This window comes from Centropristis striata, chromosome 19 (assembly GCF_030273125.1).
Source record: "Centropristis striata isolate RG_2023a ecotype Rhode Island chromosome 19, C.striata_1.0, whole genome shotgun sequence".
Lineage (NCBI taxonomy): Eukaryota > Metazoa > Chordata > Actinopteri > Perciformes > Serranidae > Centropristis > Centropristis striata.
The window spans coordinates 22237443-22359338 of NC_081535.1; the positions used below are offsets into that span (position 1 = coordinate 22237443).

Genomic DNA, 121896 nt, shown 5'->3' on the forward strand with positions numbered 1-121896 from the left:
CTATTTATTTCAAGTGGTAGGCAAGTAGGATTCACATTTTTGCATTTTATTTTGATGCTTAATCTTACTAAAATTTACATAGCTTTTAGACATAAAATAAGCTGAATACTTTAAAGAAAATGCCTTTTACTCAAAATGCAACAGTGTAACAAGATTTTTTTATTTGTTTCTTTATTTCAGGAGGAAGGCAAATTAGCATTCACATTTTTATTTTTAATTTATTTATTGGTACTAAATCTTTAATAGAATATTCATATGTTTTAGACATAATATAAGATGACTATTTTTAAGAAAAATACTTTTATCCTAAATTTAATAGCATAATAATCAAATTCTATTTGTTTGTTTGTTTATTCATTTATTTCATGAGGTAGGCAAGATAGGATTTTTATTTTATTATGGTGCTAAATCTTAAATGGTATATTCATTTTTAAGCATAAAGTAATAAGAAAATAGATCAGATTTGGGGTTTTACATCAGCCTGTTGAATGTTTCTCAAGTTATCCATTAAAAAAAGTTTTTAAAGCTTTTAAAACTTAAACCGAAAAACCCACCAACTACTACTACTTTACTTGTTGTCTTTTCTGTGGATCTGTCACTATAAATGATCCCTACGACCTTTACATGTATAGTTTTGTTAGAACAATTTATTGAATAGTCTCCAGAGGCACAGCGGTCACACTTAGTGGACCCACAAGCTCTTTTAGTTCAACTGAGGTAAACCTGCTGACTGGAGGATTTCCAGTTCAAACTCTGCAAACTTGCCTGATTAGAAGGAGTTTAGCAGTTCTTAAGTGAGCGGAGCCAAGAAAGTTGTGATGCCCTTTTCCTGGACTTACTCCTCAACTGAGGATGGAGACTATTATTTTGAAAACTCCAAATACTTTGTAAAATTAGCACTTTATTTGTGTCTTAATGGCCTCTTTAAAGAGCGAATTTACACTTTTTAGAATTTATTTTTTATATTCTGTTGTTATGGCCTTTAAACCTCTTTAAATACTTCCCAATCTGAAACTTTATTTCTTCTATTTATATTTAATTTAAAATCAGAAAAGTGATTCTCTAAAAACACAAGGAAGAAGCCACTGCAGATTTTACTATTCCAATTCACTGATAACTACAACAGCCTTACATTTACTTAACTACTTACCCATTGTACTTTTTAAAGCATTACATTTAGCTGTTGTTACTTTACCAAGCTATTTCCTACAAAACATGATACAAATATCATGCATTATTCATTAACCAACTGTATACAAAGTAGGAAAATAATGAGCTCCACTTCGACCAGCTTGCAGTAAAATGCTGCATGATGCAATAATAATCTAATAATGTAATAATTACAGTATAAGAACATTTACTTTCCTACACTCAACTATAATTTGGAAGCAAATTGTGTACTTTTTACTCCAAATACTACTACAATACATTTGTTTTATTTTTATTCAAAACTATTCATCAATGGCCTATGTTCCATAAGGGCCTCAGAAAATAAGTACATTTATTTGGTTTGGATTATTAATACAATATATAAATAAAGTGATAATTGATATTTTATTATAGGTTAGAGTATTATTAAGTAATTAAAGAGCTCCACCCTTACCAGCTGCAACAATAAAGTGATACATGCATTATCAATGATTGTATCCAATTATATAATACATATATTATTCTGAAATGGGCCATTCTGCATAATGAGTACTTTTATATTTTAGGTATATTTTGATATTGATATTTTAAATGCATAACTTTAACTTACTACAGAATATTTTTTACACTGTTGCATTGCTACTTTTACCTAAATAAAATATCAGAATACTTATTTAATCACTGCTTATGTAACTCGCGTGTCTCTATTGGATACTTTCAAAGCTTTAAGTAAATTTTGTTGCTGATTTTTAGTTTGGTAACGGTTTCAGTATAGTATTTTACAGTGCGGGATCTGAATATTCCCATCATCACTGCTCATCATCATATGGTCATATAGTGACAATATGGTTTTCCGGGGAAGTCCAGTTAACGTGGCCATGCACGCGCGCCCGGTGTATATTAATTATTGATCGCTCGCAGCTGCTGGTGGTTTCTGGTTTGACATCAGGGCACAAGCGCCTCAGCAGAGCAGGTCTTTCCTGGTGTCCCCTTAAGCAGGATTGTGCGTTTGGCCTCTAATTATTCATAATGCCCTGTGGAGGAAAAAAACAGAAACAATGCTTTCCGTGCAAAGGGATTTTGGCAAAATGTTGCAATTTAATAAATTGACGAAACTCGCCACCTAGAGTGACTGAACAGATTTATTGAGGCTCGTGCACTCAGCAGCAAACACATCTGACTCCCTGGTCTAAACTGTGTTGCTTGGCTTTACCATCACAAGTTAAATATTAATGCACAACAGTCAAGTTGATGAAAAATCTGTTTAAAAATGGATGTTTTGTTTTCCCATGAACTCAACTAAATATGTTTTGGGGGAAACTCCACGTGGGGCTGAGTCTTGGTGGGAGGTAGGCTAATTGATGAAAGAGACGAGTGTGCTTTGCCCCAAAGCTGAGGAAGCTGTTCCCCTTTTGCTTCACCGCCAAACACACGATGTGCGACTCAGTTTCACATCACATCAAAGCGTCACAAAGGCAGCAGAACACCACAGCACACACACTTTACACTGCAGATACACTGCGGAGCTGTAGGGCTGCGGGGTTAAAACAGGCACAAAGTATAAAAGTTTTTATTTCCCTTTGACACAAGATAGTATTATTATGAGGGTCGATTTATATAAGCCATGAAAAGTAAATAGTTGTGCAACTTAGTTATATATTTCTACGTCTGTTTGATTAGGTGAGGAAAAAAGATGTCTTATTTGTCAGTGTTGACGAACTGGGCCTGCAGCTGAAAAAGTACAACAGTAGAATAACTTTTATTGCCAAAAATGTGTTATAGGGTTGCAAGTGAGTGTGTTAACGACCAGTTCTGTGCTGTTCCCACGTGTGGTTGAAGTATTACTTTATTTTTATTTTAGCAAAAGTTGATTTCGTCACCGTTTTTGAGAGAAACCTGTTTCGAATGGGACCAATCCAGTGAATGCGAGCTGGTCGAGGTGTCACGTAATGCAGCCTGCAGCTATCGTTGTATTTCTAAATAATAATAATAATAATAATAATAATAATAATAATAATAATATGTACCACTAAATTATAAAAACGGAAACGAGAAAAAAAATACAATAATATTGATAATAACCACTGTGGAGAGTCCGCATGAAAGGTGAGTTAATTTATGTTATTTATTTATTTATTTGACACGGAAAAGCAAGCTCAAATGTGAGCATTAGGTGACTTAGACAACAAATAAAGCTACACTGAAATTAATGATTATACATTTTTAAATAAAACTTTTTTTTAGAAAGAAATGTCATATGTTCGTTAACTTGTGTTAAAAATGTCCCACCCCATCAAAAATGCGTTTTGCTAAGTTGCAGAATGATGAATGTGTCCATATTTATAGATCCCACATAGACAGAGAAAATATAATTAGGCTATTGATTTAAAAAAAAAAATCTGACAAACTATTATTCAAAGTATCGGCCTAGAGTATTTGAGTATTTGTATAAAACATGTCTGAAGGGGATCTGTAAGATGTTGGCTGAGCTTATGATGGAAAGCATAACGGAAAATATTACTGCCGAAGTAAGTAGTTGAAGGTAATAAAGTCGGGTTGTTGTTTTTTTTTTTTCATCCAAAACGTGTTTTTGATGTGTGTGTGGCCATAATAAACCCATAAGTGTAGTCACGTGGCGTAATAAGTCATAATATAAGGGTAGCGGTCCAAACATTAAAAAAAAACAGACAAATAATGTGCAACTGAAACTGAAACAGTAATAACGCGTTATAATTACATGACATCTAAAGTAACGCGTATGACCGAAGTAACCCCGGGTGCAGTGCTATATGTCACGCGTGCGTGGCCGTGTTTATTGGCTGCACGCGATGGTTGTGTTGGTTGCAGCTAGTTTTTGTTTTCTCTCCTAATTGACTGGTCAGGTTCATATAGCTCAGTGTCCGCAGGGAGGCTGTGAATGTGGGCCACAACCAACCAGCTCCCCCCGGAGGGGGCAGAGGGAGGAGGCTGGGAGTCGGAGCTGAGACTCGGCTGGGAACTTTAAAAGCTTCTTATGAAGACAGAAGAGTAAAAATACGACTAAAAGACCCGTCAGAGCGAACTTTAAGTTTAAATTAATATATAAAAACATCAAACTAAGAGGTTATAACTTGCCTATTACGTCATTTCCTTCAAGTTCTTTTTAATTAATATTTTTAATGCAAGGTTAAAGGACTTTTTTGTTTTTATTTTTATTTTTTATTTTTTTATTTTTTTTTATTGCATCCAATGATCCTAAAGCAATACTTAAGCTAAATGTTTCGATTTTGTCAAATAAAGTATTACCTGATGCATACAAATCAATAAAAACACAACAGTTACGAAGCTCAGCAGGATTTGGGATTTAAATAAGGAAGCTGCAGTTTCCGTCTCTGTCATTACAGTAATGTGGGAACCTGTGTGTTTAATAGATTTAATAGCAGATGGATGTGTACTTATCTAAAGTAAAATCGCATTTACAATAATCCACATGCATTTCTTATTGGCTACCATTAATAATGGAAGTCCAGTAATCCTCTGCAGTCCCTTTACAGTAAACACTATGCTGGGAAGAATGTCACGGCTTTTCACACCTTTCACTCAAGTGGACTTTAAAATGTTAGCAGGTGGATGAAGATCAAGTTTATATGAGTGATTTGCTACAGAAATTTGGTTTATTCTAAAGTTAAGATGGCGTTTCTGCACCAGAAAGGCATATTGCACCACTATTTTGCCAAATTATACAGCGTGAAGTCGAATCACTGCAGCAAAAGTGATCAGATTAAAATGTTGTCATCAAATTCTCGGGGCAGAAAAACAAAAAAATGGTGCTTTAACCTCGTGAATGAAGGTTGGAAACATGATGTCAGACTTCTCCACATCCAAATTAACCTCCAGGCACGGGCATTGATTTGCAAATCGCTGCCATATAAACCTCCAGTGACTCCTTATGCTATTCAGTGCATCTAAGTTCAACAAGCGCCGGCGCTCACCTGCTACTGCTTTGACTGCTGCCAGCTGCCAATTAACACCTATGGCATGTTAATTAGGCCACAGAGTCTACCACTTCAGGAGACTTTTCAGACCCTTCACCACAAGTGCCTTTATTTTCACAAGGGTTCATGTGCAAATCTGCATATGCATCTTGCATGGGGAAATCGGGAGGAAGCCAGAGTGGGATTCTTGTAGCTGCAACATGTGAATCAATGGAGTGAAAGCATTTGGAGATCATGTGTAGTTCAAACTATTTGGGCCAATTAGACGGTTGTGGGTTATAGATTCATGCTAGCGGCGGTGGTGGGAGGGTAATTGAGTTCAATAAGTCTGAAAAGAGAATTAAACACACATTACAACCTGGCTATGTCTTGATATTGTGCACAAAATATATAAATTTGAAGCAAACATATAAGGCATTTGATCAGTGAGTATGTCATAGTTCTTTTAAATTAATAACTTTTTAAGTGAATATTAAATAAAGCATAAAGGTCAAACTTGATGTACAATACAGCTTTAAATCAAAGAAACATGTTTATCCTGTAATATTAACAAGAATATTTATACAATATACACATACTGTTCGGATTCTGCTGCTGCCTCACACACACAAGCACACATGGATGAGTAAGACAAACAAACCTCGAAACAAATTAACAAACGGCTGGCTCTTCTCACGCACAACCTATTGTGATTCGTCTTCCAGAAAAAAATCTGGAATCAGTCAGAAACTCAGAGTGCAACGTACAGAACCTGCTGGAGCAACTTCAGAAAATTAGACAAATGCACAACATGGCATCATTAGTGCCAAAAGGGATACTGGAGGTGAAGTGGGTGTTTTGAGGGGGAGGGTGGGGGTTGTGTGTCTCTATTTTAGGAGGGGGTCTTTATGAAACGTTACTCAGAAAAGAAGAAAACCACCTAAAAGGCTCGAGAAACACAATGACACATCAAAAGGGAAAACCTGAAAACCTTGGCATAATAAGACTCATGAATAAGCTCAGATCCCAAAGGAACAATGTGTGTTTAAGTGTGTGTAAGAGAGTGAAAGAGAGAGAGAGAGAGAGAGAGAGAGAGAGAGAGAGAGAGAGAGAGTGTGTGTGTGTGTGTGTGTGTGTGTGTGTGTGTGTGTCTGAAGCTGTTCATCTCTCTCTCTCTCTCTCTCTCTCTATAAAAAAGGGCCTCCATTCCCTATACAAAATTAAATGTGTGTGTGAGCACAATCTCAGAATTACTCTAAAATCATTGACACAGCAGGAGAACGTCCCGTCGCCACATTAATGATTTCATTGCTTCTCATAATCATTTCAGCTCTTGTCTCTGGTCGCAGTTCAAAGATGAGGAGCGTTTCATCTCTTTGATGCACAAAAAAATCTATCAGGAATGGGCTGAACTGTGCTCATAACAGAGGGGGAAAATGTGCTTTTTTCTTTTTAATAAGCTAAATGTTTGCAGTGCACTTTAAAGTGCTGACTGTGTGAGTTTCAATATGAAATCAGACTCAGTGACTTTATCAGATAATTTGTTAGACAGTTCCAACATTTTAAGCACGTCTTACTTTCTGGCTTTGAAATATGATCCAAAAAATCTAAGCAAAGACAAGCAATATTGAGAATTTCTTGCAACTCCTCTTGTGAAATATCAATTTTCAGGAAGGCTAGCAGTAAGGCTATAAGAATGGCATTAGTTGTTTTTTATTTTTTACTATGATTTTTTTCTTTGTACTGTTTGTCATGTTTGTTCGTTTGTTTTTCATGTTGAAAAAGTACTTCCAACATTCTGGCACAGACTCAGACACAGCCATAAGATCTTGGTTTTTTTGGAGCCAGATGTGACCATATATGGTCAAGAGCGTAGAGCTGGGAATCTCGAGATTCCTCGCTAGCTTGGTTAGCAAGACACATAAGTAATTCAAAATGAACAGCAGACTCCTTAGAGTGTTTTCTTTTTGTACAACCAAATTCTGAACAACCTTTCAGATGACCAAAATGTTACAAACTGTGAAAGGGTCAAAGCTCAAGAACAAAACACAGACAATCCTATGGTAGCCCCACCCTAGAGAGTGCCCTACTTAATCATGTATTTTAATCCAAATTATAGCAATAATTTTCTACCTTTATTAATTTAAGAACACTTTAAGATAGCAATTAAGACCATAAACTAATTAGAAAAGTGTTTACTGAGGTAATAAATCAAGTGAAAAGTAGGGTAATTTTCTCATAGACTTCTATACAATCAGACTTTTTGTGGAGTCGCCTCCTGCTGGCCATTAGAAAGAATATAAGTTTAAGGCACTTTTCAGGCCTGGAGGTTGCTGCCTCATTCAATGCAATTTGTGCAGGTGACCATGCTAAACTAAGATGGTGAACACACTGTTACCATGCTAAGTAACCACATGTTGAGAATGTTAGAATTTATAGCTCAAAGCACTGCTGTGTACAAGCTCAAAGAGCTGCTAGCTGCAGACCTTGTCTTTGTAATACAGTCAACCTCTTACATAAGCTCCACAGAGCTGGAGCAGTAACCCCTGATGTTGAGTATAAATGTTTTAAAACATTTTTTCTACAACAGTGTCACACAGAATAATAAATATGTGGATGTGGATGATACACACCAACCTTTGTTTATTTGTACTTAGGAATGTTATGTAGAATATAATAAAAAAGTTGAGTAACTGTTTTGACACCACTGTAAATCCCCTTAAATTATAAATGTTTAACACTGGTTAATAAATGAAAAATTATCTCTGCATGGTAATATTGCTCTAAGTGTCTGTACCCTGAATAAACACTTTTGATTAAACTTGGTGCACCAGATGCCTTGAATGCAGAGCAAACAGAGTACAAACATGGAGCAGAAACAGTCATCTGGGTTGTGTATGTTCACACAGCGCTGTGACTCATTAGCTGTGTGCTTCAATTGTTTTTTCTGCGTTTTTTCCTCTGTTTCATGGTTTGTCTACAAATAACTTTTTCAGAGTGGCCCCCACTTTTGAGTTGACCCCCTTTTACTGTGTTGTATGACATCATTTCCCTATTGTGAGGCAATTTCTGCTTTGAATCCAAAGTAAAGTGATACAGTGCCAGAAGTTAAGGGACACAACTTCACTCCCTGCTGTAAACAATGAGAGGCCAACCTGCTATTAGCAGAGACTGCGGGGAAGTGAGGTGGGGAAAAGGCTCTTTTTCTTGTGTATATACAAAGTCAAACAAATTGTTCTGAGTGACCAAATCTTGAGTGTGTTTATTGCATGTATGAGTGGTGTGGTTTGGTAGAAATGCATTTAGTTATGTAATATAGCCAAGGAGGGCCAGGACATTAAAGGTTATTGATTATTATTTCCAGAGGCTGGTGACCACATCAGGAGCAGGAAACAGATAAAAAGGGTCAAATCAGTAAGACCAGGTTCAGGCCAGGATTCAGGTTGACATGGTATTTGCAATACAGCAATCAATTTGGCATTTGAGTGGGAAAGGGCTAGTTAAATACCTACAGGGCTGATAAGGTAAGTGGGGACAGGTGAGCAGGCGAATGATGAAGGTCAGGGGTACATTCAATCTGAAAAAAAAAAGGTTTTCCCGAACAGTTTCTGGTTTTAACTACATTTTCCCTGGAAAGGGTGTGCAACGGATTTTGAGGTACATTTTCTCTCGTTCGGTGGGTGTGTCAGAGGTGTTACCCAATCAGCAGTCATGTGTATATAATCCCACCGTGTGCTGGAGCTACACAACAGGGTGCTCAACGCACCACCATTTCCATTTAAATAAATGTTTTGCTTTGTTTTGTCAGGGCTGAACACACCCGTGGTGTCTGGGACAGGAGGGAAGAGGGTCATTGCAGGGCAGGAGGGAGTGGCAGGTGGGAGAGGGAGGTGGCTGAGACAGGAGAAAAAGTCAGAGAACATATTCAAAATATAGCATGCACTTAAACTGATTTCGATTAGGGTTTAGCTGCTGCCCCCGTCCACAGCAGAACATCACTTAGCTCCTGTGTCCCTACTCCTGTCTTCTTCTCTCAACTGGGGGCATACTGACTGCCATATTCTATGTGTAATACACTGACTATGGATATGTACCCCATAAAACACCACTTTAAAACAATCCAGACTATCACTTTAAAGCCCCTTAGGTTTACCATCCAATTCTCAGTCTCAGGAAGGAAATATTCTCGCAATTACAAAATATACTTTTTTTGAACTTGAAAGAAACGTGGAAAAATCCCTGGGGCCCGATCCTAAAAACAATGGGAGATGCTTGGTAAGAGGACTAGGTAGTCGTACACTAGAGTGCAGTAAAGTGAAGTGATGGAGACTAGAATACAGCAGAGTAGAGCTGAGGCTCTATAAAGTGTGCCAAAATCAATAAAACGTAACCTGACTCAGTACTTTGATGTATTAAGTCTCGCTAGGTGATGCCTATATAGTACCTGCGACTCTACTGATAATCTGCTCAGGATTTTTTTAGCTACTTTATACTACACAGTAAGAAATTAGTCCAAAGGAAATCAAACAGCTATATTCATATAAAAGTCTGTGAAAAGAATGATTGGATAAGATTAGTGTTGATGCTCTGTGATTCTCAGGAAGGTTTAATAAAATAAATTATAAAGCCATAAGCAACAATTTGAGTATATACCTCTACCCCTTTAAATGTGTTGCAAAGTTGTATGTACTAATTGTCATAATTTCATCATTCCAAAAATATATGGCAGCTGCATTTTATCTCATTTGGGACTGAAATTATAAATACCTTTTTTTTTGGTTATCGTTACTTAACACGATTGAAGGAGAAACACTGTTGAAAATTGGTTTATGTTACGGTCTGAGATCTGACAGCATGCACGGTGTGGAGTTTCCACACACACACATTCATCTCAAAGGCACAGGATCTGGGACTTAAGTGGCAAACACTCTGCAGGCCTGCCCAATTTTCAAGGCGATTTCCGAACTTGAGAAAGAGCGGGCTGTGAATAATTGTGGTGCTCTTCATGCTTGTGATAATAATGTTATTCTAAAGGGGTGAAAGTGGTACAAATAGTGGAAAAAACACTTAAAGAAGAAAAAAAAAGAAAAAAACGTTAGGACATGTGAGAAACCACACATTTTAACTTACTGCCAAATTACTCATCTATTACTGTGTTTCATTTACTCAACAATTAAAGCAACTAAGTGATTCAGTAACACCCGTTCACACAGGCCATGTGGTGATGGGCATTAGAAAGCTTGAAGGAAAAAAAGCCAATTTAGATTTTTTTTTTTAGATGTTGTGAGAGGTCACTGTGAGCTTAACTTTAAAATTTACTCACAATATATATTTATATTTTAAATTATTGTAATAAGTAGTTGTCATATCCAGACAGTGAATTGTGGAACAGCTCATTATCAGATATAAAGAGTACATTAGAATACTCTATATATCGATTACATTTTTTGTCGCAACAAGTAACATAACATATAGTCTTGCAATTCAAGTTATCAGCTGCTCACACTGTCCCTGTTTCTTTCCTACTCCTTGGAGGATAACATCAGCTACGTATGCACTAAAAGTCTCCAATCTTATGATTGTGTCAGTGTTCTTGTATACCTCAGCTAGCAAGACAGCAGAGAGGACAGTCTTTATGTATTAAACTAGGTAACGAAGCAATGATCTAGTTAACTGGGTGTATGTTGAAACACAATGTACTGTACAAGCCAGTGTTTTATTGTTTTCGTATACGGAGCTAATATGCCTTTGCACACTTCACCAGCACCCAGAGGCTATTTACCTTCATGTACTTCAATAATTCAATTAACTGCAGTTGAATTACAAAGAAAATGCAAGCTGCATGAACTTGTAAGTCAAAGTAATCAGTAAAAGTGAATTCTTGGATGCCTTTATGGTGGACAAAACATGTGAAAGCGAGCTCTAGGGTGCCCTGACAGTGAAGAAACATGATAAAGTGCCAGTTAGGGTGCATTTTCAGTGTAGAAAATGTGTGCACTTTCCTTTGAAGAAACAAGATACAGTGCACTAATGTATGCCCTTAGATAGAGAAAAAATCATCAAGTGCCCTCTAGGGGGTCCTTTTGTTGGAGAAAATGTGATGAAATGCACTAATGTGAGTCTTTAATTGGAGAAAACATTATGTAGTACCATATAGGATGCCCTACCTGCAAGAAAACTTTCTGCACACTGGTACCCCACCGCCTGTAGCTGGTTCCCTTTTCTTCCCCAGCCTCTGCCCCTCAGACAGCAAGCCACTGCTGCAGCCTGCTTTTATCTGTGAAATCATATACATCCAGTTAATACAAGAAAAATACATTTTAGGTACAAAGGAGAAGGAGAAGATGGACGATATAGAAATGATGATGTATTTCAAACTGATTCATATTGAAATCAAATATATATATTAAAGTTCTATCAATTGATCAGCCTCAGAAATTCGATTGATCTCACTTTAAGAACTATCAAGTCACATACTTTAACTCCTCAAAAGATACATTTCTATTGCAGATAGTGTATACATAATTTACATCATACAGCATATTAAGGTAATATTACAGTATGTGTTTGTATTCTGGATGTATTTGTTTGCAGGAAAAACAAAATTGGAAACATAAAATCAGGAAATTGTGATAAGCATGTACATCTGCTGTTAGTTTATGCTTTCCATTGAATCGAACGAGTAAATAACTGTTTTACTTTGTGTTTGTGTGAGTGGGCGAGTGAGTGTACCTTTGTGTGAGAGCGAGAGAGAGGAAGCATGTGTGTACGCTTTCAATGTTTTGTCTGTGGTTTAAGTGCCCAGACTATTCTCTCATCCTGTCTGCGTGTAAACGTGTGTGTGTGTGTGTGTGTGTGTGTGTGTGTGTGTGTGTGTGTGTCAACGTAATACCTCAGAGAGTGCTCTACCGGCTGTCTGTGTATGAACTGAATAATGCATCAGGAGATTCCCTTCCTCTCTTTCTCTCTCTCTCTCTCTTATCTCATTCCTTATCTGAGTCCCCTTCACTCATCTTAACCTCCAATCTCTCAATCATTCGCTTGTTTTTCTAATATTCACCTAGTTACATGACCTTTGTTCTGTGTCTCATCCTCCGCCATCAATCTCCAGCATCGCCCCCTCATCCTCCCCCCCCCTCTGCTCCCCTCCCCTCCCCTCTATCACTCAGCCCCTCCCAAGCCTACTCATGCGTAAGGTAGTGGGGTGAAAATGCTATGCTCTCAGTGCAGCCTCTGCACGCAATAGTGCTGGGATCGTGTGAGAAGGCCGGCAGACATGATGCTGCCCCACATGGCTGTGGCATGAAGCCACGGAAGAGAGGAACGTTGCAGAAGGGGAGGGAGGAGTGTAAAAAAAAAAAATCCCCCTGTCCCTGTTACCCACGACGAGGGGTCTCAGCTCAGCTGAAACCATGGCAACATTTCACACTGATGAGGGATTTTTTCACCGCCATCGTCCGGGTCAATCAGGCGGGTCAAGGTGAAATGACTGCCACTCACGCAATGCCACTCTTGAAAAAGGGGGGGGGGGTGGAGTGACAGCAAGAAAACAAACAAGCTGAGCGACTTTCTTTCCATTCATTTAGCAGGGCTCCTAATGAAATCTGTAGCATAAGAAATCCCTGGGTAATATTTCTTTTAAACACTTTGATTTAAAGTGGTGATTACTGCGAACGCCAAGGGAGGAGGAGTGGGTTCAAATCACACCCATCACTCATTCTCTTTTGATTTTCAGGCCTCAAAAGGCCGGCCAGCATGCTTCCCCCTTTCCCCTCGGGTCCCCCCGCAGCCACACCTCTGCCGACGCTGGTCTCATTTCAGGGGCCGTTTGTAATGAAGTCCTCGCCCTCTGATGTATGTTCCTCCGGGGCAGCGGGCCGTGTGGGCCAGGCCGCTGAGCAAGCGAAGGCCTCTCCATTACAGACGGGTTAACGTCTTGTGTCAAGCTCTGGCCGCCATGGCTGCAGTTGTGATAACAACTTAATGACTTTCTGCCTCTGATTACCAAAGAGTCAGAAATACGCAGGATCAAAGTAAATAAAACAGAGTAGCACCTTCAGCTAAAATAATAAACCTCCTCAGAAGTGGTGCATGCTGGGAGGATTACTCATATTTTTTCATCTAATTAGGACAATACATCATTTACATTTCACATGGTGCAATGGGCCAAACGGAGAGGCCCAGGTTACTCAACATGGGGTAAGCTAAAGCTCATGAGGAGCCAAGGAAAATGCATCAAATACATGAAATATACAGTCCGTTCAATTATTTTTTAACAAAAACATGACTATTTTTACGTTAATCGACGTAATTGTAGCTTACATCTTGTGTAATACAAGACAGAAAATCAGGCAAAATCTATTGCAGTTTCTTCTGAAAATAGACAACTGAATAGGGAGTGTGTGTTTGAATAAAGGGTGCTAGATTTGTGTGTGTGTGTGTGTGTGTGTGTGTCTCAGAGGGTGCAGGTGTCTGTGTGTGTGTGGTCCCATAGCGGAGGTGCTGGCGGTATGGGGGGGCTTTGAGTGAGGAGGCCTCTTGGAGAACCATCACTCGCAGGGTTAATATCTGTTTCCCATCTTTTCCAAGTGGCTCTTGAGGAACTGCGGGTTTCCCCCATTTCATTTCAAAAAGGGGGAAAAGAGGAAAAGAAAGCCCACTCTTATGAAATTACAAGTACTTGAAAAGATCTAATGTGGTCTTAATTGTCTCGCTGCATTTGACAATGGGTGTGGAGGGAAGCCGTGGGGTTGCAGGGGGGGCTTCTCAAGTATGTTTCAAATTACAATAGGGTTCTACAGAAAATGGACCCGGCTGTGTTGTGTGGCTTTGTTGTCTTGAACAGGATAAGGAGGTGCAAGGCTGGAGAGAGGCACTTTTTTAAAAGAAAAGAAATGGCTTGAATGACGAGCTTGAATCTGGAGTCGAATCTGGTCTGATCACTCAGTGTCACTCTGCTAGTGTGGTCAATGAATGGACATTTTCTTGAAGCCAAGCTTGAAAACATCTGAGGTTGTCCACACAAGATCAAGCATTTGTCTTTTTTAAAAGAACTACAATGACACATGTTACCTGACAAGGACCGCCAGTGTCTGTGTCTGACTTTGATGTGGGCTGGTGCTGTTTTCATCCTGTTTTGCAGACATCGCTGGTTTCTTTTATGCATGACCACAATCTTTTCCAAACCCTAACCCTTAAAATCATTATTTTTATATCAATAACTCATCCCCAGTTACCTTGAATTTTTGAAGAAAACTTTGTTTGTCTCGCAAGCCTCCACAGTGAATAGAGAATCTGAAAATGGAGAAAAGCCTTGATGAATTCATGTTAATGAATGCACCTTTGAATGGACAGTTCACCCCGAAAATAAAAAAAGATACATGTTTTGTCTTCTACATGTGTACTATTTATCAATCCAGATTGTTTTGGTGCAAGTTGCTGAGTGTTTGAGTTAGAGACAAAAAGGGCTACATTTTTTTCAATCATGACCTGGTTATTCAAGATATTCCAGAGACCTTTTGTGAGCAGTTTTCATGTCCTAGAAAGACAATACATGAAACAGCTACACAGATGGCAGAAGTGACCTCAAGTTCACATCCACTAGCCAAGTACTTTAAATACAACTGTCTCACAAATATGCAGGTGGCAACTCCATGCTTTACTTCAAGTCATTAAGGATTTACTCTTACACTTGGAGTGACAATATGACAAAAACAATGGTTTCTTCAGGAATTCAGGGAAACACGGGTGATCAATTGATATAAAAATGGTCATTTTTAGGGTGAAGTGTTCCTTTAACCAAGTGGTTCGTGTGTCAACATGAAACTAGTGGATGCAGATGAGAAAAGGTCTTAAGTTGAGTCTCTGTAAGGGATCTGTGAGGGTGTTTGTGGTTTAGTTTTTAACCAAGCATTGCACAGTTTACTGGTTTACTATATCAGGAAGTGACACCTTAAAAACATGACAAACGTCCATTGGACCTCTCTTCAAATTCACATGAAAATAAACTGAATAACACTGGTAATTTTTGTACTTTGGATGTAAATAAGTGCTAGAATACATAAAAAAAGTATGATAACAAAGGTTAACAACTTAACTATCCCTGCCTTCCTTCAGGTTGGGAACCATTATCCTTTGAAGTGAAACAACAGAGCTTTTTTGTATAACTGTAGGTAACTATAATGCTGCAGTAGAATCAAAATAGCTTTACGGCTGTATATCACCGGGAAAAAGAACAAACTCGTCTTTAAGCATCCTGCAGATGTTGATCTCGTGTACCTCACACGCCAACAAGTGATTTTTCTCCCGGCGAGCTTGTGGAACCCACAGAAACCGAAACCGGGGCGATCCCTGAAACGACTCGTCTGTGTTTGGCCACCCCGGCTGCCAGATTTCTCCTTTACCAGCTGCTGTCGCATAATTAGCCATTTCAAGAATCACCACGCCAGAGATGTGTTTCCATGTATGTGAATTTCCCTCACCAGTCATTCACTTCGACATGTTTCCCACCCTCCACGACTGCAAATCTGCATATGGTGCACATCTGGGCCTTCATTCATGAACATTCGGGGTACTGAGGTGGTTATCTGATGAGAGGAACACACAGGGAAATCTGGCAGGACTTTTTTGCTTACTGTGTGACCGAGTCAATGTTGACAGAGAAATGGTTTGAACAATAAATGTGTCTTGGACCCCACAGGGCTCAATCAGGTTTCTATACACAAGTGCTTTTGTTGTTTTTCTGTTTTCTCTTTTGCATCTCGTAGCACGAGCTGAAACAATGAGTTTATACTCTTTGATTTCATTTTAAAATAATCAAAGAATGGCCTTTTGTCTACAAGGGTTTTACAGCTTAGAAAAATAAAGAGACAGATGCACACACACACATACACACACACAAATGCAAACAAAATCATCTCTAATTGGATTAGAGCAGCTCTTTGGGCTGATTCACTGACCATGGAGGCCTTGTCCTCTGATAAGTAGGGATCTAACCAGCGCTGGTTGTCTGTGTACTGACCTCCACAGTCGCTGAGTGTCCACTGACACCTGACACAGCCAGCTTATTCTCCCCACTGGAGCCTAATGTCTGCTGATGGCGGAGACCACCATCCCCTCTTTAGTTTGGGTGCAGTGGGCCGCGTACACATAGGCCAAGCAAGTCTGTCACCCTCCATCCACCCACCTCTCATTAGGACAGGACAACCTGTTTCTGTGCAAATGACTCTTGCTGTATTCTATGCGGGTGGTGGCTCAGGGGTTTCCCACTCACTGTGTCTCCCTGGATGATAGATAATAATTAGGCCCAGGGCTGTGCTAAAATACCCTCAGAGTCTGGTTCGGGTTGGATTTATACAAGCATTTAACATTATGTGGCTTTGAGAACAATTTAGAAAAATTACACCCCACTGTTAGTGGTCTTAAGTTGTGGTTTTCCCCATTACATAGAGCATGTGCATGGCAAGAGCATGTAACAGCATGAAACCTGCATGATATTAATAGTATGCACGGCAGCAAATTTGGCAGGGAGGTGGCCAACTCAGAGACCCCACCAACAGCGCTGCACTTTTCCCATGCGCTATACTGTATATAGCCAACTGAGTTAACAGGATTTGAACCAGGGTTAGCTAAAACATGTGTGATTTATTACTACTTTTGTGTTTTTAGGGGCCAAGATGGAAGGATGGCTTGTTATTTGAGTGAATGGAACAACTCCGGCTGTTAGCTGACACCGAATGGATAAAATGTCACAATTTTTGTTTGTTTTACAAATGTAAGGAGCTTTTTGTGTTGTAACTCATAATAGTGGAACACACTTTATGTCACTAAACATTCGTTTCATTATTTTAAATGTGATTTTGCATTGATTTGCCACATTGTGGAATACAGATAAGAGACAAAGTAAATATGCCCATGAAGTGTCTATTTGTTTGGCCAACACAACAGTGATTAGAGCCTGACATGGGATTTTTGAGACCAATGCTGATATTGATTTTCGAGGGAAATAAAACAATACAAAACAAAAATCCTTTAATTGCTGACTATTAAAAAAAAAAAAGAAAGACAAAGGAATAAAAAAATTAAGAGCTAACACCATTTCTAATTCACCATCTGCATTAAACTTCTTTTCATAACAACACATATCGGACAGCATAAACACAGATACTGATAGGCCTTTTACAAGCAAATATCTGCCGATAATATCAGTCAACCAATATATCTGTCGGGCTCTAATAGTGATGTTAGGTTCACAAATTACCCAAGTCTTTTCAACAGCACTTTGGTACAAAAAAAAGGACACCACGTTGAACTTGTAGACAGACATTTTTTTTTTATTACTGTCTGCAAATTGCATGAATTGCATTCAAGGCAAGGCGGCTTTATTTATGTTAACACATTTCTGAAAGTAGAAAATTTACTGATGCTGGTGGTGATTCACAGTTGGTTCAACTTGCAAATTGTTTCAGAACTTGTATGCTTTTCTAGCTAATCCCGCCGCCCGGCCCCTGACGTATGTGTTTCATGGCTCAAGACCAGCAAAGAGTTGGTGCCTCTGTGGAACCAGTTCTCCTGGCTGAGAGCCGGTTCTTTGGCTGTCGAAAAGTGAGGAACTGGTTCAAGATTAGGCACCGGCTCTGAAACCAGCCGTGGAACTGTCTTGCTCAAAAAGGGGTAAGAAAGAAGCACAGTAATAAGATCCGGGTCCTTTCAAACACCCTTAATTCCCTTCACTACACAATGAGCCACCAGAACAGCCTCAACGCTCCTTGATATATTTTTCACAAGTCTCATGAGCTGTACTGGAGGGATGAACGCTTAGTCCTTGCTGCATATCGTCCACTCTTTCTCCCTACTTTCCTGCCAAATCTTCAGCTGTACAATCAAATAAAGGCAAAAAAGCCCAAAATTATTATTTAAAAGTCCGAGACTATCACCAGATGCATGCAAAACTAAGGACATTATCATCACTAGCCGATAGGGCTTATTAGCAACATTAGCATGCAAAACAAAGATGGTGAATATTGTAGACACTAGCACAAACCACACACACACACACACACACACACACAGAGACCTACTGGCTTGTATTCACTTCCTATACAAGTAATGAGTAAATTGCACTGAAGTTGGAATTTGCTTTTAGATGTGTATTTTATGATGCTTAATGGTCCGATGTCATGACTAGAAATATGAAAACAAATAGAAAAATGAATGTTGTGCACAAAGTTAACCAGCAGTAATGTTTATCAGCTGCCTGGTGTTTGCCTCATGAGTTGGTACGAATAAAAATACACCAAATGTAATCAAGCGCAACAAGTTGATAGCATGAAAAACGATGAAAAGTAATCGATAGCAGCTTTGCAGAAGTGTATGGCAGCACAGCACGCAACACTCAGGCAGGAACAGGACGCTGTGAGTCGAATAAGTGGGAACAAACAGCAAATCAATCACAACTTCACAGAGTGGATGCTCAATCTTACTACATGTCAACAACCCGGCATCAAATGCTGAGAGTATTTTGTTGTTGGAAAAGGAGATTAATCATTTTTGCTCTTTCTTCCTCACACATAGCTCAGCGCTAAATATGATCGATCTCTCTTTTTTTTCGCACATGCTCATCTCACAGTCCCATCCAATTATGGTTAGAAAAAAGTGGGGGATGATGCTTATTATGGTGGGTGGAGAAGCTTTCTCTATTCCTCTCCTTCACTTTCTGACAGATGCTATAATTCATAATGTGAGCGGAAGATTGGTGCGTGTTAAATACCAAGCATAGCCTACACTCTCATTCGACTTAGCTGGTGGTCCGCCTGAATTATGGTTAAGGAAATGTTTTGTGCATGTGTGTGTTTTTAACTTTTGAAAGGACAGAAAGAACCACTCTCGACGAAGCTATCCTAAAAGCATCCATTATGTCCTGCCTCATGTGCTGTCTATGAACACCACATGTTGCTGGTCAACAGCAAGAAAAATACGACTTTCTAAATCATTCGTGGCAGGTTTACAGTACTCTTCCCTCGCTGCGTGTCTGTCCTGCTCTCTCTGTGTCTGCTCTTGCACAAACACGCACATAAACACACATAAAACCACGCAAATACATATGCAGCGGCCAATATGAGACACCATCATTCAAGTATTCAAGGAGATAAACTGACTGTAGACGGCGGAGAACAACATTATTGTCTTGTTTTCGGTGCGACTGGAATTATATAAGTGATTCAACACAGACACATACAACGTAATATTCTTAATGTCATACATAAAGCTGAGATCTAAAAAAATAACAGCACACTTCTATAACCATGAATTGTTTTTTAGCTGCATTGCAATGACTTAAATTATCAGAGTGAGAAATGAGTTTGGTGATGTACTACATATTTCTTATAATCAACAATATAAAAAGTCTAAAAACAAACAAGTATTGTCAGTGAAGCCAAAGCCTGGTATTCCCTCTGAATACCATAGAGCTCTTTATTATAAGAGTATTAAAAACAAATCAATGTACAACACACAGGCAGTAACTTTATTGTGATGAAATATGGGTACTGTAACTTTATTCTAAATCAATCCAACACACATCGACCTGCTGCCGTAGAATTCACTCGCCAGACTGTTTTCACGGACACATGTAGGCATTTCTACGAAAAGAAATGTACATAATATATATATATATATATATATATATATATATATATGTGTACATATAGGTCCAGTGGATGGATCAAAGAAACAAACCCAGGACTTTAAACAAGGACACCTGTAGACAATACGTTATAAGCAAGAAGTTTTTTTTTAAACCCCAACTCTGTTCTTTTTTTACTGGTTTTGCTTCCTAAACCTATCCAAGTAGTTCCATTTTACAGTGACACGTTAATTACAAGTAAAACAGTGATCACCATGTGCTTAAACAAGTCATATTTGTTAGGTTATCATAGGGACCATGCTGCATACATTGTTTTGTTTTTTAAAATAATCATACAAAGTTTTTAACTAAACCTAACCACGTAGTTGCTTTTTCCGCAACCTAACTATGTAATTTCCATGCCTAAACCCAACAAAACTGAAAGGGAAACCTAATGAAACTGCAACCAGCCACGTTGTGAGCTAATAACGGCCTTCTGTCCATACTAGTAAGTTGAGAAGGCACCATCTTACCCATATGAAGGAGGCTAATAACATGGATAACTGACTTTTAATGAGCTGGTAGATTTTGGTACTCCTTAACAAAAAAGTAAAACTGGTACTATAATTTATAATCAACACAAGGTGAACAAAAAAAATCACTGAATAAAGTTGATAAGATGAGCTTGTAAGCAGATGATCTCTGGTGTAAAGTGCTTTGAGTCGACCTGATAACTAAAGAAAAAACACCATACAAGTGCAGTCCATTTGCCATTTAAAACAAAAAAAATGACCTGGAAGATGCAGCAGTTATTTCCAGTAAATATATTTTACTTCAGTCCCTGATTTTGCCAAAACACAAACTTAAATCAGTCTGTTTCAAACTGTAAAAAGACATATATTGAGCATAAGGGCAAGCAAAAGCAAAAGCTTCACTGTTCTTCCCAGAATAAAATATCTCTCTTCCCCACAGAATAAGTCAAAATTTTTATGTTAAGTGTGTGTGTGACCTCAAAATGGGAGCCAGCCCTGATCATTAAACCAAAGCATGAAAGTTCAGTAAAAACTTGTTTAGTCCAATTTTCCAGCTAAACAATGTTTTGAATGAATCATATCAAACACAATATGTCCTCAAGAATCTGTTTGATTGGTCCCTGTTGAAAGAGTCAAAATCCACCGCTGCCACAGACCGATATGGGATTTAAAACTCTGCGGCCATGTGTTGAAACACTCCATCAGGAAAAGTGACCCAGAAAAGCCAGGCATCTTTGAATCTGGTTACATCAAAACTTCTATCTCCCACAAGAGGCAATTTTATCTGTTGCCAATCATTTGGGGCTCTTGTTGGTGTTTCTGCCTGGTGCCGTGCTAAGATACATACCCACTGACTGTAGAAAATCATTCATAATGCAAGAAAAAACAACCTCAAAGCAACCAGTGCCTGAGGTTACAGCAACAAACTACAATGCAATGGAAACCTCAAATACTGTCTAAAATCCTACAGCATATCTAATGCATTGTAAGTCTGTAAACTGAATTTGAGATGGGGAATTTACCCCCAAACCACCACTAAAGCGCCTCATGATCAAGTAATAAAACGGTTGATTTAGCTGACCTGACTCTGGATGAAGACCCCACTTCCCTTTTGGTAATGTGGCCTTTTGACGAGGTAAAGTGTGAAAATAAGGAAATGTACACCATCATGTGCTTAAATGTATTCATTGTATAAGTATGTATGTAATAATGCTGATAGTTATAAGGTTTAACATGTGCAGGGATGTCAAATCATAATGTGGATGGTTTCCTTCTTGATATATCACTTTTTTTATATACTGAACAGTAATGGCTAGTAGAAACTGATGACTTTACTTAAACTAATGTTTTTCTGTCCACAAGCTGTAAACACTGATGGGAAAGAAAAACAGTAAAGTTTCAGACGATAAAACCGAAACAATGAGCTTAAAGATGCTAAAATACTCCACAGAGCTGGAGGGAACTGTAGAGTTGGGTGATTATTTTCTGTGTTTTTGTCACTATGAGCTAATAGCCCTTTCATTAATTTCTAATATAAGAATATCATACATTTGGCTCTCATTGACACAAGGCTGTCCTTGTAAAGAGTGACAAAGTCCATGTAGGAAGGAGGTCGGGTGTACAGGTCAAACAAACACAGCAATTTGACCCAGGAGACCACTGATAGTGTCCCCTGAAACAACAAAACTGAACGTTTTTTTAAGTTAACTTCTCAAATGCTAGGGCTTTAAAGTTCCTTGTTATGTATTATAAACCATACTTGAAAGTTAAAGTCAAATAAAAGCGCATAAATACGAAAACTGAAGAAGTTACAGGCAAGACGTTATGTGACAGTTATATTGGTTACATAAAATCGTGAAGTCACGTTACTTCAAATCACATTGTTTACTTTCAGTTTCGCACAGGACATGAACCCCGACCTCCCGGTTGAGAGCCCTGGGTTTGTTTGATAAATTTTGTTTAATATGAACATCAGACTTGACAGAAAGGAAGTAATAGGTGCCCATTAAGTATTATGAGGTTCCTGAATGGCCTGTGTTGTTCAGCGCTTTTCACAAAACATCTATTTAACACCAAAGGAATAAAGTTTAATCTGTCACTTATCTTATAAATGTTTTCAGTAAAATGTAAGCCCTTCTCTTTTATTCCTTTTTAAGTTCTCCACCCACCTCCCCCTGTGGATCTGGGACTGAAGGCTAATTGGAGTCAGTGTTGTCCCATTTGAGAATGGAGCAGATTACTACGCTCTCTCATCTGTTTGGTTTGATGGGCACTGGCGGAGGTTATCCAGCCTTTGAATCTCTCTGCTTATTTATCCAACAGCTGGGCAAATACCCACAGCCCTTCTGCATTAGGGCTCATTTTTAAACATTTAGAAAAGACAGGGCCCAGTGTTTATGCCTCCATCTTCCTTCACATCTGCACTTAATATTATTTTGCAGACTTTACGCAGAACAAGGGCTAGATCCTTTGTTATGACAGGAAGATATTTTCAACTTTTTGAGGATTAATACTGTTTGCTTTCCTGCTCACTCCCTTCAAAACAGCTCCGGGGATCCAATAGGTTAAAGCTGAAATGGTAACTGAACTTGGCAAGCCTAGTGGATGGGATATTGTTTTCAATTCATCTGCCACTTACATTACTCAGCTGGGATACATTGTCTCTTTTATCAATCCTCCTTTTCTCCCTCACAGTTTTAATTTCCAGCTCATGTTGAGTGGAAATATGTATTGTTCCTAGTATGAGCACATTTAGCATCCATCCATAACTACTTAGTCAGTCTGTCATAATCCGATCAATTTGTTATGATAGTATTACATATTTTAACAATGTTGTCAATACTTCATAATAAAATTCGTGAAAGTTTATCCTTTCTCCGAAGCAACTCCACTGGCCTAGTTTCTGAGCTCCATGAAAATGTTATTATGATAGTGATGTCAAACTTTGTATTTGAAATACTTGCTAATTGGATTCTGCTTAAAAAGAAACAAAAAACTTTTTCAGCTTTACAGGATGACTGAAAGAAGCCAACAACTAAACAGAAGAGATGTCCGAATGATTAGTCAAACCTTAAGGCTTCTGCACTTCAGCTGTGAGCAAGGAACAACAGGTTTTCCTCCACTAGAACTAAGTGCCACTGAGCAAGGCATTGGGAAGTCTCAGACTGATGGTGCAGCAGCAATGGGCAGTACAAGGAAAATTAAAGTTCTTTTTTAACATTAAAGCTTGTTACATCGAAGCATAAACCCCCAAATTTAGCACAATAGGTCCCCTTTAACTGCACTTTTCGCCATGTAATGCAAGGTTTTCTAACTCTCGATGTAATTAGATCAGTTAATCAAAGTGGATCAGCTGTTTTCTCTACAAACACTGATGTCACATCCATACAATTCAGCTCACTGCATCATGGAGCACACGCTCTCCTCGGCCGGCTGTTGGTTAGCAGATGAGCGACTGCACCCTCACTCACATTCGGAGCGAACAAAAAAAGAAAAAAGGCTTTGATGTGCAAAAATAATTGGCAGCAGGATCCTTCTGGAAACATATAGGACATCTTTCAAGAGATTCGAGAAATGTTTTCACTACTGTTGAGCTCACTGGCGCTCGCTCAGTGCTAGATTGGAGGGGGACGGCGTGCACAGAGCAGTAATTAAAGCGAGGTGGAAGAAGTGAGCTGACATTCATCAGGGCTGAGGGAGGGAAAGCTGATGCTGAGCTCCGCGCCAAACCAACAGACTAATTCTTCATCTCTAGTTATTTTCTTGGCCTTTCCTCCCTCTGAAGTTTGTTTTGTCATGGTACGGCCAATTTTTAGCCCAATCTCATACTTCCACATTTAATCCTCGCTATTGATTGTACAAATACAATTTTCAAAGTTATTATGTAATTAAATGTATGTTTTGCTGCTGAAAACTTCAAAGGGCTGGACGTTTCTGAAGACATTGCTTGCCGCTGATGTAATAATTTCCCTGGGATATTTAAAATAAACACATTAGGCCTGAAAGAATTCAAAACTTGTCTCGGACTATAATGCCTGGCCTTTTTGATTGGCATGAGGCGTGGAATGCCACTTTTCAGTGGAAACCAATGGCTGCCTTTTACAGCCTGCATTGCCAAGCTCCCATGCAGTGTAAATTATAGGATAATAGGGTGCAGGCGATTGCAGACTTTGTTTATTCAATCCATTTCTTCACACAAGTTCCCATTGCCTTTTTCCTTCTCTCTGCCGTGTGTGTGGTGGTCCTCTGATCCTGCTGACCCTCACCATGTGTTTTCACTTTCGGCTCTGATCTCAGCTCTGCGACCAGCGGGGAACCAAATACAAATTGAACAGTAACCATTCACAGGCCGCTCTTTTTCATACCACCGTTAAACCCGCTTTGTCTTCACCAGGAGGAACTCGGAGGGAATAGATGTCCCCGGTTTGGTCTTGAGTCAACTCCCCCTCGCAGCCATCAGGTCTTATATCCAACAACAATGCGGTTTACTGCACTTCATAGCACATTTGACGTCTTTTAAATCACATTATTCCCCTAAAAGAATCAACAGGCCACAAAGCACAAGCTAAAAACGATTAAATGTGCATTGATTTTCTCAAAGCATCTAAAAATGGCGAGCCGAGGCCCAGAGAAAACACTACAGAGAGGAACAAATCGCCAGTGTTTGGGTGGTGTGCTTTTTATTATTTCAGTTAAGGTGAAGTTTTCATTAGTCCCATAAGTCCCCCCTTTTGAAAGCGAGCCCTTTTTCTGTGAAACTCGCTGGACAGCAGCCGCTCACAAGTGGCAGGGTATGTTTGTTCAGCTTTTATTGGGAGATGTGGTTTGAAGAAGTTAAAAAGAACCCTTTTGTTGTTCTTGGGGTTCATATTTTCTCTGGAGTTGCTCCACGCGCAGTGTTTGTTCCCCCGACTGAAATGAAAAGGGTAAAACCTGAATGTAATAACTCACCTAAAGTGAAGACAAACTCTCAGAAGACTCCGCGGATAATCTCTCAGATAAGATATAAATCAAGCTGGGTGAAAACCATGAGCTGCAGGCTTTTATTCAAAGTGATTGCCAGAATTCATGTTTAGACAGTTTAACTTCACGCTTTAAACGCCCAGCTCAGACTTAAGGAACAATTCAGTGACCTAACATAATGTAAACCCAGACTTACACCAAAGCCATGATGTTTGATCAAATGATACGGTGCCGATAACATCTACAGGCTATTCCTGTAATATCAATCGTGGATCTACAAAAATGCTCCAACCAAGTGCACTAAACATCCCTACATATGGGTTTGTAATGTGATTTTCAATCTTCTCTTCACCAGGATTCTCCCTCAGAGCCTCTTTATTAGAGTAAAAACACATTCATCACCTGTTTCACATTAAAGTTTCACGCATGCAGCCCCAGCCCCTTGTATCTTGTAAACTCTGCTTCGTTTACTTAGCCTGGCTTTCATTGTGGCCATTTTGCACGGTTTACCTTTGTTTAGTTTATTAACCCAGGGGGTTACTTAACCTAAACATCGCAGCTGAATGCTTTGGCTTTGGGTTTCAACATTTCTAACAAAAGTCTTTTTTTAAGCGCAGTTGAAAGTGACAGCGGGTGAGGATGATGGGGTTTATGATCCAGGCTGACAAATGGTTATACGGTCGCCAAGTGGGAACATGATTGGTGGATGATGTGGTGAAAACTCTTGAAATTAACCTTTTTTAAAAAAAAATTAGGCTGAATCAGTTAGAGCAAATGTATCATCAAAGGTTTCAGATGTGAAGTACAGATTAGATTTTTATCACAACAAGTTTGATTTGATCAGGGTTAGGTAGTAATGGATTACATGTAATCAACATAGTCGCCAGAACAAATGTTGGCCTTGTAGGTTTATGCAAACCAAAGACACATTGTATTTCTCTGTTTTTGAACCACAAATATGTTGAATATGAATGTGTCTGAATTGCTGCCACCTGTTCTCATTGTGAAATGTGATGACCGCTGCTTCAGACACGCTGCAAACACATGACCACCCCAACACATTGTAAACAGGACGGTTGTGATTTAATCATACTGCTTGAGGCAACAAAAATGTGGCAGATTAATCATATCTGTGGTTTGCAGAAACGTACAATACCTTCATTTTTTTTTTGCTGGAAACTAAGCTAAATCAGCATTATGTAATCAGATTTTTAAAAATAAATTACTATAACCAGTCCAGATCACATTTGAAAAAATATGCTGCTGACACATAACTGCTACACATTGTTGACACCTGACAAACATTGTTGCAGACTAAGTCACAATGCTGTTTTAAACACATGTTAATTCTGTAAAGCAGTAAGGTTAAGCCAGCAAAAAAACTTCCTTAAGGTTAAGAAGAAAGACTTCCAGACATATTGTCCAACAACTGGATATGAACTCTGGTCTCCTGGTTGAAAGACAAGGGGTTTTGCCTATCCACCACCCTCCCAAATTTTAATATTATGTTGCTTCATCAACAACAACAAAATTTTGTGGGATACAAATGAATTTCGGTGGGTGCATCAGCCTATTTTTTGTAGGAAATCATACAGTCGCTCGTTAGAACAACCTGACGCCAAATGCTGAACATGAATAATGTATTTTATCTGCATTGAAAATGTTTTGAAATATTGAATGAGATTTTTATTCCATATAAGGTGAAATATTTTCAGTGTTTGGGTTATCCAAAATATTCAGATTAGATTCCTTTTTTGAAAATCCAATGGATTAGGTTACCAATTACAAAAATGCCACGTGATTTCTATTCAGAAATTGAGTAGATTTCAAAGTATACCGACAAAACCATCCTTTAACTTGGACATTGATCCTTGTCTTAAGACTCCCATCCAACTTCCAGGCTGCATCAGTTTAAACTGAGCGTCTGAAACTCCCAGTGGAGTTTTCTTAAACAAATAAAGGCTCAGAGTAGCATTTAGAGAGAAGGAAGGCCTGAAAAACCTGTGCATGCACTGAAGCCGGGTGAGACCGTCCTCATTTGCTAAACCAAAAATATCCCCGGTTTAAGGACCAGCTCCACGGCTGATGGCTGGCGTTCGGTTCCCATGCTCCAGCATTGTGTCTCTCTTCCAGCTGCAGCCAGGGAAAATGGGGGAGGCACACTCATGGGTGGTCCGCCCCACATGGTCCCACACTCTGCGGTTTTGCGCCCTCCATCTGATAGCAGTGGCTCTCAGCTGGGGTGTGCACAACTCACATTCTCTCTGTGCCATTTTACTGCAACAATCTCAAGCTCCAGGAGGAGGCTGGAACTGTTTACCGTGCAATATCTTCATCAGATCGGCGAGCTGCGCAGCTGGCTTCCCATACACCGACACTAACTTTTCTTCACCAAAGGATGTTGTAAAAATCTTCTATGAGTTTGTGAAGGACTTTTATCATTAATCAAATAGATAATGGTTCTTAGTGATTAGAACTTTTATCTTTTTATCCACTTACGCCTGCATGCTGCCTTTCCAATAATACTTCTAGTAATCGACACTTTTATCTACTTTTATCGTGCTCAGTTGAGTGAGCATTAACTACTTGTGCTGCACCATAACCATTACCCTGCGCACATTTGGCTTAAAGAGACTCTCACACGCCCTTGCTATGGGGGTAAAATCGATCATTTCTAAGCCAGAAGGTTTTGCAATGTTCACACAAATCAACGCCACACAGTCTAGTTAGTAAGTGAAGGGGGCTGTTAGATCATTCATGTTGCAGTGGATTTATCCTCAAGCCCACAAATACCACATTTTATTGACTTTCATATGCGGGCATTCTGATCTGAAGTACAGGAGCGCAATTAGCTTCATAATAACATTTTATGGAAATAATCGATATGAAGCAGAGCAGATATTGGTTAAGGCTTCGAGTGTGGTCCTCTGTACAGTACAGAGTTCTCATGAGCAGAGAAGCCAACATGTTGCAATCATCTTTCAACCCAACCACACACATGTGAAGATGGATATCACACATTTTCTGGTGTAGAAAATGGGGCTTAAGATAGCTGTATAGGTGACATTTTGTCGTCAGTAGTCAATATTACACAAAGCCTGACTTAAACTCTGTTTTGTTGTAGGTCAATTGGACCCATTTCACCTAAATTCTAGTAAAACACTGATGATTTTTTTTCTGCATAAACTCTACGGATGAAAAGTTTGGGCGTAACACTGTTGTAAAATGTCAGTGCTGATTTTATAAAGGCTACAATCATGTTACACTTTTATTGAGATGAATATTTAGTGCAAAGTGCTGCTTCTGTTGCTTCTAAATTCACAGCCCAGTTGCCAGCAAAAGATGTTGGCATTTTAAATTTCTGCAAACCTGACATAGGTTGATCTGAAACAGGTTTTTTTCTGTCCAGTTGACGCTATGAGTCTTGTAGGGCTGCTTATTATGACCCATATTTATGTTGGAAGTTAGGGGGCCCTTTAGTGGACAAACAATTATGAAAGACCGCAAAGACGGACATGACGTTACATTGTGAAAGCAGGTGGAAGTTGGAAGAGAGGAAATGGAGCATAAAGCACAAAAAAATAGAAGTTTTGTTGTATCACAAAACTGTGGCTATTCACAACATTAACACGCTTAAAACAGCGACCACTACTTTTAAATAGGAGAACGTGGTGATCTCCTGCAACTGGTAAGGCCCTAATTTTGGAAATAGTCCTATGGATCATTTGAGTGCAGGAAGAAATTACATGAGATCTCATGGTTTGGAAGACTTGTTCCACCAACCAAACCAGGATTGTAACCAGGAGACCGGTGTTTGCATCATGTGGTTGGAAGTTTTGTTCGGTTTTTTAAAAGCAATACCCTGTTCCTTTTTCCAGTGTTTTTAAAGTAATTACAACTGTGATTGCGACGTACTTACAAAGTGATGCGGTCGTTACGTGTTTGCACCAAGTTAAAAGCAGTAGTTGTCACGTGTCACAATGAGAATGGACTGCAGCAGTTCAGAAATGTTCACATTCAACAGATTTGTGGTTCAAAGATGTTGAGATTTAATGTATCTGTGGTATGCAGAAAAGGTAAAATACCAACATTTATTATGGCAACTGGGTTGACAATAAAAACATAAAACACATATTCTGGTGTGTAGTGGGTTAAATCCAGGTCAACTTCTCATCAAAGTGAGTGCTTAAAAACTCAGATTGATATTCTCTCATGGGAGAATATGATCTATAGCTCTGCTGAGGGGGCTGTAATGCAAAACAATTGAGAAAATCCAGACGCAACTGTTATTTGGCACAGTGCTTTGCCGATGAGTGCGTGTGGTTATAAATTTTTCTACTTCAGAAGCTGTTTTTCAAATGTTTTATGCACAACATGTTTGTGACAGACGTGCTCAACAATGAGCTCCAGAAGTGATAAGTGGTATCATTCATTGTGTGCTGCGACAGCGATGAAGAGGAAGATGGTTCGGAGCCAAAAGAAGACACTGTTGATGATGTTTCCAATGAGTTTGCAACACAACTTCTGATTGAGGCCATACATGTACTTGAGTATTTTGCTTCTATGCAACTTTATACTTCCACAATATTTTACTTTTTACTCCACTACATTTGTCTGACAGCCTTAGTAACCATTCAGATTATAATTGTTCATATTTTTCTTGTCAATGGGAAACAAAACAAGTTAACGAATTAATTTAAATGACTTTGTGAAACTGAAAAGTTCGTTTATGTTTTGAGAAAATTCTTGTTCTTAAGCTTAATAAAATCTCTTGGATCGGATGGAAAATTGATTCTAACAAAACCAAAAACTTGCTCTAAAGTTTTAGAGACACGTGGTTCTGACAGGACAGCAATGATCCAAACATATGATAATATGTATGTATGATAAGCTTTTTATGTATTCACCCATTTAGTCTATCCAATTGTCCATTTATTTATTTTACTGTAGTTTACCTTTTCATCCTGGCCTTTATTTGGGCTTCATTTATTGATTTTAAATTCAAAGTTACCTTTTTAGTCCAGCTTTAAATTGAGCTTTATTTTTTCACCCATTTTATTTAATTATTATTAATTACTTTTTACTGTATTATAACATTTTAGTCTGGCCTTTATTAGTACTTTTATTGTATCTAAATGTATCTTTTTAGTTTGGCTTATAATTTACTTTTATTGTCTTTTTATTCATGTATTGTTGCCTTTGTGTTTCTTCATTGTAAACTGATGAGATTCATGATAGCACTTCTCAGTTATTTTGTATGTAATGCTATTGATATTGGGTACATTATTAATTCCAGAGTCATTTATCGCTCATATATTGTTTTACATTTTATTTGAGTGCAAAAACATCATATATGATTGCAAAACACTGACAGGGCACATTTTTACTGCACAATTTACTTTTATTTCTGATACTTTAGGTAAGTTTTACTGATAATACTTTTTTTGGTTTGAGTTTTGAGTACCGAACTTTTCAGTGTGAAATTAGTACCTTAACTTAAGTAAGGGATCTGAATACTTCTTCCACTACTGACAAACTCTTCACACTTAAATAGCCAATATGGATGGAAGCTTTAACATCATGTTGTACAACAAGTACATATTATATATCTTGATCCCTACAGAAGCATCAGCTGCTATTGTTCAAGCGGGACCGTCCAGAAGCCAGTCAACCAACGGAAACGACAGACACGTGTTACCAAACAACACAGCAGGGCTTCATGTCTCCCCATGAGGACAGTGAAAGCATCACCATGTGTGTTAAATCTGCAGACGGCACACACATTAACTCTGCTCCTCATGTGGAGAGAAAGATAATCAAAGCCTCACAAATCAATATAAAATGTAATCACATTAACATTAAGTATCATGAATCAGTGATCTTAATGAGTCTGGTCAGGCTGTCAATACTTTTATCGCAGACTGTTACCGTTTTAAAGAGAATACAGCTTTCTTTCTTCCATTTCTTGGGCCTCATCCAGGAAGCGATATAGGAACAAATTTCGTCTGATATTTGTTCATATCCACAATTTGTTCTTATTTTGTTAATATCCATTGATTTCTGGTATTTATCAGCACTTTCTTATTTCTTGCTCCTCTCTTAGGTAAGAGAAAATTGATGAAGAGCTCTGTTAAGAAGTGCCAAATTATTTGTCCAATGCAAGGAAACTTTTAGAAACATAGCACCCTACACCATGACCCTTTTATTTTATGTGATCAAATTTAGATTATGGATTTTTATAGATAATTGTATTTATGTTGGGGGCTGGCCGATATGGGATATTTGAGGCTAATTTAGATACCAATTTTAGAGAGGGGAAAAATTAAACAAAAACTGATATGGCAGTCGTTAAAAGGTATTTTTGAGCTTGCATGACTATCGACCTTTTCTTTATGGACTTTGCACCAAAATTACTCAGTCTATTTTTAAAGCATATTTACCATTGTTACACATTATTATGCATTGTATATACAATGTATAACAGTGTCATCCACATCACTGTTGCTTTTTAGCCATCTGTGGGTTATAGAGGAAGGAATATTTTATTTGTCCAGCACTGTTGGGCAAACTATGCGATAATGATACCATTTCTAAGTATATCGGCCAGCAGATATATCAGCCTTGCTGTAATTGATATGGTACATAATTCAATTAGGATTAGTTTTTTTTACTTTTCTTGTATCTCTCCGATTCTTGGCCATGTGCTGGAGTATTTGAACACAAAACAACACCTGCCCTTACATAGTCTTTTCCGATCCTTTTCCTGTGTGTATAAAAAATATGACCAAGTGGGATTCATTGCGTACCTGTCTAAGAGCAGACTGGACTGGTTAAAAGGGTTTGGGTGCATCGGTTTTTATCTCTCCATAGAAATATAGCTGAAAGTAAAAGAGAAATTTATGAGTTTTGCTGCATGAGACCCCATATTTCATATAATAAAAATGTCCACACCGACACTCCACATGCACATACCCACATGGTGAATCAATTGCTCTTACAATATGTCTAAATCTCAACCGGTCTGAAATAAATTAAGGACTTTATTAATGGTTATCATGTTTGTAAACAGTCATTTCCCCTTTGCGCTACAGCTTCATCCCTACTCTGAACTTTGAACACATCACTACAAAGAAAACCATAATTAAAGGGACATGCTGGAAGGGCTTCTTAAACGATCAAATAATAAAGCAGCAGTGAAAGAAGGCCCCCGAACTTGCTGACAGCCTAATAAATATCTTCAACCATAAAAGATGAAATGTTGGCATTGTTATCGGCAGATTTCCATGTACACAATGCTGCTTGGATTAAATGTCACCGCCTCCACTTCAGTCAACTCAATGACAGTACATTGCAGTAAAATACAGGCTGCTAGACTGATTTTATCACAGAAATATTTGTAAATTACATGTAAAAAATGTAACCTATTCTTTAAAAATAAGAAAGAACACAAAATAGATTTTAAAGGCACAGTAAGATACTGAAGTGCTCGGCTGACAATGTGTTAAAACTTAACAGACTGTCTCTTCTACATCTGATAATCATCAGCATTTCTTTTTTCCAGAATTGGTATTCAGTGTTTGGGAATATAACTCTTCACTTCCTTGTGCAGTCTGGACACCATGAGAACTCTGAAGAGTATCGGTTTCATTTGTATTTTTCACATCTTATCATCCTTGAACTCCCAGCAGTGATTTCTCTGACAGGCTGAAAGGTGAACTGTAAGATGTTGCAGCTGATGCAGCTTTTGGAAGGGGAAAGTGGCAACAAGCTCCTCTTTCATCCTGAGAAGATTTCTGCTCTTATCACTTAAATCTGTCCGCAGTCTTTAATTCACTGGCAAACGCACAAAAGATCTTCACATGTGGGTTCAGAGTGTGTGGGTTTATGACATGATCAGTCTATCACACTGCAAGTTCACTTCATGAACTCTTGACTTTCCAGTCACATTCTCCCCTTGTTTTCCTTGACATTTTGAAAAAAAGGTCCCACTGTGTAGCGATGTCACATGTGCAGAATATTCTGTTCCTGCTTGTTCCCAAACTACATTGCGTACAATGAGTTAAAAACCCAAGATGCCATGTATTATGTTACATTCTTTACACTATGATAAAAAAAAAATAGCTGCTTAATTTTAAAGACAAAGTCCAATTTGACAATGCATATTTTGTATTCAATAAGACTAAGATCCCTATTCTCACAATTTATAGCACATGGGTTTATAGCTGATGTGTTTATAGCACACTTAAACTGCAAAGGAGTAGCGCTGCTGTGTGCCCCTGGCTGTGTAGGCACATCTAACAATTCAAATAACAGGAAAATACTGTGCCATTGACTTTAGACCAGGTTATTATTGGTCAATGGTGCAATTATGTTCTGATTCTGCATCAAGATAGCAATGCGCCAATAATGCGTTTGATCACACCTGATTTGAAGACCAACAAGCCCTTGGACGCACAGATAGGCCGAGCATATTTGCTACTCAAACAACTTATCTTTCTAATCTTTACTAGGCGTGAAAAGTTTGCACCAGGTGTAAAACAGGGCCTAACGGACTATAGTCATGCTAGCAGCTCTCTAACGTTGTACCGCAGTATGTATCTTTATACTAGATACTACATGCTACATGCTCACAATTATGATCTAACAAGCTGATGTTAACCATGTTCACCATTTTACACCAAATTACCATGCAAACATTTCTCTAGTAAGGCAAACACAAAGTACAGCTGAAAGGGGAATGATATTTTTGCAGGTATTTCAAGGATCCTCAAGTTTTTACATAATACTCTGAAGGAGACTTGAATGTCTGTACCAAATTTCACGGCAATCCATCACTAACTGACAAGACATTTCACTAAAACCACAAATGTGAAACCCATGGTGGCACAAAAAGTCACAGAATCACATTATTGGGTTTTATCTACTGTGACCCATGAATGTCTGCACCCATCCATCTAGTAGATGTGGCCATCCCTAAAATCCTTAATCACTGCCACTGAAGGAAGAATAGGCAAAAAGTGACAAGAAATATTAACTAAAAAAAGAAAAGAACAATTTTCACTCATTTCTGCTGTATCAACATACGTATGGAAGCATGCTGCATGTTGCCATGTATATCTGTGTATACTTTGGTGTGTGAGGTGGTTTGAACAGACGTCAGTTATGTGTGTTTTTCAGAGAAAGCTTTGTTTCTGGGTGCAAGCGGGGCTGGCGTGTTTGATTTCAAAGCACAGCAAATGAAACCTAAAACTCGGAAAAAGCTGAGAAAACATAGCGATCCCAGGTGGTTAATGGGCCAAGAGAAATGACCAGTTGACCAGCGTCATAGACCACCCCATTCTGATGCGCCCTCTCCACCAGCCGACCCCCATCTGCTAGATATTACACATAGAAACTCTTCTGTTTGTTCAACATGTAACAGGTGGGTGGTCTTGAGATAACTCAGCACGGGGCCTGTCAAATCACTGAATGACACCTTTCCATGTGTTTGCCAAAAGAGTCTTAAAGATGGGAGGTTTCCAGTGTGGCAAGTATGATGTCAGGCAGGCGACGACAACCTGCTCATTACCACATGATGCCACTTTGATGCCAGTTGCTGGAAGGATCTTTTATCTGCTTTCAAAACTACCACTGCAACTCTTTAATCACCCCGTCTTGCCCAAATGCCTCAGAAAGACACAAAAAGAAGAGCACGTCTGATTAAAAAAGAAATCGGCGCTCGGAGAGCCAACGTGAGAAAGTTCCAGGTGTCAGAGGTGAGAGGTTGAAGGTCCTAGTAGTGTGGGTGGTTCTGATGAAGCCCTGTTAGCAGTTAATGAGGGCTGAACAGACACAGTGATCACCCCTTGTAATTTGGGGGCTAATCGCTGAATATTCCCTTTGACAAGAGAGATTACAAGCAGAGGCCGAGGCTGGACAATGGAGATTTGCCATGTAATGTCTCCACTATAGACTCCGGACACAAAAAAAGGGTGGATCAGACCGTAGGAGAGAAGAATTAGAGGAGGGGACGGCAGGGGGGGTGGGTGTGACACCAGCTAAGAGGTACCACCTTTGGGACAATGTGAAGATGGGGAGGGGGTGGAGGGGTGGACGGGGGGTGGGGCAGGGAGACATAGCAGCACAAAGCTCAGCATCACATGGGTCAGCCCTGCACCATGTGTGTGGGGTATTATGATAGGCTGAAATTAGATAAGAATGCTCTGTTTACTTTTGTTCCATTCTTTGAAGCCGATATAAATAATATGTTTTCATACCAATGGATCACATGACTACTTGTATTATTATTAACTCTGCAGTCCTCAGCTTTGGCTCAGATTTTATGCCCTCTTTAAAGAAAGTACAATATTTACTGCCAAAAAGATTTTGATCTAGTGTGTGCATATGCTTTGGAAGCAAGTGAAAGAAAGACATAACTTGTTTTCAATATTTATTTATTTTTTAAACAAATCTGTTTGCAGGATGCATAGCAATGGTATTTATATTTGTGGCTATGTAAGACTAATGATTGTATGAGACTATGGTGAAATATATACTATGACAATTTGGCCTCCTAAGTTTATATGCTGAACATACTAGCATACGTAACATTGCAACATTAGCAATCATATATATATATATATATATATGTGTGTATATATATATACACATACAATGTGCATACTCATACAATGTGTGTATATATATATATATATATATATATATATATGATTGCTAACGTTGCAATGTTACGTATGCTAGTATGTTCAGCATATAAACTTAGGAGGCCAAAACAATCAATGCAGGTTTAAGATTAAAAGAAGGAAACATATCAGGATTCAAATAAATATTTATACATTTCACATTTTCACTAAATAGTCTGATGCTTTTAAAGTGTCTATGAAACACTTGCTCCACAAATGTCATTTTGGCTCAGTAATGAAAAATCTGAGGGGAGCACTGAGGTCTCAATGCATCAAGCACATGGACGGATCATAACTCAATGAGGCAGAACTCGCTTTAGTGGTTTTCAGTGACACAGATTACTTTTACAGAGGCAAAATGATTCCACACAAAAAGAAGCATATACTCCTACATGTGTGAATGCACCATATATACTTACCTCGGTGGTCCGTGTTATGTACATTACAGTAAGAGAGTTATATTATAATGGGGCCAAATCCAGCATGAGGCCGAGGTTTTTCATGATGATCAGTTTTAGAATCAGCCATTAAATTGCATATGAGCCAACTTCCATGCTGTCTTTCTTGTATTTCTCTCATAAAAATGCATCTAGGGTTAGGAAGTAACATAATACAAGTAACGGAATTATATATTTACACAAAGTATGAGTAACTGTATTACATATTATTTATATTGGTGGTATTGTGAATACAGTAGCTGCCAATAAAAATACTTGAAGGGATTACTTATGTTGGGTTTAGTTTGTTTGTCAGCAGGATTACACAAAAACTACAGGCCCGATTTTCATTAAACTTGGTAAAAGGGTGTAGCAAGGGCCAAGTAAGAACCCATTCAATTTTCTAAGTGGATACTAATCACTGAGCGTATACACAAATAATTTTTCACTTTCGTTAACATTGTGAGAAGGCACAGTCTTGGCAGAAGTGTGCACTCATTGAGTGCCCTTCTAGATTGTTTTTGTTTTAATTGTTCTAAAATGAATATGGAGGCACTTTCCATGAACACAGTTGAAAAGGGGCAACATGATGTGCACAAACAGTGCATCTGCTGCACAACATTAGTAAAGGGGGACGCACAGCCAGAAATGGTCAGTAGTGTGTTTTTGGCATTAAAATATGAGACCCAGACAAATGAACCCTGCAAAATGATTTTGAAGTTTTCAAAAAGTAATCCAAAGTATGTAGAATATGCTACTTGATTATTGTAATCGAACATAATATGAATATATTAAAAACTACATTTTTGGGGCATGTATACAGCAAACAGTAGAAGCTTAAGTTGTTTTTGGATATATGGCATATCCTGTAATCCTTCCAAATATATTTAGGGAATCAAATTAATGATTTTGACCATGCTGTATTTAAACACATCGTCACACTACTCACAATAATCGCATAAGTCATTTTTTGTCAAAATTGTTTTTTTTGCCTAAATCATCTCCTCATGACGCCAGCCACCTATGGTACAAAATCGCCTACATCCTCAGTTGATCAGATCATGTGATTTTACCCCTTTAAGATCATCACTTCTTTGACAATTTGCCACATTCATAGGCATCAGATAAGAACCCAGCAAAGAAGAGCTAGAAGGAGATTGTTTAGTTATCAGTTTGGTTTATCAGTGTTTTATTGTTGACACTAATATTGTTAACACTTTAAGGTATCTACACAAGAGTGACATGAGCGTGTCATAAATATGACATGGGATGTGTCATGAACATTAATGACACTTTGAAGTAACATTAATGTTAATTATTCTTGTCATGTCATGTTTCTGACAGGCTTGTGTGACTTTTATGTAGACACATCAAAATAAAGTGTTCCCATATCTTGCTTAAGTCACAAAGGCATGTTCAAAAAATTGCCCAAGTCATTTATTTCTCTTAAGTTACATAATTTACACACATCAGAGCATATTGTTGTTCAAATGATTTCAACCACATTGTGCATTGCTATTGTTGATAGCTTAGAGGCTGGTTGCAGAAACTGTATTGCCACAAGTGCAGAATACAGGTCAGGTCAGAGCAAAAAGAGACAAAGCAAAATGTATCTTCATGTTTTCACTAGGCATATCTAGAGTGATGTGGTGATGTAGCAGCCAAGGTATGTTTCGTGAAATACTGTAGGACTAGCTGGTAAGCTAATGGCTAACTGTGCTAATTACTCCCCCTAGCAGTTTGTTTTCAGGTGTAGACATCATAAAATTCAATTCAATAAAAGACAAGAGCTAGCTGTCAGGTAAGTCCAATAGCGGCTTACCTGCATGCCTCTGAAGAAAAAAAAACATAAAAACACTTCAAAGATAACACAGCTTAGCTTACCGGTGACCTGCAGCTTCATTTTCCTAGCTATAACAACTTCCGGAGTCAAAGATGCCGGAAAAACAGCAGGTAAATCCTCCTGCTCAAACCGTTTGGCCTTACCGGTAAATTTAGGTAATAACTGCGTTCTGTCGGCACATCATGTTGCATTCAGGTGCACCTTGTAAACTCCGAAAAACTGTGGTTGTTTTAAAGTAGCCTTCTTCCATCTATTATCTGTTTGTTTGTTTGTTTTTTTGTCGTTGTCTTATATTTTAGATAAATTATCTAAATTTGGCATATGAATATAGTATCAAAATATGGCGGTTACATTACACTTGATACCAAATAGTGTTAAATGCAAGTCAGGTCCTAAATCCAACGATAGCTTGATCTTTACAATTCAAGACTCATTCAGTGCTTAAACAAAAAATTTTGATTCAAATATTGACTTAAATTAGGACCCTAAAAGCCTAATGGTGACACCCCTTACAATTACAAAAAAATATTATTCTTGTTTTCAGCACTGACAGACATCCATAGGTGCTTTTTGGTGTGCAGATTTTCTTGTTATGCCTTTTTTTAAGAAACCAATTCCATTCATCTTTTTAATTGTTTTGTTTCCTATTATTTTAGCACCCACATGTATATGAATGTTTGGGGGGTTCTGAGTCTATTAACTCCAATGAGAGAAGTAAACATGAGCACAGATTATGCCTGCTTGTCTATTTTATATTTCAGGGTCACAAAGTAAAAAGTAAAAAATTTACAAGCCACATATCTTCTGAAAATTAGGACACTAAAATGGTATTTGGGCACCAATTGCAAAACAGGAAGTGTGTTATGCCATTGGTGCAGTTTATAATGCGTCATCTTTGTTGTAGAGCACCTTTGTTTATCCCATTGATTCTAGTCTAAAAACAATGCTTCTTTTGTGGAGCAAATTGCACACTAACAGGGTTGGGTTACATTAAGGTGGACACACAGCACACGTCCAATAACCTATAATAGCTTCCTACATTTTCGACTCTCTATCTCTCTGTTCCCTGAAAGGTCAGCCCTGTCGAGACGGCTTGCTTTTATGGTGCAACGTTAATCTCAACGCAGAAAATTTGCATGGATTTACTTTACCCCCCTGCGAGCCAATTCTATTGAAATTAATTTATTTCGCCACAATATTTAGCTGTTTTAAATGCTGGTGGGTCCAGGCCTTTAAGATGTATGAACAGTCCCAGCAGGGAGCGTTTTCAGGAAAGTGAGTGCAACATGTGACAGCAGTCAGGCTGAAGGGGGTTAAGCCAGATGCTGTATTCTTATGAATCAGCTGAAAGTGCTGTGATTTTTTTATGTGCATCCTGTGTTATCTACACTGATCAGCAAACTCATTTGTTGTCTCCTCTTTTGTTTTCTTCCTCCTCTTCACTTCCCTCGTGTCAGTCACATATGAGACGTGTGGCTTTTTGTTTTGCCAAAACATCCTTTGGCTTTGGCATGGATGTGGAAACCAGAGGATGCATGCAACATGTTGTACAAGTCTGCAAAGACGGACAGGGATTTTTCTTCTTTTTTTTCCTTGTTGTGCTTTAGAAGTCTGCAAGAAGGACCACCAAAGATGTCAGCTTCAAACTCAAATTAATTACAATCTTGAGGATGATCCAAATCGTCTGACATCAACTGCATGCTTCTGCTCCTCTGTTCATGTTTGTGTGCGTTCACTTTCAGGCGCTATTTCACATATCTTCACATGCACTAAAAAGAGCTTGAATCCCAAAAGGCTCAGTGACAGTCATGGGAATCTGTGGCTGCACATCGAACGTAAACTCCCAGTGGCAGTCTGATGAGAGTCCTCCGGCTCTGAACATGTACGGTATAATTTGTGAAGTTGTGGGCCGTGTCACTACAGAGGAAATGTTACTCTGTCTCACGCACAGTTTTAAAGACGGAACATGAGTCGCTGCAAGGCAGGAGAGGGGGTACATATACTAAAGGTGAAGATCCTGTGCCTCGGTTTAACAGCTGAAGTTTTTGAAAGCCCAGTGCATATAAAAGCCTGCCATCAACACATATAATCTCTTAGCTGAGCCCATTGAAAGCTGGGTCCCAGGGGTTAATTCTCCCATCACTCCATGTTTGAATCAACTCCTGACTCACATTGAGATGAAAGCCACAGAGTCCCAGGACCGAGCCTGGACTCCGAAGGCCCGCTGATTCTGGACGACTGGAGCGGATTATTGCATGTTCGTCTCGTCGGACCTCCATCGGGACAGGGAAACTGAAAAGAAAAACAATAATTAGAGATAATTGCTTGTGTCCAAACACGGGCGTTAAAGCCCTCCTCCCTCCCATCTCCTTTCGTAGTATGTGAGGTGGAATGAAAGGGACACCCCCCTGTTTTGACAGCTGGGCAGGCGAACATAATTTGTGACAGCTGAACTGAAACGTCTTTAACCGCAGGGACAGACACAGAGAGAGAGGAGGATTTGGGCTGAGAGAGAAATGGTGAGACACAGAGGGAAGATCAGAAGGAAAGGTTTCTGCACCAAATAAAAGGAAGAAGATGTCAAAGAAGGGAAAGAGACAGAGAACTGAGACAGAGAGTGATTGCTGTGTAGAGGGGTGGGATTTCAGCAGAAAAGGATGAGGGAGGTTAAAAGGGGGGAAATTAGTCACACACCATAAACTCTGAAGAGAGGCAGAATTTAAAATAACCCGCAAAAAACACTGGACAAGAAACGGCTTAACATCAAATGCATGCAAGTGGAAATGAGGAGAATATTTAAACAACAGAGCTCGGCTGAACATGGTGTCATGCCAGGTTTGACACATTGGGTTAATTTGCTGCTCCCTGGAGGTGACCCTTGAACTTCAGGGACACGGGGTCAAATTGAACTCAAAATGAGACAGCCAGAATCATGTTAGTCTGAGGAGCCGGGTCATGGGTCAGCGCTGAGATTCTCAGTATATAGGCCAAAACAAGGACCATATGTGGACGGAAACACATTTGAAACAAAAATAAGTCCTCATTTTCCGTCCTCACTCTTCTTTTCCCCCTTTTTTTTCTCTTCTCCTACCGCCCCGAAACATCTCGACCCACCGCAGACTTTCTGCCCTAATTCAATAAAGTCATAAATACCACCGTAACAGCAAATTGACATAATGTTGGCCGCATGCCCTTTAAATTGTCAGTGACAGAAGTTTTCCCAAAGGTGAAATATTAATACAAACACAGGATTTCTTTTCCAAAATAACCAGCTCCCAAATTCTCCCATGTTTACTTTTCTCCATGCTCCTAATTTCTGTTAGTGTGAAATGTTGCATTCACTGACAGGGGGAGTAATGGAAACCTGGGAGCTGGGAGGATAATCCTTATGGGGCATCGCTCAGCCAAATAAGTAAGTCTCTGTCCATTCAGTTTCACTTCATATGACCAGGAAAGCTCCTTTCACCATCTGACGACTAAATCTCTGATTAAACAGTGAAATAAATCAACCATTAATAATTTCAAACTATTTGCTCTGTGTTGCAGTTTCTTTCACTGCTGCATCAGAAAGTAATGAGATCTAATTTCCCAGAAATATATTCAATATTCTGTCACTTTATTATATTAAAATTGTCTGTGCTGTATGTCAGGCTGTTGAGGTGTTGTTTCAATTTATCCACTTGGTAATAAGTGAGAAAACACGAGCACACTGTTCATGTAACAATAAGGTTGTAAGGATTAATTATGTTGTAGAAACAACTTATAGAAGATATAGAAGATGGTAAACAAAATTCATAACACACAGCTCTTTTTCTGCTAATTATATTATTATCATCATTAGGTGATGGAGTTCAATACACTAAAGCTTTATATTACTAGAATATGTTATGCCATATATGATATTTTATTGGGGAATTACACAGAGCAGACAGAGACAATAAATAAGAAATTAGAGATTTTTTTTTACAGATGTATAAAATACACACATCAGTATAGTTTTGACAATATCAGTAAATTGTGCAAATATTATATTGTGCAAAATAGGTCGTACAAGTACTACAAATTCAAATGTGTCAGCTATGTAATGTAATTACAATATACATAATATTCTACTAAGGAAAAGGTGTATTTGATATACTCACAATATTTTGAAATAATACAGTACTATGAAATATATAGAATAGAAATGGAAAAGAATGCCGTGATAAAGCCCATAATAATAATAATATAAAATACAATACTGACAACATGTTGTTGATATAGTGTAATTTTATAGTGATATAGATAGTATGCAATTTAAAGTTAAAAAAAAAGCAATTACTTTTTATACTATAACTCTTACAGTAATAATAATGCTGGTGATTTATAATCAGGGAGAAGGTTCATGTTGTATAAAAAGCACTGGGTGGTCTCCAGAGCATATTTACTGGTTTCTGAAGGTGGGAATCAGAAGGTTAAGGTCTAATGTGCGGGAAAAAGTTCCATTTGTAACTCGGAGTGGCTGTTTTATGGAAATATTTTTTTTGAAAGGTTAACGATACATTTAACTTCTGATTCAATCCCTGAATTTTCCCTCCAAGAGACATCCATGTCAGTTTGAGACATTACTGAGATTACTGATTAATTACTGAGATAAAGAAATAGTCGCAAATTGTATTGTCTTGGCAGGAGAACATGTATGATGATGAATATAATTTCCATACATAACAAAAAACAACACTGTTTTTGCTTTGAAAACGTATTAACTAAACTGAAGAGCAGAATGTCAAATATAATCATAATAGAATTAATTACATAAAAAAAGCTAAATATTAGATGCCTTAAGAAAGACAGTTTCAAAGTTTAGGAGCCACAGACTTCAGTATAAGTGGAACTTGTGTGACATGCTGGTTTTTCCATTTGCGTTTGCTGGTTTTCCATCTTTTGACTTGTGTTTTCACGCTTGGATCTGTAGTTTCGTGTTCAGTTAAACAACCCTGAGAGCTCATAATGTGAGACAAACATATTTCTCACACACCAGAACTTTAGTCAATGAAATCCACCACATAATATCCCACATTTAAAGCCCTCACACTTGTTAAAGTAATATCCAACTCTCATGAGACATAAAGCCCCTTATCATATACAAAATGAAATACTGTTCATAAATGTAATAGCCTCAGAACTCCTTTTCCACATGACATGTCCTCCTGCGGTGTGACAGAGCACTGACCCTTACAGGAACACATGTAATTGCACTCAGAGTACAGTTAAATCCACTGTGGTTGCCCTCATAACACACATATATGGTTATTTCCAATAACGCGGCCGTGCTCGCCGTGAATGAACTGAACACCTGCTCCCTGAGGTGAGCCGGGGAGAGAGCTCAGCCATAAAAAACTGTGAGGGGAAAGTTATTAGAGGGAGAAGAAGATGACTTTATCATGGCTGCATATAGTCGTTGGCTTGCAGTCAATAAAAAGAAGAAAAAATTATTTTATTGTCGCTGATAGTTTTGCCACGTTAGCTCTGGAAAACAGTGTGTGCGTGTGTGTGTGTGAGAGAGAGTGTGTGTGTGTGTGTGTGTGTGTGTGTGTTTTCCAGCTGGTATTTGCATATATAAGTCTCCAAGTAACCGCACGTACCTGTGCGTATGCATGTGCATATGGTGTGTGTTAGACGGAAGTATCTTTCTGTGTGTGTGTGTGTGTGTGTGTGTGTGTGTGTGTGTGTGTGCAGTTCCATACAAGGATGAGTATGTAAATGGGTTATTATGCTGAGGAGGTCTGCAAATCATTTCCTGTGGGTTGACTATTTATCAGATCCCCTTGAGGTTTAGATGCTCCTCTTAATTTATCTTGCTTGTGTGTGTGAGTTTATCTCTCTTTATGTGTGTGTGTGTGTGTGTGTGTGTGTGTGTGTGTCGGTGAGTGTGAGTGAGGAAGCTAGAATACAAAAACAAGATTACACAAGTTTGTTGTTCCCTGCATCTAAAGGATTTTTTTTTAAAAGCTAAAAATTTGCAATTCCCACCACCTTCACCACCAGCAAAAGCACAATAAAAAGTGTGAGCACTTTAAGCTGAAAGTGACAAACCAGTCTGTGCAAAAACTGTGGAAATGTGTGTGTGTGTGTGTGTGTGTGTGTGTGTGTGTGTGTGTGTGTGAGTGAGTGAGTGAGTGTCTGGGTGCATGTGAGTCTGCGGCCAGTTAACTCCCCTACCTTTCCATGCACAGACGCACAGACCTGCTCGCTGGGTGGTGACACTGCTGGCGAGCGAACTGAAAACTGCAAACGACAACAGCTGGAACAACAGGAAGATAATTCAGATTTGATTGGTTTCACGTGTTCTTCATAAACAACAAAGTTTTCCTGTGCCTCCAGCGTGTTTTCCTGCAAACATGGAATCCATTTGTCCCCTGTCTTCATGCCCTGTAGTTGCACAGGCTCTTACATAGAAACACACACACATGCACACACACATACACACACACAGACTGAAATGAAAGCAGGCACACAGAGCGAGCCCACCACTGTGGCACTGGGATCTTTTGATATATGGTCAGGAACTTATTTTGAAAACAGCCACTTTCAGCTGCTAAAAATAATCATGAGGGACTCAGAGAGGAATATGTGAATGAGGGTTGCCAGATCTGCCTCAACCCCGTCACAATAATGTCCTGACAGAAGCTCGGCTCCTTTAATGTCACTTAAGTGAAACATTTTCCTCACATTCAGCCAATTCTGTACATGCATGTGACATTTAAAGGACCATTCCACTCAAAGACAAGAAAAACATGTTCTTTTTTTACTCTCGTCTGGAGGGAAGTTGTTGTTTTTTTGTTTAGAAATGTATGAGCAAATGAAGCTTTGTCTGTGGTACTCTCAATAATGGGGAAAAAGTATCAGCATCTTATTTTTGGTTCAGAAAGTGTCTTTCGATAATCCACAGTTTGTCAACAGTTTTCCACTGAAACTGATGGTCCCCAACATGGCAGTTAGGACCCAGACAAAGTTGATCATATTAGGTACAAAATGAAAAAGAAATGCATAAATCATTCATTAAATTCAGCTATACGGAGCCAAGTAAAACATTATATGCACTTTTCTCCAATCTTTGGCTCTTTTTTTGTTAAAACTGTACAGTTTTACCTCTTTAAGCCTCTAAAAATTCTCCTGGTGAAGCAATCTGAGAGAAGATAATCACTCTTTAAAAACAACTGTTCACAACTTATGCAACCTCTGACAAAAGGTCACAGGCACTTTGAATTATAGGGTCAAATGCAAAAACACCACATCCGAGTAGAGGTAAATAAAAACTCTATTTATGTAACAGACGCTCAATTACATAATACAAATTTCGCAAGATATATTGCTTATAATTGATTTAATAATTCAGTAGTTTCATTAGCAATTATGAAATAAGTAACCCCTTAATGTGCAGAATCCTGTCATCAAAAACTAACCATGCAAGGCCGAATGTGGTACAAACTTTATTCTAAATTCTCACTGAGAAAGTTTTTAAACATAGCAAATATGTAGAACTTTAAGGGAAATTTGAATAAAATATTTGCATCCAAGGAAAATTGCAAGCAATAAAAAACAGTGAAGATTGTACTCAGTGTAAACAAGGTGATTAGTCAGACTGACTGTGTGAAATATTGATTTAATGCACCTTGAAGACACGAAAGATGACACAAAATACAAAAATTGCATGTCAAAGGTTAAATGAATACTTGTATGGAAGTTTAATTCTCCATTTGCTTCTGTTTGGGGGAGTGAATAATGTAAAGTTTTACCTCTTTAAACCTCTAAAAAATTCTTCAACTGAAACAATTCAAGAGGAGATTATCACCTAGACAGAACTGCTTAAATACATACATGAGTAGTGAGTGAGCAGAGGTAAGTAAAAACATTTATTTTACTAATTTGGGCAAACCAAACCTTTAACAGCCGCTCATTTGCATAATGCATATAAAAATGCATTGCTTACTGCTAATAAGTTTGCACCGTATTTGCAACCAAATGCAGTGTAAACTTTACGTTAATTTCAAGCTGAGGAAGTTTCCAAACATATTTTATACGTCAGATTACATTTTGGTGAAATAAATAAAAGATTTGCCTGCAATATTTCTTTTAAATAATAGTGCAGGCTTAAACACATGAAGTGTTTGGATTTGTGTAAACAAGATGATCAGTCAGACTGTGTAAATATGATTTACTGCACCTCGAAGCCACCTAAGATGGAAATAAAGGGGAAAATTACATGTTAAAAGGTTTAATGAATACTTCTGGGTGTTTGTTCTCCAGTGTTTGCTTCTTTTTTGGTAAAAACTATAAAATGTTCTTGTTAAACCTCTAAAATGTATCTGTTTTGGGGGGTTTGAAGATTTCACACAGTGTAAACAAGTTGATCAGTGTAAAAAAAGAAGATTTAATGCACCTTACAGCCACAGAAGATGGAACAAAATGAGAAAAATTGCATTTTAAAGGATTTAATGAATAATACTGTGTGTTAATTGAAAGGCTGAACGACAAAACTGCCTCTAAATCTTTCCTTTGTAAGTGTTTCTACTCTGTCAGACAAATATGTTGTAGCTTTTTGTCAGTCACAACAAAGCCCCTTGTTGAGTGCAGAGTTCTAACAGAATCTCCTCACACACAATGAGCTCAAGTTACAGTCTAAACACCAACCTCAGCTGTTTGTGAGTCGCAAAGGCCGAGCCTGCTCAGTCTTATTAGCATGCACCATATGGAGTATGGTGGTGTGACAATGCAAACACAATGGCCTGGGTCCACTCTCTGCCAGCATGCAGAGCAAGGTCAGTGCTAATTACTCCCGTCTAATCATGATTTGGAGGGATTATCTGACCCTTTGGTATTTTTTGATTTCAAAAGGAAAATGCCATCTCAGATGTAGTTTCCAAATCCGTCCACAAATGTTTAGCTGGGAGCACATGTGGTTTAGTGAGAGGGCCTCAGGCTCAGGCCCTCCTGCACAATCAAACCACTTTAGTGGCCTCACAATGCACGCTCTTCCTGCAAAACACGTGACAAAAAAACACACACTGAGATAGGGAAGAGCTTGTCCGGTCCAGCAGAGATTAATCAGAAAGCAAAAAAACACCTGTTGCACTCAGAGACAAGTTTAATATAGACTAAACTCATGAACTCTATTTTTTTTTTTTTTTTTTTTTGCAGAAAAGTTAATCCACCTCTATAGAAATCAACACATAATAATAATAATAATAATAATAATAATAATAATAATAATAATAATAATAATAATTGTATATTTTTGTAGATAATTATTGATTGTTGTTATTTCAATCTGGAAATATTTAAAAAATATTTTCAAAATAATAATAATTAAAAAAATAATAAAAAATATAATTAAAAAATAATCCTTAAAAATAATGTTTCTTATTATTAACCACAAAACGACTGCTAATACACAGATTCAAAGCAGTAAAACTCATATCAGTGACTGACATTTGTAGATCGTTTTAAATAATTGATTGTTGTTGCTGTTGTTCTTTTAAAGGATCTCCAGCTGGGAAAAAATATATAGATTTTTTTATGCAAAAAAAAAAAACAACAACAAAAAAAACAATTTCCCTTATTATAAATCACAAAATGACTGTTAATACACATATTCAAAGCATTAAAACTCACATCAGGGACTGATATTTGTAGTTAATTTGAACAATTGATTTTTGTTGCTTTTGTTCTTTAAATTATCTCCAGCTGGAACTAATTGTTTTATTTATAATTATAATAATAAAAAATCGTAACAACCAATAATTTTTAAAATGTGGTTTCCCTTATTTTCAACCACAAAATGACTGCTAATAGCCGTATTCATATAGCATTAAGACTCATATCAGTGACTGATATTCTCTTGGGACTTGTGAGCGTCTATTTCCACTTTTCTCTCCCTCTCTCTTTTATTCCGGAGTTGTTATCGTTCAACATGTTCCGTAATACTTTCATAAATCGTCTCCAATGCTGCAGAATGGTGAAATAATGGGCCCTGTCGGCCACCCGCATTTTACTGTGCTGTAAAAATAATGAAAGTCATATTGCGCTGCGGTTTCAAACTGCACCAGTTTGAAGGAGGTCCCGGGATGTTTTTCTAAATTGCGATGAATTTTCAATTTTATTTTTTGGAAAGTTGTTTGGCTTCTTGGGGCGAAGCCGGCAGTTAATTTAGGGGGATTTGAGCAAGTGTTGGGGGAAAAAATATATTTTTAGTTATGGAGTCAATATTTACCGAGCTCATACAGTGACACGTCATCTCTCGTACAAAATAAAAGTAGATTAACTCAGTTAAAACTTTTTTTGGATTCAGCTTTGGATCCGTGAAGCACCAATAAAAACACCGACAAACTCGTTATACAAAATATAGTCCCAAATGAAGATTTAGAATGAAGATTTATTTTTTTAATTATTCGCTTTAACTGTAAATATTACATTTTGATTCACCATTTCTATTATTTTGAAATTTTTCAGATCAACTGGTAGGCAACAATAAATCAATCAATAAATTAATAAATAAATAAAGTCTCACTAAACTTTTCTACCATTGCTCATGCTTCAATAGCAATTTAATTCAGTTGAATATATTTCTAAACATAGATATATGATATATGATATTAATTAATTAATTAATTGATTAATTAATTTATTTATTTAATGTGTTGACTGCGAACAGAAAACGCTTCATACGGAGGTATTTCTGTGCTTCAACTTTATTAATACATTTATCCTTATTATCTTATTATTTATTTTATTCCATCTCATTTCTACGTGTCCAATTAAAATTGCCACCCACAGACTGGCACTTCGGGGGTAAAAACACAAAATTAATTATTAATGAATTATTAAGTTTGTTATATTTGTGTAGCACCTTCAACGAAATACACATATAAATACGTTTTATTCTGACGTAAGGTATATACGTCAATTTAACAAGAATGGAGACATGAAGTTAGATAGATAGATAGATAGATAGATAGATAGATAGATAGATAGATAGATAGATAGATAGATAGAGGGATAGATAGATAGATAGATAGATAGATAGATAGATAGATAGATAGATAGATAGATAGATAGATAGATAGATAGATAGTTAGATAAAAAGATAGAAAAAAGTGGCGAGGCTATAAAATAAGAAATAAATAATCCCAAATGTATTCTACTAAACGGCAGTGATTAACAGGAACGTTTTAAACCTACCTTTTAAAAATAATTAAAAGCGAAAACTATTGGTTTATTAACCTTAAATGGGAAATATTTATTATTATGATTATTATTTTTTTTAACTTTGATTACATTTTCTACTTTTATTATTTATTTATTTTATTCTGCACTAAACGGTAGCCTTCTCCTAGTCGTTGGTAACACCACCTGACCTGACCCTGAGAGTGAAGGTGTATTGATTTCCTCAGTGTTTCTGCCCCCGTGTGGTGCAGTGACACACACTGTTTATCCTACAAACACAGGGAACAGTAAACGCCTCACTAAACTACCACATGTAGCTGAATGATCCTGCAGGCAAACGTGTCATAAAGAGGACACTTCAGCTTAATCTGAGGGGACTACTGGCTTAATTATTACATGTAGTATTATATTTATTATTATTGGGCTAGAAGTAGTAGTTTTCATTGAGATTTTCTCTTGCCCTTTGACCTTTTGGTCCCTTTAAGCACCATAAATTCTTCCTTTTTGATTAATTTTCTCCCTGCATAAAAACAAAAAATCCTATCATTTCAAAGCATCTCTGCTAAATTGCCCCTTTGTTTGTTTCAGGCACTAAAGTGACAGTCTACATTCCCTCTGCCAACATGTAATGGCCATGTACAGTGGTTTCTGCAGCTATTGAGAGACAACAAGCACTGCATAAATGTGTGTGTGTTTTTCATGCTGAATATAAATGTAGTATCTCTAAGTTTCCAGAACCTTCAAGCCCTCAGATAGAGCCGAGTTTGTCCATAAATCTCCATTTTAATGAGGTTTTCTTGCAGGGAGTGGATTTTATGACTTCATACATAATTATGATGGTAACTGTACATGATAACAGCTGTGAGAGGAAAGTGAAATCTTAGCGGAGTTGCTCTTGTGTTGCTGTGGAATAAAATACAGGAGACGTTGAAGATTTGCAGGAGATTTTATCAGCTGTGAAATTCAGGAGGTATTTGTGTCAGATTGTGTTATTATTGCAAAAGAAGGGAAGATGTCTTCATATGCAGGTGGAGGTGAACAGTAAGCATTGCTTCCATCCTCCTCTGTCTTCTGAATCCTGCAAGGAATCAAACAACATATCTGAGGCAGAGAAGAGCTGGCTGATATCCAAATGTTTACAGGCCCAATTGGTTCTGCTTAAAGCATACGTTAGGGAGCCGATTGCCCTTTAAAAGAAAACACCGAGGTTGAGCAATTCCCCCCCTTGATCATTCCTCTATTTGGCATTAACCAGTGGAAACAGACTGAAACAGGTCAGAAGTTGTGACAACATAAGTGAGAGCTGGTGAGCAGAGCATGTGTTCATATGATCGGAGCAGCAGTTTATAGTTATCCTAGGTTAACTGTATTATTCCTGCTGTCCACTTACATTAAAGTGAATTACTTTCCTGGAAACCTGCTGGGAGTAATCGTCTAAAAACAATAAAAGAAAGTGAAAACTTGTAACTTTCCGCTAATGCAATGCAGCTTTGTGTTTAGCAGAATGTCCGTCCAAGGATATTTGATTGGATTTCAAATAAATGGGATCCTGCAATTAGTGGGGAAAAAACTTTTTTTTATGGCAATACACAATGTTATGTTTCCCTCAGCACTATGGGTTAGGAACAGGTGGGAAAATATGATGAAGTTAAAAAAAAATCATGCCACAATTTGCTTTTCCCTTTGCATATTGTAAAATGTCTTTGATATAACATTATTCTGCACAGGACATATTTGGCTAATATGACTGAACTAGAAGACTACAGTGAATGTCAGCCAGCTAAGCGTGACTAAATGAGAAGCTGGGGAACTATTTTGGTCTTAATTGTCCTCATTTCATTGACACAAGGCTTATTTTATTTTATGCAAAATTCTAAGAGATTGTTTCACTGATTATCTCATTTTCCTGTTACTTTTTCAGAATTTATGTGACACATTGTAAAGTATAATAATCTACGTGAATCAGTATCAGTGAGTTATGGAGAGATTCATTGCGCCATAATTGGCTGAGAGAGTTTGGACAGCCAAAAACCACTTTGGGCCAAGTGGAAAGTGATCTTGTGGTTAATAAGAAATGAACTCTGGCACACTCTGTTTTAATGAGCGCTGTGAGAAGCTGTGAGTTTATAACACACTCAAATCTGATTTGAAGATTGAAGATTAACTCTCCAGCTTTCTGATCCGGTGTCAACATGTTGCATGCCGGATGACCTGAGCAGGAATAAAACAGTTTCTTTAAGTTTCTTATTGTTCCCTACCTGTATCTTCTGCAGCTGTCTGTGCAGCGAGCTGAGCTGTCTCCCGAGTTATGCCTGCAGCAGGCAGCGTCATGTGGAGTGCAGGCTGCATTCACAGAACTTCCCGCATGGAAGTCAATGGCCTGGCGTACTTCCTGGGTTATAAAGTTATACTGAGGTGGGAAACATACCATTGCTGAGGCATTACGTAACAGGACCGGCTGATTTATGCCACTCAGCGTAAAAGAATGTCCCGTTGAGGTTTGCTCCCTTGCAGGCACCTCTTCGTCCAACAGTCTGCAGGACCAGCATGAGAAGATCCCAAACTTGCAGACACTGGTAAGTATGAAAGTGCCTCCGATGGAGATCAGGATCGGGCCTAGGAGCTGGGTCCACTCAAAGTTGGGGTTGGCTTGGTAGAAATGCCAGCCCATGGCGGTGAAAGTGACACCGACAAGGGCGAGGAAAACTCCCGAAAATAACATGACGGCTCCGGTCTTCTCACTATCCAGCATGCTGCGAGACTGTTGATGGCGAGGAGCAGGTGTATCAGCTCTGTTGGTCTCCATTACAGGCCTCTGCACCACCATGTTAGTAGAGAAAAGTTGTTGGTCCATGAGTTCCCCTGGGTGTCAAGTTCAAACTGAGCCACGATGCCTCTCACAGGGAAGGAAAACACTGAGTAACTCAGCCAAAAGGAGAAGTTAAAAGTTAACCTGACTTAATTCTGGCACGATCAAGTCCAAAGCACACGGTGTACCAGTTTCATGTTCATATGCAAAAATCTCTTTTTAAGCATGTGTGAATGAACTCACGTGGACAACAAGATTACTATTGAATAATGGCTGCATGCACAAAGTTGTGCATGGGGGGTGAATTAGGGCAGAATATTGAAGAAAAGTCTGTTTGAATCTGAGAAACAGAACCCTACATAATAAAACATAAGCCTGAAGTCAACTGATGACAATATATTTACAATAAACCCTTTGTGGTTAATAATTTAGTCAGGTATGAGACATGTCACCAGTCCCCAGAGAGCATAATGTGAGGTATTAAGAGCATGAGAGAAGATCTGGTGTGTTTAAGGTCCAGAAAAAAAACTAGAAGAAAAGGGAGATTCCTGCACGCATAGAACGTGATCCGAAATCCACCTTGTCACATGTCATTTCACACAGACACGTCTCCCATCTGCGCTGCTATGCATAACTTATCAGCGACAGCTCATGCTGCAATAGTCGAACAATCAGTCTAGCATGTTAAGTGGAGGGGGCTTAAAAACACATCACGCTATACGTGTTGCAGTCAGGGACTAAATGAGCTGCACACAGAGTGAAACCAACACGTAACACGCAGGCGGAAGAGGCTCAGCACTTCACACAGGGTGTCTGCTGAAGCTGCCTGGCAACCTTACTCTTTATTAGTTTCTCCTTTCATGGTTGTGTTGCAGAATTTCTATTTGGCTTGCTAATCTATTCCTCCACTATAGTCTCATTTAGTAGTAACTCCTTCATAGGCTGCATGCAGTAATGCAGTCTGCAGAAACATGCAGTGTGTGTGTGTGTGTGTGTGTGTGTGTGTAAAAAACCCACCTATGTTCATGCATTTTTAATTCTGAATGCAAACACAGTGACATGCAAACATGTTTTTCAGTTGAATTTCATAGCAGTCTGCTCTTCTCCCAGCGGACAGCTTGCTTTTGCCTACATAAAAGCACATCCGCACTGTATTGCGTGTCACAAGCCTGCCAATCAGAAAGCAGGATCATGCATCGCGTTAAGGCAAAGCAAAACAAAAGGTCTTCAGAAGGAACACACCATGCCAGTGGCTGATCAAACCTAACCTGTGTGTATCTGTGTCCTTGAATGTGTCTGTCTTCATGTTTACCATAGCCTCAGCTCATTTCACTTGGCACTAATGAACAAAGGGACAGATAACTATACAAAGAATCCATATGAGAGCAGTGTTTAAAGAACCCCCCAGAATTGAAGCTGCGCAGATTCTTTCAATTAGCAAACTCCAAATATTTATGGACTGAACATTTCCTCTCTGGAAGGAAGGAGAGCTGTGTGTGTGTGTGTGTGTGTGTGTGTGTGTGTGTGTGTGTGTGTGTTTGTGTGTGTGTCTCCTGTTGACTCACACTGGGGTGTATTGATCCCCAGGGCTTATGCTTCATTTCACTTGAGCTCTGCCACCATCCTTTAAAAACACATCTGTCCAACATCCACAGTCTTTATCAGAAATAGTCACAAAGCAGCTACATGTCAGATACTCATACTTAGGTGTGTAGAAAAGTGACCAAGTCTCAATTCTTGTCCATTCTCTCTCTCTGTGTGAATGGTGTCTTTATCTCTTCTCCTTCTGTGTCCTTGTCTCTCTCCTTCTGTGTGATTCTGTTATTGTATCGCTCTCTTTCTGTGTGTACAGTGCCCATATCTCATTTCCCTCAGTGACCTTGTCTCTTCTCTTTCTGTTTCCTTGTCTCTTGTCCCTCTGTGTGAACAGTGTCTTTGTCTCTTTAGTTCTGTCCGAATGTGTCCTAAACTCCTTTCCTTCTGTGTTAATGTGTCCTTGTCTCTTTAGTTCTGTCTGAATGTGTCCTTATCTCCTTTCCTTCTGTATGAACTGTATCCTATGTGAATGAGTCATTGTCTCCTTTCCATCTGTGTGAATGTGTCCTTGTCTCTTTGGTTCTGTGTAAATGTGTCCTTATCTCCTTTCCTTCTGTATGAACTGTATCCTATGTGAATGAGTCCTTGTCTTCTTTCCTTCTGTGTGAATGGTGTCCTTTGGTTTACTTCCTAATGATGTCTTCATGGTAGAGAAGTGTTTGCTTTACGTCTTGTGGGGTTCGTATTCTTCATGTATGTTCGCAAACTGTCTTCCCCTTTGAATAAGTAATATTTTCAATATTATCATTTTAGTCTTGTTATCTATTGCATGCCTGTCTGTTCTGATAGAAGGAACCCCCCTCTGCTCTTCTTCCAAAGATTTACTCCTGCATGGAGTCCTTAAGTTAGAAGGAAATTGTGTATTAGTGCTCGTCCATTTGGCTGTATTCATAGAGAGGCAAAACAATTGTAATGAGTGATTCTGTTGGGCCAATAAAGAAAGGCCAAAGGATCACTGCAGGAATTAAGATGTGACCATTTCTCAGTGATCCCCTCCCCCAAACACACACACACACACACACACACACACACATGCTTACCATGACAAATAGCCTGTGACGTGCCTCTGTGAACATGGCACGGAAGGGTCCACTCCCTCTCCCCAGGGCTGATAAGGCAGTTGAGTCTGCCAGTGGACGGGGCTCTGAGTGTCTCCTCACTGGATCTGAATTTCACTTCCAGTGAATCATTTCACCTTTCTAGCAGTGGTCAGGGAAAATCTACCGTGAAATCACAACAGTCGTATTTCTGTTTCTGTCTGTTTGCAGTTGCTGGGGAACAGCAACACAATTATTGCAGTTTGTCATGTTTACTTAACCTCCAGGCTTTACATACCACCTGACTCAGTGTCTTGAATGTGAAAAAGAAGCAGAGGGGTGAAGCGATATAACTAAAATTCATCTTGTGTTAGGGTGCAGTCCAAAAAAAGAAAACTCTCTGTTTAAATGACAGCATCCCTATGGAGACAATATTGGAAGTGTGAAAATTTCATTGCAAAGTTCAAGTCACTGCTCTCTCCAGGGGAGATTGCATGTCTAAATTCACTAACAGGCTAGATAACTGACATATATTACTTTTTGGTTTGTCAACAAACACAGTAGGTCAGTGAAATCTGTTCAAAAAGAAAGAATCAGCCTATTTCAGTACAATATTTGACTTGTATTTCAAGATTAAGACATGAGGAGATATTTCCTAGATACACATCAAGGTGTTGGATAAGGACATTTGTTCCTAATGCGAGTGTTTCCTAAATTAGCGCCCCTCTTAGTGGCAGGAGATCAACACATCCTGAAATTTAATGGTTGCAGTTTTAAAAATGTGGTAAACTTTGTGAAACAGTTGTAGTTTGGTTAGGTTCAAGCACCAAAACTCCTTGGTTCGGTTTAGGAAAGTCAATGATAGAAAAGACACAAACATCCCCTTTCCCAGTGGGATGGAAGCTGGATCCTAAAAATATATATATTGCAAAAAAAGAAGACAAAAAGGTCTGCACACTAAATAGCTCCCACATGAAGGCTTTATTGCTAGTAGTGCTTTTTCATGGCTCAAGCCACTCTTTAGGTTTAGGAAGAGATCACGGTTTGGATTAAAATAAGAATGTTTATTACAAAATTAAGTTACGCACCTACATTTAACACAAGTTAAATGCATTATGTAAGTAAGCTTAAATAACTAACAATAATTATTTTTACAATCTCCAGGGTCAAAGTCCTCCTCCCTACACGGACTTTGTCGCTCTTTAGACCACATCATCAGACTTTCTCCTTTGCTTCCATCCTTATTATTATGGCCACTAGAGGCCTAACAATAAACATAAATATAGGTCATCTCAAGCTGCTTGACATTATCATATATCGATGAGATGAAGTAGTATTTTTTGTCTTTTTAAACAAATTGTTACTGCTTCCACATCCAACTCTACTGTCACGATAAAATAAAGGCAAATCATCTATCAACACACACAGACATGCATGCTTTTTACATGATTGATTGATTGATTGATTGATTGAGTCTAAAGGTGGTGATCTGTCGGTGTCAGCAAGACAAAAGTAGTTGTCTAAGTCCTTTTGTAGTGATAGATTCCCTGTCAGTTTTGTTAACGGTGAATTGTGTTCATGTTTTTATTGCCATAAGGAAACAGTTGACGGAGTTCTGCTTGCTGAGTGGAAAATGTGACAGATGCCTTTGGATGTGAGTCTGACATGTTCGGGGTTTGAGTTATTCTAAAGAGGTCGTCTGGGTTTTGGAGCAAGCAGGAGTAGCAGAGGAGAAGAATCCATATTAATGCAATAAACTTACACCATCCATGTTTGTTCAGATGGTTTTCCTCGTGGTAAAGAGGGAGATCAAATGGGCACATCAATATTAAATTGTCCATAAATGTTACTGATGTGGGGCTTGCTCTCTGGACTGTAGAATAACTCAACTCCATGGCTCCAGTGGGCCTTTGGACAAACATAACTGTGATGGTGGACAACAAAGAGTAAATGCTCCCTCTGCTCCGACTGTTTCACGGAGCTGATTCTGACGTTCAGACGCGCTCAATCGATACCAGACACAAGCAGCTCAACCGTCCAAGAACCATATTTGGAGGAGCGCGAGTGATCTGACGACACTGACTACACGCCTCTCTACACCTCAACCTGACTGAGCAAAGCCGCTGCTAATTCATGTTAGCATTAATTGGAGCATTAACTGGGGTGTTAGTTTTGGCTAGCAGAAAACAAAAACAAAATGCATGTTACTTACCTCAGAAAAATAAACAGTGACTCCTTGGAGTGTCTGTTAGTCCAACCAAACACTGAACAAGACATTTTTACTGAACAAAATGTTCAAATAAAGTCATTAAGTGAAAATACAGTGTGAAAGGGTTAAAGTTATGAGACAAAACTGGTAAACGTCCTTTTTTATATCTATATCATGTTATATATAACTTTATTAACATGTTGCCGTGGATACGCATTGCTCTGCTTCTCTCCTGATGAAGGCTCGCCTTGTTAGTGACCTGTCAATCAAAGGTAGCCACGCCCCAAATCATATGATTCTTTATCTTCTATTTTCTTCTAAATGGGGCCATTATTAGAACTGTTGACATCAAATTGTCTTGAAGAAGATTTTTTGCTAGCGATTGAGATCATAGTGTTCCTAAAAAAAAATTCTGAGGTAATAAATCAAGTGAGAAATTTTCTCATTTTGCACTGAAATGAATGGACAGATTTTTTTTTGCTGCCAAACTTAGCACACCCTGTTGGAATTTTTGGTAGAAAGCAGCTTAAGGCACTTCCTGGTTTGCCTGGCTAATGTGCTCTCTTGACAGTGATCTTTTAATCAAACTCCCAAAATATTAATGTGTATAAAACTGGGGTTGAATCTGGGTTTTGAGTTTGATTTGAGTTTGACTAGTGGCGATTTAGTCTTGCATGGAAAACCTTGTAAAATCACAGTTACTCAAATTTACAAAAAACTAGATATAATGTCTTCAGTAGTGAGCTTTGTTGGTGCTTGGAGGCAGATTAATAAAACCTACTGTTGGACTGGGCAAGAGCTGAGCTACTTGTCTCCCTGTTTTCCGGCATGCTACGCTAAGCTAACCAGCTGCTAGCTGTATAGACCAAAACATTTTGACATTACACTAACAGCAACATTCACTTCTTTGTAGACGAACTGGCGTTTAACTTGAATTGTGGAGGTATGTGAAATTGGCAAACTTGTTTATTTCAGTTGTCACTAAGGTTTAAGATATATAGTTAAACATGTTTGTCCTAAACATCTGACTTTTCTGCTGTGCTTATTTTATGTACCAGGTAATTTTGCTACCATCTTAAATAAAACAGAACCTGCTATTTTGGGGTAAACTCAAGCTGTCATTTTCCTTTATAGTCTGTGGCCCAACATATATAATATCAGGTCTCTGACCTAATGTTTGTGAAAGTATTGGTATTAATGAGATATGAAAGTTGATTTCAATGAATGAGATGAGGGTTTATGTCACTCATTCTGATTATATTGACTATATGCTAAATACACTGTTGCTCATAAAGTTGGAATAAAATATATTTTATTACCTTGTTACATTGTGACAATGTGATTTATTCTCGACAGATAATGTGTATATCTTCTCAAAACTTTCAATCTCTTTCAAACATATCACAATGAAAATGAAACCACAATTTACGCTAACATTTCGCTAACATTGCAGCATCTTACAGTTTCTTACATGCTTCTGTTTAAAGAGTTACTGAACTGAAGGTTCAAATTAAGTCCCGCCTCCAACGAGGCAGGCAGACAGCCAATCACAGTTTAGGATAATAAGGTTGTACCTGAGGGTGGCCAATCAGTTTTCAGGGGACACCTGGATACGCCCCTGTGTGGCTCAGTTCTAAGGTTATAAAATTCACCTACCTGTATCTCCAAAGCTTGTTCTATTTATTCATACAATAGCTGAAGTGTATAAACAACAAGTCTCTTTTTTAAGGGGTTATGTACCAGACAACATTTTGGATTTGACGAGCTGATCTTCTCGTGTAACTCGTGCCACTAAAGCCAATTTGTCTCTCAATCAAATTCTCTTTAGTTGGTTCATACTTGTGTAACCCAAACACTTAAATTAACAGATTCAAAGCCTGGCCACACACAAAAGTCTACATGTGGACCAGCAGAGTTTTGGAATATGACTTCAGCTCACATATCTCACTTTGGCTTGTCAGAGAATAACATCATACACAAGAGACCCTAAGATCTCTTCCTCTTCGTCTGAGTGAGGCGGACAGGGGAAAGTAGAGTCTACACTGATGGCTCCCACATGTGGCTAGGAAAAAGGCAGCTCAGACGGTGTATTTCAAACAGCAAGGAGGAGGTCTTCGGGCAAAGGGACACAAGGCATGACTGAGTGTGTAAATATGCACAAGGTGTTGATGTAGTGCTGAGCGTGTACGCACAGTCATCCATACATCCTCCTAAGCAAAGCGCTGCATGAGGTTCTGGCAGTGCAAACATGATATTAGTAACACATGTGTGGTGGTGTCTTCAAGCTGTATATGGATTATGGTGCATTAAAAAAACACAATAGATTTACTGTTTCAATTCTATTGTACTATTGCAACTTTTCTGCCAATATTTAATCAGTAAAATCTGCATATTTTGGGGGGCTTTTAGATGTTTTTAATGGGCCGATTCACGATGCCAATTTTCGGAGTGCTTTATCTGTCAATTCTGAAGACAAATATTTACCAGAGCACACAGGCTACATAAAAGGAATAAAGTGTTTGCAGAAGCTGTATAGATTGTGTGGGGTCTTTCAAATATATTTTTTGTTGATTTTAGATACAGTGTACTGCAGTGAACTCATACAACTATCTCTAAAGCTCATATAGTCACACAGAAACTGTCTAAATGGAGAAACACTGCAGCCTCGACCCCTGACCCATGTCATCATGACTTATTGATCAGATATATTGAGCTTCCTGCTATGACCTGACAATGCACAGAAGCAGCTCAGGTAGACATGTTCTCTGTAAGAGTGTTCCACCTGCCCAAGGTTAGAGGAAAACTGCTCTCCTATTCTCTCAAATTGATGTTTCTAAACTCATATCAATATATCTGTTTACTTTTAAATAGCTTTTATTGAGATGCAGAGGACATACTGACGATGCCTGACAATCTTTAAGCCATGTTACTTTAAACATGCTCAGGCAATATTTTTAATCATTTTCTACACTGCATATATGGTATAAAAGAAATGGATGTCGCCTCAGTGATGGTTTTTGAAGCTTCGAGTTCAACATTTTGGCCATTGCTATCTTGTTTTTTTTTGAGTAAGAAGCAACCATATTTGGATGAGAGGTTGAATCAAAGGACAGTACACAGGTACCATCAGTATTGCAAATGCTAAGTTAGCAGCTACACTGTCGCTAGGTAGCTTGATTAGCAAGGGGCATCTGTTACAAGTAACAAAATTAACATGATGCCGTATTGAAGACTTGAAACTAACGATTGAGACCATACACTCATTATTAGAATGTTTACGGAGGTAATAAATCAAGCAAGAAGTAGGGTCTTTTTTCATAGACTTTATTAACTTTTACTTCTTTCTGCAACCAGTGATTTCCCCCCCTGCTGGCCATTAGAAAGAATACAAGTCTAAAGCACTGTACTGGCTTCACTTTTTAGATGCGAGGGTTTGCAGCTTGATGCAAACATGATAAAGTTCAACAATAATAATGTTTATCTCATTCATCAGCTTAGTTACATTTGCAAATTAGCACTTGCTAGGCTGATGGGAATGTCATCAGTTTTGGAGGTATTTTGTCACAAAATTAAAAGTATAAAAGTACTGGACAATGTGAAATTTTATCCTGATGGTAGTGTTTGATAAAAAGCTAAAAGATCAGTAGAATCCTTGGGGTACTGTAACAGGCTTGGATGGAGGACAGGAAAACAAGAAAAACATAACTAAAAAAACTAGCCTGGTCGCTACCGAAGTTACTGCTTCGAAACACATCAAAATGTTTCCCTGGATAAGTGGATTAGCTTCAATCTCACCGTGAGGACATGCAAAGAGTTCCCCTTTATTGTCAAGGTTGATGAGATGAGCAACAGGTTCTACAGATTCATTTTTTTAATGAATTAAGAAATTTAAAAACGTGTCCATCTCAAACAAAAACATGTCTTTAAATGTAATTTTTGTCACTCCAAAATCCCAAAACATTCATTTTAATTAAGTAAAACAGAGGAATATATCGATTATTCAATTAATTGTTGCATTGCTCTGAAATGAACAAAAAAGTACCAGATTGAAGCTCTTACTAGATCTTCATCCTGAGGCTAAAAAAAGCACACAGAACACACTTAGTCATTTTAATATATTTGTATATATTCATATATTACACATTTAATACAGGCACAATGAGAAATCATAAAGTAGAGACAAAAAGTGGCTGACATATTGGTAAAAATGTACAATTTATGAGAATCATTTACATAATTTTGCTCTCTTTAAACTCTTTTCAATACAACATATAAAGAAAAAAAGGATGTGAAAGTGACAAAGAAAGGAGCCTTGAACAGTTATTTTGTACGTTTTGTCGGGACAGCAAGAACCAGCTTGCTAATACTGAATACAATTACCAAATTATTATTATTTTTTTTTTTTATGTATTCGGCTCATCTGACCAAAACCACTGATATATAGTTACTAAAGAGAAACCATAGTGATTTCACACTGTACAAATGTCTGGTGCTACAATTTTAGGATTTTATGTAAACTCATTATTTCAAAACACCTTCAAACATTTGGCTGATTGAGGTCGAGAGTGAGATACAAAATTTAAAACACAACTTAAATGGATATTCAAATCATCCATTTAAGATTAATGTCTGCCTCTGGATATTATCAAAGGCTTGCGACTTGAACCAGATTCTTACAAAACATTAAAAACATTAAAAACTGGTGACAATCACCTTGGCCAGATATGATGGATGATGTGAGTCAAGTTTGGATATGAGTTTTAAATCACCTGCAGTTAAAAACTACAATGAGCCGTTTTCTACAGCACAGCGGACAATAAAAAATAAGCCAGATGTGAAAAGTTATTTTCTTATCTGAGAGGTCAGTTGGCCACATGATGCACAGTGTATGAAACTCCTGCTATAAAGAGTTTCATCAGTTTTCAATCACAGCTTCCAGGCAACTAAGCACATCTCCAGACACAGCACATACAGCCAGTTGATCAAATTAAAGCAACTTCAAGGATATTTAAACTGGTTTAAATTTAACACTGATGCCTCTATAGGACCGACATTAACCAATAAGACCATCAGCGAGAAAATTAGCTAATTCAATTTAAAAACTCACTGCAGAACCGGACAAAAATATTTACGGCACGCAGAGCCTATGTTTGCATTTTTCCAGGCAAGCCTTGGCAGCGAGTCTTACTTCAGACAGTTAAAAACCAGCAGGAGGAGATTTTTCTTTAGAGAATTGTATTTTTGATGTTATATTTTGTGGTAAAAAGATCGATACTAGGGCAGGATATGCAAAGAGATAATGAAAAGAACTGATGAAAGAAGGAAAAAAGCAACAATAGCCGCGTTTCCGTTAAAGTCAAAGCAAATTTTAAAACAAAATTTTGAAATGTTGCATTAGAGAAAATGCTAAATTGAGACGTTTCCATCAACTGGTTTAGAGCGAATAAACAAAGCTGCATTAACATATTTTGTCAGAAGATGGCAGTGTAATGTGTTGCTGTAAAAAATGTTGCTGTTTGGAAAACTTTGGCAACCCACAAGAGAAAATGGAAAGAAGTCTTAAGAAATTGGATTCAATTGGGCAAATTATAATGTTCGCTACATCAAAATTTATTTGGAAAAAGTGTTTCCATCTCTGTTTAGCACAGTAAGTATTTTTCGATAGGGCAAAAACCACCTCAAGCGAGCATAGAAACTTCTATGCAGATTTGGGGGGTTTTATTTTAGTTTTCATGTTTCAATCTTTGCTTTTCTCATGCAAATCGTCAAAATGTGCAAAGAAATTCATTGATGGAAACATGGCAAGTCATAGACCACGGGCAAAATTGTGAGATGTAAAATAATTCAAAACTGATCTTGAATTAGCTCTTCCTCCTCAACAGGTATGTAATATGCCTATTTTATTTTTTAAATACATAGCAAGATGCAGTTTTACATCAGAATTAATGTAAAACAAATTTGACTTTGTTTCACCATCCTCATATTACAGTTATTAATCTTGCAAAGGCCCAAACAGATACATTCCCTCATCGCTATGCATTCTGCAAACAGTTGTTTTAAAAAAGAAAAATGGTATTAAAATAATTGCATCTTTCTTTCACATGCATCCAAAATAAATGCACTTGCTAGCCAGATCAAGATCTTTACAACACAAACAGTGGTTGTAAGGAAACAAGACCACTTCTGTCCACAGGGGGTGCCAGAATCAACACAAAATTAAAGTTCCTTGTAGTTGCTTTAAGGATCATTACAGGTTGAGGTCAATGAAGAACATAAAAAAACTCCATGGAGAAGTACAACAGCCTCGACTACAGCAGCAGCAGCAGCAGCCTTCTTTAGTAAAAGACAAGAACAAAGCACCAAGAGTCAAAACGTGGCAATTTTCCATCCAGACATCCATTTTCTATACCTGCTTGTGCTGTTTATAGTTGTAAGAGGCTTATCCCAGCATGCACTGGGTGAGAGGCAGGACAGGTCAGTGATCTATCACAGGGCAATGGCAGTACTGTGTGACAATATCGAACAACACCGGATTACTCAGTGTTGAGTTTTTGTGATAAGGCATTTCCGTCGTTAATTTGGCCTTATTGTGCTATTTCTGACTTACATCGTCTACTGCACAGTGAGAGGTGAAAATGATGAGCGTCTGATAGAAAAAAGACGAGATATAAAAAGAGTTTGGTGATCAAACTCAATCACAGAAGGCAAACATGATTTCTGGAAGACAGTCAGGTTGTAAAAAGAGGAGACATTTTCCCTTCAACATCCAAATAAAAGGAGTAAAAAACACAACTGGCACATTGTTGGTGCTATCGACTGTGCTGTCGTATACAAAAAATATTATTAGAGAAAAGTTAGATTCAGGCACATTTCTCTATTAATAGGGCATTTTAAAAGCTCCGTGCTTCTAACATTTTTTGTTTTACAGTCAAGATTTTTTTTTTTCAGTATAAAAATTAAGGCCTAAAAATGTAAAAAGAATGCAAAAAAAATGCAAGCCGTGACTGAAAGGGGGATTTACAAATGAGAAAAATCTAAAAAGACCACAATGATCACAGATTGATTAAAAAACTCTGCATTTTAACCACAGAGAAGTGTAGCTTAAATCTGGAAAACCCCAAATTTGGGTAAAACATTGTTGCCTATTGATCCACAGTAAAAGAGGAGGCACTGAGGTCAGATTTTTTTTTTGCATTTGTGTGAAAGCACTTCAAGAGAAGCTTGTGCCATACGTGTGTGAGTAAGACAGATTTTACCTTCATTGTTTCATTGCACGTGATGAAAAAAAGACAAATCATGAGGAAGAAAAAAGAAAGATCAGTAAACAAAACTGATTTGAGCATTGAGTCAGAGCTGGTTGAGCAACGTAATCAGTGTTAATATTTACAGTTCAGACGGAGAAAAGATTCTCTGCTCTTCCACACGGTTTTGTTTTATAATCCTTAAAGGCTCTTGGAAAATGAATATAAGAGGAAGAAGAGCATCTGAAAGATTGTTAGTGCACTTTTTCTTTTATGATTTCAAATACAATATAGATTTATATCTAATCCATAAATTGTTTCTGACTATACAAAAGTGAATTGATCAGAAAGCATTATTAGACTTCATATCTACACATTTCCTGAAAGCTCATCTTTCTTTTAATCTTTTTCTCTTTTTTTTTAAACAGTGTTCAATACTCAGTGCTGTTTTATTGTAGTGAGATTCTCGCCTCCCGGGCAAAAGCTCAGATGGATCCAGAGGTTCAGGAAGCTTTGAAAAGTTGCCAACTTTTGTGTCAAACAAGATTTTTTTTTTCTTGAGAACCAGAGTGGTGGGTCGCCTCAGCAATCTGCCATGTAACGTCCTGCAGAAGACAACAAAATATGTGCAGTTTGAGTCATAAATGTGTTAAATATTCCAGAAACAGATACGTGTGGACGATCTGCATACCTGTGGCAAATCTCTTCTTGTTGAGAGAAAGTCTGTATCCAGAACCCTGCAGCTCCATGTCCACTCCTGACAGGGTGCTGCCCTCGTTCATAAACTGCACTGCTAAAGTGGACGGGTTCGACGGGCCATCTGACAGCTCAAACTTGGCCCTCAGGGACCCGGCGCCTGGGGTCAAACACAAATAAACTCACTCACTTTGCAGCAATTGATCCAAATCACTACTTCAGAAAGTGCAATTAGTGAAAACTCTGAGGTTGTTAACCCTTTGATGCACAACATATAAACACCTTCTAATGCACAACATTTCCCATGTTATTTCATGCTGGTTATGTGTTTGAATATCTTTTTTTTAATTACAGATCATTGTATCCATTTTTCCTTTCATACTTTATGAAGAAAAATAGTTTTTGTATTATTACATCAAGTTTACACATATGGGTCAGTAATGCCCTTGTGCATTAGAAGCGTAGTGATACAAAAAGTGAAACACTAAATTAACAATTTGAGTATATGTGTAACTATGTTTGTCTTATTTTTAAGGTTTAACTTTAAAAGAGTTGTTAGAACCACCAGATTACATTGGAAAATCACATATTTTAACATCTGAGACTTATTAGACCCACCAAATAATAATTCCCATTGGAAAAACACCAATTTAACAAAATAGGATAGTTAATATTTGTGTCTTCTTTGTCTGGTTTTAAATTGGTGATTGGTGACTTGGTGACCCTTTGATGCACAACATATAAACACCGTCTAATGCACAACATGGGTCAAAAATGACCTTGTGCATTAGAAGCACGGTGATTTAAAAAAAAGTTTTTTTATTCAAAAAGTGAGAAATGAAAACAAAAAAATAGGATGTATGATGATCAAAAACAAGTTATTTGAGGAAAACATTTAATACTGAATGATGAAATTAATTTATTGCAAAGATATAGAATATAAAAACTTAGTCGGGTCACTTTAAACCCATAATGTGCATCAAAGGGTTAACCTAAGATGAGAGAAACTTTGGGTTTTCAGTTCCAGAAAGAGAGGTAACTTAAACTCTGGGTTACTAACACTGGGTTAGTTGGCTATCAGTGGAGGTTTACTGTGGTTTACTTGCTTGGGTCGTATCCATTTCATCGGGGTATACTGTTTATATATTACGGTATTCGTAAACACGTTAATTATCAGTATTAAACTAAAAAAAGAACAGAGTAATTTTAGTTTTTAAAAAGTCTTGTAAGTCGCGATGTTTATTAGCCAAGCTGCCTAGAGACTGACCTCTGGTGGCGGCTGCTGTGCATTACACATAAAAAAAAAAAATTATATATATATATATATATATATATATAAAATCATACAGGATTTCTAAATACACTGGTATACCTTATGCCACCCAAGCCTATTACTCAAGACTTTTTTAGAGTTCTTGTCGCTTTTATGCAGTTTGATTACAGCATCAGGTCACCTCAGCTTAGAATTAAACCTCTGCATGTCATTTTCCTATTTTCTTTATAATACTTTGACTCTGTGCATTTCCTGTACAATGTTTAGTGCACATAATCTCAGTTTAATTAGTGATAATAGATATAAAGCTTTAGGCACGTAGGGTCAAAGAATAATTATCTCTATCACTCTTGATGAGAACAGAACATAATTGATATTTCTGAGTTAGCTGTGCTGTGCTGCAGCTGCAGAATAAAAAAAAACTTCATTGTGTTATCAACCCTTTCCTCCGCTCTAACTCAGATTATTTTCTGGCTATTATTTTTGTGCATGATCTGCATATACATGCATAAGTATCTATACATCTGCAGGTTAAAATGGAAAACTCTGATCAGCTTGTTCTTAAATGGAAAACCAATCTCATGTTTAGTCAATTCAGAGATCAGGAGTTGAGTCAGAGTTTGTTAAACCTGCTTTCTGAAACAAGACCAAAGTCTCTTTCTCGCTGCACACATATAGGAAGGATTTTGAACAAGTTGTCTCTTATTGCAAACAAAGAAGAAAAAAAAAGATGATTTACCTTCATTTTCGGACTTTTCTGAGATGTCAGTCAGCTTCCACAGACACTTATTCTGCTCTGAATTCCTAAAACAAGAGAAAGAAATAAGCTGCTTCTTCTGTTGAACTAAGATAAAAGTGCTGTCAGCGGTCCTGCTAATATAAAAAGTGCCACATTTTACCAGATGGAGTTGGGCAGAGACTGCATGTTGGTGACTCCTCCGTCCACGGGCACTAAGATCTGCACGTTGGTGAGCGGACCAGGGGCGGCCATGGACTCCGGGTTGTAGCGGTAGTCTACCCGCAGGTCTGATGTGCTCGGTGTGCACTTCCAGTACACGGCCAGGTTGAGAGGGGTGGAATGGATCCCGTCAGACTGAACCTGAAACCCGGAGAGACAAACAAAGCTGCTTTGAGTTCTTCAGCAGTAATGAGACTTTATGAGACCATGTTGTGATTTAGTTGTCTTACTTTGTTGAAAGGTTAAATGTAAGCTAAAAAACCCACCAACTTCTCCCACCAACAAAATGCCAATTAGCCCAATAATGGACTGTTTGTTTGAGCTTATATTTCATTATGTTCCTAGATTTCTTCCTGTACTACACATATACTAAAACTCAGATTTATTTGACGAGAGAAAAAAAAGCAGAAGCAGCCTGATTATGGGGTGGCAGGACGGCCTTTAGTGGTTTGTGTGGTTGTGAGCGAAGTGGAGGGCCGAGGCTTGATGCTTGATGACAGTGTGGCCGAAACAGCTGAAGAATCACTTAACAAAATATCTAACCCCTACATACTGTGGGGCTGAAGCATTTTACTGGCATTACTATACATTACTTTACTATCCATTTACCATTATGGACATACATTAAATAAATACCATTTGATTAAGGCATGTATAATGGTCAAGACGATCTTCTAAACCAGTTCTCAGTCCAGTAGAGCACCTTTAGGATGTGGTGGTATAAGAGATTTGCATCATTGATGTGATTAATCTGCAGCAACTGCATGATGCTATCATGTCAATATGGACCAAAATATCTGAGGAACTTTTCTAAAACCTTGTTGAATCTATGCTATGAAGAATTTAAGCAGTTCTGAAGGCAAAAGGGGTCCAAAACAAAACTGGTACTAGCAAGGTGTACCTAATAAAGTGGCCAGTGAGTGTAGTCTTAAAGTAGAGGGAAAGAAAAAACAATCGAACTGTCACAATACTTCAAAATAATTATTTTAATATATACTTTATTGCAGGAGTTGATAAAAATGTATATTTGTTTATATATCATGTTCTTTATACTTGTAGCATTCCTGCACATTTATATGTTTTAAACTGAGTAACTTATAATAATAAGGTTAGAAAAAACTTTACTTTGCTTTTTTCCATTCATTCTCTATGGCTCTAAGCTTTTAAAATAAAAAAAATATGCACACAGATATGAAAGAAACTAATGCGCTAATGTAAATAAGCCAGTTTGAACAGATAAAACAAGCTTTCTTTGGTTTGACTTTAAACATGATGTCATGCAGAGGAGGCATTTCGCGTGTGAGGCTTTTAGGAGCAGGCCTACAGCACCGTATACAGCTGAGGTTTAAACCAGACTATAACATGGTTTCAGAGCAGTAAATTCAATTATAAAGCCAGTTAGTCACCACAAATTAATCCTAACTGGTGCAGACAGATTGTGAGGCTGTGACAACAAAGTTAAAACTACTTTAATATTCTAAGCGTATAACAGACGATGAATCAAATAGACTCTTTAACTTTGGAACATTTCTATCAAAAACTGTACATTTCATATAAAAATACATTCTGCACTGTCTGTATTTCGGCCCTGCTCTCTCATCTATACTCTCAGTCTTGTCTGCAGCGTAAAGCACTCGGAGAAACATGTTTTTAGAGGGCATTCTTCCTAAACACAGTTATTTTATCTGGATTATGTTCGAGGCTCTGCGTTGGCTGACTGACCTGGTATTTTAGGATGTCCACATTATAATAGGAAGCTGTAGGATTCTGATCTGAGGCTTTTCTGAGGTAGGACGTCAGCGCTTGCATGTTGAACCAGAAGTCCTTGGAATTTGAGTCACTTTGGGAAGGATCACTAGATAAAAAGACAAACAGTCAGAGAGATACACACACACAAACTCAAGCACAAGGAATAATATGAGGCTAAATTATTCATTACTACTGGCTTTGTGTGCAAAGCTCCAATAGCTTGGAAAAAATGACCCTGTTATATCCAACCAGCTACTAAATCATGAATTCCATTTGATTCAATTAGTCCGACCATGTGGTCTTGGGATAACTAAGAGAAGGAAGAAGAGCAAAAAAACATTAAAAAGAAAAAAGAAAATTAACTTTTTACATTTTAAAAAGCTGAAGAAACAAAAAGAAATAAATGTTGCATCGGATGTAAGGTAAAACATACATTAAAGTTCTCCGACTAAGACTAAAGAGGTGAGAAGTAAAATAATATATGTGGAATCAAGCAGCTGTTATATGAAGTTTGCTGCTCTTTGCTATTTCGAGGCGTGAAGTGTTTCAGAAGAGACATGGGCTGTTGAGAACCTGGCTGTTAAAGTCTGGTGGAAAATACTTCCCTGACAACTTAATGATAGGTTTATGTCAGATTACTAATTGAATTTCCTCTCTCTGACGCAGACTACATTTCCTCCATTCTCACTCAAACCGTCGCTTCCAAATCCCCTCGATCGCTTAACCACGACTCTGACAAGTTATCCACTCGTCAGCTCTGCACAGCTCTTCGTTTCCAGTGCAGCAGTTTGTGTGCACAGCTCACCTGTACAGAAGCTGTTGGTTGGGCAGGATCTGCTCCAACCTGCTGGTGTTCTTCAGTTTGAAGGTGAGCACGGCCGGGGAGGGGTTAGTGGTGAACACTTTGATGATGCCCATGGGGAACGACAGGGTCATGTCTCCTGTGATCTTCACAATGCACCTGTGGAACGTAGCCACGTGGATATAAAGGATATGTTATAGATAGCATATATTGCAATGACACAAAGCTGTTGAAAATCAGTAGCCGTGTTTCCATCAATGATGCGCATGAGAAAAGCTTGATGGAAATACCAAAAATCGATAAAAACTCATAAATCCATATTAAAGTTTTTACGCTCGATTGAGGTTGTTTTGTCTTTTTCAAAAAATAGTTAATGCGGTAAATAGGAGTTGGAAACGCATTTTGTGAATAGGTTCTAACGTAGATAGCATTTAACTCATATGACTGATCAATCAACTGAAAGAACAATTATAAGTTGCCCAATTGAATCTAATTCCTGAAGACATATTTTCTCTGGTAGGTGGCCAAAGTTGTCTGATAAGCAACTTTTTTTTAAAATTATTCTTTCTCTCTTCTTCTTTATCTCTTCTTCTTCTACTGTTTACTGACGGATTAGCCTACAGCAATACATTACACTGCCATCTTCTGACCAAAGTAAGTTCACGCAGCTTTGTTTATTTGCTCTAAACCAGTTGATGGAAACGTCCCTAATTTGCATATTTCTTAATGCAACATTTCAAAATTTTGCTTAAAAATTCGATTTGATTTTAATGGAAACACTCTTTGCATATACTGCCCTAGTATTGGACTTTTTACAATAAAATACAAGATGAAGCACACAAAATGTGTCACAAACGACAATTTTTGCTTCAGACTTTTGGCAAAGTTTCCCTTGGGTCGATAATTGATTGGCTTATTGAATGTGAAAGACGTCTATCAGAATTTTTCAGCCTCTAAATTTACATCTTCAGATTACTTGTTTTGTCTGACCAACAGTCCAAAACCCAAATATATATTCTATTTTATTCAATCAGCAGTGATAAACAACAGAAAAAAGTATTAAATCATAACATTTGAGAAGCTGCAACCAGAGACAGTTAGGCACTTTACATGAAAAATATCCTAAATAATAAGATGAAATTAGGGCCGCCCCTTCTTAGTCGATTAGACGACTAATCGGTTGTTTTGGTCTTAGTAGACTAAGATTTTCTTAAGTCGATTAATAATTTTTTCCCCTGCTCAAAGACTTATTTCCAAGAAACGTAAGAGCACATAATCAGGTAAACATAAGATTTAAAGTGGTGCTTTTGCTGGATTTTTTGTGTAAAAATGCTTTAACAGTTTTACAGATCTTATGATTAAATCGACTTATCAATCAATGGATTAATTGACTAAGAACTTGAAGGACAGTCTGGACTTCTGAATATATAAATAATTGGTAATTTTATTTTGCTTATGTAATGTTTTTATCACTATAACTAAACACAAATCCAATTATGCTCGAATCATTGGTCTTTTTAACTCTAAAATGTCTTGTTAGGAAATTGTATGATTTTCTTTCTTTTAGATATTAAAATAAAAGGAAACATTAATGCCTGATTGGAGGCAGGCATATACAGCTGTCTTTAATTTAAATGCTGGATGGGTTTCCTTTACTTGCCCTCAATTGTTTTTTTTTTTTTTGCATTTTCTATTGTTATTATATATTTCTTCTCTTTCCTTTTACTTTATCATAAGCACAAATGAAGAACTATAAAGAGCTATAAAGAACTTTTAATATAAAGATCAAGGCCTTTTTAGAGTTGGTATTGATTGCCTCTAGGTCCCAGGTGTAACACATCTCTGTTTCCATTTTTCTTAATAAACATCTGCATGCTTCTATAAGTCTAATATAAATCCAGTTTCTTCTTTCAGTAAAGGTTGGCCTAGGCTGTGGTGGTAACTGCCCACAGCGGGTCTCAACCTCGCACCGTGTCTCCGCTGCATTGCTTTTGAAATGTTCCATTTACTAATCCCTGCAAAAATAAGCCTTTTGCACAGCAGCAATTTAACAGCAGTTAACCAATAAAAGGCTGTATGTTTTCTCTGCCCCAGACTATAATCTGCCCCATGTAGGTTATCCACTCTGAAAGAATGGTGTCAGACTAACGCAAAACATTCCACACATGCAGAGCGAGAGGGAACTACGGGCACAAACAACGGTCTGAGTGGAGCACACATCAGGCAGCACAACAGCATGAAGTGTATAACTCATAACGTCATTTGTGTTGTACGTTAAAGTTCAAATATGGACAAAAATGTGTATGCGTGCAGGTCCATGTCGGGGCCTTTGAGCAGCAGGAGGTCATGTGAGACTCACTTAGTGGGATCAGCTCCTTTGAAGTAAGCATTAACCGATTCTGTAAAGGCCACGGCAATGGGCAAAGCATCTTGGGATGCCAGGGTCACAGGGCTGGGGCCGCGAGACGTCCCTGAGAACGAGAAAGGCACGGAGTTGGAGGTCTGTTGACTCAGCTGTAGATCTACAACAGCGCAGTTCAAAGCTCACATCAGAATTAGGAAGGCTTAATCATGCAAGGATGCATTATATAATTCTGAATATTTGTATTATTGCATATCATGAAGTCAGTCAGTCATACATTGCAAATAAGTACATTCTGTTATTTTCCTAATAAAGAAAAATAAGTTTTTAGAGCAGATCATGCTACAGCTGCTTTAGTTCAAATTAGGCACTATTAGACAGACAGAATTACCTCAGACTGCATATTAAAACCAAAGTCAACATGTACCAGTCAAATCATTCATCACTTCATTATTTTAAAAGGTATACTATGCAGGAATTTCTGAAAAAAAAACCCCAATCTATAGACTTGCAATAAGTCATAATTTATGCATGTTACGCTGTCTGTATTTGCAGAGATGCTGCCATCCGTCTGTATTTTCTCTTTTTTTCGTTTTACTGTGTTCAGAACATTCTCTGGGTGTCATCCCTTGGACACAAAGCTACAATAATAGCAGAAAAAATGCCCCAAAAAAGTCAGGCAAATATAGAAAGGCAAAACGACAAGTAGACAAAGCTTATTCCTTTCAGTTCCATTAAGCCAGGGAGGAGGCGGCAAGTTTGAAAATTTCGACAATTCCTGCATAGCATGCCTTTAACAATCAAATCTTTACAATGTTAGGAGTTGATGCTGTTGACAGTAAGACAAAATGTGAGAAATGGTCTAAAGAGGTGAATATGGAGAGCACACATGACAGAGAACTGCAATCACTGCAAAGCAACATGTCCACGAGTCCGTCCAGCCCATCAAACAGACTGGTGTTAGTGTTTTTAAGTCAAATACAGAGGAGAGTCCTCTTGTATGCAACCATACCTGCTGGTGTTTCACACCGCTTCTCAAACGTAGGCAGCTTCGCTATGAACACATCATCCTCTTTACGCCAAATTAAAGGCATAAAGAAGACAAGGAGAGCACAAAATGTGAGGAGAGATGAGCATAGTTGCACGTCCTAAATGTGTGATTGTGGCAGGTGAGTCCTGAGGCTGATATGAGTGCACAGAGATGAACAAAGAGGCCCTAATGATGACAGTGAAATGTATGCAGAGTATAGATGATGACTGTAAGCACCACGGAGAGGAGTGTCTCTCGTTGAGAAACAAGAGTTTGGAAAGGCAGACTCACTTTGGCTTAGTAGAAAGAAAGGAGAGAGGGAGAGCAGCTCTGGCTCTGGGGAGGAGAGGGGGAGGGCAAAGGTGTGCTCAGCTCCTGTAAGGAGAGGAGTGAAGGAAGGAAGGAGTGAGAGGAGAGGAAAACAGCACCTCGTGTTGCAGAGACAAAAGGTATGTGGCAGCTTGGTGAGGAGCTGAATAAAAGGAGAAGAAATAGCTCCAAGAAAAGGGAGATTACAGCTGCTTTGTCTGGTGCTTCACACTTACCGACAGTGGGGGTGTTGCCGGCACTGAGTGAGGCGTTCGAGGATAGGGAGGAGGAGCTCTCGGCCCGGGCGAGGGGTGCAGCAGGAGGAGGGCTGGCATTCGAGGTCTTGGGTGGGCTGAACGGCCGTACCTGAGTGATGAGAGGAGAAATGTACAGAGATGTTATTACCTGTATCTGTTAAAACCAAGAAGATAATCTGTATTTGGATAGAAAGCTGAAAAGGGCGTGGTTTAACAGTCACTTGAAATCGGACAAATGCTGTATTTACAAACCTAATATTCATTGTCAGTGCAGGTTTTGTACCTTCAAAGCAACAACTTGATTTAATATTGGCATATAATTAATTATGCACTATATTTCCACAATCTCGGTTTATTAACTGTCTGAACCCCACCACCACCACCACCTACTTTAACACACAATCAGAAGCTGAAAAAACTGTTTTAGAAATCAAAACATTCTGTTTTGCAGTCGAAACAGAAATCATTTACAGTAAAAACAGAGAGAAAATATCCTTCAGTTGAATGGAATAACCTTATATTTCAATGATGCTGCATTCATTTATATTTTTCTGGGTTTTCAACTTTCATGTTATCCTCAGGTCTGATTTGATCCAGTTTCAAATGTTTTTTATATTAGACATTTGGCCGTCTTTCATATAATAGACAGAAAATAACATGCAAAATTCCAAAAAAAGTGTAAAACTTGTGGTAATAAGACGGCAACAACGTGTGACACATATTTGGTGCCTTTTAAAACATCAAATAAAACAGAATAAAAGTTGCACAGTTGGAAGACAATATGAAATGTAGCACATAGGCTACTGCTAGAAACGTAAGATTCTAAACTTAATTTGGATGTATATGTTTCAGGGGTTTGAAGAAAAATCCAGCTGCGACACCAAGATATTCTCTCACTTCTCCTGCACATTAGGGCCTCTTCCTCATGGATGTGAGAGTCATTTTCCCCATAATAATGACAATATAATATAATAACAAGCGACCTCGGGTAGAGGAAATATCTACCTGATACGTCACATCATCTTTGCTTTCCCAAATAATGTATTCACATTTGGGTACAGACACACTACAATGGAGTCAATCAAATAGGACGGTAAAACAGAATGTTATATTGACTGAAATCAATGTTGTGTTGCACATATAGCTACTGTACAGTTACTTTAATTACTCACAATCTCATTGATCCCTGTGAGTTTTCCTGTGGGGAGTTTGGGCCTGGAGGAGGGTCGTGGCGGGGGCACCAGGGCTCCAGCTGTCAGGGGAGTCGTCGGTCGGTTTGGTACTGGCACTGCACAGAGAAACATGTGAGATTTACTGGTTAGTGACAGTTAAACAGCGGGGGGTACAAACAAACATGTATGCACTGTGCTTCAATCACTTTGATGCAAAACCATCATGCAACAAGACCTCTAGCGTATAAACCAGAAAAGCAAATCATATACAGGAAACAACATAAAAGAAAAACACATTCCAAAATTAATTTCACAAAAAGGAAACTCAAAGACAAACCAGTCAGTCAGTAAGAAAAGCAAATAACATAATGAAAAAACAACAGAAAACATTCAAAAGTATACAGTTGTCAACTCCAAATGCAAAACAAATGCACAATATGAAAACATATGGTTAAAATAAAACAAAATACAAAACTAAAAGTCCAAACCTCAGGCATTAGACACTGTATAATGTTACCATTGAATATTTTGCTTGATGGAGCTGCTGCCCTATCTGTGATCCCAGAGAAGACGTCAGAGAAACAGGAGCTGCCGTCTTCTCTGCTGCACGCCGCTTTGCAGTAGGCGTCAGCAGAGTCATCAGACAGGAAGCGACTTGACCTGCCGGATCCCGACTGAGGCCTCTGGAGCTCCTTCACAGACGACCCGGAGCCCTGACGGCGTGCTGGTGCGAAATTGTCACTGAAGGCGATCCACTGGCTCTGGGACCAGGACACGGAGGAGAAGGCGTCGACGCTCTTTGGAGGGCTGGCGGCGGCGGAGCTTTTGATGGGGTCAATTGGCTCGGTCGGCAGGGTGATGGGGGCGCTCTGGGCCCTCGCCGGGACGGGCTTGAGTGCTTGGAAAGGGTTTTCTGGCGAGTCCCAGGGAGAGGACGTGGACGAGGAGAATGAGGAGACATCTTTGGATTGTTGGCTCTCTGCCAGAGGAGGGGAGCGCTCCTGTTGTGTCACCACCTCAGCTGAAGGGGGCGATGCGATTGACAGACGATAAACATGACAAATGCAAAGTAAACCAGTAACTCAAGCAATTTACAAGTGACCGCTCAACAGTTAGTAGCACAAGAATCCACGTCTGTTGTACACTAGGACGTAAACGGGTTTCAAGTACAGTTGTATGGTTACCCTGACCTTGGTCCATAATATAAATATATACCTTTCCTGCTGGCATAAGTGATCATACAGTGGTATCATACTGTATCTCTGTATTGTCTCTATGGAAATAAATTTGCTGCTTTCTTTTACAATTTGCTTTTGAACCACAATCAGTTTAAACTCAGATGCTTTAAATATCCCTTAAGTGTTTTATGTTTGGTTTTAAATCTCAATTCAGTTGTTCTGCAAGGTAAAATTACTGTTTTTGTCAAAGGAGTCTGATGGCTTTAAAGAGACCATACATAATGGCTTCAGTTCCTCATCAGAAATGAAAAAAAAACTGATATTGATTTCTTTAGGTGACTATTTTCAGGTGTATGCAAACTATGCAACCATAGTTTTGGTGCCATATCTTTACAGAATGATGGTGCATAATTGAAACTTAAATCTATCCTCACACAGCAATGACCCTGATTTTAGACACACACAAAAAAAACTCAAGTAGAGGTAAGTCAGAATCTCACGTTAACATGCATTTGAAGAAAATAATACTTTAACGTTTGCACAAATAGAAACAAAAATCAAAACAGAAATACCATGCAAAACAGCAGTTGATGAATGCTTGAAGTTCCTCAAACAAGTTTTCATTTAGATCACAATCTGTCTGATAAACGGGGCACACACATTTTACCTGATGACTCCGGCAGAAAGACGTCATTCACCAGAAAAGATGGAGATGAAGGGATTGAAAGGAAGATAGAAGCAAGGTCTAACAAGAAAAGTTCAAATAAATACATAAAACCCAATAAAACATCAAGTAATTGTAACTCAAACAATGACATTGTGATAAAACAAAGAGCAAAGTAAAACAAATGAAAATGTCCAAAACGTGAGATAGTAAATGGAAGAATTGCACATATTTTCACCATGTTTGCTTCGATGACAGTTTAATCGTTTAATACCTCACAGACTAGACTTGTTTAATGTGTCATGTGTGTATTTGAAGCTGCTAATACTGCTGCACTGTACACAGAGAGATTTAACAGGCTGTAAGCAGGGACTTAATTCCCATCACCGTATCTTAATCAGGGCACTCTGCGATGCTCTTTTGACTTTTAAGCCGAGACCTTTGACAGTAACGAGACACTGTTTGACAACATACGTGCCAGTGGGCTTTATGGTTGACCCTTCTGACCTCAACTAGGTGCCAATTAACTGTGGATTACGCTTAGCCTAGGCAATGGGTCAGCGCTAATGTCACTCTGTTTAAACACTGGTGTCATGCACGTAAAGCCATGAGAATCGCTCCATCAACACTGAAGTGTAAAGTCAAACAAATGCCTCTCAGAGAAGTAGGACTGGAGAGACTTCAGGAAGATTTATATGAAACAGGAGGAGACAAAAGTGATGGAAAATAATTGGAAACAAAAACTTCAAAATGGAAAAGAAAAGCTGCCATTTTAATTCCCTAAGGTGGAATATTCTGTTGACCTCAGGGGTCAGTTCCTCCGTCATGGACCGAGAGGAAAAGCTTCCAACTGAGCAGCTCAGAAAAAGAAAGAAAGAGAGACTACATAGTGCATAGAGACAAGATGAAATCAAGGAACAGAAAAAAAAGTTGTGGATCCCTGGCTTAAATGTGTGAGTGTTTTAGTTGCTCCTTATCATACTTCAGGTTTTCATGAAATCAAAACCAATTTTTGATAATATCTGTTGTCCTTTTTCCTCTGAGACCAACAGTCAATGAATTTAAATTCTGTAAATACCTCTCTATTAAGTTGTTTTTTTGGTATGGCAGAGTCTGCTCAATTCAGATTGTCTACCTCAGAATAAAGTATTCACAGGAAATGATGCATGCATGCTATCCAATGTAATTATATCTCCTTGACAACAGTCTCTCCGTTAGCTTTTCACTTTCTTTGCCTACAAGTTTTGACAATATGTGAAAATAATGTGGTCTCCACATGCTATACACATTGAACTATTTAATTATTTTTAAAAATCTCCTTGCAACCTTGCTTGTCCGCTCCCCTCTGCTCTGTGTGAGCAGTCTGCAGTTCAGCCAAAGTTTTAATATTTCTGTCACATGACTGTCCATTCAAAGGACTCCTTTTTTCCCAGTTGCGCTGAGGTGTGCAGAATAAAACTTAAATGAGACATGCAGAATAAAATGATTTTGATAAACTATTACCATTTTACTATTTTAGGCTTGGCTATGATAAGTGGTGCAATTCTGCTAATTGTTTTAATAAAACCTGCCACATGAGGGGTTCAGAGGGTTAAGTTAGTGCTGAAGCAAACCCAACACTCCTGCTGCTGCACCTTCCAGTAAAAATGGGGAAAACAGCAAAGCAGTCACAGTATATTTGTTGTCATTCATCAAAAATGCATGAACGAAACAAGACAGTGGTCATTTTTGCATTTTTCATCAGTGGGTCATTTTCAATTTTTACAAGGGAGTGATAGAAGGAGCAAACACAATGAGCTGTTAGGCGGAACAGCGTGAGGTTACCCGGAAATTAGAAATCAATACAACCGCAGTGCTTTTATTTTGAAGGTGATTTACGTGTGTGTGCGTGCATATGCACCTGCACAGAAATGCGTTGTTACCTTGTTATCTTGTCAAAACACTTTTTTTTTGCATAAAGTTAATAAATTGCAGGTTTATCGCATAACATACATGTACTATATTGTTTTTGTGGCTTGAATCAATGTTTTGTTAAAAATAAATAGAAACCTAAGATAATGTTTGGAGTTTTTACTATTTTCTTCCTGCTAAATTTGACTTACTCAAAACTAACATATTCTTATAATAACATTTATTCTTACCAGTAGCAGCTCAAAGCCATATCATTTACTGCATTTTATTAAGCGATGAAATGAATATTGAGCAGAATTAAGTTCCGAGTATTGGTCCGGCCCTCAGCAACCTTCACAGCACCTCATGTGGCCCCTTGGGGAAAAATAATTGCCCACCCCTGTGTTAGATAAAAAGCTGAACACTTTCAACTTCTAAGCAAGACAATGAACTCCTTTAACTGCATGAAAAAAGCAAAATACTTGCACAATGTACGGAAGGAAATCAGATCGCTGACCAACTACCTGCTTAACAAAGCTGCATTTGCTGGTACCACCTGTAACCACAAGTGTCTCCAAACACCCAGGACTGAAATCTGAAGGATCACAACTTTAAGAGACCTCTTATTGATGCTTGAAACTTTGTTGAGGGATATTACTACCAAGAAACCATGACATTTTGAGGCTTTAGGGGTTACCTGTTGATGAAGACACAGAGGAAGAGGAGCCTGCTGCGAGAGTCGGGCCGAACGGGTCCAGAGACAGAAGGTCATTGTTTGTCAGTCTGTCGGAGGGAGAAAGTGAGAAGGAGTCAAGTCAAACTTACAGTAACATGTCGGGCAGAAAACAGACAACTTAAAAAGCAAAGATTCTGTAAAGGTGATGAAAACTGTGGCAATCATGAACACGTTCATACTTACTCGTATGATGTTGGCACTCTGGGTTTTCCCAGCTCATCACCTGCAGAGAGAGAAAAACACAGAAAACTCACAGACCTGCAGAGTGATGACAGAAAATTTACTTTCACATCAAATGATAACAAAAATCAAACAAAAAAGATTTTCCCCAGCTACAATTGAAAGTAATTTGCCAGATGTTTAAACTACATCACACCTTAAACCAGAATATATAATCTGACGTTCTGACTGAAAAAATGAGAACCACCATCTGCCATGAAAAGTCATGTGATAGAAGTATGTTTGCAGTAAGATTTAGGTTGGATACATTTTCTGCCATATACAATTAAACCTTTAAATCTTGCCCAAATACTGCGAAGGGTTTAGTTCAAATGTGTTTTTAATTTTAATGGTAACACTTTAAAACAGGGGATGGAGTGACTTTGCAACTAAAAATAAAAACAGTCATTGCTTTGTTATTTTGTGCCCCTTTCTAAAGTGTTACAATGCATTGCAAAAACCTGAAGCAGCACTTAAGCACCAGAGGTAAGAGGTCCCGAATAATAAACCGTGTGTTTATAAGTTCTTAAAGGTATACTTCACCCCAAAAAACACTGTTTGTATATTCATTTCTCACCCAGTGTTACCTTATATTCTTGAAGTAAACTTTGTTCTTTTCGCAGGCATCCACAGTGAACAAATAATCCAAAACTGAAAAAATTCTTGTCTTGTTTAACAACAGCAAAACTATATCAAACATCAATTTATAAACCCTCACACAACTCATGCAGTATAATGAGTCTCATTTTTATATGTTTATCAATTTTGCTAAAACCTAACAATTCAGAACACTTTGCATAAACAGTCTCACGCTTCTGCAAGCGTGCTACTCATCCAGACTTGCATAGAGTTGAACAAGTTGTTGTATAAATTGTGTGAGAGTTTAGAAATGGATGTTTTGATTCGAGGTGTCATGATTCTCCAAATCCACGATTCAGATTTTAGGGTCATGATTCAATTCAATGTTCGATTATAAACATTTTATTCAGACTCAACTATCGAGTCTTGATTCCTAAAAATGAACAGTTCTTGTTCCTTTAATGCCCAGCGTGTGATATAATTCCCATATGTTTTCAAATTTAAATCTTTTAATTAAAATGGGGGTGTTGCAAATCCTGCTTTTGATTTCAATAATTGAAACTGAATGCTCATTCCAATCAATTTTAGATAAAAAATGTCAATCATACAATCATGTAATTTTTTTAACTCTTCGTTCGACATGGAAAAAAAAGTTTTGTTCAAGAATTCAAAGTTGCACAAGAGTGAGTCATTTATACACAAATGCTGATTTTGGGGGTGAAGTATTCCTTTCAAAATAAACTGAAAGTTTGCAGTGAGAGAACGCAGTAGTGTGAGTGGTGTTAGCTGGTGTGAGCTGGCTGCAGGGGACAGAGACACTTTGAGGGGAGCGGAGGCAGGGCTGGAGGCTTACTGCTGGAGTGAAAACATACTTACCAGGACCCTGAGCCTTAGGGCTTAATGCAGATACTCCTGTGATAAGCGTACGTAGAGTATACATCTATCAATGCAATGCTTTGTGAGCTCAACTATCATTTCAGCTGCAGGATGTGAATATTATTACTATTTAGTTACATACAAACAAAGTATGTGAATGCATCTTCTGAAAAAACTAAACTGTAAACTGTTAAACTTAATTATTGCATTAATACCTCATGATACATGACCTATAGGTAAAACTATTCCTAAAGCATTTCTTAAGCACTCAACACTGACTTTCTATAAACTGTGCCAGTCTGCAGAATGGAAAAGATAATTTCTGACATGTCAAAACATAAACAGCCAATTAAGCAATTAATCTTATTTGTACCATGGGAGGGAAATATCCCTGAAGCTTTAAAATGTATAGAAAAAGAACAGTTATTTACTTTTTCTCGAGATATGTTGGCTTTGGCTAAGTTTCTGGATTTTCCCTTTTTTAAGACAACCTCTTTAAAAGCAACTTGTGCCAAGAAAAATGTAGCGGAGAAGTCGTACAGTCGACCTCCTTCACAGTCATCCAGCAACACGCAGATACAGAGAGGTCAGACAGAGAAAATACTCACTGGACTGGTTCCTCCGCATCTGTCCCTGAAAACAAAAACAGACATTAATTAATCAGAGACGCATGCGACCCACCACGAATTTTCAGCTATTTGTTGCCAGACATTTGCTCAATTTGTTGGAAGAAAAATCACAAATAAAAGAAGGCTGACACGACAGAAATGATCAATCTGCATGCAGGAGACATAAAACAGAACAACATGCTTTTTATGAAGTGAAACGGAGTATTTTAAGGGTAGTAATATTTTTTTCTGCTTCGTTGCAACACAAAACGGTCCTTTTATATGTCAAATGGTTTGATGGTGTTTATGTAACAATATATAAGAATTTAAATATAAAAAAACTCAATGAAAATAGTCAGAAAAAAGGCTTTTAAGGGTTGAAAACTATATTATTAATTATTCCCAGTGGCAAAGGGATTTTTCCACTTCAGAGTTAAAGACAGTAAATCACAGGACGACTCTCAACTCACACATACCAGGAGTTAAACTTAGGGTGAAATATTCAGCAGCGCAAAACTGAACATCTAAGCCTATACAACGATCAGTCAGGGACAACAGAGAGCGCCCCAAACACTTCACCAACTTCCTTTACAGAGACTTTTTTTTTCAGGACATAAATCTGCCGTGTCATGCTGCGTAACACTAGATATGCAAGATTTGCTCTCGAGGGTCAGTAACCCAATGGAAACTTCGAGCATCAATTTCAATAAAGAATTCATTCGCACAAGGAGAAAGATCGTGGTGTAGGAGGGGGGGATTGTCAAGGGAGGAGGGGAGAAAAAGAAACAAAATGGGTTTAAGGAACACAGCAAAAGCGTTTAACCACCGTAGAGCTGTGAGGCCAGGGTTTAGTCCCACAGGCGCTAAGCGGCAAATGGGTTCAATTACGGCTCTTGCTGGCCACACACACACGACTTCCACTGCTATTTCAATAAAGGGAACACCGCAGAGGGGGAACCAAACAGGAGGAGAAATGAAAAAGACAGAAAAATGAGCACTGAGGAAAGAAAAAAAAGAAAGAAAAGAAAATCTCTCAATAATTCACACCAGATGATGCAACGTTCGTCATTACCTCGGATGTATGTTTTAACTTTAATCCAGAACTTTTCTGGTAAATATGAAATAGGAAAAGGGTGCGAAACAGAACTCCAAACAGACAGAGAGGAAAGCAAATATAATCTAATGACTGTTCTGGTATTTAAACGCAAATCAGACAAACAGCGGTCTGGGTTTTTTGTACTTTTCGGATGAGAAAGTAATTGTGGGTTTGAGTCTCGACAACAACCGAAACCAAACTGCAGTGAACAAAGTCAAAAGGTTTTAAAAGAGAACATCTTTTCTCCTGAATCTTGTTACATTAAGTAGTAAAAACATCCTCTATAAAGTTGTAATTTATCTTCATCACTAATTCCCAGGGTGGAAAAAATAAATAAATAAAAACAAGAAAAACATTTGTAAAAACGACGTAACTAACCCCATAAAGTATTCATAAATAACCACAACAGAGTCCTGTCTAGAACAAGTGGGCTCCAATAAAAACCCAACGAAAGAAAAGGAGGAAAAAAGGGAGCGAGGTACAACACAAACAGGGAGGGGAAACAGTGGTCAGAGCAGAGGGAGAGAGAGCCAGAGCCGTGAAGAAAGATGCCGTGACATTCGTTTAATGTGCAGCCGGGGAGTGCGGCGGGTGAAACCCACTAGACCCCCTTTTGCAACACTGAGCGTGCCCTTTCAGCCGCTGCACAACAACATTAACAACAACAACAGCTCAGTGAACACACGGTGCATGTTTGCACACAAGCAGTAGTGGTTTTAAATTTTAATGGCAGCGGCTATTTTCATAGAGCGGCAGAGAGTGATTCACAGATTGAGTGATGGTGAGGGACAAGGAGCTGAATGAACGGCTCCATGACTGAGGTCAGGGATCAGACTGGGCTCTGAGTGTGTGTGTGTGTGTGTGTGTGTGTGTGTGTGTGTGTGTGTGTGGCCTGCTGCAAAGCATTCCCTTAAGTGCCTGCAGCGTGCATGTGTGTGCAAAAAAGGCCAACAACATCAGATACTTAACTCAGAAATTATTCTTTCTCAATTCTTGATATTCTTTCTTTAAGATTTTATTTGACATGAAACTGAACTCAAATTAAAGATGAAATGTGTGCAAGCAGGAACCACAGTAAATCAGCAGCCACTCTAGTGTGTGTAATAAATTAAGAAAGAAAAGAATACATGTATGCCTTTTCCAATGTAAATAAAAAAAACTTCAAGAAAGAACGTCGTCTCAACGCTGTTCCCCTCTCCCCTCACAGAGGTTACACATTCTCCTGATGCCCTCTAGTGTTGCAGCGGCAGAGCAGGCGGCTGCTGCAGCAGAGCTGAAAGAGCAACAGGTTTGTGTGTGAGATTTTTTAAGTGTTAGTGTTTTTTTTTACCGAGGTGGAGGGCGACAGGATGATGTTTCCGATGGAGATTTTAAGCTCGTCGATGGTGGCTCGGTTCTGGTGCGTGCCGTTGTTTGGCTGAACGGGCTTGATTTCTACGTGGAACTTCTTGGGCTCGTCTTCGTCCTCTGAGTCGCTGGACGAATAGAAGGAATTCTCTTTGGCATGTGAGCACCAAAAAAAAAAGTTAAGGAGACAACGGGCACAGAGGAAAAAAACAAAAGGCAGCATCAGTCTTTTTTACACTTTTTTTTAGCGATGGCCTCTGGCTGCAGATGGGTGTGAACAGAAAAACAAATCTAAGAGATCCTTGATGTCTCATGAGCTGGACTGAGCCTCAGAGTGTATTATTGCTTCGTTGATTTTACCTCGAAAGACCCTTGTGGTGTCTAGATGTAAAACAAAAATGCATGATGGCTAAAAATTTAAATACAGGATATAAACAAGCTAAGGAGGAGCTAAAAAACAGAATAATAATAAATAAACCAGACATAATAACAGTATAGTTAAAAGAATTTGCAATCATTAAAACAAGTCAGAAATTAAAGCCTTTAAACAGCTGTTATGATGGCAGAGAGTCCAAGCTTACAGCTTTTTCCAGATGATTCGATGTGTATGGTGCACTGGAAGAAAGACATTTTCGCAGTTCAGTTGTGATTAATGTGAACAACATCAGGACGAATTAAAGGATATCGTTTTCATTTGCTTCCGGTCTGATACAGAAGCCCTCTGCATCAACCTGGGGAACATTCTGCAAAATACAAACAAAAGAAAAGTTTAAACTTAAACTTTGTTGCACTTTTCAAAGTTGAGATGAATGTATGTACATTTTATTATCCTTGTATACAGTTGTTTAACTGGTTTCTTTGTTTATCTGACTATTATTTGTTTTTAGCCACTTTATTTTTGTTATTAACTGTAACTCGGCATCAGCCCTCAATTATCTCTCTGAAATATAAATAAAAGTTGTTAACATTTTGCACATCCTGTTGTTCATGAAAAGGTTTTATTTTCATTTCAAATTACATTTAAATTTGTTTTTTGAATCAAATTGTAGACAAGAAAGTCTTTAGTCTTCAATTAGACAAAACATGTCATATTATATTACTCAAAACAGAATAAATTAAATTAACTGTTGACTTTGATTATTTTCATTGTCCATTAATCTGTTTATGATTATATTGATTAGTCTATTAGTTGCCTGATCTATAAAATGTCACAAAATTATGAACAATGTCAACCAAATGTTTCCTAAAGACCATAATGACATCCTTAAATGTTTTGTTTTGTCTACAACTCAAAGATGTTTAGTTTATTGTGAGAGAGGAGCATATAAAAATTTAAATATTCACATTTAAGAAACTAGAATCAGTGTGATTGAGTGAATCACATGCTACTTTTTTTTTTCACTTGTGTATATTCTACTTTAGGGTTAGGGTTAGTATTTAATAGTATTACAGGACAGTTTTTTATATATTTTTTATGTTAATGAAAAGTATTTTTCATTGTGATTGTGTGTGTGTGTGTGTGTGTGTGTGTGTGTGTGTGTGTGTGTGTGTGTGTGTGTGTGTGTGTGTGTGTCTGTTTCTTTGTGTACCGGCTTGCTTACAGCATTCTGGATGTCTATGGCCCCATAATATCCAGGGGGAGCACCATTGGCAGTGTTCTACAAGCACAAACAGAGAAAAATGAATAGATGAATGAATGAATGAGCAAATCTGCAAAACAAACAGGAGGGCGGGAACAGAGAGAAAGAGAGAGAGAGAGAGAGAGAGAGAGAAAGATAGAGAGAGAGAGAGAAAGAGAGAGAGAGAGAAATGAACAAGGAACTTTTCCACCTCCTCCTGTTCAAAATAACATTGGAAGTTGAATCAGTTGAAGTATCAGGTCAAAGTTCAAGAACAATATACTCACAGCAGCTTCGACTTCTGTCGACTCCCTGAAAGATAAAATCGTCACAACATGATGAGAAAATCTTTAGTATTATAAAGAAGGAAAATAATATGTTGCATAAGATGTGTTGAGGGGTTGCAGCGATATAAGAGTTTCATGGTATGAAAATTGTCGGTTATCATATCTTCACAAAAAATGGTTTAGAGTTTTAATTCAAAACTGTTTAAATTTCTTTAAGCATCACTGATAAGTTTTCCTTTTTTAAGATTTTTTTCATAAAATTCTTTGTATTATGTTTTTTGACAATCACACATGCTTAATTGATAATAACACATTTTTAATGGTAACATTTTAAGCACTTTTTAAACCCTTTTTGGGGTACCTAAACCAAAAACTTTCGAACCCTTGATCATCATATTTAAACTGTTGCTTTAAATACAAATTGTGAAAAAGCTTGTGCTGAGTATTGAGTTGACATATACTCAGTCGCCCATAAAATTGAAAAATTGTGGTTTCATTTTCATTGTGATATGTTTGGAAGAGATTGATTAAGGAAGTTTGGAGAAGATATACACTTTATCTGACAATAATAAATCACATTGTCACAATCATTTCATGGAAAGAGGTAAAACAATATTTTATTCCAACTTTATAGGCAACAGTGTATCAAGATTTATTACCTTTTTTTCCAATATATATAATGTCTCCAAAGAAAAACATGTTTTATTTATTAGATAACGTTTTCAGTCTGTTCATCTCACTTCAGTCATTTTATTGTATCAAAATATGATTGTCAACATTCTGGTTTCTCCCTTTAAATTAAGGGTATTTGAAACTGATAATGAGAATAATAATCGTATACCATGATATACCGAGTCATACCGTGAAAGTCTCATACCGTAGCCCCCCTATTGTGTTTGTGGACTAAAGATGCACTCACGTGGAGTCTGTGTCCTTGTCTTTCCTACGACCAGGGATGCCAAATGGTTTTCTCTTTCTTGGTTTGGCACCTTAATAGAAAAAGAAAAAAGCATTTTTCAACCACAGGTTAAAAAATGACATTAAATCTGCTTTTGCTTTCAACATGCGATGCTTTACTTTAATGAGATGCAGCTTCCAGGGTCCTTCTTACATAACTTTAACTTTAAAATAAGACATACCTTCAGTTGCAATAGCTGTGTTGCACTCCTCAAACTCAATGGGTCCTAATGAGACAAAAAAAAATCTTTTAGGTTCATTTGGCACGGAAAGGGTCAATGACCCACTGCTGTGAATGCTGTGAATGTACATCACGCAATAATCACACACACACACACACACACACACACACACACACACACACACACACACACACACACAAACAGACACACAGACACACACACAGACACACAGACACACACACACACACAGTCTGGCGTGCCATACAGAGTGTGTATACAAACAGGGCTGTGCTGGTCCCAGAGGGGCAGACAAGGTCAATAGCGGAGTCAACTGTGTGTCTGGTGGCCCTCACAGAGATGTGACACTCCCCACCGGCAAAGCACTGCGCTGCAGCTCTGCTTTTTCATCACTTATTATTCATATTTTATGGAAATTCCATATTATTGTCAATGCATAACAATAACAGCACAGAACAACTGACAAACTGTTCCGTTATCCCCGATAGTGAACGCAACGCTGCAGAAAATGTCTGTAAAACAAGTGATTTTTATTTTTTATTTTTTTATTGTGATACAGTTCGCTGTATTATGTTTGTTTTTTCATTTTAAATATCACACATACTTGATAGCAGAGTTGTTAAAGCTTTCTTAGGGTAAAATATTAAGCACTTTCCGGGTAACTAAACCAAAAATGTCAACACTTTCGAAGCCTTTATAATCATATCTAAATTGTTACTTCAAAGGCAAATTGTGAAAAAGCTTGTGCGAAGTGTCGCGATGACATATATTGAGATTTATGACCTTTTGTTCAACTACATATTGTGTCTATAAAGGAATACTTTGTCAACTTCTGTTTTGTCTAATAAGATTTTTCAGTATGTTTACCTCACATCAATCATTCTTATTGCAGCAAAATGGTATTGTAAAGCAGAGTAACTGACCAACACTGTCATTAAATCCTGTTATAAAACATACTCCTGACAAACTGAACTCTTTGTATAACAGTCAGGGACGCCCTAAGGGGGCCGAATGTATTGATCTAAACTATTAGCTAATGTTGGAGTGAATTGCTCAGCCGGGTGTTTAGTAAGAGAAAGAGAGAACTCGCACGCATTGATATGAGTAAAGCAGATTTGGGGAGGGCCTGTGCACTGGACCTTTTCAGGGGTCTGGACACTTGTGCCTGATTAAAGTCTTCATTGTCCAACTTAACTGAATGCAAACATGTGTGGACTACTGTGCAGATATTTCGAACAATGCAACTTGTACAAAATACGTTTGTAGCAGCTTCAGCAACTGTGGAATTTAAAAGTAAATATTACTCATCTCAACTCAGCACTATCTAGTGGCCTAAAAAAGCAGTGATTTTATTATTCTAGTCCCAAAAAGTTGAATTTGTATTTGCAATACTAATAATTTATATAACAAAAGATTGATACTTGGCATCTGTGCACTGATACAATATTGCCATGCAAAATATTACAATATAAATGCTGTTTTGATTTTTTCCCCCCTTGCCAGTATTTTTCCTAAAAAAAATAAAACATTTATTTTTTTCTCTTTCTTTTTACTAATTTAAAAAAAAATCTTTATTAAATTTACTTGACAGGGACCACATATAAAAAAAAACATACATTTTTTAAACTTGAAATCTGATGCATTGTGCAGATATATAGGATAATACATACGTTATATCCAAACAACTGTAAAACACTGTTCATTATGTACATAGACATATAATATTTATTTGCACGGGGACAAGTATGGAGCATTTATTAATGCCACACAGGACAGCCTTTATAGCCTCAGCTAATTTGCAAAGGCTGTCCATAAAACAGCCTTTAAAAGACAGAAAACTCAACTAATACACAAACAACAAAAACACAAAAGACCCTAAAAAACTAACTCAACAATATCTGTACATTAAAAGCACAAAACTCAGAGCTGAACAAGTACTCAAGAAGGCCTTTGACCCCCCAGTTGGGAACCAGTGCTCTGCAGAATACAGTCCTCTTCACAAACAAACTCCATATATACCACAGGAGCCTTGGTGCTTACAGTAAACAGCTTTTAACTGAGATGAAACTTCCCGCACGAGACACGCGAAGTCATCAACCCTATTACAATAAGACAAACAAGTCTGAGATTACATGCACTGAAGTGTTTAAAGCCACACGGACAAATCTGCTCGTAGGCTTAAGAGATGCCCTTCTCTCCTTCTCTCTCTGGCATGCAAAAAAAATGTCTAGAAAAAACTACAGGCCATACATGAAACAAACACACACCAATACCCGGAGCATGTGTGTGAAATAATCGCGGCAACCTTCATTAACAGATCGCACTAACAAACTGTCGCATCTACTCCACCCAGCAGCCGGAACATCACTCCGAGCACAACCAGCCGTGGGTTTATCTTAACAAAAAAATAACATTGCTTTTGGTTATAACATGGATCTATCATTCAGATGATAGGGGAAAAAAGGGCGAAAAACAACAGAGTTTACACTTAATTTAATGCTCATCAATTATACACATTTACCTCCGAGGGCCCTGCACTTGGACTGTCACGCTTCAAGTGTGCCTCAAGAAACATTTATGGAGGGGCCTTCAACATACACATGCTCACACAAACACGCACACACACACGCACACACACACGGAAAGCTGGAAAACCAGAGGCAGGGCATGCAATGAGTGTGCATGTCAATCAGAGGAAGCCGGGAGGTTGTGCTGTTGGTGTTGTGTGATGTTATCTATTAGAAAGAGTGACGCCTCAGCTATAGTGTAATATCTGCATCTAACCCATATGTTTAACTATGAATCTAAACATGTCGCAGTGTATCATTCTTGCACAATTATTTCTTGTTAAAATGCATGACCTGGAAGTCATGCAGTCTGATATACTGTATATAACTAGAAAGCTTAATAGCTTGCAAGATGAGCAAGAGAGAGAGAGAGAGAGAGAGAGAGAGAGAGAGAGAGAGAGAGAGAGAGAGAGAGAGAGAGAGATAGGGCAGGACCCTCTGGCAATATTTCCGATACACTAACATGCCTTGACCTGAAAACAACAAAGCTAATGATATTTTAACTCAAAATGTATACAGTAGCAGCAGTCCAACGCGCTCTCCCCAGAGGATGCCAGTCACGAGCAGAATTGACGCATTGTTTGGCGTGTGCAACGCTGAGTGAAGCGCAGGGAAGCGGCGAGTCACGAGAGGCATGCATCACGCCAAGTGAAGTGGATAAAGTACACCAATGACCGATCTACTCTACTGTGCAATATCAGGCCTCTTTACCGCCGGCGAATACACAACGACAGCACGAACGACTGTTTGTGTGTGCGAGACGGGGTTTCATGCCAATCAAAACAAAATTGGCATGCTCATTCAAGAACTTTCTCTCATGGGAGGAAGCGAGAGAGACTGCAATTCCATCGTCCCCCGTTCGCTCATTGTACTGACATAAAACAGGTGAGAATATTTTAACTTGTGAGGCAGAGAGGAAGCTCATAATCCTTATGACATCATCCTTCATTAAATGCATCAGTTGGAGATATTGTCAAACAAATGTAATGAAAAGGGACCCGGATAAAGAGGAGAAATTACTGGAAAATTACACATTGCGTTCCTTATTCGAGCTCTGGGATGTTTAACAAATGCTGTGGATCTGCGTAAGGCCCAGGCAGAGCAGGAACTCTTTGCCGCTAGCATCTTGCGATTGCATCTGACAATATTTATGCACACCAACTGCAAAAAAAGTCTAAACACCAGACACATGAATATTACCTAAATCTGGGCAGACATTAGGAACTGTTTAAACATCTCCTAAACAGACAGACGACTTTGTTTATACAGGGGAAGATGTTTCTTTTCTTTCTACTCTCTGTGAGGGAAGCATGCAGTCACGCATGAGCGGAGAATGGTTTTTTAAATTGCATATGCTTCACATGGCACTGGGAGTGGGAGAGGGGCGGAGGGGGTTTGCGTGTCTGGCCCACCGCCAGTTGACAGCTCAGCTGGATATCGTTGAACACTCCGAACCCCCCTGCCTCGCAGCGTGTCACTTTGGGATTGTTTCCGCAATAGAAAGTTTATTCAACCTCTCTCTCTCTAAAGGCACTGGACCGGCCATCCGTTCAGCTATTTAATCAGGGGACAGACAGGTTATTTTTCTGACAGGGCCGGGGCTGCTGCGCAATCCCTAATGAACAGCTTGATACAAGAGGAATTTTCTGACCGTTTTTTTAGCCTCAATTAAATCTGCTGTCCAAACAAATGAAGGCCACCACTCCTTGGACGCAGCGTCTGGACACAGGGGTCACCATTTGTGTACACACAAACACAGCAGAGGTGAACCCTTTGTGTCTGTGACCTGACGTAATGTAGTCCAAGTACAGGGACTAGTTAAGTAATTGGATATTTACGACCGGGCTTTATACTGTTCACATATATTATAATTTAAACACTAATTAGATCAGAAAAAAAAAATATCAAGCTTCAGATCTACTACATTAACTGCAAGAGTAACTATAAATGAATGAGCTGCGAGTGTGTGTGTGAAAAAGAGGGAGGTGAGGGGGTAGAGATGAAGGAGTCTGAGGAGTATTCCCTTGATTATTGTGGCATGGCAAAGTTTACACAAGAGTCATTGTTGAGCTCTGACCTCCTGAAAAGGTTGGTTCTGCCTGCTTAGTCTGCGAGCACAGCAAAGCCCCCTGTGTGTCACATGCTTACTGGAATGCCAAGCCTGCCTACCTTTACAGCAGATTACTATGATTGACTCTGATGGCCCTCTCTTACTTCTAATTGCCCCTCTCTATACACCCCTACCCTCCCCTCAAGGCAGCAACAGAGCAGAGGGCCCGCTCATTTATTCACGCACAACACAGGCGCCGACAAGCATTAATTATTGTAATAAAATATATAAAACTCTGGTGGCTTACCTGGTCTCTCCTTGCCCGTTCCTTTGCACTCAGCCAGTTTGTGTATTAAACTCTCCACCGAAGTGTTCTCGATGTTCCTCACAAATTCATTGTGGACCTACAAAATTTTTAAAAATTAAAAAAAAATCAATGCACAATATGTTATTTTCTGTCTTAATCTAAACAATAACAAAAACAGAGTCTGGTGAGCAGTAAAAACACTGAATACAGCAGTTAAAAATCAGTTCAGTGGACAGCAAGTTTGCTCAGCTTGTTTCTTTGATCATTTAAAGTCCAGACGTTCAAGAGGTCTCCTACCCTCCACAACAAATAGAACAGGTGATTAAAAACAGTAAAAACGCTGAATAAAGCTGTTTCACTTTAAAAATGTGTGTTTCTTTGATGCTATTTAGGGGACATCGAGCTGAGCTGCTGCTGACGTTTCCTCTGCCGGTTTCTCTGTTAACTGAAGATCCAGATATCTCATAACTAAAATCCTTCATCAAGTTAAAAAACGACCACGTTCTAAAATTGTAAAAATGTGGCTTGAAACTAGATGAAAAGTCAATTTATGGCAACTTCTGACAGGTAAATTTGGGAATAATGTATGTACACAAGTCAACAAAATATGTGACATAAGTCTAATCCTTTTGGATAAGTAAATGCAGAAAAGTTAAATATTAAGAGACTTGGGAAAACAAGTTCAACTGCAGCAAATGTTTGATTCATTTAGTGTTGGGATTAAACATTTATATAGTTAATTGTATGATTTATTCATTGTTAAAATTCACTTGCAATCAATTAATGAAAAAGTTTATTTTGGGCCTTTTACTGTGGTCAAACTCATGATTGCCACAGTACTCTAACTTGACAGAGGAGATTAACGACACATCCCAGTACTGCCAGCAAAGCCACTTTAAAAACTCCCCAGCAGATATGGAACAACACATAATAAATATTGCATTGCGGCTTGCCATGCTCTGAGCCCGTCCAAAGAATTAGATATTTTCATTTGTTGGTGAGTTCTAGACACGTTCTTTGAGAGTGAAAGTAAAATAATAAACTATTGTGATTGTGCTAACATTTTTAAAACTACATGCAACGACTGTATCCTGTCAGCTGCATACAATATATAAAGTTTAAATCTGCACTAAGTAAAATTGTTTGAGCTGGAGGAGATGCACAAATCACTATATTAGAAAAATGCATTTAAAGACAGCCTGAATTCCAAAAAATTTAGTCTAAAACATAAACAAAAGAGTGTGGCCATTTGCTAAATTCTTGAAGTCATTGAAAACTGTAAAAAGACAATATAACTAATATAAACTGATGAACTTTATTGTAAATAAACACTCATTCTGAATTTAATGCCTGCAACACTTTCCAAAAAAAGTTTGGACAGGGGCATGTTTACACTGTGATTCATCAACTTTTCTTTTAACTAAGGACACTTGTTGTTGAAGTTTTGAAAGCGAAATTATTTCCAATTCTTGTCTGATATACAACTTCTGTTGCTCAACAGTCCGCGGTCTGGGTTGCCTTATTTTGCAGTTCATAATGTGTCTAATCTGGACTGCAGGCAAGCCAGTCTAGTACTTGCACTCTTTTCCTTCTATGTAACTTTCAGCATTAATCACTGAAGTGCAACCTATCACAGATGCTGGCTATTGAATAATGTGCCGATAACAATCTGGATGGTCTTTTTTCTCTTCAGCCCGGACGACATGATGTCTCTGATTTCCTAAAGCAATTTGAAATGTGGACTCGCCTGACTACAGCACACTTTTCCACTTTACATCAGTTGATCTCATACGAGGAGCTGGGGCACAGAGAAGTTGACGGCGTTTCTGGATCACACACTCATTTATTTACACTTTAAACATCTTCTCATCTATTTTACAACTGGGCTCGTAGCTGTACAGTCAGCAAAGTTTAGTAAATAGCAAAGATGTCCATTTCATCACCTTATATTGGTCAAATAAATATATCAATTAGATTGTGATCTGCATGAGAAATAAAAATCATGTTTAAGATAATCACTTTTATAGTGATGAATTTGACCTGGACACTTTAAGAGCTTTCCTCTTTATATAATATATTCATCCCTAGGAATTGCCTTTCGGTGAGCTCACATTAAACTTGTGATTGTTGTTGACTTTTATAATCTCAGTTATGTCACGCCATACAAGCAGAGATGTTAAATGTTCGTTGTGATTAGTTTAATGATATATACGGCGAGAGACAAAAGCAGTCTGTTACTGTTAGTACCCCCTCTAAGTCACGCTGCTTTGCCTTTAGTTGGTATTTATAACATTTATTTAGTAATCAGCCTGTGGAGACAAACTGTACTTTACAGAGATTCTATTGTGTCATGCTGAATCATTGTTGTTGGTGCTGTCGTCCGCTGATGCCCTTTGGGCAGTATCAGAGAGGAAGGGTAGTGTTTGTTTGCTTGTTTGTTTTGGATGTGCATGTGTGCTTGGGTGTTTACTGAGGGGGAAGTGAAAGCGATGTATAGATGCAGGGATGAAAAGCAGCGGCTGACTGTGCCACCTCACCAAACCATTTAGATGTGCGTGATACTGTAAGCGTAGAGTGGCTGCACTATCAAACAAACACACACGCAAACACACACATATGTGTCTGCCCCCCAGGCCCCTGTGGCGAGGTGGAGTGCATTAGCCTTCTGTGCCCTGGCAGGAGAGGATGTTGGGGGGGAGGATGAGGGGGATGCAGGAGGGGGGGGGGGGGGGGGGGGGGGGCTGCAGCGGTGAGGAAGTATGCTCAGTGCAGCACACGCGATCTGTCAGGTGCTGCTGCCATGACGGAGGGCAGTAATGTCATCGACCTGCGTGCCCCGCTCGCCTCTCACACACACAAACACACGCCTCGTCCTAGGGAGACTTTCGACCACATGCTCGAAACATGCATCTGCCTTCAAGGGATCCCACACACACACACACACACACACACACACACACACGCTCACTTACAAAAACAAACACAGCACGCAAACCTAACAGACACACCTGCCCTTATGTGAGCTCTCTGAACACTCATATCTGAACTTTATATATCTATATATGGTATTTTCCTTTCTTTACACTGCTCACTTTCTCCCCCTCATCCTCTCTAACCCTCTTATCCTTCATGCCCAGTGAGCTGATGCTGGCTGAGTCTTGTCTGAAAATACCTTTAAAGTTGACATGATTACTTCTTGATTTTAGTGACACCTTCGGTTACAGGTCCTCTTTGCTTTGGTTCCATGCGCCGCGCCTCCCTTAAATCACTTGTCTCCGGTAGTTTAATACCCTCTGACTGACAGCAGCCCCAACACTGGACTCTACGATTGGGAATGCAATTCCCTTGTTCAACAGTCAAAGTCACTGTTAACTCCACTGTTAACCTGGTGGGAGTGGAGGCGGCCGTGTCTCCTCTGATTAAGTGATAGAAATGTCTTCAGCCGTCCCTCTTCAGCTTCACTGGGGGTGTAACACACCCACAGACTCATGTTATCACACTCCAGATGTGCAGGCCTCTTTGCAGGTGCTTTGAACGTCCTTTAAGAGTTTCTAATGCAGCTACAAGGACTTTGTCCCACCAACTTCCAACCGATAAACCCTGACATTTGTGTTCAATTAAGAAAATTTAAGCATTTTGTCAACTTTTTATGCAGGTCGGCGATAGTTTTTCCTCTTTGTACCACTAAGGGACAATAACAGATATTGCATTGGTTGATGTCTATAAGGTAGTAATGTTTAAAATCAAATATAATTCATGTTATACCAAGAAAAATATTAATTTCCTATCTAGTAATGTTGCTGATAACATGGCCTCAGCTACAAAGACGAAAAAGAGCTACTTAAACAAACAAGCTGACTATTGCTTTAAACAGTCCTGGAGCCAAAATAATGAATTAATTATTAATCATTAGCGTTCTTCAACATCTCGGATTGTCCTAAAAGAGAAATCCAGCAATTAAGCATTGCCCTCCTATAACACTGTTATTATTTATTATTTGTTGTTTATTATCATTTGATATTTTGTTCGTATCCAAGATTTGTTCTTATTTTGTTTGCACACACTGAATCCAGTTTTTTCTTATTTTTACACCTGTCTTTATGTAGTGTTTAGAGGGTGTCACCTAAGAAACAATTATGATCAAGTTGGATTTATCATTCTGCACAAAAGCATATTCGGATGTATAAGAAGTTTGGGTACATCTGAAGTTGACTTTTCTTATTTCATCTCTTGACAGAAAATTAAGAGAAAATATCAGAGAATGTTGCTGTATGATGCCCATTGTCTGACTCATTAAAAAAGGGCATATTAGTTGTACTTTTCTCTAGTTTTTTTCCACCTAGTAGGGGGTTGAGAGATCAAGTGTCATCACTTGAGGCAATTCACCAGCGTTCCCTCAAGAGACACAACTTTTTCAACTATGCAGCAGTACTCCTTCAGACCTGTAAACAGACTTGGATGTACAAATAATGGTGGAGTTCCCCTTTAAGACCTATAAAGGATATTTATCATTTTTCAAGAAGCTTTCAGTCAGTCATTACTAGTGAGAGTAAATAACATATCCAACATTTTGTGAATTTGTTGGGACACATGGAAAACTAAGTTTAAAACAAATCATTAAGCCAACCAACTTTATCAATGTGCACTGCAAAAGGAAGGAAAATAAATGTAGACTCTATGTAGACAGTAAAAATATGTTTTGAGCCAGTGCATATTGTAATGTTAGATTAAATATAATTGATTATAGTTGAGTGACCTCCTTTGATAAATGTAATAGACTTATTCACCTTCAGTATATCAACACTCCCTTAGCATACATAACTTATTCAACCACTGAAAAAAACCATAATGGGAGGTTTTGTTTACTTTTGTTTTTCTCTCAGATTTCAAAGAGTACGCAATTCTTAGCTCTACTTGTGTGCAGAACTAATCTGAGTGAAGTTGATACATTTGTACATTTACTTTATGGTTAGTGTAAGTGATTGGGCAAGGTGTGTGTGTGTTAGCTTTTACTTTTTGCTTGGTTCTTTAAACTGTATGACAAGTTTCATTGAATATCCGCGTGCAAGCCACTCGTCATTAATAGGTTAATTTGGGCTTGAAAAACGTTATTGAAGAAATACATCAGTTGGACAAAATGTATGAATAATAACTGAGTTTTGGAAGTTAATAGTCAAACTGTTTCTTGCTAAAAAATAAAATACAATTTTGAATCAATAGGTTGCAAAAGCATTAATAAAATGACTCAAACAACACAGCAAAGGGCTGCATGTCATCAGTGTGTGTTTCATAGTGTGTGCGCATGTCTAACTAAAACAGCACTCACAATATTCTATATTTTAAATGCAAGTATATTCAAATATATGATTTTGTCTGTGTGTTTGCTTGTCAGCATGAATGCCTGTGGGCTCAGTGACTAAGCACAATGTTCCAGAGATAAAAATGGTCCCAGCCTCCTTCGCCCTCCTCCCTCTCTCTTTCTCTCTCTCTCTCCATCTCCCTTTTATCTCACCCTTATGTGATAATAAAACTCCCAAGGTCCCCTCACAACCAGGTTTAAAGAGCACTTATCAACCAAATCACTATTTCTTTGTCCGCTTCTGGTTTTTCTGGTTTTGGAAAAGACCGGTCACTTTGTCTCCAGGCAGTATTTTAATTTGGCTCAGCAACAGGCAGCAGCACTGCCCATCTCCTGCTCAGAAGCAGGAACTGTGGGGCTGAATAACCTGCGGTAGCCTGTCGCTCCACATTCTTTCCAACTTGCCGCACGAGCTGCAGGCTGCAAGATGCTTTCGGTGGAGCTGCGTCGCCCCCTATGGGCAGTAAGAGAACTACAGCACCAGCAGCATCAGTACAGAGCAGCCTCAGATTAATGAGAAAAAGAGCAGCAGATTGTAGTCTTGAGTTATTCTGTTTGGCGCTGGTAAGTATGATTGCTGGATAAATAAATGAGAAGAAAACCTATGTTTAACATTAAATACTGATTAATATAGTTGTGAATGATGTTTGAAAGCCTTCACGGTTGAATTTGATCGAACCTGATGCCACTTTCTGAAACCTAAACACACTCTCCCAGAAACAAACAAGCCTGTGCAGCCCTTTTAACTATCACACACAGTATTTGGCAAGTGTTTGGACTTCTGGAGGTGTTTTAGATACGCTGAGAGGGAGTTTTGATCAGTTTTTAATTGCTTGGCATAAAAGGCTGAATGGACCATTTCCTGGTTCTCAGTTAAACGATTAGCGAGATCAAAGACAACACTAATTGATATGACACACAGTGAACCCAATGAGCAGAGCCTCAGGTCAACAAGACACCTACTCCACCCACAGGAATGTTTGAGAGGATGTATGTGTGTGTTATGTGTACACACTCACCTCTCCTATTTGAATGTGTGTTTCGTCGACGGACTGCGAGTATGACTGAATGATCTCCTTCATGTGAAGGATGTGGTTTTCTTCAATGTCTTGGAATTTCTGAAACAGAGGGCAAGAAAAAAGTTATGGCATGGTAATACAACAAATCACTTGAAATAAACTTTGTGCCAACACATCTGCACCATGTCAGTGTCACTTATGGGAACATTTGGTATTTTCAACCCCTATTTTCCCATGTTTTTGTGTATAAATGACAAATTAGAAAGTTTTAGAAATTGCTCTGCTATTGAGCAAGAGCACTGTAAACAACAGCCACAAACTGAGCTGCAATGAAACGTTACATTCACTAGAAGTTCTTGTTTTTGCCTCTGACAGCCTCAGATTGTTATTATAAGTGTCTGAAAACATGATGGAACGATGGAGAAGTTGCTGTTATCCTGCAGTGCTGATGTCAGGTCAACACAGTACATTTAGTACATTTTAACATCTGCCTACCTCCACTCTGTCTGCAGCTGCTCTCTTAGCTCTCTGAACAGAATTTACCTTTAGGAAAACATACTTTGGTATATAATTTCTTCTCCTATTTCAGTGGAAGATCAAAACAGTACCTGCAAACTCAATAATCAGCAAGTTGCAGTGCATGGACCACAGCGTTCAGATCCATTTGTAGCAGAATTAGCCACAACTTCAGCCAGTTCATATCCAACAAAAGTAATCTGTAGCCTCTTTTTTTACACCTAGATTCTGCTATATTGGTGAAATGGAGGTCTGCTTTTTTACCCTGAGCTAATTAATGCCGGAATAATATTCCCCCAGTGTGTGATTTTGGATAGCACACTGGCATTCTGGTAAAAAATAAAAGTGTTATGACTTGTAAACAACAGCGTTGGCAGCTAGTGTGTTTGTGAGTTGCAAAAACATGCCTCAATCAACCACACAAACCCGACCTGCAAACCCTCAACTTCATGCATTACTGTAGTGCATTATTGTAGAAAACAGAAGGTGAGAGATGGACTGAGCTCTACCCTTTCCAAGGCGTGTGTGCATGAGAGTGAAGAGATGATAACGTGTGGAAGGTGGACTACAGCATGTAGTGTTAATTCTTTATAACCTACTCTGAACACTACTTTGTCAGTTTTTGACACGCCTGTGAGTGGACCTGTGCGTGTAGTCCACTTTGCTGGCTGACATCAGCTTGTTACTACCTCTGCTGCTCGCTCAGAGACAAAACAAATCAGTCCTCCCATTCTGCCTCCCTAAGTTTTATACAGACAGAGAGGCGGACTGAAGGTGCACTACTCCCGCCTTGATCGGGCTGTTTAAAAAGAGGCTGAGGAACTGTGTGCAAAGTTTAGTTGGACATAAACTCTTCTCGGCACTCCTCTCTTCAAATCTCCCACACTTTGCCGCCAAAGAGCAGAAATGTAATTACTGAAAATGATGACATATTTTTGGAGGCCAACCTGAATGTAGAATCTCCATGGGGTCTATTGAGAATTCTCCTATGGGATTTTTGCAAAGGATTTTGGATCACTGCAGAAAATAAGCTCTGTGGCAAACACACGTTTCTGATGCTGACACGTTTTGTTCAGCAGGATAATCTTCACAAATGAACACCACTTGTATGATGCTTGAAGCGTTAATGCAAAAGTAAAAAGCTAACATTATGCTATAGCGAACTACTCCACGGTCGTAGGACTTGAACCTCACTACCGTTTTGCACACTTTCAGACAACTAAACCAGTGGTTTTGACAAGTTAATGAAACCGTAGCTGATGAATTGTTAATTTACATAATTTATAATCTGCAAAAGTTTGCAAGAGCACTGGAAAACACGGCAAGAGGCTGTGAGGCGGCTAGTGAGAGAGTGATGACGTTTAATGTCCCCAATAAACACTGTAGTCTCATTTAGCCATGTTTTAGCAAACACCTTTTTAAGGACATATAAGAACTCCAAAATTCACAAGTGGGGGTATTTACTAATGTATTAATGTCATACAACAAATTGCAAACGTCTCTTCAGCTTGTGTTAACCACAGACTTTATTTCAGGCATCTAACAACCAACCCATTCAAAATACTCATTTTTAGAGTTTGAGAGGTTAGACCTCTGGCCACTAAAATGGTAAGTTACTTCCTGGTTTAAGAACTCATTCCTGCGGCGCCCTATTGTCTTCCGTGATTAATCAATGTTTCTATAATGTTGACATCTCCTTAATAATAATAATAATAATACCAAGCCTGAGCCTGTCCATGGCAAAAACAAGCACTCATAGTAGGGTACATTGATGGTGCTCAGTTACCCTGTGCTCTTACATTGCAGCCTGCAGCACTCTCTTCTCACTCCTGGGCCGATTGCAAAACTGTTCTCATTAGTCATTTAGACACAGAAACAAGGGAAAGTTGGGTTTCAGTTGAAAAATACTTAAGTTCCCCTTTAAACAGGCATGAAAACAAAAATAAGTTAAAGACATAAAGCAGCCTGGAAATCTTCACTTCCTTATTCTCTCCCAGCCACTTCCTGTGTGTCTGTTTGGGTGGTCTGTAGTGCTCTCTCTCAGACACACACGCACACGCACACGCACACGCACACACACACACACACACACACAAGATGTCAATTATTCCGTTCATGAGATACATTGGCGGAGTTTCATTTTGGCTTTGAGCAGTAGTATGGTGTAGATCACAACTTTAAATGCTAGTATTTACTTCCATTAAGTCTGACTCCTTGCTTCTGGGGTTAACCGAGGAGACTGAGTATAAATAATCATAAACTGGAAAACCAAAGTGAGGATGCAGAGGAAGATCTAACCGCAAACTCACAGATAAAGAGCCGCTCACTCCTGCATCTACACTACAGAGACATGCACACAAATAAGACTGCGCTTTTGTCATCTGCCCCGATAACAGCTAGCATACGCTCACGGACGGACACACCCACCCACCCACAGACACACTCAGACAAAGAGAACACACATGTAGGAGCCAGTGATGTCAGAGAGCACATGTGTTCAGTGTTTATAACTCATGTCCACATGTGCTGCGTTTGAGATGAGCCGTAGACTGTGATCCTGGGGATGCGGGGCTGCAGCTCTGCTTTCTCTAGGGGGGAAAACAAAAAAAACGGCAGGCTAACTGGAACCATTTCTGGTGGCGGAGCTGCTGCGGTGCGGGAGGATATGGAGGCCAAATTCTGTTGATCTGATTTTAATTTGGAGTTTATCTAATCAGGCTTTCAGATGGATCCAATCAGGGCTTTCCACAGCAATTCCGTTACAGAGGAAAAAACACAATCTGGAGATGATACAGGGCACGGAACGTGAAACACACACACACACACACACACACACACACACACACACACAACGCATTACACAATAAAAGTGTTGCATACCACAGAGACAGACACTAGACAGAGTCTGTGAGCACATATTTCATTAAATCACATCCACACAGAAGAGAGAAAACCAGCGAACCTGTGCTGTTTCTGCCATCTTCTGTTCAAACTCCGACTTGGCTGCGGCGTATTTCTCCACATACGACTTGTAAGTCTCTGTGGCTTTTTTGGCTTTCACTCCAGCCTGCAAAAACATAAACAGACAGATAAATCGCTATCATCCCTTTGTGTACTATACACAATGGCTCTCTGTTTTCCTCACATCAACTGACAATTTAGCGAAGAAACTAAGCTGCACTGAACATCTGAAGGCTTTTGGGGTTAAAGTTTCTGTATCGGCTGGTGTGTTACGGCACTTCATCATGCCTTATTACCATACCATGACTATGTGAGAGTGTGTACGTGCGAATGTGACCTCCCACCTTGTCCACATCTCTCTGGGTGGCCCCCTCTTTGCGGAGGCGCTCTTGCTCCACAGTTTTGGCATTGTAGATCTCCTTGGACTTCTGCAGAGCCTGCGATGTGGTCTGGATGTTCTGAACGGCCTCCAGGGTGGACGCCACCTCTTCTTTTGTCTGAAAACACACACAAATGTCCGGTACAGCAACTGGCTGAATACGTGCAAGTGTCACCCATTGCTCCATGGACTATTGAGTCTAATACACAAGAACACTTGTCCTGGAATCCCCTTGTTTATTCTGACTTAATGATGGAATAACAGGCACAATTTCAGTGTAGACAGAGCTCCTTTATTGCTCTAGTAAAACACTACTGCAGTCCTTTAGTTTCATTCTGCAGCATGTGACACATAACTGTAACACAGCTCAGCAGGAAGCAGTTAAAGCTGTATAGTGGCTGTTAAAATATGTATAAAACTCTGCATCTGTATAGCTCTTCACGTTGACTTACTTAAAGCACATAAAAAGAGACAGGGTTAATGACAGTGGCCACACAGTGAGCTGGTTGTTTGTTTTACTCATCACCATCTCTGACTCACATTGTCACTAATTTTGACACATTTATGGTGTAATGTAAACACCACTGGTGTAAGCAAAAGAAATTATGTACACATTCTGAGCAGCCAATCCAAGATGGGTGTTTATTTTGTGTTATTCACACCTCTTGACTGCAGTATGCACTGTATCTGCAAGTTAGCCAAGAAACACAAAGCAGAGAGGAGCAGGGAGTGCAGGGAAGTGATGGAGAGACATTGTGACAGCCTTTTTGTCATGCTGAAAGCACAAACATAACTCCACTGATTCCAAGCTCCTATTTTACTTTGCGTTTCGCGGCTTCATGCATGAGATATGAGCTGATGGTGTGTCTCAGCAGGGAGGAGAGAAAGAGGAGTGAGGTGTAAAGAAAAAATAAAAAGCTTCATAGAATAACACTGCACGCTAGGTTTTCTCAACTATTGAGCAATTTCCTTTTCTTGATGAGGGCTGACTTCTAGTTCCTACTGTCAACTTTAGAGGATAAGAATGGAAACCAAAGAGAAGAGAATAGGTCTAATAAGTGACAGTAGACAAGTTTTCATCATTATGAAGTAAATATTGTCACACAATATGATGGCTATAGAATAATGACACCATCAGCGTATGAAATTCTGTCTGCCTCCAGGTATGATCTCCTAGGAAAATGAAGGCACAAAGGAAGAGCGTCAACAACTGCACAGCTATTGGTTTTGTAGCTGAGGGTTATGAGTTGTGCTTATACTCATGAAGGTAATAAAATAATAACACGGAGCCTTCGTAGTTTGAACCGAGTTTGCAAACTCTTTATTGCCTAGGAAATTGTCTGCTCCTTTTGTTTTTACCTTTCACAATAAAAGCCCCAGACATATAAGCTGCACCACCACCTCATCAAGAGGAAACTATCCCACAGTAGCAGAAATAGTTGACAGTGGAACGACTAGACTAGTTGTGGAAACACTCCACAGCATAAGAAAAATATTTGGAGGATGCAAAGATGGTAAAGAAGGTAAAAACTGAGTTGAATCTCTGAAGGATGAGCATCCGTCTGGGACTTATTCATACTACCAAGTGCTTTACTCTGCTTTTATCATAGCACTGAGATCTGAGATTCTAGTTTAGATTAGGGTTCTTAGTCGTTTCTTGATTCAAAAACAAGAATATGGAAGTCTAAAAACCTGGCATGAATTATAGCTCAGAATAGTTTTTCCATTACTTATTCTACTTATTCTTAAATAAAATAAATAAATAATTATATATATATATATATATATATATATATATATATATATATTCCCTTTTACACAGTATAGGGGCTGCACAATGTATCATTTTAGCATCGCAATGTCAATTAGGGCAAAGTCACTCATTTCATGCTAAATTTGCAAGGTTCTCATCTTCAGTGACTTATATTTATACACTTCACTTCAAAGGGTGGGGTCTGCAGAGTCTGCCAGAGGGATTCCAGGTCAGAGACATCCGCTCTGAGTGGGAGTAGGGACCTGGACCCTCCTCAAGGTGAAAATCCCTGGAGGCTATTTTTCATATTGCAATATACAGTGCAGAAAAAAAGGTTGCAATGTCAATTTTTCCCAATATTATGCAGCACTATTATATTGGCAGGTTTTGCACAGTTTCTTGTGTTTAGATAACATTTTGGTAGCAATTTACAGTTACTGTGTCAGCAGTAGTATTAAAAACATTCAAATGATACCAAGCCCTAACTGCTTGGATGCTACAGTTTCCACCTCTCAGTCTCCTTACCTTTTTGTGTGCTTTGGCCTGCTCTTCCACATACTTCTGAACCTCTTTTATAAGTTCCTGTAGTTTCCTCACTAGCTCCAGGTGACAGCTGGCCAGCTTCTCTGTGGAGGTCTTGAACACATCCCACACCGGAGCAAAAGTCCTGGGATAAAAAAAGACATTTCAGAGGCTCAAACACGACACTTACATTAATTCATTCTGGGCTTTACTTCAGAAACTAGACGAAACGGCTGTTTGCACTCACCCGAGCTGAGAAAAATTGCCGGCTGATTTGGCAAGTTTTGTCATAGACCTGGCATAGGCCTCCTCAATGGTACTCCTAGGACAGAGCAAAAATACACACACAGATTAGTGTTAAATCATTATAAATGAGTACTAACAACAAGTTGATTAACCCCAAGTTAACAGTATCATATATCAATCATGTCAAGATAACAATTCTACCATTGAAGCCCTTTTAATGTAGAGTATAACAAAGTTTTTCCAAAGTATTTGCAACTAGGTTATGGCTCAAATAGGGCATGTCACTAAAGAAGTGAAGACCCAGCCAAAAACACCCATTTAGAACTTGCAACATAAATGTTTGACCACATGCTCTGTGTGTGGGCAAATAAGTGTGGTTTGGCTTGGGATTTGCTCATAAACCTCATGTCGAAGCTGACAGGGTATGAAAGCTAGTGTTTGAATGCCCTGCTTCTCTCAATTTCCCTTTTTATTCCTTCATTCTGCAGCAAAGTGACAGGAGTAAAAAAAAAAAAAACAAAGCAAAAAAAAAAAAAAAGAGCTGCCGCAGTGTTGTAGTGAAAGCCTGAATTATGCATGTCTCATTTAGCCAGCCTCTCTCTGCAGTCACGTCACAGGAGCAAGGTCAGCCAGGGGGAAACAGGACAAACGTGCAAACACACAGATAGACACATCTATCATAAACACACACACACAGGTACACACGGGCAAACATCCAACAGAACACAACTACACTAAGGATGGGACAAGCTGGAAATGCATTACAGGCTGCAGCCCAGAATGGAAGTTTATTTTTATACCTTAGCATGTTATAAATACTGACAAAGTGCCGGGAGGAAACTCTGCCTTTTCAACAAAACCAAAACTTCTTAGTGTTTATACGTCTGGACCAGAACTTACAAAGTGTGTGTTGAGCCCTGCAGAGAATTATTGTTCCTCACATCTCTTCTTCGATATTAGTCACACAAAGCTTTTGACCTAACATTCAGAAGTGCACACAGCCACTTCTCAATGTGACCTTTGACTTGTTTTTGTTTCCTGTTTCATGCGCTTTATGTAGGAGGTTGCATTTTATGATATGTGGCAAATTCTGTTCAGGCCTGAACTCTGTTACCCTAATGTGACTTAAGGCAAAGAGAATCTTAGTCTGATTGTAATTCTTTGGGCTAAGATCTTATTATTAGACTTCTTTTTTTCTGTGTGGATGTGACTGACAGAGTTTAGACCTGAAGCAGACCATCTGCGGTCAAAACACTGTCAGGATGTTTTAACCACAGATGGTCTTGATGGTGAAGGTTAATTTTTGACTTTGGAAACAATAGTTTGACCAAAAGTATTCTTAAAGCAACTACAAGGAGGTTTTGTATGAACCTGTCTTGTTTTAATACTGATCACTTATATATGAGTTACATAAGAAATCATCAGCAGGAATATTGGTTATTTCCGGTGCAGATTCCCTACCAAATCAGACAAAATGATTGAAGACACACACTGCCCACTGGACGAGCCTAGGTTTACATTTTTTTAGGCAAAGTTTGGCAGTAAGTAGAACTTTAGCCAGTTAAAAGGAAGCAGGAGGACCTTTTTCTTTAAAGAATCTTATTTTTTATGTTTTATCTTGTGGTTATTGCTGTTACTGGGGTGGGATCTGGAAAGGGAAAAAAAAAATATTGGCCAAAGAACAAAAAAAAACAAAAAACGACAGTGATACAGCATGGGCGAAAACGTTGGTCATATAACTTCAGCATAGGACAGGATTCAAAATTGATCTCGACTTGGCCCTCTGATTTGTAGACCATATATCTAGAACATATTATTTTATCTTTGCCCTGCACTGAGTTCTACATTGCTGTTGATTTATTATTGTAAACACATAACAGTATGACAGAATGTTGATCATTTTAGTTTCTCAACAAAATGTACGAGTACCGAACAACTGAATCTGTAATTTATAAGCTTAAATGTAACCTAATTGTGTGAACATACCAAAATTGAGTTTACTTTGTTTCACAATAATCACATCCTGTTGATGGACACCATTCTCCCTCCATGCAAAAAAAAACAAAAACACTCACAGCTGGAGGAAGTGAAATAAATTGTGACTGAGAGAACTTGCAAGCCAAAAAAGCATTTTGATTTAGTAAAAATATTTAACTGTCTCTTTGCGAAGTTTAAATGACAGTGAGAGTCCAAAGTCACAGTCTGACAAACATCTGTTATTGCTTTTTGTTTTAACCAGTTATTATTTGGAGGTCCTTCTGGCAAACTCACGTTGTTTTTTTTTCTTCCGGGGGTGTAGCGGGCTCAATTTTAGGAGTATACTGAAGATACTGATATTATATGAAACTAGAAGATCTAAGGAATCGGAATATAGGTGATTTTGGCGATTTTGAAAGCGGTCATGTGACCTCTGACGACATGCTATCTAAATGAAAATAGGCTCTATGTGTTCCCACAAGTCTCCTAATTACATACATGCAAAAACATAGCTTCATGAATAACTTCATGAACAACTTTCCACGTCCCATGTTCAACTTATGGGGCATAGTTGAACATGGAAATGGACTTTAGAAAGCCTACACTAATGTTATGACCCTTTATACACCATAATAGGTTTCAATAAATGAAATATTCATTCATTAAGTCATTTAATTACATATTTTTGACCAGAACAACTTGACACACACTGCTGAGCTGCATCTCAAATTAATTCTCAGGTTCCAGCTTTCAGATGGTATCACCACTTCTATGTGGCATTTACTGTTGACCTGCTGTCTCCCCCTAAACATCCACTGCCCACAACCACCAATTCTCAAAAAAAACGGACCCCAAATAGTAACTGGTTAACAACAATTTCTACAAAATGCTGCATATGGTTGGGGTGATGTATACATTTAGATATATTGTGTGAGATTCAGTTAAAAGAGTTTGCATTACTATTTGAACTTTGAGTTAATATTATTTTTTAGTCTTCTTCAGGTCACTTTTTCAACTGGAGAAGGACATATGTGGTGGAAACTCTGTCAGTCACGTCCACTCACAGTAAAGAAGAACTGAAAATATAACAGCAGTGTGCTGGTAGCTCAGTGCAGATAAACTGCAACTGCAAATAAAACATCTACAAAAGCAAGAGATTTTATGGATGTTTGGGTGTCCCTCTTGGAGATTGCCAACATAGTTTTAGCCTAAAAACGCTTTCTAGTGAAGGGGCCCTGGTTGACAGATAAGAAGATATTAACACAGTGCACAGAGCATCTTTGTCCACCAGAGGGAGCCACAGTGCAGTTTTTCTTCAGTAGAAAAATGAAACATGAGTCTGTGAACTGAAAAACCTAAGCCAGCCTAAAAACCTGCATGCTATAGTACAACATAATAAATTCACCTCTACCTGAACTTCTGTCTCCCTCATGAATAATGTATTGACTCATTTCTATAGTTATATCACCCTGCAGGCTGCAAAGAGTGCTAATATTTAAGCTAAAGGATGATTTATTACCACAAAGTGAGTCTGAACGGTTTAAACAGTGACAGTAAGCTTTAAAGTGGTGCACTAGCAACCAGAAGCAACATTCAGCAAGAAGAAATTTCTCAAAAAGTTAATGGTTTTCCTGTGGAATTCCCCGCCACCTGGGGAATAATTGAAGATGTTTCATTTAGATTGAGTCATATAATGTGATTGTAAAATAACTTTGGGCTGTAATGGTAAATTTATAAGACTTTCCAGACACCTTTCATTAAGCAGAGTCGATCGAGCATATCAAATGCTGCACCGAGCGTTATATTAAAGTGTCTGAGTGACTGAGTGCAGAGGAATCCACTGCTGAATTCCAGCGGTAGACCATCTATCATGTGGCAGGTTATAAACACACACCTCTGACACGTCTTTATGGGGGAGGGAAGAATCTGAAAAGAAGGTGTTATTATGGTATTATTAAGCTGCAGACACTGAAGGTGTGCAACATAATGCCAGGTTACTGGTGGGTCTGAACTTCTTGACAAAGAGGTTACGTTTCCAAAACATTCACACCCATCTACACAGGGGTCATACAGCTTTTTAAGAGTTAAATACGAACACTTTTCAATCACCTTTAAGGCACCTAAAACATAAATTTCATACCCACACAAAGCAATATTTATTGACACTTTATTTTGCCATCTGTTTATATTCATTTTGGTTATTTAATAGTTGCAAACTTCAGTTAGGAGTAAACAGAGGACGTATCTAGCTATTAGCTTAGATCATCTGCTGTGAGACCCCCAAGAAACGACAAACAAGTATGGCGACTGGATTGTTTTCATTTCAAATATTAAAAGATGTTTGGTTTTTGGGTTTGAGTCTGGCCCAGGGCCCTTTGCTGCATGTCTTCCCCTCACTTTCCCCTTTCAGCTCTGACTCTACCTCAATAAATCATTAATGCAAAAACAAATGTCTTAAAAAAAAAGGCTTTTGGTTGGTCATGGGGCGGCTGTGGCCCAGTTGGTAGAGTGGGTTGCCCACCGATCTGAGGGTTGGTGGTTCGATCCCTGACCGTGGCAGCCTACATGTCGAAGTATCCTTGAGCAAGTTTCTGAACCCCAAATTGCTCCCGATGCTGCGTTCATCGGTGTGAGAATGAATTCCCAATGGTGGCAGGTGGCACCGTTTAGGGTAGCCTCTGCCACCAGTATGAATGTGTGTGTGAAAGGGTGAATGAGCGCAGTCTGTAGTGTAAATAAGTGCATATAAATATAGTGTATACAAGTGCAGGTCCATTTACCATTTAAAACTAGAGCTGAAATCATTAGCCCATTAACTGATTAATAAAAAAACTGCAAGTAGTTGAAAGAAAATAAATTGTTTCAGCAAAAATGCTAAACATTTTGTAGTTTCAGCTTTTTAAATCTGAGTATAAGCTGCTATTCTTTGTTTACATCATAATGAAATGAATATAGATATATAATAATACATGTTACTATTCTTTTTTTATATTACTATTTATTTTTACATTACTTAATTGAAGAAAATTGAACATGAAACTGAACACCAAAGTCACAGAAAAAAAGAAAAAGAAAAAAGATTTGCTAAATCTTGAAGTACAGTTTCTAATCTCAATAAGTCCTGAGTAAATAAAAGTTAAATTCCCTAGTAGTCCTACCAACAATCGCCATGAAAGTGAACAGGAATTATTAGAAATTAAAGGATTATAATCATCAGTAAAAAAAATGTGTCAGAATCACGAGCCAAAGCTATTGCTAAGTTTTTATTTGCTTTTATTCTATTAATACTCCTATTCAACAAACTAAAAACTCCCTGAGTGCAATATTGCTGTTACTGCGATATGTTTATCATGCAGGTTGAAATCACAATGACAAAAAAAACTGAGATATTGTGGAGCTCTAGAGCAAACTCGTATGGTTTATAATGTCCATCTGTTGCGATCAGGCAGTGGACTCTAGTTGCAGTCTGAGCTGAGTATTTGGGTGTTTCTGCAGGCACAATACAAGGAACTGAAGTGCCAGTGACGACATGAAAGAACATTTAAATACCAAGAAAACCACAAAACAGGTAGGACATGTATTGTAGAAGCAGACACATTAAAACAGGTTAATGAGTAATGTGCTGTGCGTACTAGATTTACATGCTGTTAAAGGAAATAGTTTCCTTCCTGTCAGAGTAAGAATACCTGATGTGTATCAGACTGTGTCTTACCTTTCTCTAATGAAGTCTGTCAGCTCCTTGGAGGATATTTGGCCATGCTTCATGTTATGGTAGAGCACGTCAAAGCCATTATTTTTGTCACCCTGCATTTCAGAGACACAAAAAAGGAAAAGCAGATAGATCAGTCACCAACCAACACCAACCATACCTCAGATCATCAATCCGACATTACCGTGAGGGCTTTTTCTACAAGCAGTGTCCTCATGGTCTGAAGAGTGTCCAGCTGCGTTTGCAGCCGCTTCTGATCAACCATACTTATCTTTGCCATGTTTGTAAGTAATGGATGTTATTCAAAACCTGTTTTTAAATGTTCTGATCTACAGCTCGAGCATATATAAAGAGAGAGAGAGGGAGACAACTTTCTGTCCATCTGTGTTGCCGTAACCATGCCACTGGGTAACTGGTGTCTAGTTGCACTGATGCAGGTACCTCTGAATAATTAATACAGGTGAGGATGTTGGGTTAAAGTTAAATTTAATGTTTGGTGGTCATTTAACCCTTATACCATTGTAGTTGTGACACCCTACTAGTGTAAATGAAAAATTTCTGGTAAATTTCCAGAAGCTTTCTGTGGGAAGTTAATCTGGGGAATTTTAGGAATATTAAAATCGGAAACTTTCCATGGGAATTAAGGAAATGTATAGGAATTGATGGGAATTAACTGGAAATTGGGGGCAATTTAAATGAACTGTATCATATCCAAGCATGAATGTAAACATTTTGTTTTGTCATAAGCAGACATCCATGCGAAATACAATTAAAAAACATGACATTTCAACAGAAAATATATTTTACTCAACTATATTATACTATACTATAAGTTCCCTGTTAAGGGCCAACTTTCAACTTTGAAAGATTCCTGGTTTATTACCATTTATTCCCATAAATTCCTGTTAATTCGCAATGCTAACTACTACATTTACGAAGATTTTTATACTGCCTGTTTAAATATTAAACGATAAACAGAATACACAGAAAAATAAATGTCTACTTTCTTTTTTTAATTTGTGTGTATGTTGGTGATTTCGGTGCTGGAACAGCCCCGGGTTGAGGACCAGCAGATTTTTATTTATTTTTTTCATCTGGGCAGTCTTTGGTTTTTAATCTAATTGTAGATTTGTTTAGGGTTTTTAAAAATGATTTCTATACTATATAATGTATAATGAAGGAATATGGTATTATTTTAAACGCAGGATATTGACAAAGTATTAACGGAATTAACACTTTAGCCTCCAGTCTAGACTTTTATAACATATTGTTCATAACACAACTTAAACTCAAATGTCTTTCTGACACTTCTGAGAAGAGCAGAAGAAGAAGAATCACTTTACTTCCTCTTTGCTTTCCATCAAGCTGTTTCTTCAGTCAAGGAGGAAACATACAAATCATGACTTCAAGCTATATTTTTTTTTAACAAAACAGATTAACTGAGAGCGCAGATAGAAAGCTGCATGACTGGACTACTGTCCAACTGATAAGAGGCCTAATAATTAGAATGCAGCCACTGAATTAATCATTAGAATTGTAACAGTTTGAACTAGGCAAATGGTAAAACGTCGTAGTTCTGTTAATCAGCATGTAGAGGACTAAAGAACTCATTCTCCACCTGAATGAGGATAAATAAAAACTGAACAAAAACTTGTTTTCACATTGTACATTTTCCCTGCTAGGCTCCTGTTGATCTGTACATACATATCATACATATATACTAAGGTTTGGATGACCGGTGGATGACACCATCATCCGTTGCAATCAGTAGCCCAACACTGTCATTTAAAAGCTCCACTGTGCCTAACTTTTTAAAAAAGCACTTTAGGTGGACATTAGGTCACTCTGTCACCTTTCCGAAAATCAAGTTCACATTAACAAATCAACATAGAATTTGTTTCGGTCGTTTTGATGACTTGCACAGCCCCAATCCGCAGTCTGAGAGTGCTCAGCTCTCAGGAAGACATGCAAGATGCCGGAATATTGATTCATTTATATCAAATTTTGAATTCAAACACATCTTAACAGTTTAATAAGTTAAAATTACAGTACATTTACAGCTGTAGTCTGAAAGACAACCCCCTTCAGATCCCAACAAAGACATCACGGTCCATCATGATGTTTCAATATGTATATTTTCATATGCCAATTCAGTAAAAATCATCTAATCCAAATATTAACTGTACATATTTTTTTCCCATTCGTGTGTTTCTGTGGTTTATGGTGTTTGTTTGGTTGTTGATTTTTTTCCCTTTTCTCACTTTTTTTGCAATGGAACTGAGCTTCGATAATGCACTAAAGCAATTACAACCAACACTGTTGCGCGCCACTAATAATAAGGTATCTAAGGACACTGCTGTTCACAGCACTTCATCCTCATTCTTGTCTAAATCTGCAGCGCCAACTTTGTTTCACCTCAACCCGAGACTGTCACAGAAACTTCCTGGTTCCTGGAGCGATCCAGCGTCAGCAGTTTGGTACACTGGCTTCAACACAGTATCAGTGCAGCTTTAACAAATCCTTGTTTTTCCACTTTGACGGAGATGGAAGGTCAGGAAGTTTGTGCCAAAATGAAGCTCAGAGGTAGCGCTTTATTTACAGAGCAAATAGACATTAAAAGCAAAGCATCCCTCTCTAGGCTGCAGCTCGCTGGCCTACATTCTACCCCAGTCAGCAGACCACTGAGATGTGCTTCCTGTTGTAACAAGATAACTATAACAAAAGTAGTTTAGCAGTTACACGCCTGCAGCAAACAGCACGACATGCAAACAACTGCATGCATCAGATGTCAAGAAAGGAGGGCGAGACCCAAACCATAGCTAACCTTGCATAACGCCTATATGACCGAAACTAGAAGAAACAAAGTGAGAGACACGCTGACAATTGGCCAATCAGTCTACAAATCAGGGAAGTGACGAAAGTGAGCGAAAACACTCGGCCCCAAACACAGCAGAACAGGAAGAGAGACCATTCTGTGCAACAACTATGCTCATGTGGAATGTGATATCAATGAATACAAAAGAAAAAATAAAAACAAACACAGGAAACAGCTCAGGGCGTTTTGGACTTTTCAGCAGGTTACAATACTGCGGAAAATAATCCTGCAAAGCAGAAGGCAAGAAGGTGAAGATATCAACTTAAACAAACTTTAAATATCTTTCAGTTTTGTATGGATCGGACAGCTACGTCTACATGAGAAATGGCAGGGGGAAGTGATACTGGTGTGGTGCACAGTTTCTCAATGTCCTCCTCTGGACACTCATTGATGAAAGCCTTCGTTCGGGGTTGTTTAATATTCCAACCACACATTGTGAAATTCAGAAGTACTCATTATGCTTGGATTTAGATGGATGGAGCTTTTTTAACTTCGCTACCCCACCCCAAAGGGAGGATAACACGCTGAGAGGTTCGCACACATGTCAATCACTGGTTTGTGTGAGCAAAAAGCACAGTTTGCAGCTTCCAGCAGGCTGATGGAGTTCATGAAAAAGGAAGAGAGTGAACAGTGTCAGCCTGTGCCAATATTATTACTGGCAGAAACAAATCTCAACATGAACTTGGCTGTGACAACACTGTGCACAGACTACAGGGGACTCTGTATGCTTTAGGTTGACTAAAAAAATTTTTTAGGTAATAGCCCGGCAACGAGACAGCAGCTTACGTCATGGTTGAATGTGCACTAATGCTTTTGCTGGGAAGAGTCAAGGCGAGGAGGCGAGCAGCAAACTCAATGTTATTAGATGCAGAATTTAATATACAGCAATATACTTTACGTTCAGGTTATACTGTGGTATTTTAAATGAAAATAAAAGCTACTACCACACATGAACATTGACTGAAAGCTGCTAAACTTAAGTTTTCATTATGAAGCAAATAAAAGCATAGCAACAGCTTTGGCTCATGATTCTGCCATCATTTAATCCTTTAATTTCTATTCATTCTTGTTCACATTCATGGCCAATATTAACATGTCAGTACAGTAAGTGTGGTAGGATAACTGGAGAGGTAATTTAACTTGTACTTAATCAGTACTTATTGTCATTATTATTTTCAGGAGTGTTCTTGTGACCTAGACTTCTGTACAAATAACACCGTAGCAAACATAAAACAAACATAAGAATTGAATTACAAATCATAGAATTGAGAGATACAAAAACATTCAAAATATATCGGTCTAATTTTAGATTCTAAATGTAATTCTAAAATTAGATGTGAGAGATACTGCGTCACTTGGAAATCAGCCTCATAGACCAGTATCTATCTATCTATCTATCTATCTATCTATCTATCTAGTATTTGTGTCCCTCCTGAAAACAACAGTAAACAATGTTATTTTAACAACAACATCCCCAACCTAAACAACAGAATAGACCATTACACGCCATTATACATATACGTACAAAGGGGTTGTAAAAAGGGGTTGCAGTTTCTATGAATTTAGCCTACAAAACCACTGACCTAGATTAAGAGCAAAAAAGTTCCTGGTAATGTGTTATAAAAGACAGTTTAAAAAAAGAAATAAATGTACATAAATGCCAGAAGTGAAATAATTACACTTTTTTCAGTTTTCAGCAACCGACCATTGAATGGGCTGATAACAACCTACTGGACCTACTAGAAGGTGTAGCAGGCCTCCACTCGCCCATACTTATAGGAAGAATAACTGCTGATGACACCTATTCAATCATGTGATAACATGCAAAACAGGTGGACCTTCTCCCTACACAAATGTATTTGTTATATGTCACAAGCCAACATAATCCAAACAAAAATAAATTTCCCATGAAACGTAATTGTTTATTTCATTATGTGGGAATGTAATTTGTTTGTTTGAGACCGGCTATATCAAGATAGATGCTATATTGATATCTTTCACAGCTTTCTCATCAGCATACAAACGCTTAAGTCAGTAAGTTATTTTAGCTATCAAAGTGAGACATGCAGGAAGTGGTATAATGAAATGGCTCGGTTCAGTCCTGTGAACTGTGAAGCCACGGCCAGAAAACACACCACACACTGCTTATAAAATACACACTGCATTGTGTTTTAGCTCACAACAATAACATCAGTGTAATTACAGAGTAAACAAACACAAAAAGAAACAGTTATATGACTTCCATCTTTAATCTGACAAACCACCTTTCAAGGACAGATAAACAAAACCACAGTGCTGCAGTTTATCATGTAACATCTGCCAGGCAGAGGAGGACAGGAATTCGCCCTCTGTTCTCTCCGAGTATTATACCAGTTTCAACATCCCGTATGAAGGGAATCAAGTGTTTATTGCCTGACAGGCAGTAATGCAACCTGTGACATGGAAAGAGACCTGCTTATCTTTCAGCATTATACTGCCTTCTTGTTCCAACAATAAAACATGAACTGAGCTTGACAGACTCTCAAAAGTTCCACTGGTTGCTGATATATTGTCTTATTCACCAGGTTGTCTGCATCCAGAGCTGCAAATCATCTGCCTGTTAGTTTTCTCAATTATCAATCGCTGAAAATATCTAAAATGCTCATTGCAATTTCCTGGTCCAAGTGACTTACATAAATCTGTCCACCAACAGCCCAAAACCTCACAATATTCAGTTTGTTATTATATAAGACAAATAAAAGCAGTAGCTGTTATTTTCTGTCATTCAACTAAAAAGAACAATTGTCACCTATCCTACATGCTTGACACAAAATATTTATGGACGCAAACTAACAAGATGATTGAGATAAAAGATTATTATGTTGCTTTTTGTTTCACAATCGTGCTCTCTTTTGTCTTCCGTTATAAATCCAGCGCACCCCTGTCGACATCTTGCCTTCATGGTGCCTATTTAGGCTGAGTTATTGACTGGAATATGTTAAATATAGTTTACTTTAATGTAGAGTATATGATAAGTTGTTTACGCTAGATCGTGGCAGTGCCCTACAGCATATTAGTCTAATTTATTTGTATTTATATATATATATATATATATTTTTGTTTTTATTTATATGTTTATATTTATATAATATGTTTTTATTTTATCTATTTATTTACATTTTTACATTTCTTTCTTTCTATGTTTTTCAGTGGAATTATATCAAAAATGCAAGGAAATCCACTTAAAAAGCCCTTTTTAAAAGCAAGTCAAATAAATCATAAAAAAATCATGATTTAAAAAAAAATTGGGATTATTATTTCTGCTGTGATTCAGCAGTCCTACAACAAATGTATGTAATAAATTACACTAAAATAGGACTTAACAAATAGGGTTTGCAGGAGTGATCAACTGATACAGGTTTTCTAAGTCTTAACCGATCCCTGATATGTGCTGCCGATTTTTTGGGGCCGATTCTTGTAGCCGATATTGCCTTTTCTCCCTCCATTTACATGAAAAAAATTACAAAACATATTAACAGTTGGATAGCAAACAATGGCAGATGTTGCACCGTGCCTTGCCTGGTGTTGGCTCAGTGAAAGGGTCTATATATCGGTCTACCTCTAGTTTGCAGAATATAAAATATTACTTGAACATCTTAAAAGAATAAGAGCTACTTTGCTATTGAACAAAAACTATAAAAATATATATATATATTATTAAGTAAACAGGCTGCAAAATGGAACAAACAAATCTATTTCTCCGAACCTGTAAGGAGAACTAACAAAAATGAAGTCCCTGCTGCAGTGTTAATAGTAGCCATTCAGCATATAATGGTGTTAAATGTATCATACGTAGGTTAGTGTGCTTAAGGAAGTCTTGTTCATATAATTTCCACTATGCAACTGAGTAAACAGGAAACAATCAGGTCGGATTAAGAGCGTCCCAGCTGACGTGCCTCCTGTGTGCTGCAGGTAAAAGCAGCGGAAACAAACATGACTGCACACTTTCACTGAGGAATTCAAGACTCCCTCTCTGCAGACAGACTGTAAACGATGGCCTGGTGTCGCCCACAGACCCCAGAGCCTGGAGCACACACAGACAGCAGGATGACATCAGAGTGTCTGCCCTGGGTCATGTGACCAGAGAGGTCTGGGAGCGGTGCACTGAGCTGTCACTTCAGACTAACAAACACAGAGTATGTAGTATGTGGTGAGCACACACAGGCTGGGCTTTGTTAGCAGTGTAAACATAAATGTAGGAAAACTTGACCACTACTTAGAGCTCGGAATGTGACATCAAGTGTATGGCGGCTGGGTAAATCCCAGAACAGGTTATTTTATTAAAACTTATGATCCTCTCAACCGCCTTTAAACCCAGGAGTTCATGAGACACAGAGCAGTAAAAGCAAAACACAACCACAAGGCAGGATTTCTGTTTCAAGCAAAAACAAAAATCAATGTTGGCCAAAACATTTTCACCCCAGGGGGGACATCTTTGCCGTGAACTCACAACCCAATCCGGCTGCAAAAACCCAGCAAGACCTTCCTCTAAAGACAAAGATGAGAAGCAGTATGTCTGCTTGTGTAAGCTGAGAGGAAATGCACCACCATTGTCCAGCTCTTCTTCTCGTTACTTCAGTCTTTGCTCTATTGTTGCGACACTCCACATGTGAGACTTGTGGAAGAGAGACTGTGAAAGTTGCACACAGTGTGACAACCACAATAGACCACACACACACACACACACACACACACACAACACACACAACACAGACACCAGGGGGAAGAAGGCCATCCCGGGGCTGTTGGCTGTATCAACACTGTTTGCTTATCACACTGCCATCTTATTTTCCCATGACATGCTGGAGGCTAACAGACGGCACATTAAACATAGGCTCATCAGAGATTCAGGGCTACAAACTGGAGCATTGCACATGATTTTCTGTATGTAAATTACTCCCCCATTGGTAGCTTTTTCTTGCATGCCACCACAATGAACAAAAATATTAAATATTCTTGATGAGTTTAATTAAACGGAGGTTACATGGTATCAAAGAATCAGTTGAAAACACAGGTTCAGAAAAATGAAAAAGCAGTGTCGAACAGAAAGATTCAACCACAAAAATCAAATTTCTATTGTGGGATATTTATCGCAGCATAGTGGCCAGTGTTTGCATACTGTAATATTTCTCTGGAAATAGTTTGCAATATGTGTACGGTTGGTTTCATACTACTAAAAAAATCTCAAACTGTCTCAGTGTACTGTGCATGACAGTTCTCAGGGCATAAAACCAATGATCTTTTGATTTTTAACAATTAAGACTTAACAATAACAGAGGCATAGTTTTTAGTGCTAAAAAACGCCCTGAAAATGTAATCAAATCACAACCTCAAAATCTAAATTGTAATCAAATCATGGATGTGGACAACTGTGACACCTCTACTAAATATATCATGTAAGTGTGGAATTTGTGATGTTGTCCAAGTCTCATTTATCCAGTAATATGCTCACTATTTCCCAAACACGTGCATTTTCATCTGCATGAATGTTTAGCCTGTCTGTGCAAGCTCAAGACTTTATGCAATGTTTCAAATAGTCAGATTTTAGAGAACACACATTGTTGCTGTTCTTTAACGCAGCTCCCATTTACTTTCATTCATGATGAAATCTGTTTTTTGATTATTTGTTCATCATGGAAAAGCTTTCTTCAAGAACTTCAGCTAACACGGAGTGAGTAATTGATATAAAAATGTTGGGGGTGAAGTATCCCTCTAACTTGACACACCGTTAATCTACATCCTGAGTCACACATTCAAACTTCCATTGAGAGGCCACAGAAAAGTAGCTTACTCGTGCACATTTCACACACAGAGAAAAAGGGAAATTAACATCTGAGACTTGCAACTAAATGTAGAGAGCGGAAATTACAGCCAGTGTCCGATCAAGTGCTGCAGATTTGACGGAGAGACGACATGGCGGTACCACGTCTAGCTCCTAATTCCTAAAGAACTTGTTTATTCAGCTGAGGGGGGGGTGTTGTCTACATCAGAGATTCATGCCAAGATTACATACAAGGAAAAGAACCAAGAAAAATGCCTCTAATAGGACTACAGAGTCACAGAGCACAGAGTGAAGACAGGTGAATGCTCCGGCATGCTGTGCAAATGCGAAACAGATTAGACAACGTTTCTAATCTGACAGACTAATGTGTCTGCTTGTGGTGATGATTTGTAGTCAAGTCAAAGGGAAATGGATGCATCCCCTAATGCCAAGTGTGAGTGTGTGTGTGTCCTGCATGTTAAACACACAGCTGATCTTTGCCATCACTGGATTCTCTTGTGTCCCACTGCAGGGCACAAAGGGCAGATTGAAGAATCAAGAGCTTCTCTGCTCTCCTCTTTTCCATTTAGTTAATGATGAAGTCTCCTTCACAAAAAAGGCTTTGGAGGTTGACAGCCCTGTACTTACTAGATCACTTTGCTTGATGTAATTTTCAGTAACAAAGTTTGTTTTATCAGCTTTGTAAGTGGAAGATTCTCTACAGCTTTTACCACATGAAACGGAGGTCAACCGAGGCTAAAAACTAGCTGTTTTTCCCACCCTGGGGAAGAATGGGATGCATTATGAATGGAGGCTTTTTGACAGAGCGTTGTTCATTCAACATATCAGCACTACAGCTATGTACAATATATGTCTTGGCAACATGAAATCTAATCGAAACACTACGTTTGTGTAGACACAAGTGCTTTAAATACACCAGATCATACATAAATAACAGAGCAAAGCAATATCATACTTTTTACATACATTTCCAGGGTTCCTACACTTTTTACAAGTCAAATTTTCTAGGTTTTCCAGCACCTTACAGCAGTACAGTGCATACTGTGTACAGTGCACTGTACCCATTTTCACATCAAAATAGATGTTATTGTGCTATAAACTTTTTTGGCAGCATTCTGCATTAGGGTGACAAATTAAAGGAAAACACAACAAAGTTTCATGTTTATAAATGTGTTGCCTGTTTGTAAGCAGACTTTTTGTCATATACAACCTAAATTTCACGCAGTTTCAATCACTTTATTAAAGAAATCAAGTCACTCTCAAACACAAATTCAAGTGTTTGCAAGGATTTACAGCATTACATTATATATAGCTATTGTCCAAAACCCCTTAGGGTGGTCATCCAAAGAGACCACAGCACTTATAACAGTGAAGATGGCTCTCTCTCTCTCTCTCTCTCTCTATATATATATATATATATATATATATATATATATGAACATTTTAAAACCTGACTTTTGGCTCACTGCAGCAGTTGTAAAAGTGTAATACATGGTCTTTGCCTTAAGGTGGAATTGTTTTCACTTTTAATAACACAGCCTGTATGGCTTTAGGGTTTTGCCTTTTACTTAATAAGTAAATAAAGGGGAAGACCTAAAGGTTGTCGAAGGCAGCACTGAGGAGGAAATTAATGTCACTAAGAGGAAAGGCTTTTACTTTTTAACCTGCTATAACACACCGTAGCCACGTCAAATCTAGACAGAAATGACCTTTCGGAAGTAAACAGACAACACTATATTCAGTGTTATAGAAAAACACACACTACTACACTGGCTGTTAAAAACATAAGCTATATGACCAAAACAAAATGAGGCTAATTTCTCGTTTTTAAAGCTGTTCTCTAACTTACTAAACATCTGGCCTCTCACTGAAACTTTGTTACGGAAGAAAATGACGCGTACGGCCTTGGTTTGACTGACAGCTGAAGCGACCAATAGCATACAAGGAACTGACCATAAACATTCCAAGCAGGCCTGAGAAGGCCAATAAGTGGGGGGCAAGGGCGGACTCTTTAAGGGTTTCAAGTTAGATGGGTTTACAGAGGCCCCAAACCCCGGGGTGGCAAAATAATAATCGCCGAGGAAATTGAACGATGGCCGGGGGGCTGCTGGCCAGTGAGTCCGGCGGCACAGGACACCGCCGGTTTCAGCGGCGGCGAGCTATAAACCTCTGCAACGTGAATAGCACTTGATTCCTGGCTGACATGGACATGATAGGGAGGGAAACACAGCAAGAGAATAATGAGGAATAGCACCGGTGTAAACACCGCGAATATAAAAGCACCACCTACCCAGAAATTCTCTAGAAAGTAGGGCGTTATCATCTTGTTTTATTCCTCTTCGCCCGCAACTCTTTAGTTTGTTGTAAGGCAACTTTTAAAGCGTAAATCATCCGCCGTCCTCCCCCCGTTTCTGTTGTATCTGCCTTTCCCCGTTTTCCTCCTCTCCCCTTTCTTCTCCCTCCCCGCTACAGACTCCACCTCCACTCGGCTGTACTGCGTCTGGTCTCGGTTTCTCCCCTATGGTTTCTTCCCGGAGAAATTTCATTGAGGGGTGAAACAGCGCCATCAATGGCGGAGTAACGCCAGTGCAAACGACGGGCCGTCGCTGGGTAAAATGCTAAAATGCTGCATTCAAATGCTCCACGTTAACTCCTGCACTCAAGTAGTCTGAACATCGTCACCCTGTTAAAA

General features: G+C 38.5%; 2 protein-coding genes across 8 annotated transcripts; both read right to left on the bottom strand.

Moving 5' to 3' along the window:
- Nucleotides 1-40275: 40275 nt before the first annotated feature.
- Nucleotides 40276-52241, bottom strand: tmem174 (transmembrane protein 174). The gene is made up of 2 exons (XM_059358651.1): nt 51646-52241; nt 40276-40474 (listed from the first exon to the last, which is right to left on the bottom strand). The coding sequence occupies exons 1-2, from the start codon at nt 52239-52241 to the stop codon at nt 40276-40278; spliced, it is 795 nt and encodes a 264-aa protein (XP_059214634.1).
- Nucleotides 52242-61640: 9399 nt separating this feature from the next.
- On the bottom strand, nt 61641-121643 carry fcho2 (FCH and mu domain containing endocytic adaptor 2). Of its 7 annotated transcripts, none has more exons than XM_059357569.1 (28): nt 121495-121643; nt 110512-110603; nt 104824-104898; nt 104580-104721; nt 102267-102419; nt 101924-102028; nt 98446-98544; nt 92068-92164; nt 87126-87170; nt 86906-86975; nt 85987-86011; nt 85682-85738; nt 84764-84823; nt 84064-84237; nt 81638-81662; nt 81030-81065; nt 79539-79578; nt 79317-79402; nt 74888-75003; nt 73695-73824; nt 73132-73191; nt 72117-72228; nt 69761-69916; nt 68929-69061; nt 67148-67347; nt 66988-67052; nt 64971-65135; nt 61641-64884 (listed from the first exon to the last, which is right to left on the bottom strand). In XM_059357569.1, exons 1-28 carry the CDS (start codon nt 121525-121527, stop codon nt 64862-64864), a joined length of 2574 nt encoding a protein of 857 aa, XP_059213552.1. In that variant the 5' UTR covers nt 121528-121643; the 3' UTR covers nt 61641-64861. The 7 variants fall into 7 exon arrangements, with proteins under 7 accessions (XP_059213552.1, XP_059213546.1, XP_059213547.1 ...); XM_059357563.1 differs by lacking the exon at nt 73132-73191 and adding an exon at nt 73441-73524; XM_059357564.1 differs by having other exon boundaries at nt 85670-85738.
- Nucleotides 121644-121896: the final 253 nt, after the last annotated feature.

Bases quoted from the DNA above. Each gene is read 5' to 3' on its own strand.
- tmem174 (XM_059358651.1), bottom strand. From the start codon at position 52,241: ATGGACCAACAACTTTTCTCTACTAACATGGTGGTGCAGAGGCCTGTA. The intron at 40,475-51,645 runs GTAGGGAACAAT...TTTTCTTTTCAG, and splicing joins GACAGCTGCAGAAGATACAG to TTTCCCTGTCCCGATGGAGG.
- fcho2 (XM_059357562.1), bottom strand. From the start codon at position 121,527: ATGATAACGCCCTACTTTCTAGAGAATTTCTGG. The intron at 104,899-110,511 runs GTAAGACACAGT...GCTCTGTCCTAG, and splicing joins ACAGACTTCATTAGAGAAAG to GAGTACCATTGAGGAGGCCT. The intron at 84,824-85,669 runs GTACACAAAGAA...TGTATTTTGCAG, and splicing joins AGAATGCTGTAAGCAAGCCG to AATGTTCCCCAGGTTGATGC.